The sequence below is a fragment of the Pteropus medius genome, unplaced genomic scaffold, assembly GCF_902729225.1.
Source record: "Pteropus medius unplaced genomic scaffold, Ma_sr-lr_union100, whole genome shotgun sequence".
In the NCBI taxonomy this organism is placed as follows: Eukaryota; Metazoa; Chordata; class Mammalia; order Chiroptera; family Pteropodidae; genus Pteropus; species Pteropus medius.
Window position 1 is genome coordinate 43,071,277 of NW_024354875.1, and position 118,644 is coordinate 43,189,920.

General features: G+C 34.3%; 2 protein-coding genes and 1 non-coding gene across 4 annotated transcripts; 1 reads left to right on the top strand and 2 right to left on the bottom strand.

Annotated features, from left to right (window-relative positions):
- Positions 1-223: 223 nt before the first annotated feature.
- On the top strand, positions 224-16,124 carry KCNMB3 (potassium calcium-activated channel subfamily M regulatory beta subunit 3). 2 transcript variants are annotated; one of them, XM_039855583.1, is made up of 4 exons: positions 224-1,090; positions 4,521-4,712; positions 8,239-8,437; positions 12,649-16,124. In XM_039855583.1, exons 1-4 carry the CDS (start codon positions 1,029-1,031, stop codon positions 12,715-12,717), a joined length of 522 nt encoding a protein of 173 aa, XP_039711517.1. In that variant the 5' UTR covers positions 224-1,028; the 3' UTR covers positions 12,718-16,124. The 2 variants fall into 2 exon arrangements, with proteins under 2 accessions (XP_039711517.1, XP_039711516.1); XM_039855582.1 differs by lacking the exon at positions 12,649-16,124 and adding an exon at positions 9,666-11,431 and having other exon boundaries at positions 225-1,090.
- PIK3CA (phosphatidylinositol-4,5-bisphosphate 3-kinase catalytic subunit alpha) lies at positions 15,239-87,905 on the bottom strand. The gene is given in 22 exon segments (XM_039855579.1): positions 15,239-18,722; positions 19,491-19,642; positions 19,751-19,868; positions 20,455-20,625; positions 23,758-23,836; positions 24,661-24,782; positions 25,308-25,414; positions 26,569-26,740; positions 27,735-27,838; positions 28,046-28,210; positions 28,551-28,632; positions 29,462-29,586; positions 33,287-33,421; positions 33,511-33,663; positions 34,176-34,234; positions 34,237-34,280; positions 38,098-38,183; positions 38,904-39,149; positions 40,646-40,896; positions 42,215-42,424; positions 42,958-43,385; positions 87,774-87,905. Coding segments are annotated over 21 exon segments (3,204 nt in total). The 5' UTR covers positions 43,310-43,385; positions 87,774-87,905; the 3' UTR covers positions 15,239-18,451.
- LOC120597512 (U6 spliceosomal RNA) lies at positions 61,027-61,128 on the bottom strand. The gene has a single exon (XR_005651396.1). It is a non-coding gene; the product is annotated as a U6 spliceosomal RNA (small nuclear RNA).
- Positions 87,906-118,644: the final 30,739 nt, after the last annotated feature.

Consider the following 118,644-nt stretch of genomic DNA (forward strand, 5'->3'; position numbering starts at 1 on the left):
TTCATTAAGAATAAATAGTTTTAAAGAAAAACCTAGTCCATAATCCTAACAGAAAAATAAAACAAATTAGAAGTATGTAAATTATATATTTTCATTAAACAATATTAAAATAGCTGCAAGTAGCAGTTAATATGGCTATATATACATGGATGTTTATAGATGAAATTTTGCTTATATTCTTGCACCAACATTTTAGAAAATATTAAGATAATATTACCTTTACTAAAAATATTACCTTTACTACAGCAAAAGTAGTCTAGCTAGCATTCTATCATCCATATTTCACTAAGCTACAATGTAATGGTTATTGGTGTTTATAATTTGGGGTGTATTAAAAGATCTCCAAATGCTTTGGGGTAATCAAAGAAAGGCAAAATACTTGATGGTTTTTAATCTTTAATGGTGAGTTATTTTATAATCCTTTGGGTCATGAAAATTTGGGAAATCACATATGGTATAGAAACATTCTCTTAATCAGAACATGTAATTAACCAGAAAAATACATTCTCTAAGCTTGCAGATAATTTATGAAAACGGAAACATGGCCAGCCAGGGCTAAACATTTCCTCTTTTTATAAACCTTGAACTGAGTATGTCCTTCACCAATTATATAGAGTCCCTAGGGCCTCAGAACTTTCCACAAGCGATTAGGTCTCTATGGCAATGCTCCTGGCTGCTGAAGTGGAACACGTGACAAAAGCGGCAGCAGGCACTGGGCGACCATGGGGAGAAGGTCTGGCTGCAGAAAACCACTCAGGGTCTTCTTGAGCATCTTGGACTGACTGACTGCTCTGCCTTATTTGGAATCTGCAGAGCCACCAGGTTGGCCTGCCTTGACTTCCCACTTGGAAAGCCAGCGCAGCACACCACCAGGTGGTAGCTCTGAGGCATGGGTGCTTCTGATGGCTGCTGTGCTGGTGGTTCCCTTAGGGACCTCACTTACGTTGAGGCTTAAGCGTCACCCTTGTCTCACCTCAGAGGCTATGACTTAGGTGAAAAGAGTCCATTATACTCAGTCCCCTGGTCTCATGCAGCCCTTCACCATCCCTGTTCAAATCACACTCCAGGGCGGCCGGCGGCGCCAGGGGAGGTAAGTCACCACCAGAATCTCTCAGCCTATAGTGGGCATCTCGCTGAACAAGTGGCTGCTCTCTATACCAAAGTATCTATATTGTTTAGCCATTGTTATTAACCACTTTAAGGGTTAATAACCTTAAGGAGGGAAGTGAGATTATTAAGTTATCTTGAGGACCTCTTTTCTCCCCAGGGGAAATGCAAAGCAGAGCCTTAAGTGAAGCTGCACTCCCTCTCCAGTCCCCAGGTTTGGGGCAGTGGAGTAGAAGAAGTGGGTGCTGAAGTTGAGAGAAGAGCAATGTCTGAAGGTGTCTGCAGAATGGCATATTAAAAGATTGCCAGCTTACTTCTGGGAGGGGTACGTTTCACAGCCAAGTTCACTCACTCTATCTGGAAGCCGAGGTGATTTTTTAGTGGTATAAGTGGAGTTGGGAGCTGGAAAAAGTGGAAACAGTAAGGATCACAATGGTTATCACATTACCCACCCCCAGGAGAGTGAGGTATAGGTATTTGGATGAATGTGAGAGTTCGAGGAGGAAGGAACAGACAGACTAAAGAGGAAATATCAAGAGAGGGGCAAAAACACTTCTCTCCTAGAAATGAACTAATGCTTTTGTGAAAAGACAAAGTGAATCACTGCAAGGCAGAAGATCAAATGACAAACTTGCAATTGAACAAGTTTTAATGTCCCCATCCTTAACATAATTAAGGTAGAGCAGTCATGTACTCCCCAAGCAATACAGTATTTTCATTTCTGAAATGCACAATTGGATTATTGATCTCTCCCTTTACCAACCTCAATGAGCCACTTTGACTTTATTTAACCTCATTTGCTGTTTCAAAAGAAATTGTTAAGTAATTTTGTAATTAAAAATAGAAGGGTAGGGAGTGGTTCCATAGTGTAGTGGTTAGCATGCCTGTTTTACATGCAGAAGGTCCTGGGTTCGCACCCCAGGTGGAGCCACAGACCGTACGCCGGGTGCTCCAAGCCCCCCGAGTGTGCCGGGAGTGCCAGGCCAGACCCTGCCATGAGTGTGTGTGGAAGGAGACGCCCCACCTTCAGAGATCCAGTTCTTAAGGGCAAACGGCAACATATATAGGTCAGGGGTGGAAGTGGGGTGGGGGGAATTAAAGATGGGGAAAAATAGAAGGGTAAAGTTAATTACCCAAATATACTCTGCCGCACAATTAAATTTAAGGGAAATATTAATTTAACATACCCAATGCTTAGAAGTTACATACGCGTGTGAAATGAGTGTCAAATGAATTAACAAGGTTTGATGAACCACAGAATCTTTCTAAGGAACACTTTTTGCACAAGTTATAGTGTTGGAGAGAGAAGCTGCTAGCTTCTGCCAGGATCACACCAGATGAGCGTGTTCAAGCTCTTTGAAACTGAGTTTGCCTCAGGCTAAGCCAGAAGGCACCTGTAGCAATGTGTAGTAGGCAGAGCTGGTGGAAAAGTCAGTTCTGTCTGCAGGGGAGACAACAGGAGAGAGTGGGTACTGCTTTGACTATGGTTAAACATCTCCAGGTAACACATTGTTGGAAATAAAGATGTATTGTTGGCAAAAAGGAAGAAAAATGCTGATTACTCATCTTTGGCTAGAGAGCAAAATTAGATCATTCCTAAGTGCTTTGAGGTTCTTGGATGAAAGGTGCTTGTAAATACCACGAAGTTAATTACAGGGCTGTTTATGGTCTCAGAAAAATGGAAACAACCTAATATTCAACAATAAGGAAATGGTTAAGGAAATTGTGCCATATCCAATTAATGAAGTATTATTACGTGGCCAATAGAAGGGTTACAAAGAATTGCTGCTGACATGGGAAAGTGGTTATTATGTTAAGTGAAAAAGGCAAGATTAAAAAAAAATATATCCAATGTGATTTCATTCATTTGAAGCAGTATAGAAGAGGGGAATAACTCAGTAAATGAACAGTCATTACGTATAAGTAGTAGAATTGTGGGTTATTTTTGTTCTTTTCTGTAGATTTTCCATATTTTTCAAGTTTCATAAAATGAATAGTTTATTACTATCACAAATTCTTTGACATTTGTTGAGGATTTCTTTATGGCTTAGTTTGTGGTTAGGTCTCATAAATATTCCATATATGTTTGAGAACATATATTCTGTAGGGATCAGTATTCTGTATCATCACTGAGATATACCATGTTAATTGCTTTGCTCAAATCTATTTCCTTATTGATTTGTCTAGTTGAGCTATCAATTACTGAGGGAGTATGTAAAAATATCTCAAAATCTGATAGTGGATTCTTGTCTAATTTTCCCTGTAGTTTTGTCAATGAGGCAATGCTACTAGGTACATATAAATTAATATTGTTAGATCTTCTGAGTCGATTTAAACCTTTAATCAATGTTATCACTTTCTTTACTTTTAATAAAGCTTTTTAACTTTAAGGTTCATATCAGCTTGCTTTTCATTAGACTTTGCCTGATAAATTTCAACCTTTCTATATCTGCGTGTTTTAGCTGTATCTTTTGTAAAAACATATATGTTTAAATCCAGTTTGGCAGTCTTTGTCTTTTAATGGGATCATTGAATTCATTTAGATTTATTGTAATTACCGATGTACTTGGATTTAGTTTATCATTTTTTATGTATGCTTTCAATTTGTCCTGTCTTTTTCATGAGTGTTTTTTTCTTTTCTTTCTCACTTTTTTTTTTGATTGATTTTCCCCCCTTCTATTCTTTCTTCCTCTACTAGTTTAGAAGTTACATCACCTACTTGTATTCTTTTAGTGGATACTCTAGAAATTTTAGCATGCAAACTTGAACTTGTTAAGGAGAAATCAATGTCTATCTTCCCTTTGAAAAATCTCAGACAATGAGATGAAGGGAGAGAAGACAGCAGTGAAGCCTTCCTTATTCTGAGTGGACTGGGCCATGGGTCAGAAAGCCTTACGGTAGATATGCTGCCCTTCCAACAGCTGGATATGAAAGAACAAATTAAAGCCTATTTCATGATGCTGTTAATTCCGAAAGTGAATTTTTTGAGTCATTCTTGCCATACGAAAATCATAAAAGAATGTAAAAAATATTTTCATGCAGAATGTGCAATATTTCTGAAAGATTAGCAAGTTCAAGGCACTTATTTACATCAAACAAATGAAAGCTACTTTCATAGATAATTCTTTTCTAGCCATTGATTAAACAGGTTTTTAAAAACTTACACCAGGCAACATTCCTTAGTCTTGTTTGCTACATTAAAAATATATATATATATATAACACATCATTTTAGCGTGTTTAGATGAACTTTTGACCAAGCTGCAGACATGGATCTCACTGTACTGCATTGAACTTCCTCACGACCCTTAAGTGGGCAGCAAATGGGATCATCCCTCCAACCCCCTTGAGTTGGTAAATGTTACCTCTTCTTTATGAGCTTATTGAAATATCTCTTTTCCACTTCCCCCAAAGGACAGCCTTCTCTACCTCAGGGAAGAAGAGAAATATATACCACAATGGTGGAGATCCACTAGATGTGTGCAAGAAGCTGCCATCCAGCGCTGGAGAGGACCGAGCCATACTGTTAGGGTTTGCAATGATGGGCTTCTCAGTTCTAATGTTCTTCTTGTTTGGAATAACCATCCTAAAGCCTTTCCTGCTCAGGTAAGAAACAGAGAAAGATAGACCCAGAATTTCCAATTCAGGTCAGATGCAGGCACAAGGGCTTTGGTTTCTGCTGCCCTACTGACTGCTGTCCAGGACACGGAAGATAGTATCGCCTATTCCTCTCTCAGGGCTGAAAGGCAGCCAGCTGCGGAGGAAGAGGTGGTAAGGATGTGGAAGATGTTTCCTTGCCTCTGCCCTCCTCCAATCTCAGAAATACTTTCAACAACTAATCCACAAATTATATATTCATGGAGATAGTAAATCTTTTTTTTAAACATGCAGGTACCTCAGGGAAGGGTTAGTTTAAGCCTTTGACATGAGCACAATAAAAGTTTCTGCATCTGAGATATTTGAGTTTGACAATGTTTACTGGAACATAGTAGTTTTAAAATAAATATTAATTTCCTTCCTTTTCTTTTAATTAGTTTCCTTATTAGATACTTGTAATCATAGTTACCATTTATTAAATGTATAATATATGACAAATATATATACTATGTTTTATCCTATTTAAACCTACAGCAAACCCATGATGGAAGCATTATTTAAATTTTTATTTTATAAATGAGAAAGCTGAGTCTAAGAAAGACCAAGCAACTTGCCCAAGGTCACCTAGCTAGTAAAGAATCTGCCTGTCATTCTGACCTAAGACAACTTGCCATCTAATACATAAATGAAGTTTACTGTGATGAGAGGGATAGGAGTATTGATTAGGGCAGAAGAGGAGCTGTTTAATTTTGGAGGATGGCTCACACCACATGAGGTACTTTGTGGAGAGAGCAGTACTGAGAAAGCAAAGGACACATTTCCCCCTTCTATTGCTCTAGCCAAAGAGCAATAGAAGACCCAACAATAAGGGAAGAGGGAGGCCTAGGAGTTCAGTGAGGAAAAGGGATCATAGAAAAAGGAGTGAGTTGCCTGTTTCTGTTATCAGATTCATCTCCCGCTATTCCTGTGTTAACATTATTAGGGCAATAATGTGGAGGTCACCAGCTACTACAGCACACAGTGCCACTCTTAGAAAGATCCCAGGGAATTTTCTCTCTGGTATTAGCACCAGGAAAATCTGTTTTGTCCCTGATCGATCAGCTTATTTTTATTCAATGGACACTAGGAAACTTATATCTGGTTGTGTTTCCTTTATTGTTTTGGCTGTCAGGAAGCTGAGAGCCAAATTTGTAGCCCAGTTCTTATAACTAAAAGGAATCTTAGGATCTGAGGGTTACATGTTTGTACCTCACTCTTGACTTTATTCTAGCTTTCTACTTTTTTTTTCCTGTTACTCCATTTTATAATCTATCTATCTATCCATCCATCCATCCATCCATCCATCCATCCATCCATCCATCCATCCATCCATTTATCATCTATCTATCTATCTATATCTATCTGTCTATCTATCTATCTATCTATCTATCTATCTATCTATCTATCTATCTATCTATCAATCATTGCTATCATCATCATAATCATCATCATCATCGCCTATCTCTGCATTACATGAATTTAATAACTCTATGTGCGTGCGTGTATGTTTGTGTGCAGGTCAGATTATTTTTAAAAAATTTGATATACTTGGGAGATGGTTTGAGGATATCTTCTGCAAATTGGCACCAAATTGTTGCTTATATTTAAATTTTACTTTTCTGGATTTCTGGAAATTGTTTGCTTAAAGTAATTAAGTGAATGCTTAAGAGTGATGAATTCTCATCTCTCTCACCTTGTGATCTTGTGCCACCAGAAAGCAGTTTGTCTCCATAAGATGATAGTTAGGAAGAGGCTTAGGAAGCTCATACCTATTCCCACTCCTTTAAACACTCATTTCTCAATCAAATGATTGATTTTGTCTATTTGTAGATAAATAGACACACAATACTGTTGAAAGAACATGTTCATTTTTTTTTCAGCCCTAAATTTATCCCTAGTCCCACCTGAAACGCTCTGGCCTGGCCCTTGTGCAGAGGAAAGAATGTCCCGCTCTCTCTATTGGAGCTTCTAGAAATCTTCAAGAAAGATTCAAATCATAGTGTGTTCAGCACTTGGTTAGGATTTAGAGAGCTTAAGTTCGAACACAGATAAGCAGACAACTCTAAGTATTATTTTAAGATGCCTAGACTAAATAAGTATAGAAATTAATTTTATGAAAAAGTAGGCCAGTACTAAACCTGTGAAAAAACTTTATTTTCCATTTTTATTCTTTCACTTGACCGACGTTTTATTCTTCTGAAGCCATGTCCAGCGATTTTTTATGTCCTGGGCCTTAAGATCATGTTAAGCTGCACTGTGTCTCAGGTTTGTTATATTAATAAAGCAAAATGATAATGCGTGATTAAAGATTGTAATGGGAGTGCGGTATGAACCTAGCTAAACAATGCTTTTCAAATGTTCTGACTTTAGGATTTACTACTCTAACTCTTTGTGATTAAGGCACCAGGAAATAAACACAGGGACCCACTTAGATGTGAGTGTGGGGATACATGAGGAGCTTGTGAGTGTGGGGGGACCGTGAGGAGCTGGTCCTGTACATTCAATCAAAGCATTTACGCTCACCCTCATTTTCTTTATCTTAGACTTGTTCTCTAATTATTTCATACACATATATCCTTTCTCTTCAACACCACCACAAAGTCTTCATGGGCAGGAATTTTGTCTGTCACTTCTCATTGCACTTATGACATCCTGTGTAGGTCGTATATATGCAAATTCTCAAGGAATACTTTCCAACAGAAATTCAGTTGAGCACAGCACTTACTGAGCCTTTACTATGTGAGAGGCATTGTGCTTTAAGCTTTGAGGACCATAAGGGTGAATAAGATATAGGTCCTGACCTCAAGGAATTACTGACAGCAAAAACATGGTAAGTTTTTAAATGAGAGATTGCTCATATGATTTGCATTTGCTTCTTTGGAAGTGGAGTGGGTAAATGGAGTTGGAACTTGTTACCAGAACTTTTGGAGGCTGCGCTGACTAAGAGCCCTGTGGTTGGTCTCCTTCCAAAAGGCACGTTTCCATCAGGACGAGCCAGTGGGTACATTTGAGATGATGAGGCCTGAGAGATGATAAGATTTCTGAGTGTGTGTGAATCTTATGGTTACAGTATTTAGGGTAATATTGCTCAGCATATGGTTCTCCAAAGACCTGCATCTTAAATATTGTTAAATAGATTCCTGGGCCTCAATTCAGATCATCTGAAATTGAATTTCTGGGAGTGAAGCATAGAATCCACATTTTAACAAACTTTTCATTCTAACAAACTCACTCGGTAATTCTGAAGTTTGAAAACCATTGATCTATGGGTTGGTGCAGTGAGAAATATGCCAGAAGGGTCATAATTGAGATGGAATTTGGCAATTTGCTCCTATTTCTTCCCTGTCTCAATGTCTTCCATTCTCCCTAATCATTGTGTGTCTTCCTTAATGGTCCTGCATTACCTCAAAATAGACAAATGCCTCAGGTTATCACATTAGAAATATGAAACTAAATTTTCTAGATGCTGAAGATCATTTATTTTTTGAAATTGAAGCACTCAGAGAGAAGAATCGAACTGCACTATCGTCCACACACATATCATGGATGACTGGATGGACTGTGCTTTCACCTGTGGCACGGACTGCCAAGGTCAGGGCAAGTACCCATGTCTTCAGGTGTTTGTGAACCTCACCCACTCAGGTCAGAAAGCTCTCCTGCATTATAATGAAGAGGCTGTCCAGATAGATTCCAAGGTAATGTGAAGTTCATGTAATTAAAAAGTTCTACTTACAGCACCCCTTCCATGCCAGACTGTCCCTAGCACGGTGCAGTATCCAGGGCCATCTCTAGGGATAAATCTGTTTCCTTCTAGTTAATGTTTTGATAGTGGTCAAATTAGAATAAATGGAGCTAAAAGCATTCCTGGAGAAAAATGGGGCAAATAGAAAGGGGAAAAATTTTTCCATTTTCACAAATTAGTACCTGGAATTTACAGGCTGAGCCAATGAATAGAGTCCTCTGTGGGGAGTCTTACTTTTGGAGGTCTGTCTCACTCCTCATCATATCAAAAATGTTAAAAGGTATTCACAGTCCACCTTAAATCAAATAAGTAATTTTTCTTATCAAAGGAATTTAAAGGATTATTATAATTTTGATTTTAATATGTTACTCAACTGGTTCATATGTCAAAGTGTATACTTTACTTTATACCTAACTATCAAAGTTGAATTGCAGTAGATTAGTTGACAAGTTACCCTTTGTTGTCTTTACTTAAGCACCAATTTTAATCTGATGATTTCTGTTTTCTCTTTTGGATGCAATAATTTTTAAGGTTGCAAACATTTTCGTAGGCCCTTGGTATGGTACCTTGATTGCCTAGAGGATATGGTAGTAAAGCTCAAGCTTTTTTGAATAAGCTTTTTTGAAAAAAAAACACCAGCTGACAGAGCTCCCTATTTATCCACTGGTTCTGCCTCCCAGGAAGCGGAGTCAGGTAGTGCCCTTCTTTATGGGCCCAGGGAGAAAGCCTCAATATGCTAATCCTTTAGGGAAAGATTTAACTACAGGAAATCAGGACGAAGACGATAGAGGGATTAATAGGTGTTGAAAGCACACAGAGAGCTCAATACATATTTGTTGACTGGACAAATGGATTAACTGAATTACTGTCCAGGAACAGACCCAGGACCTGCATGTGGGAAGGAGTGTGGTCCTTATGAAGTTGGTCACTGCCTCTTCTGCAATGTCTTTGCTCTAAGAATACTTTCCTACATTCCTGCTTAGTGCCTGGTCAGGGCCATTTCACTCTGGCCCTCCTGCCAACTCTTCCTCATGAACTATTAGTAGATTTCATCACCTTCTGAGACTGAAACTCCCCACTAATAGCTTCAGGTTGAAGCTATTTCAAAATTAAAACTGTTGGTTAAGTGCTTGGTGTTGGGGAAGAGTACCCTTATCTTTCTTTCTCTTCCATATTCCTAGTGCTTTTACACACCTAAGTGCCATGGAAATAGGAATAATTTGCTGGACAGTGCTCTGGACATAAAGGAATTCTTCGACCACAAAAATGGGACCCCCTTTTCATGCTTCTACAATCCAGATGGCCAATCTGAAGATGTCATTCTCATAAAAAAGTATGACCAAATGGTTATCTTCCACTGTTTATTTTGGCCTTCGCTGACGCTGCTAGGTGGTGCCCTGATTGTTGGCATGGTGAGATTAACACAGTACCTGTCCCTATTATGTGAAAAATATAGCACTGCACCCAGAGGTGGGATAGGTGGCAAAGTACCTTATATGAAACAGCATCAATTCAAAGTGTGGAGTGTGGGGAGGAGCAAAGGAAGGAGCAGAGAAACCTTAAGATGGTGGCCAAATTAATGCCCTAGCTTTTAGATACCTGCAATTTCTGCACTTGAGGACCTAATTACAACTGCTTGCAGGCTAACCAAAAGGCAAATTTAGGTATGATATGGGAAAGAAAAAAAATTAAAAAGTCTCATATACATATTCCACTAATTCTGTTAATACATACAGATTCACCATCTTTTCTACTCCAACTCTCTTTCCACATGAGCCAAGGAAGCACTTTTTGTTCCCACATGGCAAAATGAGCTCTAGGTAGTTATCTTTTACCTAATTTCAGCTCTAGATAAAATTTGTCAATGTGGAAATAATCGATAAGGGTATCGAACCTACTGAGCAGTGAACAATCAACCTAGTTCTATGCAATATAGTTCACATTAAAACATTTCTCAAAAAAATTCTTGAAGAACAGTTCATTCTCTAGAGGAAGACAGTAATTTCAGAAAATGTGGACCTACCATTTTACTTCACCATTCATGATAAAGGAAGAAAGCCGCTGCCTAGAAAATTCACTAAGTTTAGAGTTATCTATACTTAACTTTGCCATGTACCATGTAGTATTTCTTTCAGCAACATTTTTTCGCGTTAATTATGCTTTCCGTAAGCTCATTTTATTCTTTGTGCATGCACATGCTGATGAGAGTGGAAGAGATGGCTAGAAATGTGTTAAGTAAGGAGAAGCCATCCTGGATGCAACTTAAGATTCATCTCAGATAATCTGGATACTCAACACCTGTCCATATTTTAATTGATGAATCGACCAGGTTATTAAATAATGAATGTCACAAGACTCTCCAATAAGTGCTGTCCAGATTAAGCTGAATGAGTTGAAAAGTTTGTTTGAAAACTAATGTGATTCAAAGTATTTTTAAAATTTCACCCTCCCACCCAAAAATGTTACATCATGGACCATAGAATGAGACATTCTTTGAAGCAATTTTTATATGTAGATGTAATCAAACCAGAAACTTTGATTCTAAGCCAATTTAATGCTTTTTAGAAATTAATTTTAAGCCACAAATTAGTAAATAAATTGAATAATTAAATAGAGCAACATTGATTTGACCAGTAATGAACAATTTTGGAGTTTTCTTCTTGTCCTAGTGCGAAATAGTGAAGAGAATATGTGTCTCAGATGAGGATTCATTTGAGCTCGAAGGCCATAATTACAGCTTTTTAGATATGTATCCTTGGGCAATTCGACCGACTTGTTTGAGCCTCTCTCTTCATCTATAAAATGGTGATAATCTCTTCTTTCATGGGGTTATTTTAGGGAATAGAGTAGGTGAAACACCTAGCTTAATTTCTGGCACATAATAGATGTGTTTTAAAATGTTAGTAGAAAAAAAAAATCTTTTGCTGTTTTAATATCCGGTCAGCCTTATCCCTCTTCTGGGTATGTACACAAAGAAAATGAAATCAGTACCTCTAAGAGATAGCTGCACTCCCATGTTCACTACAGCAAGATTCACAGTAGCCAAGATCTGGAAAAAACTTGTGTCCATTGACAGATGAATAAAGAAATTATGATTATAGACATATAATGTGTGTATACATACATATACACATATATATAAAATGGAGTATTATTCAGCCTTTAAAAAGGAGATCCTACTATTTGAAACAATATAGATGAACCTATAGGGCAATATGCTACATAAAATAAGGCACAGAAAGGAAAAAAACCCCCACATTTCACATATATGTGGAATCAAAAAATTCGAATATATAGAAAGAGAGTAGAATGGTGGTCATCAGGGGTAGGGAAGTGGGGGAGATGAGAAGATGTTGATTAAAGGGTACAATAAATTTTAAATCCATCTAATAATATGCAGTTCTTGGGATTTTTCTCCTAACAAATTCAAAACCACTAATTTGAAACCCAGAATGTGTGAAAGCGTGAAAACTAAAGTTTCAGTTACTACAGTTTTCCATTCATAGAGTGGCTACTTGGTTCATCTCAGGAAAGACAGACTTTATGCTTAGAGAACAAAGTCAATTTAGAACAATGTTAATTCAAAGTCATTCAAAGCACCTGACAAATAAAGAAAATTTAAGCAATTATTTGCTCTTAATTGCTTAGCAGTTCTAAGTATCAATGCCCACATGCATTATGGGTCCAAGAAAAGCCCAAACTTACTTTTTGCAAGGCTTACAACAACTGAAAGCAAAAACAGTTTGCTTCTAACCTAACTCTTCTTTTAGGTCTGGTCTTCAGCTGACTTGGAAAAAAGTCTACTTGTATATACAAACGCATTCATACATGTATGTGTATACATATATTTCTGCTTGAAATACAAGCATATAATTATGCTTAAAGGGAGTTAATATTTAAAGAGGTATTTCTATAATATTCATCATTTTACTGGGGCAGAAAAATTAGCTTTAAGATATAATAGTTTCAGGTTTTCATTCAATTATTCTGTCATCATTGATAAGAACTCGAATTCAGCTAATTTGATTATTAGCAACACTGGTTTGCTTTTAAGTCCTCAAAAGAAATAGCAAAATATAATTATCACAGTTTTTAAAACATACAGTACACTAAGGATTGTTTGGACACAAGTCAAAGTAATTTTTTTTTTTTTTTAATAAACAGCATGATGTTACAGACTGCAAAGTTAAAGGAAAGCAAACATTGACAGTTTCTGATGAGCACAAACAGTAAGTGCAGTCACAGGCCAAACTTCTTGCTAGGAATAGCAAGACTGGGAAGAGGTCTTAAATTTAGTGACACTGTATTATTCTATATTTTCAGTACAATAACACATGCATCTTGCTGTGTCAGATACTTTTTGGGCCATCGTTAAAAGAACATTTAAAAACATTTTTTTCCCTAACTAATGCAGAATACCACAGGATTTCAATTCATTGAATAACAAAATATAGAGAGATAGATTTGCTATTTGGGGTGCTAAAAAGAGTGGTGGGAGCTCTTTTCGAAGCTTCCAAGGTCAACATTTGATGTGTTAGTAGTCTTTTGGTAGTGCCACATACCCCAAGATATTAAAGTATAATGTTCCCAAAGGGTATATTGTTTTAGATCTTATTCAACCCTATTAAGTCCGAAGACTGAATCACACTGAAACAACTGAAGCTTAGGTTCCAGAGCCAAAAACACTTCGAAATCAGATGAAGGCCCAGCTCTCCAACTACTCTTAGGAACATAAATTAAACCTGATAAGGGGATTTTTCTTATGAACTCAATAGATAATGACCATATTTGGAAATTCACATTAGAATTAAGGAGTTGTCTTATTAAAGATATTGTGAAAAAATACCAAAGTTGTTTTTCTGCCTTCTGGCTAACCTAGAAGAATTAACAAAAATAAGAATCATGTAAAAATGTACACGGCTTTTAGCATAACCACAAAATTATTGTAGTGACTGATTAAATAGTTTCAGATAGACTCAGGACTTAAATAGCTTACAAAAACGCATTAAAACAACCCCTTTCCATACTTACCAACATGAGAAATGGAGTCTACAGTTGGTAGTGAAATTCAGTTACCCAACTACGCTAAATGTACAATGGATTGATTTTACTTTTTTTTCCTCCCTGCTAAAACTCTTATATGTAGTTGTGTAAAAAGTCAGAAAATTTCCTATGGCTCATAACTGTCACTTTATACTAACTAACATGGCTGTAATATTAGCATATCTAAAATATTAACACATCTAAGCAAAAGGAATGGTGCTGCACTGATAAAAAGCAAGTGCAAAACTTAATCAAGTGGAATACTTGAATGAAATAAGCTTATTTAAAAACTAACATCCCAACTTGGGAAACTCCTAATAAATTCTAAACTTCTGAATTTTAGAACCTCGATGTTTACACCTTTTATAAAAGATGCCTCTTGACTAGAGCTAGCAAGCAGTGTGTATACAAATAGAAATGTGTGCATATACACACACACACACACACGCTAATTTCACTAATAATCGAGAAAAGAGAACACCACTAATTTCAAATGTTGAATTCAAGAACCTAGTACCATGAACCTCCTAGCACTATAGCCTTTTCCAAATGGCTGGAGCAATGACTAAATTTTTAATCAAATTTTTTTCTTCATGTCTCCAAAGCCATTAAAAACAAGGCATGCCAACTTTGACTTTATAAATCCAAAATACAGTGCTCTGCAAATTTCTGTAATACCAGAGCCTGAGTATTGAATTGTGACTCATCTATTTTTTTCTTTATTAACCTTCTGAGGTAGAGTTACCAATCCAATTTTATCTAGAGCATAGTTATCCCTATAATCTTTTCAGAAAGTGAACATAATTTTTAAGAGAAAAAAAAAAAGGCTTCCCAGGCTATGGCATATAAGATATATTTACAATTTTAATGTAACAATTAAAAAATAAAAATGGTTCATGTTTCTATTTTAAAAAACAGCCCAGCTGTATTATTCTGTCACCAAGAATTATTATGAGTATCCTGTCAATGCTGAATTTTATAGTTCAGCTTTCACAATCCCATCCTTGATGGAGAGTTAATTCCCTCATGGTATGCACAAAATACTCTCACAACTTTCAGACTTTTCTAGTGCCTCATCTGAGCAAGATGGATATGAAGAATGTAACTCATTCAAACAACTCCTCCCTGTTCTCCCCTTCTCTCCACATTCCCCCCTTCTCAAAAACATCTGAAGTATGAAAGTTGTTTTTAAATAGTAGAAGCACCACAATCCATTAATACCACATATGGTCTTTACACTGAAATATTTTAGTGATGTCTTGGACATCAAAATCAATTTTTAAGGTGGATTCTGAGTGTGTGGGTCCAGCCCAGGTCTGCTGTTTCTGCAGACGTACAAACAAAAGGAACTTACTCAGAAAAGTTAACCTGCTGGCTTTAAAATAATGCTGAAAATTAAATTTCTTCAAAGAGTTGGCAAGCATGGGCCATTGGTCAGAATATGGATTAAATGAATTTACAAAATCATTAAGAAATAAATTCAGGTTTATATGCTGTGAAATTTCCATGGTGCCCTTAAAATAGCTGGTGGCTTATAATTTCTTAATATGCCAAATCACACAATTTTTGATGGAAAAAAGAATACAGATGGACTGTGTTTTACCTATGAGAAAATTACCAATCCATTTAAAGTGAATCCAAGAGAGTATATACATTCTAATCAAGTCATTGATTATTTTCCTGATTAATAAGAACTACACTTTACACAAAATACTTTATCAGCAGCTGTTTTCATCAAAAAACCAATAGTCATAGTTTCACAGTTGAAAAAGTTACACATTAAAATATTTTACAATTCATTGTATTCACCAGATTCCCATTTCCTAAAGGGCTTGTAATATAAAGCAAAGTAGAAAGGAAAACCTCAAAGTTAATTACTTTGACACTAAGATTTACACAGGACACTAAGAACCACAAAAAGCTTAGGTTCATCATAAAATAGAGACCAAATTCCATTCTTATTTAAAAAATCCAATTAGAAACATCTTTTTTAAAAAACCAAATTTCACAATATGATTAACATATTTCAAATTAACAGCAGTCTAAAAATCTTCAAAATAAACAATTTTGTATAGCTGAGACTATGACAAAAAGTTAAAGCATGTTTTTCAAACAGTTGATCTTTTCTTGCTACAATGTGTTTGAAATTAGGTTTTACTTTCTTTAAACCTGCTTTTTTTCCTCCAAAGTAGTCACTGAAGGAAATATTGCTTAAGTAACCGGATGAAATTGTAGAGCTGATAGTTTATACCACATTCAATGACAAAGATGGTTGGCCATAGGAACTGACCAATAGAATTGATCTCTGATACTAAAGTACCTGGAAGCAACAATATTATCACTGATTTGAAACATATCCTAGTCGTCCATGTAGCATTTAATTTAATTTTTGGTTCTGTGCCTTCTGAGAACTACCTGCCCTTTTATTCTTATTTGTAATGCTTTTGCTTAAACTCAGCTTAGATTTTTCAAAAATTTAGTTTGCCTTTACCTAGACCACTTTATCTATATTCATTATAAAATGTGTCTACACTTCTTCAAACAGAATTAATTTGGTTGTAATAATTCTTGAAAATAAATGTCAATGATGAAATAAAGTATGTGGCTTGTGTTTTAATGGTGGAGAGGTCCCAGGAAAAAGGGACTATCTGGACTGATGTGGAAGATGCAAAAATTATATAAATTTTGTGCAAGGAAGCTCAAAATTTTTTTGGCACTTGGGTAAAACACGATTCTCTGTTAAAACTTCAGTTTCCACCATCAAAGTTTCAGATTTGTACCATTTCACTGAGTTTTCCTGTAATCAATCCCTGATATGGAAAAGACTGGGATGTTAGTATGTGTTATAACTGAATAGCTCTAAAAGAACAAAATGTTACATGAACTTTTAATAAGTTATGAAATCTATATCTGCAAAAGAAATCTATTAGTTTCCTGCTTAAAACAGTTTAAATTCTTCTTAACTATTCCAAGACAGTTTAGAGAAATAAGTTCCTTTAATCTTCAAATTTATTTTTCTTGTTGGTAATATTATATACATGCTTTAGTGAAGTACCTAAATCTCCAATAATTATGCCCTTTAAGGGTTCTAAAATAGCCAAATATTAAGAGTAATTGTATTAGAGTCCTTGTTCACTATTCAAGACTTTTACTATAGGTAATTGATTTTATAAGTGAATATTTTTTAAGTGATGCTGTTTCACTAGAGAATATACTGTGCACTCTTTATAAAGTTGTATTCCAATAATATGCCTAATCTAGAAAACTGTCAGCAAATTATTGCACTTTTTCTGGTGTGGCACCTGGACATTTGCTAAAGCTATTTCCTAGGGCATTAATCACTCATTTCAAATACTGAGTAAAATATCAGATTCTGGAGTGATGACTAGTATTAGCGCCTACATCTTGGGTTAATGTTTTTTAAGATGTTGAAGAATGTATCATGTGCTCAAATGCAATTTAATAAAGTTGGAGAACGAGCCCTGATCACTTGGAAATGGAACATGATCTTAAAATGGTTTAAGGTCTTACATTTATTATTGAGATATTGGCTAAATAGCTTAAAAAGGTAAAAAGTTCATGGTTTCTATTTCCTCATATTATTAAGTATTATTCATGAGCATACCTCAGTAGAGAGTTTAAGCAATCAAGAAGATACTCTAAATTGTATTAATTTTGGTAACTAATTTCATATGATTGAGGCATCCTGAACTATGAAAAAAGATGGAAGATGGGGATCCATGTAAAAACAAAGAAATAAAAGGAAAGAGGATGACTTTGATCTGTTTTCTTTAAGTAGTTATTCACTAGTATTGATATAAATGGGATAGTGCCTGAGCCTTACCCACAGACCCAGAGAAAAGCTGACCATGCTGATATGAACAATAAAAAATTTGGGGTGCAAAACAATGCATGACTATGGGACAGATCATGAAATAAAGAATATATATTAATGATAGTTTCTATAATATAAATAGCCTTTAATAAAAAAAATAATCTTTTTAATAACATTAATACTCACTTCTATTTTCTGGAAAACATGCATGAAAAATGTATTCAATTGCAAAAGGAGAAAAAAAAAATCAACCTATGGTGAATACTGTACAATTCTGGAGCAAGAACTGTTCCTGCTTATTCTTTCTCTATGATGATTATTTTACTTTACGGGTGCCCAGAATTTCCCTGGGAAATCAGAATCAGATTCTTGTAAATACTGTCCAGAAAAAAACCCAAAAACACCACCTTAGAACAGGTCTCATTTGTGACTGCTTCCAAAACTTTGCAGGTAAGACCCCAAATCGTCAAAAGGTTTGATTTATTAAAAAAGAAAAGTCTCTGTTGAAATCTCAAGAGCCCCTTCCACCCCAAGAATTTTTCTTCATTAAACAAGGAGTCAAAAAACCCACTTCAAACTGTAAGTTGAACAGCAATGAAAAAATAAGAGATTTTCATTATTTCCAATCTTAATGTAATTTAACATTAAACTCGTTTACTTGGACCTAATGCAATAATAGACTTTGTATGTCCACATTTCAAAACATAGAACATTTGCAAGACACAAGAAGAGCATCATTCTTTTCCTTCTCCATCATTTCCATATATTTTGGGGTTTTTTTGGTTTTGTTTTGTTTTTAAAAAAAAGATACAAACAATCTTCAAAGTTTACCTTTTTTGGACTTAAGGCATAACATGAAATTGCGCATTATTCTAAAGCTTAATTTTGAAATGAACTAGTTTAGTGCTATCAAACCCTGTTTGCATTTGCATTATTTAAATTATATAGTATTTTATTTCTGTTCTTGCCATAAATTCTAATGCTGTTCATGGATTGTGCAATTCCTATGCAATCAGTCTTTGCCTGTTGACAGTTATTAACAGTGCAGTACAGAATCCAATATTGAGCTTTCAGTTTTTAGTTATCATTTCAGTTCAAAGCATGCTGCTTAATTGTGTGGAAGATCCAATCCATTTTTGTTGTCCAGCCACCATGATGTGCATCATTCATTTGTTTCATGAAATATTCCAAAGCTTCTTGTTCAGTTTTATCTAAAGCTAGGGTCTTTCGAATGTATGCAATATCATCAAAAGATTGTAGTTCTGGCATTCCAGAGCCAAGCATCATTGAGAAAAGATTTATGAAGAGATTGGCATGCTGCCGAATAGCTAGATAAGCTTTGTAACACATTTCCTGAAACCTACAAGTAATAAGAACAGTTTGGTCAGTACAGAGCAAATGGTGTTAATACCTCCAGGTCTCTGCTCAAATGTCACATCATTAGAGAGGCCTTCTTGGACAAACGTATGAAAAATAGCATTCCTCTCCCCAATCCCTTTGCCCCACACTAGAATGTAAACTCTGAGTCCATAAGGACTTTTACTACTTTATCACCAGCACCTGGAATAATGCCCGGCACATTAGAAGTTTGATAAGGATTTGTCAAATATATGAACTGATCTGTATATTGAAGCCTTTAGGATTTAAGCTAGGGCCAGGAGTGAATTTTAGATAAAATAAAATTTTATGAAAGGTTTTAAAAGTACTTTAAGGTTTAAGATAGAATAATGATACACCGTAAGGTGGTAAGAAAAATTGCGAATAAACGTGGTAATTATAGTTGGCTGAATTCCTCAAATTGTATGACTGAAAAATGTTTCAAGCCCTATACATTATTTGTCAATATGGAGAAGGAGGAATCCAATTATTTAAACAGCAGTAAAAGCTTTTACTGTATAATGAAGTTTAAAGATCACTTTCTTTTTTGACCTTAGTTAACTAAACAAATTGGTTTTTCTTTCCATTTTCTTCACAGCATTACATAATAAATAAAAAAACCCAAATACACTGAAATAGTTTATGCTATGATGTTAATATAACATCTATTATTTGAAATTGAAAAATATCGATTGTTTTTAATAGAGCAGCAAGAATTCTTTATTTTGTGCTTTTGATTTTCTGAGCTTACCTTTCAAATTCTCTTGTCTTTGTGCATTCTTGGGCTCCTTTACTAATCACTATCAAGAAATCTTGAGTCAAAACAAATGGCACGCGCTCTCGTTTATAGCCAAATTTTTTCTTCTTGTGATCCAAAAAGTGTCCAAAATCTATATGAAACAGCTTTCAAAAATAAGAAATTATGTTATAGTTTGACAAATGCAGAAATACAATATCCTGAATCAATAAATCTAAGAACGCCAAAACAATTTAAAAAGAGAAAGCTATTACTTGTCCATCATCTTTAACCATGATGTTACTATTGTGACGATCTCCAATTCCCAAAATGAAGGTAGCAACACAATATCCAGCACATGAACGTGTAAACAGATCAATGGCTGCATCGTATCTACAAAGAAGAAATAAATGCCTCATGAGCAGTGTGGCAATATAGAGTGATCCAGTCCAAAGAGAGAAAAGATGGTCAAAGTCTGTATCGAGACAATGAAAACAATCACTAACATCAAGGGGAGGAGTAATTATGCCCAAAGATCTGAGAAGTTTTCAAGAAGTTCTAAGGAAATTTCTAGATATTCTCTGACCAAAGCATAATTCTTGTTATAGTGAAAAAAACCCCAAAAACTTATTATGTCATAAAAATGAATTAAAATGAATTTTTTCTAATTATTTTAACAATAAATTAGAAGTAAAATTTTGAATGTGAAATGTTAATTTTTCTAAAACAGAACAGGCAATAAGAAAAACATCTTTTAGATATCTAAGTTGAATGTACAGGATTTTATTAAATTATAAGTAATTTTGATTATTTAAAAACAATAATCTCAAATATGTCAAAGGTTTCACATATTTTTTTCCAAGTAAATACAGCTGTTTTCTCTGGTCTAACTCTAAAATGTACACAACCATTAGAAGATTTGTCTAACGAAAACTTAGATTAAATAGGAAACTTAGATTAATAGGAATAGTAAACTCACATTTCTCCTTTGTTCTTGTCTTTGAGCCACTGATGTAGTGTGTGGCTGTTGAACTGCAGTGCACCTTTCAGGCCGCCTTTGCACTGAATTTGCATAATAGTGTGAGAATTTCTCACCACCTCAATAAGTCCCACACAGTCACCAATTGACAGACATCCATATGGTAACATTCTGAAAAAGGGTCAAGACATTTGCAATTAGATGATGGAATTTTAAAATAATAAATATTTTAATAGGCTAATACAGCAATATCCTAGCATTTGCAAATTTGTCACACATCACCTTTACTCCCTTAACCTAATTTTAATTTTCTTTTATTATAGTATGACGAACAATCCTAGAAAAATCCTCAAAATTATCTGCTATCATTTATTATAACTTTCAATTGAAAAGGATTTAATTATATATCAGAGAAGCACTAAGAAAATTATCGTGGCAATTAAAACTTCATAAACATAACTTAAAAGTATGGGTGAATTTCAAGATGTTTGAAACATAAATAATACTTTAAGGCAGTTCTCAAAATTTTAGTCTCAGGACTCCTTTATACTCTTAGCAATAAACTATTATACAGTAACAAATAACATCTATTATAAAACAAAAAACCTATATTAAAAAAACTTAGAGTGACACTGATTCCCAGTATTTCACATTTCTTTAATGTCTGGCTTAACAGTACTGAGCTGGATTCTGATATATGCTTCTGCATTCAATCTAGTGCAATGTTCTAATAGAAGCAAATGAAGAAAATCTGGCCTTATGCAGGTAGGTAGTTTGAAAAAGGAGTATTGTAATAGTCTTTTTAGATAACTGTAGATATTTTTCTTTGATACTATTCCAAAATTTGACGAGATAGGTTCTCAAGTTGCAATGTGAAATCTAAAACCATATTAATAAACGTTTTACACTCTGTTATATTAAATCCATTTGTCTACCTAGCCTGTGTACAGAACTTTTACTCCTATATGACTTTACAATATTCCGCATTGGTCACTTGGCAGATATTAGTTCACTGAGTTATAGAGGTCTTTCAAATGCTGATACTTTTCATTATACCAACTAAAAAAAAAATCACAATTGTTAATATTATAATTAATAGTTAATCTTATAATAATCTTATAATAATTATTGATCTTATTAAAAAAGTTTTTAATTTGGGGGAAAATGTTTTCAAAATTCTGACTTTTGCTAGAAAGTTCAAATTTGACAATTAATAACAAATTCTGTCAGTTGTTCTCCTTGAAGAGAGGCTCATATTGTTAATTTTCAAAAAAAAATGTCTGCCAAATACCCATGTCTGAATAACCATAGCTTATCTATTAGTTATTCTTTAAGTAAAAATGTGTTCCATAAAAGTCAGCTAGTTCAGCTCATAACTCAAATAACCCACAAATGTTTACCTTGATACAACCATACTTTGGTATGCAGCATAAGGGCTTTATGGGTACTTTCCATTCATTACACAGAAAATTAAAAAGGACATATAGTCAAGAGTGGAGATGTGAAGATTTAAAGAGACAATGAAAAAAAAGCACCTAATACCCCAAATGGTATGTAAGTACTAAAGTATAGTTTTTCTTTCTCTGTTCTCATAAATTACTATATAGTCTTTCTACCTTTACTTCTTAAATTACTAAAAGAGTAATAGTCCACATTCATTTTCATTTTCTCACTTAATTCCTCTCAGCCTAACTTCTACACCTACCACTCTACTGAGTCAGCTCTTCTTAAAGCTAACCATGAATCATATGAATCATCAAATCCAAAGACCTTTTCGTAGTCTTTATGCTCTTAAACTCCCAGAAGCATTTGACATTATAAATTGGAAATCTCTCCCCTCCTTCGGGTTCTGTGAATCACTTACTCTGGTCCTCTTGCCCTTTTGAACATTTCTCTTATAGAATCTTTTCTTCTACCTGTCCTGGTAAATACAGAAATATCCTAAGGTTGTACTACTGCTCAATCGCTCTTATTTTACATTTTATTACTGTTGAACATAGTTTAAAGAGTCACATAGTCCTGTACGTCATGTTAGAAAAAAAAGCAAACAAGCAGAGTTACCATAAACCTGAATGTACGTTTGGCCCAGTATAAATAAAAATGCTATGATTGTACTTAAATTTACTTATTTAAAATTAAACGTTAAACAAAAAATTTTTACTTAAATTTACTTAAGTTAAAAAAATATTTTAAAAACATTATAAGACTTAAAAGCTTTCCAAAGATCCAATTTACTTTCTAATGACCTAGCTTTAGATTTTTTTCAGTTATTAATTTACGATTAAATATTGTAATTACCAGAGTTATAGAGTTAAATCCTTCTTTCTATTCTATTTCTGCATTCTCGTTTGTACTCTACTCCCCCAGGGGGGTGGGGTTGGGGTGGGGCGTGGTCATGATAGCATGTGGAGCTCTTAGGACACAGGAAATTATACTAAAAAAGGAAACTTGATTCTTATAGCAGTTATTGTTTTTAGAAAACAGCAGAGATTGAGCCAAAAATCAGGAATTAATTAAAATTGATGACTGAATTTTGTGATTTGGGAGGTTACTTGAGATGTCCATTTTTTCTTTGCATTAAAAGGGTTCTACTATTTGTCACCGTTATTTTTATATACTAGCTACTCAACCTATAAGAAGCACACAAATAAACCCCAATCTATGCTGCTGCTGCAGCTAGAATTGACCCCTATGCCCACTTATAGACAAAAATACTTTTGGAGTGGGTAGCCTTAGCCTGAATGACTCTAGATTTGCAAAGAGACGAGAAGAGAAGCAAAAATTACTAGGAAAGATGATGCATCACAGAAAAATTGGAGATAATACTGACAATTGTGGAAGGGTGGGCAGAAGTCAACAGAATGGCAAAAACTTTAAGATTAGTTGCTTTCATAAATTTTGCTGCAAAACTGACTCAAGATAAGAGGATTTAGAAAGTTTTAAAATTAGAAAATTTATATTATGAAAGAAACTTTCTCCTAAATTCTTAACTTCTGAAAGAAAATAGGGGCTTTTTGTGTCTCCTATGTCCTGTTCCTAAATAGTGACACTCCAGAGGCAGTTGCAGTCTTTACCAGCTTATAAAAGATAGTTCTTTTTATCTAGCTGAATCTCATTAGCTATTCTAAACCAAGGAAGAGGAGGACAAATGAAAACACCATAGTGTAATTAACTAGCGTTAATTACTATTCCATATATTTCTTTATAGATATATGCCTCTATGTGCTTTATAATTAAAATTTAGTAATAGTTTACTTTTTCAGGATAACTTTCAAAATACATGGTGCTTTACTGGTTACCTACCGAAGATCAAGACCTTGGTTTTGCCAGATATTTTCCATAATGCGGATAATCTGAAGTGTTAGCATATCTTGCCGTAAATCTGAAATTCAAATAATATGTACCACCACTTAATGCCATAAATGCAAATTTGGGTATCATGTCATTATACCGTTTTCAAATGGAAAATAAAGCAAGCTACATTTACTCTTCGATATAATCTATAAGGAAGCAATATTCTGATTCTTTAACCCATTTCTAAAGTATTGCATAAACCCATCTATGTAACAATGTAGGGTAAGCTAAGCTGTTTCACAAAAAATTTACTTTAAAATACTTAAAGTACTTATTTTTCTGAATTCTTAAATTTGAATATTTATATTAAAATATTGAGTTAACAGAATTCAGTGCTGAAATGTCATTTCCCAATGGAAACTCATCAGTGATTCCCTGACTACTCCCCCACAACCTGTTCTCCATGTAAATCAGGGCCTTCTCTTACCTGATTCCTTAGCAGATTACACTTTTCCTTTGTACCATGGTTATAATTTTATTTTTGTAATTATTTGTTAACATCTCTCTTTTTTCTGTTAGACTGTAAGTTTTAAGAGGGCAGGGATTGTGTTTTATTTATTCTTATAACCCCATGGTCTAGCACATCAAATATTTATGGAATAAATGGATGCACAAACAGCTAAGCAAATGATAGTCAGAAACTGATTTCAGGCTTTCTGATCCTAAACCTAGTACTTCTTTTCAATAATTATACATACATATTCTAAAGGTTAAGACATCTGCTTAATATTATATTTTACCACGTGCATATTCTTTAAATGGCTTTCAATAGTCTTCATGATTCATAAATATCCTGTATATAAAAAGACATCTAAATTCATGCATCATAAGTTCATTAATACTCTTTCTTACCATCCCCATTTTTGAAGATGATCTCATTGTTCTGAAAGAGTAACTCTGACATGATGTCTGGGTTCTCCCAATTCAACCACAGTGGCCTTTTTGCAGAGGACATAATTCGACACTCTTCAAGCCTTTAAAATAGTGAAAAAACTTTACTAGGCACCTTACCTTTCTTATTCTTTTATTCTCAAAATTATTTTAAGATATGTACACAATATAGTTTTCTGAAGTGTTATAAAAATTTTAAACTTTCTACTCAATTTCATTTATGAATTCATTTCTCAGGGACTATAAAGAAAAAATAAATACTAAGCATAAAAATTTCTTATATAATAGCATGTGAATTTTCAACAAATATAGGGATATATCATTAGTTTTACAGGTGTTACATTCCATTTCTTAGCCTATGATACCAAAATTCTGGCCATAGAGTGTTTTTAACTCTATTATTAAAGTAGTAAACTCATTCTGAATAAATGCAGTCCTGAACTTAAGAAAATTTTACGACTCTTATTTTACAGGGTAGGACAATGGGAGAGGGAGGCATACATAATCGAACATTGTAATTATAATGGACATTTTGACTTTTCTCAAGATTTTCTCCAGAAAGGTACCTATTTAAGTATATCAATAAAATTTCCAATAAAGTACCTTACCTGAGATTTCCTAGTTGATGAGCAGGGTTTAGAGGAGATAGAAAGCCCTGCAGAGCATCCATGAAATCTGGTCGCCGCATTTGCTCAACTAAAAACTTCATCTGTACCTGATAAATAAACATAATCATGGTTAGAAACTGATTTTGTAAAAAGTAAAATTAAGTGTTAATCTTTTTTATACACTGGAACCTCAGTATTATGTAGGCTTTGAATCCATATCCTGGATTGGCTGCATTCTAATTGGAAGAGTTTGTATAACACAGCAAGCACCCAACTCAGGCAGTTTCTTTTTTTCTTTAGTTACAAGTAAATATAATAAATTTTATTCTTTAAAGGCAGCTGAGTCCACTCCTGCTCACAATTCTGGCATCAGAAACAGTATAGTTATTCTCTGTTAACCTGTATTTTGTTATACACCAGAACTTCAATAAAATCAACTCAGTCACATTGAATAACATTTAGATTAAAACAATAACTTTCTTTTAAAGATTTTTTTTTTCCTCAAGCAATATTAATGAAAATGCTGGAAAAATTCATTCAGTACTCTTAATTTACATTCTCTGTAAATTTACATTCCTTTGGGGACTCACTAATAAACTGGGATTTTTTTTTTTATTGTTGTTGCTGTTTTCATTTCACTAGAGCTGAGAAATGATCTCACTTTTTAGTATAAATATAGTGAAATAAATAAAGGATAAAGAGTAGTAAAAGGCCATGAAAAATCTTCACATTTTATATTCCTCAGAAACATTAAGTTAGACTGCAGATGACTATAGTATGTGATGTATTCACTGAGTGACTGAGTCCATTTTATACTTAGAAATGTAAAAACTATTTCTTTACACTCATTTTCAAGGTCACTTTACTAAAAGATAAAAAATGACACAAAATAAAGAAAAATTATTTTTAAAAGTTAGGGCTATATAAAAGAGAAAGGAAGAGAAAGAAGAGAGAACTAACATTTACCGGGCACCTCCCATGTTCTAGGGACTGTGACAGGTGCTTTGCATATCTCACATAATTTAATTCTCACAACAACCCTATGAAGGAAGTATTACTCATATTTTCCAAACGAGGAAAATGAATCTCAAAGACTAAATAATGTGTCTAACATTACACAGCTGAGAGGCAGTGGGACTGGGATCCAAATCCTAATATGCTTGATTCTAAGACACATGATCTGCATATATATCAGGTTCTCAAATAACCCTACCCCATTTCAATGAAGAGAGTCTCAAAAACAAACTAAAGAGTCACATACCTTTTGTGTTTCATCCTTCTTCTCTTGTTTGAGAATGTCAGTTAAGTTAATGAGCTTTTCCATAGCCTCGACTTGCCTATTCAGGTGCTTCAAATACATTCCACATGCACGACAATAGGACTCCAAAAGTAGGCCAAATCTCTGACTAACTGTTTTATTGTGCATCTCAGATCTAAAAGGACAATGAAAAATTAAAAGAAAAAAAGACCATGTATATATATATATGTACATGTACATATACATACATACATATATAGTCAAGTGAGTATATAATCTTTTTTAAGAAAAGAAAAAAACGATTTTCTAAATCCATTAAATGTTATAATCATACTAACAACAAAATGATTCAAAATCTATCATTTAGAAGTAAAACAATCAAGGGTTTCAAGTAGTTCCTGAAAAATGTAAATTTAATAAACTGGCTTTTAGGTTTATTTCAACTACTTTTCACTTACTTATCTCAGCACAAGATATATAAACATGAAAAAAAGGAAAGTAGGCACAAAAATAATAAAATGAATAGAGAAGGAGTTAATAACTCAGTGAATACTATTTGACTCTGCTAGCATATATGTCCCTTTCTATACTATGTCTGAATTTATTTTAAACCCAGCTTCGAGAGTCCACGTTTAATTTATTTTAACATTTAAAAAATCATGTTAATTACAAATCTGTTTCTAAATTTAGAAAAAAAGGATATGACCCCCAACTCTGAGTAGCAGATATATCATAATCTACAAAATACTTTTTATACTTAATTAGCTTGTTTTCTAGTAAGAAACTTGAGAGTTTGTTATTATTCTTCTAAATTCCAAGGTAAGAGTTTTTTTCTTTTTTGGGGGGGCTATTTTAATCCACATATACAGTGAAACCAATTGCAACATAAATCAACATTAATCTAGCAAATCTAACTTTGCTTAAAGTAGAATCAAAATCTTTAAAAATATTTCAGCCCTCGTTCCTGTATAAAATTCAGTTTTGAATTTTACTGCTTAGTTAATGTTAAGATAAAAAGTTGAGGGGAAGCTCATCATTGGTTCAATATACGTTCAATATAAAAAACTCTTCCAAACAAAAAGTTTGGTATATAAATAATATATACTTATACATATGTTAAGAAAGTAGTATGTATCTAAAGAATTTAATGAGAAAATAGTTGAACTTACTTTAAATGCCAAAAGAAAAAGTGCCCAATCCTTTGATTAGTCAATGCTTTCTTGAGTAAAAATCTCACAAGCAAGTTATCCAAATACTGTTCATATTTTAGGACCTATGTGTTTGAACACAAACAGACAAAAAACAATCAAACAGGGTCAGTTTTTGCATGGTTGGATTTAAATAAAATTTTTTGGAAAGAGAATAGACACTACTGGTAACAAAATTCATTTTCAAAAAAGCATAAAACCAGTTAATGCAGTAGCTTTTGGAAGTTGAATGGATTTAGAATAAAACATTTTTCTATTTTACATTATTTTACCTGTACTAGCTGAATTAGGTACTGAGAAAGTTTGTCATCTGTTAAATATTTTTCCAAGCATCGAACAGCAAAGCCTCGAACCATAGGATCTGGGTAGTTGCAGTCTAGAAGCTCCATAGCCTGTTCAGGTTTGATTGGAGGCCAATCTTTTACCAAGCAGTACATCTGTGCATGAGAAATACCATAAATCATATTTATAAAGCAAAGACAATTATGAATGAACTTTCTAAGACAGTGCCTTAATTTCTTAATTTAAAATTAGTTTAGATAAAAGCCCCTCTTATGAATTAAGTGCTTACAATGTTCAGTTCTAATTAATTTTATCAGTGGAAGTGGTGTGAATAGTATTTTTCTACACATTACTATTATTAATTAATTTAAAACAGTATATTTCACCTCATACTTATTCAGACTTCCTGAGAGAAAACAATTTGAGCAACATACCAATTGTGCAACGTACCAATTTTGTGCAACAGTTATTCAGTAATCTCAAACACACATTTACCTGAGCTACTTCATCTCTAGAATTCCATTTAACGGAGAGAAGCAATTTAGGTAGAATTTCAGGGATAGTTACACAATAGTGTCTGTGTGGAAAAGACAAAACAAAACAAAAAATTCTTTTATGTTATTCAAAAGGCCTAGATGTCTAAATTTTCAACTATGCAATCTTTAAGAAGTTCCAAACACTTTAAAACTCTCTTGCCATTACTAGCCTTCCTTAAAATAAAAAGAAATCAGTATTTAACACTTTAGTTGCATATATAGGTACATATATACTTAGATGCAGTTATAATGGCAATGGGGACAAAAGGAAAATCCAAATGGAAGACAGATACTTACTTAGGAAAAATTATGAGTTTATTGAATAACACTTTTTATAAAGCTCTTTTTATTCACCTGCTTATGCAACATGAATCATAAGAAGAGTCACCACTTCTACTGTGGTCAGTAGACAGAATTTATGTTTTAATGGACTTCATGCAGAAATGCACTACAACTGCTTTATTTAAATAAACCAGTGTGCACTTACCGAGTAGTAGGATAATTTCTTTGTAAATAAAAATAAGGCATTACACTATTACTTGAGGAAATATGAGAAAAAAAAAATAGAGAAAACTCCTAAGAACTGAAATATCTGGAACAACTAAGTCACAACTAAATTGATCTAAAACTATGGAATATTTTTGTGGATTGTGAATTTTATTAAAAAACAAAAATAAAAACCAATCCTAAAAAAAGTCATATTAGGAATTCAGAATTTGAAAAAGCCTTCAATGTGCAAAGTTAGTCCCAATGCAGCACGGTTTTCTAGAAATACTGGTCTATATCCACAGCTTTAAAAAGATCAGCCAAAGTCAGTTCTTTCTTCTGTAACATAAGACAGAAACAGAGACCCTCCATGTTAACACTTACCTGTGGCTCCACAGAAAATCTTTCTCTTGCTCAGTGATTTCAGATAGAGGATCTCGGGTACAAATTGCTCGGAGCTGTTCTTTATCATTTTCCCTTAACTCGTTGTCTCTGGCTAGTCTGTTACTCTGTAAAATAAAGAAATATCTTATGTAATTTTCTTTGCCACATTTGCCACCCAGAATTCATGACTGACCTACAAAAAAAGAAAACTGTCAATAAACTTTATATTGCTTATTAACTGTTGTGAAATAGTTTACTATTCTCATTGAAATACTTTATTTTCAGGGAAAGGGAAGAATCAACTTAAGATAGTATTTATGGAACAAATCCAATAACTTACTTGGTTAACATTACCATCGATCACAGAACAGAAAATGTCAAAGTTGGTCAGGGAAAAGATCTGACTGGGATACTAGGGGATAGTAGTGAATAATTTACTTCTCATTCTGATGAGGCCCTTTTCTAGTAGTCTATTAACTAATCTGTTAAGATTTCTAGAATAAGAGAATAAGAAATAGTAAAATAATAAAATAAAAACATAAATTCTTTCATAATCTTTGCTTGAATATATCCTTATAATCACTCAAAGGCTTTCAAATTTAAAAGTAAAAATAAATAAGGGAAAAAAGGAAAAGATACGCCCCCATTAATATACCATATATTGAGTGTACAGAGACTAAAAAGAAAATACCATAACTTTCAGTATAATTCTAAAATTCCAAGTAATGTACTTATTTCCTTTAAATATAGATAAAGTAACTACATAATGAATAATTATGAGTGTATTACACTACATTATGCAAAACAAATATACATCGCTTAGAATGGGTTACACATATTCCTAATGGCTAAAAATGAAAGCAAATATTCATGCTACTTGGTTTTTATACATTTAAAAATTGTTAATTTATCTAACAGCATAAAGAAATTACTGGCACATATTCATTCAACAAATATTTATTAAAACATGTATTGTGTGTCTTCTCTTGTTCTTACTGTTGGGGTCATAAAATAGTATAAGAACCTGTACTAACAGGGCCTCCATTATAGTGGGAAATTAAATGAACATATAAGAAAAACACTGGAGAGTTGATATACTCTGGGTGATGTCACTGAGAATGAGTGGCTACTTTAGAACGGGCATTTGAAAATGGCCTCCAGGAAGCTAGTATTTAATTCGTAATCTAAATGAAAAGAAAGGACGAGCCACACCAAGATCAGGAAAAGACTACTGCAGATGGAGGGAACAATGAACATGCCCCAAAGAGAGAATGAGTTGGGTGAAGGAGAAACAGTAAGAAGGCCAGTGAGCCTGAAGCCCAGTCGATGAGGGAGAAGAGTGACAGGAAGTCAAGTTTAGAGCATTAAAATTTGTGGTCAGGGTAAAAGGTATGGATTTTTAGTGAAAGCTATTTAAAGGATGAATACTGTGATTTGATTTATGTTTAATAAAGATTATTCTGGCTGCTCTGTGGAAGGAGGGAAACCAGTTAGGAATCTATTGCAATCGTCCAGGTAAGAGAAAATAAATACTTAATCTTCAATTCACCAAGAAAAGTAGTCGTTACTATTTACCATCTGGGTCTAATAGACTCTTAATTCTTCTATGTTACTTACTTATTTTTATTTTTTATATTTTTAACATAAAATAATTTAAAGAATAAAGTGATGTGGAAAAACAATTATGCTAGACATCTTAATAAGAATTTAAGCATAGTAAAACCAAACTTATAATCCAAAGAGGGCAACACCTTTTGAATGCAACTACTTGCTTGCTCGTTAACTACCGTGCATGATCCTGGAACATATCCATTTTGTAAATACTGGTTCCAGATTTTAAATACATATCTACTAAGTTCTAGCTTATCATTACTTCTGGTTTTTCTTCTCATATTTGCATGTCAAAATGCAATACTTTTGCAAACTTTGGTAGTTCATAATTTCATTAGAATGGCCATTTTCTTTGCTTCATAATTGTAAAACATTTCTATTTTCTATTTACATATATCAGAATAATCAATTCAAGGAATTTAAAAATTTCTACATCACCTTTTTCCTTCCAGTCATCTTTATATATACACTTGCCTGAAGCATTTATCCACTTAGAAAGTGTATCATAAAAGATGGAAAGAATACTGTAAAACATAAAGTGTAGTCCGGGCTCTTATAAAAAAGATATCATGTGATGGAGTCATTCCCGTTGAATGACTAATTGAAGGTGAATACCATATTTCCTTTTTGTCCTTGGAAATATATTGTTTACTCATCATTTCTTGAGCTTGAGAAAATTCATCTAGGTTATTGTCATCTGAATTTTTACTTATATGATCAATTCACCATTATCATTAGAGTCTAAAGTTGTGGTTCTTAACTGAGGTGATTTTGTCTGTCCCCTCCACTTCCCAGGGCCTTGAGATTGTTTGGAGACATTTTTGATTGTTACAACTTGGTCTACTGGCATCTAGTAGGTACAAGCCAAAGATGCTGCTAAACTTCCTATAATGCACAGAACAGCCCCTACAACAAAGAACTATTTGACCCAAGATGTCAACAGTTTCGAGATTGAGAAATTCTGCTTTAGAGTGCTATTATCTGTCTCTTTGCATTCTGATTTGTCTAAAAATTGTGAAATATTTTCTCCTGTCAATTTTCTTCTCTTTGTCATTATGAGTGGAAAGGGAAAATTTCTGAATTCTAAACAGTGTTCAATGAGAACCTAAAAAACAACAAAAAACTGCAAAGGTGGTGTTTGCAGACTTCTTTATACCTCTAGAAAGATGATGGAAGACACTGGGCAATGCAATTAGAAGAATGAAGGATGATATAATATTGATGATTTATTTCACTATTTTATCATATTTCTAGGCTATTCTATCCTATGTTTTTATATTACTTTAGTTTTTTTTAAGTATAGTTGGAAGTATTTGATGAATATTAATTAAATAGGAAAACTAAGGTCCCATAACATACCTTAGATTTATAAAAGTTTCAACAGACTCAATATTAGTTGAAAGATAAAATCTTTAGTTTATTATAAAAATATTTTTTTTAAAAAAGTTCTAGCAAAAAAAATCATAAAATATCAATCCTTACAAAGTGTTAGATCTGCTCAAAAAAGAAACTCAAAAGTTAAAATTGGCTCCAATAGACCCTGATAGTAAATTGAATTCAATGGCTGAATGAATAAAATAGGAGAGAATGAGTTTTCAAGTGACTTTACTCTTGTAACTCAGTTTATAGGTATAACTAATTGGACAAGACTATGGACATGTCATGGGAATGCTTACCCCGATAAAAAATTAAGGAATTCCTGTTCAGTTATAACAGAATGGTTAAGAGTAAGAGGTTCAATACTTATTAAAGAGTGATATCAAATAAGTTATTTAGATTCCTTAAGCCTACTTCCTTACTGGTGAAATAAGGATTATATTAATACCTACCTTTATAGAAATTGTTTTTAAAATAAATAACACGTGAAAAGTGATTGGTGTGGCATTTGGTACACAGTAAGCACTTGATAAATATTAACAATTCTCGCCAAAGAAATAAACTTATAGAATAGTGGCTACATTTTTCAAGAAAGAGAATCTCTTTTTAATGTCAAAAAGTTTATACTTTTAGTATCTGATAGAATTCAGTAATGATTTTAAATTAATTTGTACTTAGTATATAAAGAATTTATTATACTGCAATATTGTCCTAGAGCCTATAGTAGCTATGCCAGTGTAATTAAAACACATAAAACCCTTTCATACATACAAAGAGGATGTATCCAAATCCGCTGATTATAATTGATACTTAAGAAAACTCAGTGATTTGCCTTACCAGTCCTGCGTGGGCATAACTAAATCCTGCTTCTCGGGACACAGACCAATTGGCATGCTCTTCAATCACTGACATATCTGGAAACTTTACCACACTGCTGAACCAGTCAAACTCCAACTCTAAGCATGGAGTTTCCTAGGAGATGCGATAAAAGTTATTATATATATTGTGTTTGACTGTCATAAAAAGAAAAAAATTATAATTTATGAAAATAAAAAGCTTACTTTATTTGGATTTGATCCAGTAACACCAATAGGGTTCAGTAAATCTTCTAATCCATGAGGTACTGGCCAAAGATTCAGAGCCATTTTTCCAGATACTAGAGTATCTGTGTAATCAAACAAATTTATATTTCCCCAGGCCAATGGGCAATGTTCCTTAAAAAAAATAAATAAAACACAGAAAAATATTCAATACTGTGTGGATTAGAGAATGTGTTTTAAAACCCTTTTCTTCCTCAGCAAGGAGAATTCAACAACTGCCTCTATAATAATGTCTATAACAAACCACATTAATTTTTTCAAAATATAAGAACTTGCTTTCCTTTTTCTCATTTGAAATGGTATTTTCTTTAATTATTGATACAAAATATTAACCAAAGCATGCAAGATATATATTTGAATGTGGTCATTTAACAGATATTTGTGTGTAGTCGACTTTGCATGTCTAAAAAAATTGTATCAGTATGATCTCAGGACATACTCACTCATCATAAATAAATTCTAGAAGGTAGCCCAAAGTATTCTTCTATGATATATTTATTTATTAAAATGTTTTGTTTATTTTGGATAAAGCAAAAACAATATTCATTTTTTGACAAAAATCCAATCAGCAGTATAATTAGGAGTTTCTAGAGGTGAATATAATTGTTCCTTCTAAAATACTTTACCTCTTTAGCACCCTTTCGGCCTTTAACAGAACAAATGGAAAGGCAAAGTCGAGCAGCACGGGAAGATCAGGAATGTATATATCATAATTCAGCCACTCATTCCACCTATGTAAAATTTTAAAGGAAAAAAGAATTTACCCAAAAAAAAAAAAAGGCTTTGTCCAGAGTATATAAATGACTCCAACAAAACATCAAGAAAAAAATAAAACAATAGGCATTGAATGGAATGGACATTTCATAAGATCATATCCAAATGGCCAATAGACATGAAAAGTAGTCAATATCAGTTGTCTTTCAGAAAATGCAAAATAAAATATCATGGAGATATCACTGTACAGAGAGATTGGTTAAAACTATAAAGATTAATGATACTAAGGGATGTTAAGGATGTGTACGAGTAAATCTCATATACTGCTAGTGGAGGTGTAATTTATAAACCAATTTTGAAAGCATAATCTACTAAAACCAACCTATGATTCACTCTACCTCTAGTATAAAACCAGATAAATTTGTGCATTTGTGAACAGAATGTTAGTAGAATTATTTGCAATATCCCCAAACTGCAAACAATCTAAATATCCAATAATAGAATAAATTGCAGTGCATTCATATAATGGAATACAGCAATGGAAATGAATACCAGATGAAATCTTGCAAATATTGAGTAAAAGAAGACAGACCAAAAGAATATCTACTCCTTGAGTCTATTTACATAAAACTGAAAAATGGTCAAAACAATCAATAGTGTTACAAGTCAGGATAGTTTAACTGTGGGGTAAAGAGAAGGTTAATGGATTGGGAGAAGATATGAGGAGGGGCTTCTGGAATGCTGTTAAAAGTTCTATTTCTTGATCAGTGTAGTGGTTATATGGGAATTCACTTTGTAATAACTCACTAAACTCTGTAATAATGATTTGTATACTTTTATGTATTTGTGCTATACTTCAGTTAAAAAAAATCAAATTAGCTTATTAAAAAAAGCAAATAGAAAAGAGAAACTAAACAAGATAAAATGATTTTCCTATTATATTACAATATTTAACTACTTTTATATATGATGTAATTTTATTCAGAAGAACCCATTAATTTACATAAGTCAGTATATGAATAAAATAAAAGATATGTTAGCAGAAAGTATTTGAATTTTAGAACTACTTTCCTAATAAGGAAAGAATGAAGTTACTATAAAAAGTGACAATAAAATTCTGTTCAAATTTTAATGATAAATTCTTTTCAATTTACTGAATGTTACATGTGAAATTGTGTCTACATTTGGTGGACATATTTGTAAAGAGCCAAGTAAAATAGTTGTTATATATTTTTCAAAAACATTATAAGCACTGGTTAAGAGTATGGACTCAGAACTCACACTACTTGGAGTAGAATCTTGTTTCTACTCTTTTACTCCGTGTGTGACCCTCGCTTTGTCTGTTTTCTTCTTTGAAATGGGACTAATAATAGTACCTACTCTCATACAGTAGTTGTAAAGATTAAATGAGATAACATAAGTAAATCGATTAAAAGAGTAACTGGTCCATGGTAAAAGCTGAAGTGCTAGATATTAATTTTGAAAACTCTTCAAATGGCTTCTTCAAAATTCTATTCTATTTTTTGATTATAAATGAAACAAGAATTAACAACAAAATGATATAAAAATTCTATTTTTAATTAGCCACATTAAAATATAAAATTATCAGTAAATAAGTTCTATTTATTCTAGTATCTTTGCTTGCGTATGGATGAGGATAAAAAAATATATATGATCCACTGATACAGAGAAGACTTACATTTAAAATGAGGGAACTTAGCAAGAAGGAATTCTAAAGGAAAAAAGAAACAATACATGCAGGGAGAAGAAATACTGTGGGATTTGATAAGTCCACACACAGTAAATGCACCTAGGCTTTTTATTACTTTTAAATCTTTAGAATTTCTCATAGTTAATGGGAAATATTCTACACACTTTCTATGAGAGCTATAGCCTATGAATGTAATTGTTTACAGTAGTATGCTAACCAAATAAAAGCATGTTTGTTCTCCTTAAACACACACAGACACACAGACACACAGACACACAGACACACACACACACACACAAAATAAGTTCTTTATATTTAGGCAATGGTTTTATAGATATAGTCCAGATTGATTTTGATTTTGACAGATAACTGGTAACATTTATGAAGAAATCATAAGGTAATTTATCTAGCACATGGGAAGCAAAGATTTGGAACAATTAATCTCAGTAAGAATTTTAAAAATCTACTTTTCTATCTTTTTAATAACTTCATTTTTTTTATTTCTATTTTTTTGGTAAATACAAAAAAGTTTAATATTTATTTAAATATTCATACTTCTACCATAGGGATTTTACCTTTTAGACTAGAGAATTCTTGAAGAAAAGATAACAGAATATGTCTTTATGTCTTTTCTAAATGGCTTTTTTAATTTACTAAAATTTGAACATCTTAATCTTATATCATTAAATAAATTTATCTTTTACTTTTATAAAGCTAGTTTACTTTTTGGTACTTGAAACAACTAGGATAAGTCTACGCAATGTTATTTTGGGTTTTGGCTTGGGGCTTGCTGAACTTCTTAGATTGCTAGTTTTATAGTTTTTACCAAATTTGGAAAAAACATTTTTTTTTTTTTTTACTCAAATATTGTTTTACCGTTCCTGGCACAACCACCCCACTCAACCTAGACAGTCATGCAGTATGAGTGGTAAATAAACTTTTGTTCTTCTAACAGAAATTTTAAAAGATCTGGGGATTGTTTGTTGCCACAGCATAAGTTCTAACCCAGCGGTCCCCAACCTTTTTGGCACCAGGGACTGGTGCTCCTATGAGAATCTAATGCCCGATGATCTGAGGTGGAGCTGAGGTGGTGATGCTAGCGCTAGGGAGCGGCTGCAAATACAGATGAAGCTTCGCTCACTAGCCTGCTGCTCACCTCTTGCTGTGTGGCCTGGTTCCTAACAGGCCATGCATGGACTGGTAACAGTCCTGGGAGCTGGAGATACCTGTTCTAACCTACAATGGGTCAGGTAGGGTGAGGAACTATTTCCCTTCCTCCAGGTAGAGAAGGCTACCATGTCTTTGAACTTCACCTAGGCTCTAGAATGGTGGTGACCTCTAGCCACCATTCTATCAAAACTTTTTCCTAACTTTTAGGAAAAAGTCCAAATTCATTATGACATTTACTTCTGAAGGATTCACTAGTTAGCTCTATTGCTAGTCTATAAAATATATCTTTAAATTTTAATATCAATTTTAGTTCTCTTAAAATATTGCTGTTATATATTCAGAGGCAGACTTTTATTTCCAAATGATTCTATAGAGAGAGGCAGAGAAATGGCAGGATGGCAAGCTTTTGGATTACACTATCTTTTATTGCATCATTACATCTAGGCAGTAATAATTTAAAATGTTCCCAGTAACTCTGCCTCCTCCTAAGAAATTGATTTATTCCTAAAGACTCTTTATTTGAAAGTCATATTTATCTATTCCTGGAGCGATGTGAAGAAAACTGCCTCAGAGTCCAGCTCGAAGTTGTTTGCCAACTCTCACTTCTCCTTAATGTAAATGGAGATTAAGAAAGAAGTAAAATGCTAAAATAAGCTTATGAATCTAATGTGGAAGAATTATCAATACAAAATTGTAACCGTATTCTGTTCTCTCCTTGATCCAATGAGAAGAGAGAATCAGAAAAACCCTACAGATCAAATTTTACAGAGAATCAATAAAGTGATTCTGTGATTGACAGTCATTTGATAGGAAATCCTTATGTTCTATATGTAAATGTCTGGTAATTTATATGACTTGTATAAAACTAATGATGTGAACTATACTACTTTTCTTGATTACTTTGCTAAACACTAATATGACTTTTGGAGACACAAATCCATATACTTCCTTACCTGGGATTGGAACAAGGTACTCTTTGAGTGTTCACATTATCACATAAGGGTTCTCCTCCATGGTAGATACCTGTTCTAACGTAGATCTGAAAAAAGAAAAAAAAAAGTATGTGCATACAAATATATACACACATTCATACACGATACACACACAGCACACATACATACTAGACAGAACCAACATTAAACAATATCAAAATAGTGTAACTGATGTGAATGAGAGAATCCATTAGAAGTTTCTGTTTAGGTATAGCTTTTAGGTTCTTTTCTTCACAGATATAGTAAGTTAATACTGATGCAGATTCTTCACCAAAATTTGCTGCTGCTTTCTAGGGGGACATCAGACTAATAAAAATCGGTACAGGCCCACAATTCCTTTAGGCCAGGTACGGAATTCAGTTTTTCATATTTTAAAAAGATAAACTGGTACATATACTAAATATTACTTAACACTTTCGGCAGTTAGAACAACACTCCATGAAGATACTAATATTTCTTCAACAAATACATGAATATTTATAGTAAGTAGGATAAACAAAGACTATAAAAAACCTCGCTTCAGGTCGGGCCAGGTTTTGCTGCCAAATATATTCTGTAAAACTTCTGGTTTTAAGAATTCAGAATTATGGATATTAGAATATTAGAATTAAGGATATTAGAATTACAGACAAAGAACAATAAACTGTGTGATAGCTGAGGTAGGTGGGTGATTTTCTAGCCATCTGAAGACATACTGCAGGTCAAGATTATTATGTTGTTCAATAAAAAAGGTTTATATAAGATAATAAGTGTCAACACGACTTTACCTTGTCAATGTCTCGAATATTTACATTCACATAGGTTGCACAAAGAATTTTTATTCTGAGTGCGCTATTTATAACCCAAAGGGATTTTGTAGATGTTTCTCCATTCATATACGGTGTAGCTGTGGAGATACGTCTGGAATAAGACGGCATTGTAAAACAGTCCATTGGCAGTTGAGAGTAAAGGCTTTCTTTAGCCATCAGCATCAAATTGGGCATCCTCCCAAGCATTATACAGCTTCTTATGTACTGTAAGAGATTAAGAGGGATGGGGAGAAGCCATTTTTTATAAGGTTTTTCATTTTAAAAGCAACATATAAGAGTATTATGAGAGAATTTACATACTAATTAGCAAAAATGATAAGAAAAATCAAACATTATAGACCACGTTACTTAGAAGCTGTGATATTTAATATTTAAAATACTGACATTTGGGAGTTAGGTTACAACAAAGGATCAACCAAGCACCTCTTGGAACAGAAATTGTGTGTGTGTATATATATATATATACACATTTCTGCTTTTGATACTATAGTTCTACTCTTAACTGGAAGCAAAAAGAAAAAAATGAAAAAAGAAATTAAAAACAAGGATCTGAGGATACTCATTACGAAAACACTGCACTTGTTAAAGGAAAAGCAGTATCATTTAGTAAGCTTCTATCATTCAATCTATTAAGCCACATTGATGTCCAGTCAAAGGATTGTTGACTTCTTGCTCTTGTCCCAAAATCTGAGAAACATTTGTTAAAAAATAAAACTAAACAAAAAAATCAGAAAGAGAGAAGATTGATAAAATTATGGGCTATATTAAAAACAAACCACATTGGTCTGAACCTTGAAATGGTAGTTAGGATAAAAATTTTCAATATAAATGCTACTGCATATATATTATAATAGCCTATTTTCTTACCCATAAGCCCCACTAGACTGTAAGTAACCTGAAGGCCAAAGCCATGTCTTGCTTGGTATCATAAATCAGTACTCAGCATATATTTGGTGCAAATATAGTTTCTTCTTATAGTTATTTATTTAATGAATAGAAAAAGAGTAGGGTAGTATTAGTAGTATATCTTAAGTAACAATAAATCATGGATTTTTGAAATATTTAATAGTGCTAGTGCCATTGCTTGAGAGGTTGGTGTAACTGCCAATATGTTTTTATGTTTGTTTGTTTGTTTTTTTTGACAAAGGGCATGTTTACTTTATTGCTTACATTGCATATTCAAATAAATCCAAAAAAACCCTTTTTAAAAGAAAGGCACATGAAAAGCCTTTTGTGCAAGTTCCATATTATTTAAAATTCCTACTGGCTAATAAAAGTATTTCCACTATGGAACTAGGGCTATCTAGAAAGCACATGACACATTTTTTTGTGTGCAGAATACCTAAAACATTATTACTCCTTACCTCATGGCACACTTAAACTGTCACCAAATCAAATGTTTGTATCTGAATAATATTATAACTACCGTTACAACTGCAAAAATGTTAATCAGCTTATCCACATATGTACAGTTGGATCCCCAAATATTAATTATATACAATTAAAGGAAGAACGGCATCTGTTCTTTCAAATTTTTTGATTTCTCAAATTAAATAATTATAGTATAAAAATAAACTTATGAATACTATTTACTAATATTATTTATTTTTCAAAAAGTATGTCCTGAAAATACAGATATTAGTTCCCAACATGATTACTTTTTATATTTGAAATTAATGTTTTTCAAACTTGTTACTCACCTTATACTGACTCAGAGGATATTTTTCTAGGAAGTATTCATCACATCCACATACTTTTAAAATATATTTGCCCTGATATTCTAAAACACAAAGTTTTAGTTGTTCAGATGATAACAACATACTTCGAGTTTTTTTCCTGATTGCTTCAGCAATTACTTGTTCTGGCACACAGTCATGATTGATTTTCAGAGTATACTTCTGCTTGTCATTATTTGGAGAAACTATTACCCAAATCACCACTATTATTTGCCCTATAACAGGAAAACATTATTAGATGCAATCGCCATATATTTCATTTTTCAAGAGACAAATTTCAAAAAGTATGCATTACCATTACTCTAACCATAATCAGAAATGACTTAATCAAACCAATTAAATACAGATAAATCTTCAAATCTGATAGGGCCTGCCAGACCATACCCAAATCTCATGTTTTACATCAAGCACAAAAAATTGACTAGTGGGTCGCAAGGACCCGAGACCAAGCTAATTTCCATTCTATACCATGGAATATTTCATGGATACTATTCCTATGAAGAGTGACTCATGACGGTACCAAAGGTTCAACAGTATCGAAAGTGGAAGGGTTTTTGGTAACTATGGGAAAGAATCATGGAGACTTACAGAAAGATGCTGAATCAGAATGAGAGAAGAGATGGGAGAGGAAGGAAAAGATGAGAGTTTCTAGTTTTTTCTTTTTAAGACAAAGTAAGCCAGGACACACACACACACAAAAAGAGGATACAAATGGAAAGATTAAAACTATGTTAGAGTGGTCTCAGTGTTCACAGTACAATAACTTAATATTGGAAATTTTTAATAAACAACTTTAGGGAAAATGAAAAGACCATTCTATTTTAAAAAGTATGCTAGAGCTGAAAAGAATTTCAAATAGAGATGTTACATTGCATTAAACTACTTTAAATAATATGAGTGAAATAGCAAAAAGACTATTTTATGCTATCAACAGAATTTTATATTTAACAGTGTATGAGAGTTAACCTTTTCTATAACTTCAAATTAAAACTGTTCCTTTGTTACCTTGAAAAACATATTTTTCTGATATATTTCATTTCCAAAACAATATAGTTGATATATTTTCATGTTCACTTAATTCTAGAAATTCATATATCAAGTGTCAAAAGTCTACTTATATATCATCACCCATTATGATCAGATTTAATTACTACATTTAATATTAAGAAATTTATTTTTCTTTGTATTTATGATAAATAATATGATGTAAAGTGTTTCCAAAATTGCATAAAATGTTTCCATTTATTCTTGTTTTTATCTATAAAAAAATAATGAGCTGTAATTCTGTAATAGTGAATTTCAAACTCAAAAGTTCTTTAGTTTTACTCTGAGATAAACAATTCACCAAGGGATCAGCACCGTATGCACACAATTCAATTAATAAATATTTATTGTACACAAGCTGTATACCTGGCACTGAACTATATCTTGTCAATATAAGCAATCCCTGACTTTAAGTAGCTTATCATCTAACTGGGGTAGAAAATATAGACACAGATAGAAGTTTTCACTGTAGACTGACAATTTTCTTACCTTTATCTAATTTATTATATATGTGCTTTGGCAGTTCAGGTGAAGATTCTACATTTGGAGGATAGACATACATTGCTCTACTATGAGGTGAGTTAAGATCCCTAAGATCCACAGCTTCTTTACAAACATTCAGAATATTCCTTCGGAAGTCCTGAACTTCTGGATCTTTAACCATATCGAATTCACACACTGGCATGCCAATAGCAAAGCCTTAAAAAAATTACACAAAGAATATTACATTCCATTAAATTCACAGTATGAACATGTTTCTTATAAATAGAAAACTTGGTAGATTTGGAAGATCACAATAAAGAAGTTTCTCTAGGTTTAAAAAAATTTTGATGAATATAGTAAGAGTTAAGGACTCAAATATTTTTAATTGTTAAATAAAATATATTTAACAATTTGGAGCAAAGGCAGCAAACATTATCCATATCAATGACTTTTTAAAGAATAAAAAAACAAAACAGATATAAAAAATCTAGGTCAACCCTACATATGATACTTCTTAGAGAAAACTTTACAGAGTAATATCGAGGTGTTAAAAATAATTCCTTAGCCCAACAGTCAAAAAATACTTTAGATTTATAATGATTTTTATTTCAAAATCTATTTATTTAAGTTTACAAAGGTAATTAACTGGTTCAGACAGAAATATTTTGGTAATGAGAAAACAGCTGTTTCACAGTTATTTGCATTTAGAATAGGATAACAATGCCCTTTAGTCAAAAATTATATCATACCAATTTCTCGATTGAGGATCTTTTCTTCACGGTTGCCTACTGGCTCAATTACTTTTAAAAAGGGTTGAAAGAGCCGAAGGTCACAAAGTCGTCTTGTTTCATCAAAAAATTCTTCCCTTTCTGCCTCTTGGGTAACACTTACGAAAATGTAAGAAGATTCATCTTGAAGAAGTTGATGGAGAGGGTATTTTCTTGCTTCTTTAAAAAGTTCATGCTTTATAGTTATTAATGTAGCCTCACGGAGGCATTCTAAAGTCACTATCATTCCATTTGGTAGTAAACATTCTACTAGGATTCTTGGGGGCATCAAGTGGATGCCCCACAGTTCACCTGATGATGGTCTTGGAGGCATTGTTCTGATCCTTTAAAAGTTTTACATATAAAACTACTTTCAGGAATTAGATGTGTGGCTGTTCCAAAGCAGAAATCTAAACCAAAGAAGAAAAATGTTATGTTAAAAGGGAAACAACTATAGAAGAATAGATTTATGGCATTATTAAATGGAAAAATTCATTTTCTGTAGTTTGAATTAATTATGGTAAGTAATAATAATTCATCTTAAATATTTAGGTGGAGACTTGCTCCAAATTAGGCTGAATGAACTGACTGCAAAGCAGAAAATAGAAAAATCACTTGTATTTATTATTTAACAAAGTCATTTAATTTAAAAAATATTTTATTTGAATGGATATTTTTAAAGTTAGGTCTTACCAAGACAGAGCTGAGGCTACGGGAAGAATGAACATTAAATTGTAATTGAAACCAAAATTCCAATCACATATGATCTCTATCATTCTCTTCTACTTTATCGAGTAGAATTTTGGCTGAAAAGGATCTTTTAGATCATGGGTCAACTGCTCTAATTTTAAAGATGAGTAAAGGCTAGAGGAGTCAAGTCTTTTCCTTTTTCAACCTTACTTCCACCCTGTGATAATGACAAATTATATAGTTTTTTTTTTCCTTTCTTAAATCAATCTTTGCAATTTCCTCTTTTTTTTAATACTGATTATTATATAAGTGATATCTTGGACCACTCTGCTTTTAAATTATAATTTAGGTATATATTTCCTGCAATATAAAGTGTCATCAATACATTTTCCTTGAGATATGATAATAAATTTGCAATGATCTATCCACTTTATCAAATAACCCAGTCCTAATACTTCTGATTGAAATGAATTGATCTAAACATAAATGAGACTCATTGACTGTAAGTGTAATGTTCCAACCAACTGCGTACAGCACTTGTAATATTTTAAAAAATATTTATTATAATTTGAAGTCCTCATTTTTAGATGTCAACAATCTTGGTTTTCTTTTGGAAGACACTGTCAAAACCCACAAAGCACAAGTTTATTTACTGATGTTTATATTTACTTTTTTTCTTTTATTCAGTAAGCTAAACTGTAAAGGTATTAAAAAAGGTAAAGTGAGAGATAAAACAAAATGAAAAGCTAGAAAAAATAATCAAAAGGCCCAGATAACTTACTTTATTTGATTACTCTATCAGGCACCACGGACAACAGCTATAAATGACACTTGTTTATGCACTAAAAATGTACTGGTGCTGTCTGCAGGACCAAGTTAGGTGCTGGGAATATGATGATAAATGAGACACATGGCCCTTGCCCTCAAAAGACAAAGTCAAGAATGTGAAGATTATGTGTATGTTGGCTGTGGGGTAATTACATTCACAAGTACGAAACAGAAAAAAATGCTCTCAGACAGAAGTGCCAGGTGCTATAAGTCCATAGCTGTTACCTCACTCAATGGAAGTTGGAGTGGGAAGGTTTCCACAGGAGGAAACATATAAACTGATTTTTTTTTTTAAGGATAAACAGGAATTGAGCAAACACAATAAGAGGTGAGGAGCACGATGCATCTAATCCACTGGCCATCTCTAACTCTATTTCATACCCATCAACAAATTCTGTTAAGTCTATCTCCTGAATCTATCTATGCTCCTTCACTATCACTCTTAGTGCCTTGGGTCAGGCCAATACTATTTTTTTGTCTGGACCACTGCAAAGACCTAAATGGTCTCACTGCATCTACGTTTGCCCCCTACAATCAAACCCCTCTTTCACCTCACAGCTAGTGTGACCTAGAGAGGGCAGCATGGCCTACTTTGAGCAGATATTTGTGCTGTACCAATTCTCAATGGAAAACAAGTGTTTATGATATGCTTCAGAGTTTTAGCATATGAAAGAGGTGAGAGGTAGAAATAGCAGAAATTTCCGGCCCCCTTCCCCAACCTCTGGAAATACAGAAATCAATTGGAAGACAATAAAGAATATAAAATTATTTTTTAATAGATGAAGGTTTTTTTTTTCAAATTTATAAAAGATACCACTGAAGTTATAGGATTTAAAATATAATTATCCTATTTCCTGTATTTTTAGAAGAAAATTCATTGGCTAGTAAAAAGACCAGATGGATCAATCTGTGTGTATAATTATAGAAGTGATTTAAGCTAAGCTTTTTAAAACATACAAAAAAATTTGAAGAATGCAAGAGAAAATGCCAAATGACTACTTTTAAATGATGATCTGTCTGCATAAAAAGTTCAAATAAAAACAAAACCAAACCACAAGCCACACCAAAACAGCAGCTGTGTTTATAGTTTTCTTTGTTGAAAGGCACTAGCAAGTCTATGTTATGGAATCATGGGGGAAACTATTTTATATAATAAATAACCCCCAGAGTCTCATACATTCCCTAAGAACTAGTAAAAGAGATGTCTAACACAGTAGACAGATCACTGATTCTAATCTTTATTCTACTATAGTATATTTATGGGCAATTAACAACTATGAAATACTCAAGATGTACTCTTCTCATAAGAGAATACTTCAATCATAGCCATAAAACACTTGGAAAACCTGGAAGGCAGGCACTGTTGACAGTATGGTAGTGCTACACCAAAGAGAGAGGATAACTTTCTTACCTATCCTCTTATGCCAAGACTTATTCTGTGCAAACCATTACCTCAGAGCTTATGTGAACAGAAGTGTAGAAAAGGCAAATGTAGCTAGTATTTACTATTTAGTATATATGATGTACTCAGAAAGACAATAATCCTTTTGGGGTAGGTATTACCACTTTACCTTAGGAAACCTAAGATCAGAGAAGTAAAGTTATTCACCACCAGTAAATGTTAGATATGAATTCTGAACCTAGGTCTAGGTCTTTCAAAGTGCATGCTGCTAACTGGGCTTTAGTTATGACCAGGTAATATTCATTAATAGTGAATAAGAGAATGGGCTCTAAAGTTACACTGGATTCAAATTCTGGCTGCCTTAATTAATAGTTGTGTGGCCTTGAGAAGTTTAATTCATCTCAATGAACATTTTTTTTCCTCATTTGATAATTGGGATAATGGTATATACTTCATCGGATTGTTGTATTAGATGAGGTAATACAAGAAAAACACGTAAGCAAAGAGATTTGCACACAGTAAGCTCTCATTAAATGTTAAATATTACTATTAGTAAACCTGTAAAGTACACCCACATTATGTTTTCAAGCTATTATGAATTATCCAGGAATGACACCATACAGGGATGGGAAAAAGGAGTTTGGGTTGTTTTACTGAAGGAGGCAAATAAAAAAGGAGCTTCATAAGCAGTGCCAACTTCAAGAGCTGAAAGTTGAAAGTAGTATTGGTAATGCAAGGCTCACGGACAAGTTTGGAACAGTAGTGAGTGGCTCAGATGCTGAGACTTTTGCAGCTGCTTCTAGTTCCCCAGACTCCTAATATTCCTATTTAAATGGTACAGCTATCCTACAGCTTAGGAGTGGAGAATCCCTTACTTCCTCTCAAACTCCCTTTTTTGGAGAAATATCTGCTTGTGCTAGGCTCTAGGCTAAATATGCTATGAAAAAAAGGTAAATAAGATGTTTTCCCTTCTGCTGTTGAGGGACTCTCAGTTTATTTGGGGAAAGACAAGACACAGAAACAACTTCAACAATGGAAAATTGCTGTAAGACAAAATATGAACTTTGGAAAAGTTATAAGAAATCTTGAACTGCCTGAGGTTAGGGAAGGCATCAGAAGGGTAAATTTAACTAGAATATTATAGGTTAGTAGAAGTAAGGGGTGGCTTGAATATGGGAGAGCTAGATGAGGAGGGCATTTTAGATTGCCACACGAGTATGTGTGCAAAGTCACAAACCATGAAAGAACTCTGCCTGTTACCAGCAATACAAGTTGTTTTTATTACTTGAGTCTGAAGTGCATGGGAATAGGTAGGGTGTGTGACAAGGAAGGAGAGGTGAGCGGTAGGCAGGGGCCACGATAAGAAGTTTGAATTTTATGTAGTACACATACATAAGTAAAAGGGAGTCTCTTAAGTATTTTCAGCAAAAGAATGATATGACATACTTTCATGACTTTTTTTTAACTCGGATTTAAAACTTTGCTTTTCAAATACAGGATATAATCAAATAAACATTAAACCAAGGTGTAAAAATCATATCTTCTCAATTATCTGAATTTGGAGAAAAATCTCTGAAGTTAACATACCAGGACATATAACATTTTATGTAAAGGGGCCTTTACATTACAGAAAATTAAATGTTGATAAAGAAGGTAGAATTATCCAAACTTAAGCGCAGAATATATTTACTAAAAAACAAAACAAAACAAAAAACGAACTTATTTGAAAAATAAAAATCACTATAAAATATTTAAAATACAAATTTGCAATTTGGAGGTTTGAGGTCACAAAAATGTATCTGCTAAAAATAAAATACTTTGAGTCAAAGAGCTACTCTAGTGAGCTTTTGAGTTCAGAATGTCAGGACTAAATATTTATATGCTGACAAATCACAACGATTCAGAACTCTTAGAAAATATATTGGTTTTGTTTATCCTAAATTTTATATATCTACTGATAAGCTATTTCAATGTCGGTATTCCTGTTTTCTTAAAAGGGTATATATAATTCACAATTTAACCTTTTCTTGAGGAGTTAGTCCTTATTATAAAACCAATTACTGTACTATACTAAAATATAAGATAGCAAAGCCATACAGTATTATTGAAGAGTCTGAGAGATTTTTGGCCCTAAAATGAACAACCCCAGGTTGGAGATGGTGCTTTTTAAAAATGCTCTCACCTGTTTGTTTTCTAGCAGCCAATGGTCATTTTCAGCTGTGGCTAGCCTGCCTGATGATAGTAGCCTCCACTTCTATTATTCATTTCTAGTCAGTATCAACACTTGATCACAATTTTCTAACAGTCTATAAATGAAAGGACAATAGACTAATTGGTGATATCAGAACCTCTCCTGTATGAGCTTGGAAGCACAGCATATGTAACAAATACCTTGCTGATCAGAGATTTTTGTTTACTTCCTTGTTCTGGTATTAAAATTACTGTTAAAAATTACTGTTTGGGCAGGAGGCACTGAAAGTCTTTGGTTCTTAGAAGGCTTGAACTTCCATTTATTTTAGGTAAGGGTTGGGTCTTCATTAGCAGTCCAAGGGAAGTAGATGGTATTGCTTAGATACCTTTAAGGACAAAATAAGAGCAGAAATGAACAGCAGAAAATAGTCTCAGACTCTCCACTGTCACTGACTTTTATAGTGAAGGTTTAAATTCACTGGGCAATTCGATATGTTGAACATGTGATGTGCGCTCTTTCAGTTCAAGAAGACAATGACGTTTTGACAACTTGTTTTTCGCTACTAAATTAAAAGCCTTTCTTGGAATGGTTTTTCCAGATTTCATCATTTAAGGCAAAGGTTGTCAAACCGTGGCACACAAGGCAAATCCAGCTTACCACCTGCTTTTGAAAATAAAGTTTAATTGGAACACAGCCAATAAACTGTTTATGTATTGTCAATGATGGTTTTTGCATTATAACAACAGATTTGAGCAGGAGATATAGAGACCATCTGGCCTGCAAAGCCTAAAATATTTACTATCTGGCCTGTTACAGAAAAAGTTTGCTGACTCTGTCAAGTTTCAGAATTACCTGATAAAAAATGGAGAGTTTCCTAAATGCAAACTGGTTAATAAGACATTCCTAGCCCTGCCTTTGTAACTATAGTCCTACACTTGCAATCTAAACCTTTTTTGGAGAAAAAAACATTAATTTTAAGCCAGTGAAGTTAAAATCTTGAAATAGGTAAGTTTCTCAGAAGTCACTTCATTAGATATTTTCATTGTTGGGAGCTCACCACCTGATATAAACATTTTTGTAGAGTACTTGTAAAGTTACCCCTGAAGTTGTTATTCTTAAACTTCTTCATTCCATCAGTTCTGTCTGCCTTCTCTATCTTTTCACATACTTGACAGCTATTAGAATTTTTCCCTAGGTCTTTTTACCCCCAATTCCTTTCACCATAATTAAAGTGAGATAGTTTAACATAATCATCTTTGCCATCATTGAATGTGTTCTTTTGCTAATATTTATCTCAAAATGTGGCAACCAAAATCTAGTACAATTCTCCAGAATCAGTATCATCAAAGCAGAGTACAGAAAACTATTACTTTATTGTTGATTCATGTCTCTATAAACACAGCCTAAGATTGCAGAGACTTTTGCTGGCTTGATTACTTTAAAATTTACACAAAGTCTATATTAGATATTTTAAATTCAGGTTTCAATTTCAGAAGTATGTTGTTTAAAACAGCTATTTGTTTTTAAAATGTCAATATTATATCTGCATCAAAAAATCACTAAAAATAAGATAGCTATATTGAAGTGTACATTTGCAAATTTAGGTGTATCTATACTGACCCTATTGGCAGCTTAATCATCTCAAATAGCCACAATTTGCTAAAATAAGTAGTTTGTATTTTCTAGATATTTATGCTCCATAAATATAAATGCTGCATAAATGTTTGTTGAAGGATCAAGGTTTTACAAATATTTACATCTTGTTTAACTGATACATTTAACAGATGTTATGTGATTTAACTGATTCATTTATAAAAATATATATTTAGATACATGTTGACAAGATACTTTCCCCCCTCATTTTGAGACAGTTCAACAAGAAAACATTAACAAGTTGTTTTGTGGCTAATTTAGTTGCACCTCTTTATTTGCTTATTAACTAGAAAATAAGCTTTCCTGTTTGTTTTTTTTTAAATACCAAATAAATGTTTAGCTTAGTTTGATTTAGAATATGAAAACAAAAACTTGCCTTTATACTTGCTACAGAAATAACATGATTAAAATATGGATTAATAATTCTGTGATCTAATTACACTCCTTAAAAGTTACTTTAAGTATTTCCAGAGTTAATTATTCCCCTTTTTACTGTTACTCAGTCTCTTACATGTATTCCTATGATTATACCTTAGTACATTCTTGTTAAATGTATTACCTACATCCATGTTTGACTTCCTGCTAGGCTGTGAACTTTTCCAAGATAGGATCTTGTTTTGGATTACTGTATAGTCCTAGAGCATAGAGGAATAAGTAGAAAAAGTAAATTGTTGAAATTATCTCAGGGAAAATATAACAAAGGCCTGAACAAGAAGAAGTAGCAATAGTAATAGCAAGAAAGGTGGATGAAGATATCTTGTAAAGGACAATCAAAAGCATTGAAAGAATAATTGGATTTGAGGGATAAGCAGCATGCTTTTAAACAAATTTCACTGCAGTAGATATGCATGGGAAACAAGTGTCTTTCAATATAATCCTTCTCAGCCCCAGTTAGGGCCTCTAAAATTCTCTTCTTCTAAGAGTCACAGAGCTGTTGGAGTGAATCCAAAGGGACAGCTGTAATATACACTAGCTCTGGAAGGATGCATGTTATCCATTTCTTTCAAAGTACTGTCCTTCACTGACCTTTACAAGCTGACCATGAGAAAACCGTTTTAACTCACCCTTTCAGGGATTCAGAGAGACCTTAAGAACTCAACTTCAGGGTGGAAAATCAAGTTCTCATGACCAGTACATAGAAAATTCAAATTCCTTTGGTAGGGAATGCAATTCACTTTCACTGTTAAATCTGTAGTGCTATGAAAGGTGTTATGAAAACACATTTCAGAGATTTAGTGTATTATTTAAGACAAGGGTTCCCTCATATCAGGTCCACAGATGGGCTTAGGAAGGGTCTGTGCTAATGGATTTTCAAAACTAACAAACAATTAAGGTCTAGGTCAGTAATATCTCTCCGTACCAATGTAGATTTGTGACTATCAATAGCCGTGAACAAGGTCTTTGTTAAGGTGGGTTAAATGAAGCCAGTGTGAGTAGCAAAATCAAATGTGGTAAACAAACATAAGAGCCAGTAATGAAGTGTAGATTAATAAATATTTAATCTTCGAGTATTAGATTAATTATAAATTTAAATTCTGTATTTATATAGATGCATAAAGAAATCATACTAAATTTCAAAATACTGTCACCAAATTTCCAATTTGCACTTTAAAAATTCAAATTTTAATGTGATAGAATAAATGAAAATTTCTTAAAATTTAAGCTCAAAAGGAGACTAAATATTAATAGATAGAGGTGACAGTTAGAGGGATAGGAAAAGTTCATGTAGTTAAACAATGTGGAAAACACAAGATATTTCATAATATCATACAATTTAATAGGACAAATGATGCTACAGTGACGTAGTTTTCCAGGAAATATGTCTTTTGTCATCTTTGTTTGGGAGTGAGGCAGATTATCACAGTTTCAAATAAAACAAGCAGCAGACCATCAGAAGTAAATTGTAAATCAGACAACTCTAGAAACCCTATTTACTTTTTCAGATCAACATAGCCGTATTTGGTGAATTATGATTTCAAAAAACAAAACTAAAAGAAAAACTAATACTTTAAATTAAAAAATATATTAATATTTTGCCTTGTTTTTCTAGGAATTGAATACTTTTGCTCTAATTTTTTGATTCCTTTTTATTAGATCACCTTCTGACTAATAGCATGCATTGGTAAGATTGGTGGACATGATGAAGGGTGCCTCTTTCTGCCCAAAAAAGGACAAAACTAACCATTTCAGAAACAGAATCTAACCAGTGACTTGAGCTTTAACATCTTAACACCTATAACAAATGAATAACCAAGGGACTTGGAAACATTTTGGAAACGGCTACATTTTTTCAACTATGGTATTATTCAGAATTTAGTAGCAAAGAAAACAACATATATGAACTCAGTTTAGTTCTAAGGGTAAAGAAGAAATGGTCTGACAATGTTTTTCTTTTGGTTCAGATCACTGCCCCATCCTCAGATCTACTGACACTCTTGGAGAACCCTGAGATTCTTAAGATTTCCTCAGAAGAGGAAGTTTCTGGGAGTTTCCTTATTTACACAAGGTGAATAAAAATAGTTACTACCTCATAGTGATATTATAAGAATTAAATAAGATAATACATGTAAAATCCTTAGCACAGGGCTTGGAGCACGGAAATTCTATAAAGGTTCCCTTTCTCTTATGTCTTCTGGATTCATGTGGATCCATGTGTCCAAGAAGGGGCCAGAACTTTGTTTTGTGCTTACTGTAAAGAGACGGTAGATAAAATTTTTAAATTAATTTTTAAATGTTTAGTGTTTTGATGCGAATATTTTATTTATGTATTTGGTATCTGTACATATGTCTCTGTCCTCATTTTTATATTTGTCTCTGTATTCTTATTTAATCACAAAATTCCTAAAGGATGAGGCCTGTATCTGTTTAACTCAGTTTGTACAGTCTCAGCAGAGCATAAATAACAAAATAACATCTTACATGTTTAACAATAAAACATAAGAGAAAATAAAAAATATAAGTCACAAGATATAATGAAAAAGCAAATGGAAATATTTACAAAAACATCTTATTTTAGAATTATGTTATATGTAATCTGTAAAATCCACTTCCTTACATTTATATATGGAATTATATTAGTTTTCATATTTAAATAAAAAGGGAGAAATTGCAATGAGTATAGAAATAAAAATGCAAAGTTGTGGTAACAAATATTTTTGACTCTTGGACTGAAAAAAATTACCAGTAAGGAAAAGTGAGAAATAAAGGGGAATGAAATAGACCATATTACTGATTTTCTATTCGTGTTAAAAAAATGCCTTTTATTCATATTTGGTTTGGAAATAAGCATCGATGATGTTTTTGGCTAAAAATCAATGTCACAGCTCATTTCCTACATTTAGTAAGATACTATTTAGAGTTCATTGAAGCAATACCTAAAGGAAATTTAGTATAATGTCTAGGATAATTTTTGTAATAAGAAAAAAGATATTTTCCTTGTAAAATGGTTACAAAATAATGTCTTTTATATAAATAGAGAAACAACCCTAAGGTATTTAAGTTTGGCAGTTGTATCTACATCTAAGCATCAATAGCATACTTCGATAAGACAGTGAAAATAGAAGCTTAATTATGTACCTGATTGCCTCCCTGAAAATTTAACCAATGAGATTAATGAAAAGACCAGCTCAAGCAAGAAAGAAGATCCAATATAAATGAAATGCAAACTATGAGGGGTTCTTAAAATGTTACTCCAATTTCTCGCTAAGCAAAAATTTTAGTTCTTATGGAACATACAAAGAAAAGGACCTGAAAGCTTAACCTTTCACAAGTAAAAGTTTATAACCAAACTTATTACTGATGATAAACAAAAATGGGGCACCCAGTCCTTTGTAATTCCTCTTTACAAAAGAGACTATCCTATACACTTCAGGAATAAAATCCATTAACTTAGAGTTAGACAAATTATGCTAACGTACATTGTTCTTTTCTTGATCTATGGATTCACTTAAGAAAAAAGCATAAAAGGGCTCTACTTTTCAGCCTAAAGTCATTATTAAAACTGATTCTCCTCTCTTTTCCCTTCCGAAGCCTGAAGGGCTTTGCCAAAAATAACTTGGCTCTTTCTTGCCCTAATGAAGCTAACACCATCCTGGATTTGGCTGATTTGTAAAATAGTTATTTCCTGCAAGCTGGTGATCTAAAGAGAAAGAAGAAACAAAAGGGTACATCATCCAGGGCCCAGTTAGATAAATTAATGTAAGTTTAAGAATATCTAGATTAAATATTTAATTAAATATTAATCAGATATTAGATATTAGATAAAGGTAACACTAGCAACATGTTTTCTAGCTGAAGGCAAGATGTTTCTATGAGCCACAGAAATGAGAACTCTCCCTGAAGTTATCTATTGGCTTTTCCTCTTTGTTTTTTTCTGATATAGCTTAATGCCTTCATAAGCCTTTCCAAGGTTTGAATACCTCAGTAGTCTTGTTTCAAGTTTTCCTGCTACTATGGATGAAGGTGGATGAACTTTTGGAAAATATTTGCTTCACACTGTTCCTTTTTGTCTTTTTCTCTCTTCATCAAAGACGAACAGCTACCTTATTTCCGTCATGGGATGAAGACAATTTAGTCATTATTGGAACTTCTAGTTATGTACTATTTCTTCTGGTGCTACCCCTTTAGTATATAGATGCATTAAAACTTGTCTGCACACCACTGATTAATCTTTTTTAAAATTAAGTTTACTGGGGTAAGATTATTAGGACAATTATATATAATTTTCAGGTGCACATTATAATTTCACATCTGTATATTGTGTTTACCACCCAAAGTCCAGTTTCCTTCAGCTGCCATATATTTGACCCCCTTTACCCCGTCTACCTCCATCCTCCTCCCCCATCCCCTACCCTCTGGTAACCTCTAGTCTATAGTCCATGTCCCTGAGTCTCTGTTTGTCCTGTTCATTTGGTGCTTTTAGGTTTATATCTCACATATAAGTGATATCATGTGATTTTCAACTTTTTCTGTCAGGCTTATATTTCACTTAGCATGATTATTTCAAGGTCCATCCAGGTTGTTGCAAATGGCAGTATTTCATTTCTTCTTATGGCTGAGTAATATTCCATTGTATATACCACAGTTTCTTTAGCCAATCATCTATTGTAGGACACTTTGGTTCCATGTCTTGGCCACCGTGAATAATGCCGCTATTAACATCGGTGTGCAAATATCTTTATGGATATGAGTTTTCAGGTCTTTGGTGTAAAATACCCAGCAGAGGGATTGCTGGATCATATAGTAGATCAATTCTTGGTTTTCTGAGGAACTTCCATACTGTTTTCCATAGTGGTTGTACCAATTTGCAGTCTCACCAGCAGTGTGTGAGGGTTCCTTTTTCTCCCTATCCTCTCCAACATTTGTTATTACTTGTCCTATTGAGTACAGCTATTCTAACAGGTGTGAGATGATAGCTCATTGTAGTTTTGATTTGCATTTCCCTAAAAGCTAGCGATGTTGAGCATCTTATCATGTTATTTGTTGGCCATTTGTATGTCCTCTAGGGAGAAGTGTCTTTTCAGGTGCCCATTTTTCGATTGGATCGATTGTTTTTTTGTTGTTATTGAGTCATATGAGTTCTTTGTATATTTTGAATATCAGGCCCTTATCAGAGGCGTTGCTTGCAAATATATTTTCCCATTCAGATTGCTGTCTCTTTTTTATCGAAAATTATTTGCCCATATAAATATGGGTTTACTTCTGGACTCTTGATTCTGTTCCACTGGTTCATATGTCTGTTTTGCTGCCAAATATCATGCCGTTTGATTATTGTTGCTTTGTAGTATAATTTGAAGTCGGGCAGAGTAATGCCTCCAGCCCCGTTCTTCTTTCTCAGAATGCCTTTGGCAATTCAAAGTCTTTTGTGCTTCCATACAAAATTGATGATTTTTTGTTCTATTTCTTTAAAAAATGCCGATGCAATTTTGATGGGGATTGCATTAAATCTGTGTAATGCTTTAGGCAATATGGTCATTTTAACTATGTTTCCTATTTGGATGCCTTTTATATTTTTCTTGTCTAATCCAAGAACATGGAATATCTTTCCATTTCTTCATATTTTCTTTGATTTCTTTTAATAGGGTATTATAGTTTTCATTATATAGGTCCTTTACATGTTTCATTAAATTTATTCCTAGGTATTTTATTCTTTTTGTTGCAATTGCAAAAGGAATTATTTTTTCCACTTTTTTTTTTGACACTTCATTATTAGAGTATAGGAATGCTATGGATTTTTGAACATTGATTTTGTATCCAGAAACTTTCCTGTAGTTGCTTATTGTTTCTAGTAGTGTTCTTGTGGAGTCTTTAGGTTTGCTATATAGAGAATCGTGTCATCTGCAAACAGTTTGACTTCTTTGTTTTCTATTTGGATGCCTTTTATATTTTTCTTGTCTGATTGCTCTCGCTAGGACAATGTTACACTGAATAACAGTGGCGACAGTGGACAGCCTTGTCTTGTTCCTGATCTTAGAGGAAAGGTTTTTAGTTTTTCTAATGTTGGCTGAGGGCTTGTCATAGATGGCCTTTATTATGTTAAGGTACTTTCCTTCTATACCGATTTTGATAAGTGTTTTGATCATAAATGGATGCTGTAATCTTGTCAAAAACTTTTTCTGCATCCATTGATATGATCATATGATTCTTATTTTTTAATTTGTTAATGTGGTGCATCACATTAATCAATTTGCGTATGTTGAAGTATCCCTGTGCCCCTGGGATGAAGCCCATTTGATTGTGATGTATAATCTTTTTAATATATTGCTGTATTCGGTTCGCTGGTATCTTATTTAGAATTTTTACATCTGTGTTCAAGAGAGATATTGGTCTGTAGTTTTATTTTTTTGTGTTATCTTTACCAGGTTTTGGTATCAGAGTAATACTGGCCACATAAAATAAGTTGGGAAGTATTGCCTCCTCTTCGAATTTTGCCAGAGTTTGAGAATAGGTATTAAATCTTCTTTGAATGTTTGGTATAATTCACTGGTGAAGCCATCTGGTCCTGGACTTTTACTTTTTGGTAGGTTTTTGATGATTGTTTCAATTTCTTACTGCTGATTGCCCTATTTAGATTTTCCAGATCTTCTTGATTCAGTCTAGGAAGGTTGTATTTTTCTAAGTACTAGTCCATTTCTTCTAGGTTTTTAAATTTGGTGTTATATACTTTTTCATAGTATTCTTGCATGATCCTTTGTATTTCAGTCGTAATTTCCCCTCTTTCATCCCTGATTTTGTTTGTGTCCTTTCTCTTTTTTCTTTAGTGAGTCTAGACAGGGGTTTGTCAATTTTATTAACCTTCTCAAAGAAAAAGCTCTTTGTTGCATTTATTTTTTTCTATTGCTTTTTTATTTTCAATTTCATTTATTTCTGCTCTAATTTTGATCATTTCTTTCCCACTGCTGACTTTAGGCTTCATTTGTTTTTCCTTTTCTAGTTTTTTAAGATGAAGCGTTAGGTTGTTTATTTGGACTCATTCTTGTTTTTGGAGATAGGCCTGTAATGATATGAACTTTCCTCTTATGACTGCTTTTGCCGTGTCCCAAAAGTTTTGTATGTTGCACTATCATTATCATTTGTTTCTATGTATCTCTTGATCTCTCTTTTTATTTCTTCTCTGACCCAGTTATTCTTCAGTAGCATGTTGTTTAATCTCCATGTATTTGTGGTTCTTCCTGATTTCTTTTTGCAGTTGATCTCTAGTTTCAAAGCAATATGATTAGAGAATATTTGTTGAGGTTTTCTCTGTGTCCCAGTATGTGGTCGATTCTTGAGAATGTTCCATGTGCACTAGAGAAGAATGTATAAGCAGCTGTTTTGGGATGAAAGTCTCTGTATATGTCATTTATGTCCAGTTGGTCTAATGTGTCCTTTAAGGATGTTATTTCCTTATTGATTTTCTGTTTAGATGATCTGTCCATATCCGACAGTGGGGTATTTAGGTCCCCTACTATAACAGTGTTTTGGTTTATTTCTTCCTTTAGTTGTTAGTAATTAATTGCTTTACATATTTCAGGGCTCCCTGATTGGGAGCATTGATATTAATAAGCATTATGCCTTCTTGGTCCATGATTCCCTTTATCATTATGAAGTGTCTCTCAGTATTTTTCTTTACCTTTTTTATTTTGAAGTCTATTTCATCTGATATTACTACCGCTACTCCCACTTTTCTCTGAATGCCATTTTCTTGAAATATCAGTTTCGACCCTTTCACTTTGAGTCTATATTTGTCTTTGGAGCTGAGATGTGTCTCCTGGAGGCAGCATATGGTTGGATTTTGTTTTTTGATCCATTCTGCAACTCTGTGCCTTTTTATTGGTGAGTTCAGTCCATGTACATTTAAGGTGATTATTGAAATATGAGGTCTTCTTATAGCCATTTTATCTTTTGCTTTCTGGTAGCTCGGTGTGTCCATTGCTTCCTTGTCCTTGTATTTCTGTTTTCTTTATTTTGGCTGGCTTTTGTGGGTTTTCCCTCTGTTCTTTCTTGTTTTATGTTATATACTTTAGTTCTGAATCTTTGTTGTGTGGTTTCATTACGAATATGTAAAGGATAGTTATGTATATATATACAGTTGTCCATTTTCTTCTGCACGTGCCTTATCTCCATTCCCCTTTGCGGATTTGGATCTTTGAATTCTCCTCTATTCAGTCACTGTTATCTCAGTTTGTCCCTATGTATGCTGAACGTTCATTACTATCTTGCTATAGCAATTCTCTTGTTATTATTTAAGCTTGTAATGCCTTGTTCTTCGTAAGGGTTGCACTCTTCTGCTTCTATTTGCCTGATAGTCACTTTACTCCTAATTATGTATTTTGTTGTTGTTGTCGTTGTCATTTTGTTTTAGGTGAACTGACCCCTCAGTACTTCCTGCAGTGCAGGCCTCATAGTGGAGAATTGCTTCAATTTTTGTATGTCTGAAAAGGTCTTAATTTTTCCTTCATACCTAAAGGAGAGCTTAGTTGGATACATTATTCTAGGCTGGTAGTTCCTTTCACTTAACAGTTTAAATATTTGACTCCATTCCTTTCTGGCTTGTAAGGTTTGTGCTGAGAAGTCCGAGGATAATCTAATGGGTTTTCCTTTAGAAGTTACTGTCTTCTTTTCCCTGGCTGCCCTGAGAATTCTTTCCTTGTCATTGATTTTTGATAATTTTAATACAATGTGTCTTGGTGAAGGCCTTTTTCGGGTTGAGATAACTGGGTGTTCTGTTGACTTCTGGAATTCCAAACTCCAGCTCATTCCTTAGATTTGGGAAATTCTTGTCCCTTATTTGTCTGAAAATGCTTTCTAGTCCCTGTTTCTTTTCCTTGTCTTCAATAATGCCCATTATTCTTCTGTTTCCTCTCCTGATATCTGCTAGTTCTTGTATTTCTCTTTCATTATTTTTCATTCTTCGGTTTCTCTCTTCTTCCTTCTGATTTCTAGATTTCTGTCTTTGATATCATTGATCCTTTCCTCCATTTGGTCGACTCTATTTCCCAAGCTTGCTATTTCATTTTTCAACTCTTGCAGTGTGTTCTTTATCTCCAGAAGGTCTATCTGGTTCTTTTTAAGGGTTTTAATCTCCTTGCTCTGCTCATGTAGTTGTTTTTTCAATTCCTGAAATTATTGATATGACTTGTTTTGGAACTCACTGAGTTTTTTCAGAAGTACCATCCTGAATTCTTTGTCATTTAGTTTGTATATTACTATTTCTGTAAGCTTATTTTCCAGAGATTTTTTTTTTTTCTTTCTGAGATGCCTTGTCACCTTGGTTGTTCATGGTGTTTAATGAACTATTTCTCTGCCTGGGCATTAATGGCAGTGTATTATGCTGTTTTTCCAGACAGATTTTTATATAAAGGTCACTATTTAGCCTGTTGCAAAGAAGGCGCTTTTCTTTTGTTTTTCAGTAGGTGGTATCTAAGCTACTTGGATTCCTGCTTTATATAAAGCCTTAAAAATGCTTTTTATTTTCTTATAGATTTCAATCATGCTTGCTACCCTCAGTTTCAGTTCCTGTCAGTATCAGTGACGGTCTCAGCAGCATTTGCTCAGATTCTCCTGGGGCTCCATGCAGATCGGTCTTGGAGGTTATAGGGGGAGGGGCCCTCTAGGTTGACGGTTGGGGGATATGGCTCAGCCTCGGTTTTGCAACCGCAGCTGGTAAAAATCAACTGTTTCTCTGCTATCCCGTATCGCTTCTCTGCGTTCTGCCCTGATGACTAGGCACTGCTGCCAGCCGGCCACAGGGAACTCACAGCTTTCCCAGGCAGGGCTGTTCAGGGAAGTCGCTGCTCCTTCTCTCCACCCCCTCCTCCTGCAAGGAGCTCCAGTGGCTGCGAGAGGCAGCTTCTTTATTTCTTCCAGTCCACCACCCGGCACCCAGTATTCTGACCCGTGGTAGCTCTTATGCGCAGATCCCATACTCAGACGTGCTAGTGTGCAGTCTGGGTGTTTTTTGTTGAGTTTTAGATGTTCAGCTTATTGTTGTTTCAAGGGGAGAGATCTGAGGACGTCTCTCATTCCACCATGTTTTTTCGACTCCCCTCCACTGATTAATCTTATGCTTTTTCTTGACAATGGTGAAAGGATGAGTCTTGCATGCCACTCTATACTTCCCTTATAAACAAAGCAAAACTTGGGTTGGCTACAGGTTTCTCAGTAGAAACTGTTGCTCTATTTCTTTGCACAGAAGAGGTAGTTTGTGTTCATAGAGAAGGAAAAAAAAAACCCCAAAATACCACAATACGAAATACTCAGTCTAGTCCGGTCCACTAAAGATGGAGCTAGCAACTTTGACTAGAGTACTAGCAGTCACAATATATTAACCTAACACACCCAGATATATTTCATAGAAGGTCTCTTTGCTTTGGGGGATTATTTTCATTTTTGACCAACTTAACATTCCAAATTCAACAGATTTGTACTATTAGCCAGAGGCCAAATTGATTTGGGAGAATCAGAGACCAATCATAAAGTTCTATCACTGTCTCTTGTCTTCAACAGATTTCTTTATTTCTTGAGGTGAAGTGTCATAAAACTGCAGCTATAGTGTCTGTTCCTATGATTACATACTACTATACACAGTGAACAAAGCAGATATTCACATATCATTGCTTTAATTGGCTGTTGCAAGGAAGATACCTTCTAATTCGAATGGCAAGGTCTGGACTCTGCTACAGTGATCACGGTGATTATTCTGCCAGGACTGACAGGGAAAGGAGAAAGTGTAAATAGGACTCCACCAATTTGTTTTGAGGCAGGTAAATGGCTGGCTAATAAGTGAATCAAATAAAAACATTGGCTTAAAAATATGGAGTACTTCTTGAATGTGTCTATCAACCTTACACAGAGGTCATGTTAGTCTTCTGTTGTCATTCTAATTTTAGTAGTATGTTCCATGGAAACAGGTACCATCCAATGAAGTTTTACCGAAAATACTAGGAGGACCTTGCTTTTAATTTCAATCACCTCATGATGTAGTACCTAACGGCTGAATTACATAATTAAGCATCAACAGAATAGTGTCAAAAGTTTACAAAGCAATATACAACCAGGATTAGATTAGATTGGAAAAATCTGGCATATAGTTAAACAATAAATTACCTTATAATAATGCATTAAGTTAAAGTGCTTGCTTAAAAATATATCAACTGGTAAAAACTTTTAAATTGGTTATTTAACATAAGTCATTAATTATTATCCCAACAACTGCTTTACATATTATGATTCATTAACTAACTTTGATGTAATTAAAATAAAGGCACAGAGGGAGACATAAGAAAGTTTGAAAAAGGGAACTTAAAAAGCTAAAATTCGAAACCTTCCCTGAGGAGTAGTACCTCAAGAAAAGGAATGATTGCAAAGATTAAAAAGATAAGGTTAGAGAGAGCTATTGTAGAGCTATTGTAGAGGTCATAAACAGAGACTTTTGTGTGTGTGCTCAATAATGGTTATTACAGTGATGAATACATGATGGAGAATACTGATGTAAAAATTCAGAGTGAGAATATCTACTATGGCACATAAAGAGCCACTCAAAGCTCTAGTTCTTAAATTACAAAATTAAGGTTAAACTAAAACTAGAACATAAGCTTTTAACTTTATTTAGTCAATACCAATAATCTCTATTATTTGACGGTTGCTTTATGGTCTACGTGATTATAATTTGATAGTCTCATACCAATTTTGAGGGGCCTAAGAAAAAAAGACAGAAAAAATATTTAAAGTGTCTCCACTATCAAAATTGGATGTCAGAAATTTACCTTCTATCACAAAACTCTCAAAATGAAGTACCTTTTTAAAAAGGATAAAAGTATGGGTTCTATTTTTATAGCATAATTAACAAAATCACAGTAATTAGCTTATTAGTTTAAAAATCTAGGAATCAGCTAATTAAAACCTGAGCTGGATTCCTTTGTTGCAATTGGCTTTACAACAGTAGTGTTCTTACCCATCAGTAGTCTACTCACAGTAGTATCACTAACACTAAGATACAAATAACAGTGCTGTATTATGACTGCACTTTAGTTTCCACAAAAGCAAAATTCTGAGAAAAGGATGAGTCATTATCTCTGGGGGTGGGGGTGGGGGGGGAATGTTTCTTTGGTCAGAATGTGAAACTTATTACTGAAACCAGTAATTTAGAATTCCTTTTCTGAATAAAAGGAACAGAATGTTTCTTTTCTACACTTGAACACTCCAAAACTAGCAGAACTGTCCATCTGTCTGCTTTTACTACTCTCCAGATCTGGCGCATAGTGACAGAAAAAACAACCTCTAGTCTAGCCATTTTCAGTCTGCTCCTTTGTTTTTCTATCCTGTCAGGATGTCATTTTCCCAGGACAAAATACACACATGCACCCCTACCTTTTCCTCACTATTTGAGCATCCATTACAAAGTCACTGCAATAGACACAGAGAATATTCTAAAAGTAGATATTTATTTCTTTAATGTTAAATGTTAAAAAGTTCTCAGGTTCATATTTTATATCTCATCTTAAAATATCTTCATTATTAAAAGGTAAAAGTTATAAAGGTAAGAAACTTCTGATGCTAGAAATGATTCAATTAAAACTCCCCCACCCTGATTTTCTAATAAAATGTCAAAATAATCTTTCTATGATATTTTTCTGGCCTCCTTTAGTTTATTATGTTAGCATCTCCTTCTCAAAAGTGGGCATTTTTCATGACATCACCACTCTGTCTCCAAGGTTAGAACTTTTGGAGTTCTCAACTCCTCTTTCATGATCCCACTTCCACACATTAAACAGCCCTCAAATTCAACACATTTTTTTTTCTTGGCCATCTTCTGTATCACTCGTAGACCCTAAAGAGTTCTCATATGGAACACTGACATGTCTTTAATTCTGCAAGCATTCGTTAAGCAATTGGTGTCTATAGGAACTGGCAATTGAAAGTGAAAGGATGGGTGATAGAAAGGAGAGGGAGAAAAAAAAGCATTCATATATGTTTATAAACGAAGGTGAAAAGAACAGAATTCCAACCTTTATTATCTTACAATTTACAAGGCAGAATGCAATAAATATGAGAAAAGTGTGTGTGTAAGGGAGGGGCACCTAACGAATGAAAAAGGATTTCTGACAGGTCCAGAATGAGAAGGGCATGGCAGGTTAAGTGGGCAGTATGAACTAAGGCAAAAAACCTTTAAATCACATATTATTCAGTATCTCCCCTCCTCAATTCATTATCCACAGTATCACTAGAACTGGCTACCTAAAATACATACCTAATCACACTGCTACTCAATAAAAATAATACGCTGATTCTCTATTACCTACAGATTTTATGTATAGCTCAAACTCAAAGCCTCATCAACAACTATGCTCCACTCTTACTTTTTTCCCTCCATACTCCAAGCTCTATATTGGGTCAATCTTCTTCGCCCTTATAAACAGGGTCTATGATGTTTCTTCTACTTCTTTTCCCATTTGTTGCCATTTCAATCATACTTATTCTTAAAATTCAGCCCAACTGCCTTCCTACAGTCTCTCCAGTCTCATTAAAACTTTCTTCTTTCTTCCTCTTTCTCATTCCTTCTTTTTCTCTCCCCCTTTCTCATCAGCTCCCTCCCTCTTTCTCTCTGGTATTTCTGCAGAACACTTTTTATGTTCTTTCTACTTAACATATGGATGAATTAAAATTGTACCATTTGCAAACAAAAAAACAAATAAAAACCTTGGCTTATAAGTACAGATGAAATTTAGAATAATTTGGTTAAGTTAAAAACAAAGATCGAAGCAAAATATGTTGGTATTTTGAGACCACTTTCACTTATACTAATTTAGAAAGAATTGATATCTTTACAAGATATTCTTCCCAACCAAGTTATGTATTGCCACTTATCTATTTTTCAATGTTCCTCAGTAGTTATTTTTTCATTGAACTATAATTAACATACAACAAACTGCACATATCTTAAGTGTTGTCCGATGACTTTTGATAACTTTTTACATTCATGTAACCATCACACAAAAGATAAAGAAAATTTCTTTATTCCTAAACACTGCCTCATGTTCTTTTCCAATTAATTTCCCTCTCTGCCTCCAGATAATCACATTTTGATTTCTGTAATTACTGATGACCTTTGGTGGTTCTTGAATTTACATAAATCAAATCACACAGTATATACTCTTTTGTGTTTGGCTTCTTTTGCTTAACATTATTTTTGAGATTTACCCACATTGTTAATGTATCGGTAATTGGTTCTTTTTAATCACCAAATAGTAGTAATTCCAAATATACTTACAACTTGTTTATTTTCTAGTTGTTGAATATATGAGCTGTTTCCACTTTTGGGTATGAACATTCTTACTTCAATTTATTTGTTTGTTAAAATAGTCACACAATTTTATTTCTTTCATTGAATAGTCAGGAGTGAAATGCTGGGTTGTACGGTGTACAGACTAACTGCTTACCCTAAAAAAAAAGCCTGCTTGTAAAGTTGTCCCTTGGTTGTGTCTGGGAACTTGGATCTTGGATTTTGAAAGGATTCCCACCCCATAACTGATAAGAATGGCTTGCTGTGCCTAAACTGTTTATGAAAACAATATGGTTTATGTTGAATACTTGCTTTTCTTCTGGAATTTGGGTATGTGCTGGGCAGAGGGATCAGCCTCTAGTAAAATACTTGTGCACTGAATCTAACAAACTTTCCTGGTTGGGTACATTTCACATGTCTCAATTCCTTGCTGGGGGAATTAAGAGTATCTTGTGTGAGAAGAAGTTTGCACCTAGTCTTCCTTCTATTTCTTCTCATGCACTTTTTCCCTTTGCTGACTGTGCTTTGTTTCATTTTGTTATAATAAATCATAGCCTTGAGTATGGTTACATACTGAGTCCTGTGAGTCCTCCTAGCAAACCACTGAACCTGGGGGTGGTCTTGGTGACCTTCAGACACATAAGGAAAATGTTATGTTTAACTTTAAAAGAAACTGCCTACCAGTTCTCCAAAGTAGTTGATCATTTTGCATTCCCACCAGCAATAAATGAGAGCTCTATTTGCTTTACATCCTAACTAATAACAATTTAGTGGTATCGGGTTTTTGTTTTTGTTTTTGTTTTTTTTTTAAATTTTAGCTATCCTAGTGGGAATGTAGTGGTATCACTATGGTTTTAATTTGCATTTATTGAAGACTAATGATGTTGAAAACCTTTTCATGTGCTTATTGGTCACTGGTATATTTCCTGTGAAAATGTCTACGTCTTTTACCCATATTTATATTAGGTAGCTAGTTATTTTTAAATGTTCATTTCAGAGGTTCTCTATATTTTTTGGATTTTTTTGGTCCTATTTAATCAATATCTTTTATGATCAGTACTTTTTGTGTCCTGGCCAAGAAATCTTTGCTCCTCAGTAGAGTTTTAAAAGATTTCTTCATGTAAGTTTATTTCTTACTGTGGCTTATTAAGTTTATTTCTTACTGTGGCTTATTAAGTTTATTTGTAGATAATGATCTTTTTGTTAATTTTGTGAATGGGTCTTTCTCTTCCATTATATAATTGGTTATTGTTCATATAAAGGAACACTATGCTTTATTTATATATTAATGCTATAATACTGAGAAGCCATATAGGAAAAGATGAATAAATATGACTAAATATAAGGCAAAGATTTTGGTTTGCAAAAGTACTATAAACCAAATTGAAAGACCACTAGCCAACTAAGAAGATATATTTTCATATGACAAAGGACTAAGATTTTTTTTTTTTTAGTAATTGACAAATAGCTCAGGTAAGTTAATATGAAAAAGATAAATGAGAAAAACATCACAAATACAGTTTGCAGAAGAAATTAAATGGATAACCTTAAGAAAATGACAACTTAAAATGCAAATGCAAACAATGATACATTCCAATGTTTTTACTTATCAGGTTGAAAAACATTTAAGCTTGATGAAACATATTATTACAAAAATAGCACTCTCTGTTGGTGGGAATGTAAACTTTCTAGAAGATAATCTGACAATATAATTCAAAATTTAAAATGCACATATTCTTTGACTAGACATTCTACCAATAGGAATTTGTTATATGGATACTTTTGTAAAAATTCACCAAAAAGTAGGTTAAAGATTATTCATTGTAGCGACGTTCATGAAAGCAAATACTAGAACAATAAAAGCATAGGGGAATTATTACATAAATTATAGTAAAGCATCTTATGAGATACTACACAATTATTAAAGTGAATGATATAGATCTGCATGTTACTATATGAAAAGATCACCAAGATAGAGTAAGAAGGTGGGACGAGAGCTGCAGAACAATATGTTAATATAAAATTTGAAATCTTCTGATTTCGAAATATCAGAGTAAAGACCGATGTGTCCTCAATCACTTCTAAATAAGAGGAGTAAGAAAAGCAAAATCCTTTTGTGATGAAGCTAGAAACCTGCAACCCTAAACCATAATATATAAAGATAGTTAAAGAAAGAATGATAAATGAGGTGAGGAATATTAAATTTAAGTGCTTATAGATAAGAAGAAAGGCAATTCTCATGGAATTTCAGAAAGGTTCAGGACTAGGAGATACCTGGAACTATTAGAATTCCAGGTCTCTAACTCCGCTTAGCATAGTCAATGACTTCCTAATCCTTCAGAAACCAGAAGGCATAGTTTCTGGAAAAACTAAACCCAAGAGACTTTGGACTTAAATAAACACAAGTTGTGACTAAGACCAGAGGATTATATGAAAGTCTAATGAGATCCAAAGCCCCTTTCTTCAGCATAGCTTTAGAATATAAGCAGCCTCACACAAGAGATGGTACATTTTCTCCAGAAAATGATCCCAAACTGACTAACCTAGAGAAAGATTGTGACATTTAGGAATTCCCTACAACATAGTTTAACAACATACAAGAGCATTGCCTTCAAACTCAGAGCTTTTACTATCTTTTAAATATGAATGACAGACAAGGATATTTATGCGTTTGAGGAAAATGTCCAATATTAAAGACAGACCAAAACAAGAGTGCTGATAAGTAGAGAGAATGATGGCACAGAAGAAAATATCACAGAAACTAAAATTCCAAGATAAGAGAAAATATTGCATCATTAACCAGAAGAGGAACCAATAAGAAAAGAACAATCTGAGAATAAAAGCTGGGGAAAAAAGTCAATAATAGTTTGAAGTTAAAGTTGAGGCAATTTTCCAGAAGGCAGAGTAAAAAGAAAGAGATGAGTAATACGAGAGAAAAGTGAAAAGTAGCTCACTTATAGGAATTCCAGAAAAAACAATGAAAAGAGAGAAAATATTAAAAAGTTAGGCAAGAAAATTTCCAAAAATTAAAGGACATAAGTCTGCAGAAAACAAGGACCCTACTGAGTGAACAGAATAGTAAATTTAAAAGACCCATGCAAAGGTACAGTGCCATAAATTTCAGGACACCAGGCATGAAGAGAAGATAATAATCACTTCCAAAGAGAAAAAGAGAAATACCAAAACAAAAGATCAGGAACTAGAATGGCATTGGACCACTAAATAGCAAAGCTGGAAACTAGAAAGTATTAGGGCAATACTTTAAAAATTCTGAGTAGAAAAGATTTTCTATCTAGAATTCTACACTCATCTAAAATATCACATAATTGTAGAGTAGAATATGATAAAATCAGGTATGCAAAATCTCAGAAAATTTTACCTTTTAGTTATCCCTTTTCAGGAAAGTTATGCTCCTAAAAATGAGGGAGTAAACTGTGAAGGAAGGTATGGGACACAGGGAATCAAGGCTTCAACACAGGAAGCAGGTGGAGGGAATTTCCAGGATGAGAGCATAGAGAAAAAAGTCTTATGGCAACAGCTGTAAAAAAAAAACCTAGAGAACAGTCAAGATTAAGTTAGAAAAACTTAAGGCTTAAAGTAACAATAAAAAAAGCTTTACCAGAAAAGAAATAACTGCATGCACTATTTGCTTCATTAATATTCATATGGTCACAATAATGAAAATGCAAAGTGTGGATTTAAATATATCAGGATAATGAGATAAGGCGAAGGAAGGCATTAGATATAAAAGGAAAATGGATGTCAAACATTGGTGGACTAAGAGATAGCAGTATAACCCATTATTATAAGGTGGTAAATATGAAGAATAGCTAAAAAAGTTGAAAGCAGTTTTCCTGAAGAATGACATGGGGCAAGACAAATTAGGGGGAGAGAAATGGGAGAAAAGAGAGAAGTAAACTGCTGTTTTTATTAATCTTTCAGTGGTAATTTAAAGCCACATGATTGTATTATTATTTCAGCTTTATTTAAGGTATTATTTAAAATCAGTTCAAGGAGTCTTGGTAAATGTAAACAATGGTGAAAATTACCACCACAATCAAATTTAAAACACTTCAATTACCTACTCCTAAGTTTTCTCCCTTTGCGATCAATCCCCACTCTTACCTTAGGTTCTAGGTAGCTACTCACTTACTTTCTGATGTATATTTTTGCTTAGAGTTCCACATAAATGAAATCATACAGTACGTAATCTTTTGTGTCTGATTTCTTTCATGATGTTTTCAGCATTTATGTTTAGGTCTAGGATCTATTTTGAATGAATTTTGGGGTTTTGTGTAAAGACAGTTAAGGATTTTTTTTTTTTAGTTCCTTCAAATGGATACCTAGTTATTCTAGCAGAGTTTTTTTGAAAGATTATGCTTTCCCCCTTGAATTACCTTGACATCTTTGTAAAAAATTAATTGTATTAAGTATGATTCTATTTTTGGACTCTTAAATTTCTTCCATTCATCTATATGTCTATCCTTATGCTACTACTGTACTATTTTGACTACTGAAGCTTTATAGCAAGTCAAAAAATCATTCCTTTGATTTCGTTCTTAAAATTTTTTTTGTTACTTTATGTCTTTGCATTTCCATATAATATTTGGAAACAGCTTTCCAATTGCTATGAAAGAGACTGACAAATTTTTGACTGGGATTGCATTGATTCTACAGATCAATTTCATGAGAGATGCCATCCTAACAATATTCAGTCTTCCAATTTAAGAACATGGTGTATCTCTCAACTAATTTAGGTATTCTTTAATTTCTGTCAGCAATATAGTTTTCAGTGTACAGGTTTTACATAACTTTTGTTAAATTTATTTCTCAGTAACTATACAATGCTATTGTGGTTTTGTTTTTTAATTTCAGTTTGGGATTGTTCATTGACAGTACATAGAAATACAATTCTTGTTTATTATCTTGTATCCTATAGCTTTGATAAATTCAGGTTTGTTTGTTTGTTTTTTCTTTTGCAGATTCTTTAGAACTTTCTACATACATACCACCTGTGAATAAAAAAAGGCTTTATTTTCCTTTCTATTCAGTACATCTTTTTACTTCTTCTTGTCTTATTGAACTGGCCAGGACTTTCAGTATAATGCTGAATAAAAGTGAATAAAAGAAACATCCCTGCCTTGTTCTTGATCTTAAGTGGAAAAGCATAAAATTATTCACCATGAAGTATGATGTTAGCTGTTTTTTCATAGATATCCTTTATCAGGATGAAGAAGTTGCTTTCAATTCCTAGTTTGCTGAGAATTTTTATTACAAGTTTGTACTGAATTTTTTCATATACATTTTCTGCATCTATTGAGATGATCCTACAGGTTTTCAACTTTATCTTTTTAGTATGGTATATTATACTGAACTGATTTTTGCAAGTTAAACCAGTCTTGCATTGCTGAGATAAATCCCACATGGTCATGTTGTATTACCCTTTTCATATATTGCTAGATTTGACATGCTAATATTTTGTCAAGGATTTTTGTATCTATGTTCATGAGGAATACTGACTGCTAGTTTTCTTGTGATATCTTTGTTTGGCTTTAGTATCCAAGTAATAACAGACTCATAAAATGAGTTGTTACATTCTCTTAACTCCTTTACTTTCTGAAAATTTGGGTAAGACTGGTATTTTTAGTTTCTTTAGCGTTCACTAGAATTATCAGCTGACACTGGGGCCTGGATTTTTTGTTGTGTTTGGAAAATTTTTTACTGAATTAAAAGTTTTATTTTTCAATTACAGTTGACATTCAGTATCTGAATTTCTTTAAATAGGTCTATTTAGATTTTCTATTTCTGCTTGAGTCATTTGTCATTTTAGTAATTTTTACTTAAGGAATTTGTCCATTTGATCTAAGTTGCCAAATTGGTTGGTATAAAGTTATTCATAATATTCTTTATTACATTTTTTTATCTATAGTATCTGTGTAATATCCATTATTTCATTCCTAATATTGTTAATTTACATATTTTTTTCTTGATGATTCTAGTTAACAGTTTTTCAATTTTATTGAACTTTTGAAAGAACCAGCTTTTCATTTCATTTATTTTCTCTATTTTCTTGATTTTTGCTCTTTGGGTTTAATTTCCTCTTTCTTTTCTAGCTTCTTAAGGCAGTAACTTAGATAACTAATTTTAGACATTTCTTCTGTTCTTGTATAAGCATTTAAAACTATAAATTTCCTTCTCAGCACTGCTTTAGCTACACGCTGAATATTTTAATATGTTGTATTTTATTTTCATTAGTTGAAAATGTTTTCTAATTTCTCCTACGAATTCTTCTTTTACCCATGGGTTATTCATTTATTCCCACATATTTAGGGATTTTTTTTATTTCTTTCAGTATTGATTTTTCTTGTATTGATTTTTAATTCCTTTGTGGTTGCAGAACGCACTGAATAACTTTAATCCTTTCATATTTATTAATACATTTTATGTTTGTGGGCCAGTATATGGCTTATCTTGACGAATGTTTCAAATGCACTTTCAATGTGTTTTGAGGTATAGTATTCTGTAGCTGTCAATTAGGTCAAGTTGGTTGATTGCCTTATTCAAGTCTTCTATATCCTGTTTCCTCTCTACTTATTCTATCAATTGGTATACTCCAACTCTAATTGTTAAAATGCCTATTTTTCCTTTTAATTCTGTCAGTTTTTGCTTCATGTATTTTGTGCCTTTGTTGTTAAGTGGATTACATATTTAGAATTTTTATATTTTCCTGCTGTATTCATACCTTTATAGTTTTGAAATGTCTCTTTTTGTCTCCAGTATTACTCTGTGCTTTAAAATATATTTTGGCTGATATAATATAGTTACTCCAGCATTCTTATGCTTGTTTTCTATTGAGAGGAATCACTCAACCTCCTCACACTGTCATTACTAGAAGATGCATTTATTTTGATGATAAAAATTAAATAAAAATTTAAAAGAAAATATAATGATAGAAGATATTTAAACAAGAAAGGATTGATTATAATTCTATAGCAATAAAATTCTAAATCTGAATTAAAAATATATATATATATAAATATATTCCTATATCCTGTCCCATTTTTCTTCTTAGAATTAATCACATTATTAACAATGGCTACACTTTGGGGAACAGGATATGAGTTGGGAAAGGTAGAAAAAGATATAGAAATTAAGTTTCCAAAGAATAGTTTCTTAGTATAGTGGTTTTTCCCCCTTGTCTCTAACTGTACTCGTATTATATACCAACACAGAAAAGGTGAGAAAATAGCTATTGATTGTTCCTTGTGTCATTCATAACATGAATAGAATGTGAATCTTTCATTATTAGGCCTGACTGAAGCTTCTGGTTTGGTATATCTTTTATTTAATATGTCAAGGAATAGCTTTCTATTCCTATTTTACTAGTGTTGCGTGGTGGAAGGGGGCAGAAAATGAATGTGTATGTGTCACAGATTTCCTAATATTAAAATGACCCTTGTATTTCTAGAATAAGTGCCATCTGACTGTGCAATGTGTGCATATATGTGTGCTTTAACAAACTATTGCATGTGTTAGCTAATACTTTATTTAAAATAACTAATACCTGACGTAAGACTGGCCTATAATTTTCTTTGTGTATGTGTGTGTGTCAGCCTCTAAAACAGTGTAAGAAGTTTTATAATAGCTTTTAACATACTGAACATTTGAAAGAAGAGTAATGAGAGGAGACTGGCCTTAATAAACATTAAAGCCTCAGTGATAAAAATAGTATGTGTAGTACTGGCTCATGAAGACTCATGGAATAGAACTGAATTCAGAAATTAACCTAAGTAGTTGAGGTATGTTTATATAGAAAAAATCCCAGAATCTCTAAATGGGGGTAACAGCATGGATTATTTAATAGATGGTCCTGGTAGAAGAGACTAGCTACTTGGAAGGGAAAAAAGTTGAATTTTTACTGCTTTACTTTAAGATATACAAAGAAGACTTTATAATGTTCTTGAGTAACACAAAAGATTTAAAGAAATGAAAAAACATACCACATTCTTAGATAGGAACTCAAATTCATAAAGATGTCAATTCTCCCTTAAATAATCTATACATTTAATATAACCCAATAAAATAACAATATGATTGTATGTGCAGAATTTACCACACTGACTCTAAAGTTAAAAAAAAAAAAGTAGGAAAGCCAGGAAAAATTAGGAGAGGGGGAAAAAGCAGGGGAAGAGAAAGGTCTAGCCCTACCAGATATTAAAATGTATTATAAAACTACAATAATTATGATGGTAAGATATAGCTCATAAAGTCAGGTCAACAGAATAGAATACAACATTCAAAAATAGAAACAATGTATTATATAATAATGGTGTAAATTCAAATCAATTGGGAAAAGACCATTTGGAATAACTGGCTGGACACTTGGAAAAAAAAAAAAGAGTGGGTTCCCAATTTATACCTGACATTAAAATAAATTCTACTGAGAATAATAAACCCAATATGAAAATAAAACCATAAAAGTGCTATAAGAACATGCGATATGGTCCTTATTATATGTGTGAGGAAGTCTTTTCTAAGTGAAAATTGAGATGCCATAAAAGACTGATAAATGCAACTTCATAAGAAAAAAAAAAATTCTGTATGGAGGGGAAAAATACCATAGGCAAACACAAAAGATTAGTAAACTATTAAAAACTATTTGCTACTCATATAACTGACAAAGGAAGAAATCCTTACTGTATAAATAGGAACAACCCAATAAACAAAATGGACAAAAGGTTATGAACTGAGAGTTCATAGAAAAAGAAATGCAAATGGCCGATAAACATAATCACTCACCTTTATTCAGAATAATAATACAAATTAAATAATATGACATTTCACTTATTAAATTTTCAAAATTAAGCTGCTAGAACACAGAGCAAAAAGAAATACTGAAAATGGAGTAGAAAGGTATAAGGTGAATCAAGGAGGTCCAAAAACCATATACTTGTTATTCCAGAAGAAATAAGAGAAAAATGGAAGAAAGGAAATTAAAGAAATAAAAGAAAAATATTTCTGAGCTAGAGAGACTTACATGTTTAGATGAAAAGGGACCACTGAATAGAATAAATGCTTAAAAAAATCTATAGTAGACAATAAAAGATAAAGAGCCTAAAAGCTTTTCATCATAATATGTAAAGGAACAATTATCTGACAACACTCTTATCAATAGCAACAAGACTGAAAAACTATGTAGTAATTAAAATGTGTTGGAAAATAATTTGGTCAGGAATTCTATACCCATTAAATTATCATGTGTAAAGAAAAAATAAAGGTATTTCCATGAGTTTTACTTTCCATGAGCCAATTCTAAGGCACCTGAGTTATTACTCCACCCAACCAAAGACAGAGGTCAAGAAAGAAGAAGTCATCATATGTTATAAATGGTGGAACTGACCCACTGACCAAAAAACATAAGTAAATTTTAAAAAGCAATCCTAGGAAAAGGTTTTATTTCAATTGTAATAAGCCCAAAGTAATCTGCCCAAAATAGAAGGTGAATTCTGTGTGGCCCAAGTAAAAAGTATACAAGAAAAAGAACACAACAGGTTCTAAGCCAGCAGGTAAAGGAATTGAGGAGTCATGCAATATTAAAGACATATGTTTACTTTCATAATGGGGGAAAAAAGGCAACTGGAAACTTTAGGAAAACACCCACAAAAAATGTATAATAAAATCATGCTAAAAATATGAAGTGAAATAGCACAATTTTGAGCAATGTGTAGAGTGTATGAAAAGAGGAACCATGTGACCTAAATGCTGAATATTCTTTGTGTAGTTCATGGTGTTGAACATATAGAAAAAGAAATCTAATTCTAGCATTCTACTTGGTTGTGGAGTGAAACATTTTATAATCATATTAATGTAAATATTTTAGTTTCAACTACTAGAATCTATCTATAGTCAAAACAAGAGGATTTAAGTATAGTTATAGAACAGAATGTAAATGGTACTATTACCTGATAATTTAAACAGTAATTGTATGTACATATGACATGAAAGGAAAACTAGGGTACTATTACTATTTAACATAATGAAGAATCAGGAATATTATCGAAGTAGATATGATAGAAAAGTAAGATGTGAGTACATTAAAAGTAGAATGATAACAACAAAAGCTAAAGAAAGGGAGAATGGAAGGACAGTGAGATACTGATGAAATATAGTAACAAAATTAAGAAACTAGCAGATTATTTCAAAAGTGAAATTACAATGCTCAAGTTTACTTTAATAATCTTTAAGGCCAGGGGCTATCATTGAGGCAATTCTCTAACTTCTCAAATGCTCCCATTATTTACTAATGTATATATTTCAGTTTAATATTCAGGAGCATTATTATAGCTATTTGTTTTTATAAAAAATCTTTTGAAACACTAAGGAACTTCATTTGGAACTCTTTATAAAATACAGCATGTTTTGAGTGTTTAGTGTATTTCAAAGTGTGGTACCCTAATTTTCATTTTCTTGACTTCGGTTCCAGAAATATTGGCAGAAAGAGTAAAAAGCTGACAGCTGGGTATAAGGATATTACACGATGACTCTAATTATCTAAAATGTTTCTTATAAAAGAACAGTTGCTACTAAATATTTCATTGCTAACATTTGGTTTAAGCCATAGCTACATGTATTCTATGGCATACTGGATAAACTTTGCAGCTGGTGGTTGATTTCCATCAACACCTAAAGACTGAAGTCTATAGCAAGGCTAGAACACATCTAAACTTTAGAAATGAAGCTTTAAAAAATATGATGGAAACCCACTTGAATACTTATACATAAATGGCTTTTTGTCTTACTTGTTGCAGAATAAGATATTACCTACATTAATATCAGTTGAATTTAAATTTTAAAAAGTATTTGTGGACACCCCATTAGGTACTATAATACGGTTTCTGCAAGAGATACAAATAAGTATCACAAAGCAGAGTATAGGAGGTTGATTGTAAAATTGAGACAAACAACTTAATATCTAGTAATTGGTTCTTGCCTTGGAGAAATAGATATTATTTTATAAAGGAAATATAATGAAGTTTATTAAAACACCTTCTCTCAAAATGATAAAAGATCAACTGATCCGTGAGCATGGGGGAAAATGCTTAAAAAGGCATGTGTGTATTCCTGTAAAGGCTAAAACCAGAAAGGAAGCCAAATATCTTTGGTGTGAATCTCAAGTCTATACTTACAAGCTGGGTAATTATAAGCAAATACTTAAGAGACCTCATTTTCCTCACTGAAAAATGGGACTAATCGCTCCTTCCTTGCCTTCTTTATTGGACTGTTAACCACATGACAAACATTTACTAAGCAATTATTATGTGCAAAGATTATGCTAGAGGTTCAAGATAAATAAAATAGCAACCCTGCCTTCAAGAAGCTCATAGTCTATTGAGGAAGACATATGTAAATAAGCAAACAAAACTTTGTGTGTGTGTTGTAACAAACAGAAGCTAGGGAAATACATGGGAGGAAGAGAGGGACTCTGCCTAGGAGAGTCCAGGAATACTTTATACAGATTACAGAGAAGCTGAAGATAGTGGGCCAGGTCAACAAGTTATTGGGAAGCAGCAGCCACAGCAAAAACAGCCCTGAGAGACAGGAACAGCATGAGTACAAACATAAGAGTGCAGAAAGGCCCAGGTGAGTTTGAGGCAGTTCAGAATGGCTGGACTGTAAGATGTTCAGTGACGGGAAAGAATAGTAAACATGTACAGGAAAGTGGGTTGGTACCAAATTGTGAGGAGAATTATAGTAAATTAATGAGACTGCACTTTATTCTGAGGTCAATGTTCCCCAAAATCTTGACCTGGGATCATATGTATGAGAATCAAAAGTGAGAAGGCTTGTTAAAATGCATGTTCCTAGGCTCATAGGTCCACTGAATCAGATTTTTTAGGGTCTGTGTAACTCACATTTTGACAAGTTTCCCAAAGCTTGAGAAGCAGCAATATAGGCCATAAGAAATTATTAAGCTGTAAGCAGATAAATTTTGTATTTTGGGGTGATATTTTGGCAGCAATGCCAATCTCTCCCCTACTCTCCTTCATAGAACCTATTTATTATATATAGCATATGCACGAAATTCTGCTAGTTACTTATATGTCTGATAATTTTGGCAGCAGTGCAGAAAGTAAGAGAGAAAAGTGGATTGACTGGATGGGATACTTCAGTGGTACAGGAAAGGACTAAACTAAGGACTGGGAGAAAAGATGGAGACGGAATCGAGATATTTTAGAAGAATACCCCAGATTTGGTAATCAGCTGAATTTGGTAGGTCAGAGAGGACAGAATCAAGGTTAACAGAAATTTCTAACTTAGGCAGGTAATGATGTTACGTAAAATAGAATTGGATCACATAAAATAGAATTGTGAAAACATTCTGAATTCTGGAAATCTAAGTGTAAAATATTATTAATCAGATTCCTTTCTAGAGTGCTTCCCACACTTTTCTTAACTTAGATGTGGATTGTATTCACATTTCTTTCAATGTAAAAGTAACTCATGCTTATTATAGAAATTCATTCACTTAAGTACTGACTGAAGTGTCTAAGTACTGACTGAAGTGTGCTCTGTACCTATTCAAAATACAGTGGTGCATTGACAGATGAGGAAAACAAAACAGTGAAAAACATGTCTGAGACAACCATTATTACCATTTTTGATGTATTCTTTTATAGCTTTTTTTCAATTAGAGTTGACATTCAATATTATTGTATATTAGTTTCAGGTGTACAGCATATAGTTTTTTTTACGAATATTTTTTAGTTAATTTCTTTGGTGTATACAGTTGTTTATAGTGTATAATAATTTTGTGTTTTGGTCTTTTCACTTCAAAAACATTTACTCAAATTTTTGTAAACTCTTCATAAACAATAGTCTTCTATGACTACCAACTGTTATAGGAGATACAGCACAGTTTACCTGTTGAATACTTAAGCTGTTTTAAATTTTCAACTTGTATTTATAATGCTGCAAATATGGGAATTTAAAGGTATGTTAATTCTGAAGGCACAGAAATTGCTGAGTTGCTTTTCAAAAGGGTTGAATCGATTTAGACTGTCAATAGAAATATAGGAGCAAGCACATTTCATGGCACCTTCACAGCAACACCATTTGAAAAAACTAACTCAGAAAAGAAAAACCTTATCACTGCATTGGGTTTCAATTCTTTGATTATCTGTCATGGAAAAACATTTTCCCATATGCTTTTATTTCTTCTTTAGTAAATGAACCTGTTATTTCAAGTTCTTTGCTCATTCGTCTACATGGATATTTTGAAATACTTTTGAAAGTATCTGCAGGAACACCTTAAATTTTAAAGATAAACATCTGGCTTTCTGTGACTGTGAAGTTGGGGAGATCCCGCTGGGCTGAGGACATTAGATTTCACTGGTCTTCCAGTTCTTCCACACTCCTCTGCGGTCCCTCAATAACCACCCCCACCCAAATAACATAGATATAAACATCTGTTATACTGTTTTACAAATTTCTAATCCCAATTTGCACATCTTTTAATTTGTTCATTTGTATTGGGGAGAGGGGAGGTGGGAGAAAAAGACAATAAATGTCAACATTATATTTGAGGCAAATGTAATGTACTTCCCCTCATGGTCCTTCCAATTTTTTAAATTTTGAAAGGTATTTCTCCTTCCAGATAAATATCTTTCTTAAATGAGATTAGCATAAGGGTATTTATTCCAACTCTCCAGTTTACCTGAAATTTATTTTGGTATATGAGATAAAGATTCAAATTGACTGTTTTTCTAACTAAAACTCTCAAAACCACCTTATTATACTATTTATAATGTCTGTCTCCGGGATCTTGATTTCCTTTTACTAACTTTACTATTAATGCTTATGCCAGTACTCAACTCTTTCACTATAATTTTAAAGTATGTTTTGATATCTAATAGTGTTATAAGGTTAACGATTTGTCACTGTTCTTGGTTTTTCACTTAAAAGTCATCTCACTTTTACCTGTTTAGTCTCTTAAAAAAAATGAAGAATTATCTCACTGATTTCTCGAATACATTTAAAAAAAATCAGTATTATGCTAAACCTGTAGGTTAACTTAAGAAAAATTGTTATTTGTAATAGCTGGATTTCCCGTTCAGGAACATGATATCCTTCTCCCTATCCCTCCCTGTAATCCTCCGTTCCTCCCATATCCCAATAGCTTTTAGATTTCTTTACATAGGCTCACATGTTTCTTATTATAATTTTATATTTTCCATTATTGTGAAAATGGTTTCTTTTTCTATTATATTTTCTAAATAATTATTGCTATTATAAAGCACTTAATTTTAAAGTATTTGTTTTAAATCTACTCTCTTTTCTAATTCTAATAATTTTTCAGTTGACTCTTGGTTTTCCTAGGAATACAATCACATCACACCCAAAATGGGATTGTACAGCTTCTTTCTCAGCATTTACTCCTCTTCTTTCTAATTCATGTCTTATTGTATTGGGCAGAACTTCCAGAACAATGTTATATAATACTACTACTGCATTATTATAAAATATTGTTCTGGAAGTACTGACTTATCCATGTTTTTAATAATGATTACTTCTCTAGTGTTTCACCATTTATTATTTTAGCTTTTACGTTGATATATTTTGTTAAGAAAATGTCTTTTCATTCTTTGTTTTTAAAGAGATGCAAGAAAATTATTAGTTTCTTCCCTACATTTACTGATATGATCTTTACTCATCAGATTTATTGACCTATGCATTATAAAATTTCATATTAAGTCATTTGTGTATTCTTAAAATAATTCCTACTTGGTAATCATAAAACAGACTTAATATACTGTTTAATTGTTGTTATTCCTATTTTATTTAGAGCTGCTACTTTATTTGGGTTCTATATTCTTATAGTTTGTTTGCAAATGCTTATTTCTGGAACATAGCACTCTGGAAACACCTCTTTTAGTCACTAGCCATCCAGTAACAACTTTTCAGGCTTGTAAAACATAAATGTTTATTCATTGTCTTGTAGTTAGCAGGCAGATTAGATATTCTGGTTCTGATATAGAATTATAAGCAAATATCCCATTTCACTGCATCAAATATTTTCTTCTCCCCCAATAAAAGAGTGATCATGTTTTCTAGGCTTGGTAGTCATGTCTTCTGGCCAGCTAGAAAGAATGGCACATGGCAGCTCGGGGTACACTTTTCTCTTTCCAGGGCCCTAGGTGAAGTTCTACTTCCCACACATATCAGATAGGACATTCCCACTGTATAAAGGGAATGAATATTACATAAGAAGGTGAGAATAATATAGATTTGTCACCTTAGTTACATTTTCTGTCTTCTAGTCTTTCTGCCTCTCTAGGAGAGTTAGTAGAAACTCACTCAGAGTTTTCATAAAATAAATTCTGCCTAATATGGTTGATTTTCCTTTAGCAAATCCATATACACATCAAAGAACAGATGGAAAAAAAGGAAAGAAACATAAATAATGGTAAGTCACATCAGGACCACATATTGTGAGATAGTTGTAATTTCTGATATTCAATTTCCATGTTTTTCTAACATGACTTAAAAAGTAATCCATCTGGGGGATTAACAGATTTTTCAAAAGAGCCTTCAAAATTTGAGCTGAAAAAATATGATCACTGTATGTATATCTATATTTTAAAACTTAAGTGAGTGATTAAACATTTTCTCCCCATTTGTTCAATAATCCTTGTGCTTGGCTGTATCCTAGACCGAAAATATATAGTGGCAAACACCACAAACATAGTCTGTGGATGTACAAATCAATATTTTTCCTAGAAAATCTCTTAAACCACTCATAAGTTTCAATGTACATATTTTTGGTATACCACCTGTACAGAAATATGTTTTGTATAAAGACATTACATATATAGCAATCTAAAACACAATATTATACATGCAATATAAAAATATAAGCAGTATTTAATGATATGGGTTTTTGCATGTGCATGCAGTATCAGAGAGAATGCATATACACATAGATGATAGTCTGTTGTGGCCATGTCTACAGGCCAATTTGAAAATCAACGTAACTGCTTAGCATATCTAAAACAGCAGTTTCTACTCCAGCACTGGAACAAAATGCTGTTTTCTTTGGTTGAGCACTAGAGGCTTGGTATTAGAAGCTATGATGTATAAACATTAAATGTGTCTGAATAACAGAATCATACTCAACACAGTAGGATGTTCATATCTCCACACTGAAACCACTTGAGGAGACAACAAATTCACATCTTTAATCTCGTGTCTACTCTGAAGCAAAACTCAGTAGTGGGGTCTTACTACATATTTAAATAATCATTTTGGTCATAGTTTTACTTTTGGCTAGCACACACAGTTGAATTCTTGTAAATTAAATGTGATGAGACTCCACTGTACTGATTAGACGTGGAATTTCAGTTTCCTAATCTGTGAAACGGAGAGACTACATGTGTATAGAAGTGTTATTGTGAGGATTTAGAGAGATAACATGTGCAAAGTCCGTAACATTCCCCTTTCTCAGATTCACGGTATTAAAGTTTGGGTTTGAGGTAACTCAACACACACATACTAATGTGTACATTTAGAGAATAAAGGAAACTTTTCCCCATAGGTTGTCAACTATTTTGTGGATTTTCTGAGACTGTCCTATCTTCAAATATTCTGTCTTATTGTCAAACTACTTGCCCCATTTTGGTTGGAAAAAATTATCTGCAGGAGGAATGTACTAATTTATACGTCTGATATTCATACTCAACAAAAAACCATAGCATGATATATTTAGCTGTGCTTTAGTAGTTGGTATATCAGTAGATGCATTTAGTTATATATTAGTAGTGTCTGTGAACATCACATGGCTGTAAAAAGCTGCTTTTATTGTATATAGTCAAAATTATTCAAAGGGTTTTTAAATCTGGAGTCTCGTAATATCACTAAGAAAGTTGAAAGTTGATCATTTATAGTGAAGAGAAAATAAATGGTCTCCATACTATAAAATTACTAATATTCTAACTTGCTTTTAGTTTTACTATCACTGTAATTATCAAGACAAAAAAAGCCATGTTCAACTTTAACAACTGGTATGTGCATAGAGAAAAAGAATACAAGTATCTCTTTCATAGCTACTTTACGATGCCGCCTATTAGGGTCTCGAATGCAAGCAATAGCCATTAGATTTAAAGGAAATCTTTATATGGAAACAAACTTTAAAATAATGTTAGTACTAATATTTATAAGTATAAAAATGACAGTTTGAAACATAATTTTTCCTTTCTCTGCTGTCGTGTACAGTTTGATTTCAGACTGGACTTTATAGTAGTTCCTAATTTCAATCTTCCCCACAATTCTCCTGTTAACGCTCCTTTACATTTGATGATGTGCTCCATAAATCTCTATTCACAGAATAGTAACTTATTTAGCAAAAATCTCTAAGGTTTTTGCATTTGCCAAAACGTTAACCTCTTAAGGAAAACAAACACAATTTACTTGCTTTTAGGCTAAAGGCAGTAAATTGTTTACTTTCAGGCCTAGACCTGCAATAAGTCCATCAGAAAAGTACTTAGAAAAGTACAATCTTTCAAAGAAAAATAAGCCACAGAAATCTATTTAGTTTGTTGAAAAATGAGTACAAACACAAAATAACTCTAAATAATATCTCATTACCCTAACAGTCTGCTGGTTAAAAAATATTCAAAAGTTGAAGGTGAGTAATTTGAACATTTATAGAAACAACAAATCAATATCATAAAACCATTGCTTTCTGATTAAGGGCACTTAAAAAAAAATCACCTTTCCCTATCTGTGTCGGCACGGCAGAGGATATATCTAGAAAAAAGAGGCTTACTATGCTTCTGGAATTATGCTTCTAAGATTACAACACATTTTTCTGAAAACCTCTAGTGGGACAGATTACCAAGGGAAATTATGGGACATACTTTCCTAGAAGTCTTGAACAAGTAAGGATGGTGGCCAGTGGCTATTAAGAGTGCTGTAAAAGGCTTGCTGGCCTTAATAACCCTGACGACTGGAGTGCAATAGATGATCTACTCTCAAAGCCTATCAGTCATTTAATTGCTCTCAGAGCTAGTAAGCAAAATGGTCGCACCTACAGTAAGTTTGAATCTCAAAAGTCATTGATTGTTTAGTAAAGAAAGGAAAAATCTTTCCAGTCCATTCTTTTCTGATGGCAGTTTGTTTCTATCACAGAATTTCACACAAGAGCTTTCAAATATGTGCAAACTTATAAAGAGGCAGACAAAATGATTTCAGCTTCTGAAAGTACAACAAATTGAGATAGACTGATCTTCCTCTAAGGAGTAAGCTTACTTATTCTTCCCTGAAATCAGAAATAGGCTTTGCAATACTAGGAATCTCATAGAGTTTTGGAGTTTAAAAGAAACTTAGAAATTTTACATGTGAAGAAACAAGTGCCAAAAGGTTAAGATCTAAGACCAAACAGCTAGTTTAGAGTTCAATTCTGAATCCAGATTTTCGGATTCCTGATCCCGTGTTCTTTTCGCCATAGCACATAGCCTCTCCTTAACCTATCAATCTTCATTAAAAATGTTTCCAAATAACAATAGAAATATGCAACTATTTAACAACTCATAGAAAAGTGTTTCTTATATATTTCAAATCTATACATAATAAATAATGAACTAAGACTGGCACATAGCAATTTACCTACTTTTCAGATAGGTGAAAGTATATAGCTACTAAATGACAGAAAGATGAGTATTTTAATTCTCAATTATGATTCTACTACAAAAATATCAATGCTTACTGGTCACCTGTATTTGGGCACTATGCTAGATGCTGAGGATATAAGAATGAACAAAAACGCGGTCTCCTCCTGTTAAAATTTTACGTTTAAAATTATCATAATATTCCTTAAATTTCTACAGTACTTTATAAGATTCATCTCTTCACTGAGTCTCACTAACTCTTGGTGAGCTATGATCAGAGCAGAATGATATCCCAATGCAGTGTTTTCCATATCATGACACTGACTTCTTTGGCTTCCACTACACGAATATTTAAACTCATAAGTGTACCAGATAAGCATGGTCTATAAATTCTTACTATTTTTTTTTTTAAATCCCATGTTTATTTCAAATGGCAATGCTAGCCCTGATACAAAGACTTCTTTGTAATGATTGCAATTACATACTAAAAGTTACTAAAACTTAACCTCTTACAAATGAGTGCAATTTAGATAAATTATCAAGCTACTAAAATGACACAGAAAAAAATGAATATTTAGTTGTCAGGTCAAATATGAAATACGTTAGTCTTATATTACATATAAATTTAAAATAATGATTAGTATGTATACATTTTTCCTTGAATAATTTTATGTAATTTGGGATCATTTAAATGCTCATTAATAAATTATTTGAGTTACTTAACAAGCAACATATTACAATTCCTATTGTATCAATGCAGAAAAAGAGGCAAAGATATGACATAATCTGCTTCCTCTCCCTCATACACAAATACAAAGTAGCAGTTTGGGACTGGAATGCAGTATATTAGCCATCCTGAGCAGAGCTCTACAAGCAGTACTGAAAACAGCTTCACTTAAGAAATATTAAACTTGAAGAAAAAGCTCTATGCTATTTTATTACAACTTACAAACTCTTTGTTGGAGCATTTTAATTTTAAACTCTCCAAACTGTATAGTTAAGGAGAGAAAGAAAAAAAACCTAAAAATTCCTTAATCAGGATCAACTGATTCATATAATAAAGGATTAAGTGTAAGATATATAGCTATAAAACATTATTAGCATATCTTAGGTGGAATAACCTTTCAAATGATGGAAATCTCAAGTTTTCAAGTTGAATCCACAGACTTGACTGTGTTGTCTCAAAATTACTTTTATACGCCCTAATACTTCGGTTTCTCCCTACCCACTATCAGACAGAAGAAATCCTTATCCTCATGGAATTTACATTCTGGTGGAGGATACAGACAAATAAATAGGCAATTATAATGCAGTGAGTTAATGCTGTGACAGTGGGAGTACAAGATGCTATGGGAACTGGAAACAGGGACACATAACCTAGACGAGACTTTTCAAAGTAGGTGATATGAAAGATGAGTAGGAGTCAGCTAGTTAAGGAAGGGGTATGGAGTGTGCAATTGTTTCAGGAAGAGAAAACAGCATTTACATATGAGAGCAGTGAAAGGCCAAGGTAGCTGTAAGAGGAGGGAGAAAAAATGAACCTAGAGAGAGAAGAACCAAATCATACAGGTCCTTGGAAGCAATCTTGTCTATTAGAATTACCTGGAGAACTTTAAAAAAAACAAATAAAACATACCTATGCTCCATCTTAGACCAATGAAATCAGAATCTCTGGGAATTAGACCCTGGCACTGGTATTTTTTAAAAGCTAACTAGATGATTCTAATATGCAGCCAGGATTGAAAACCACTGTGTAAGCTATATATGGAATTAAAAATATATTGCAAATAAAAGGTTATCTTAAATAACTAAACTTCTCTGGGCCCTAGTTTATTTATCTATTAAAAAGCATGCTGGAGCAGGTAAGAAATAGCATGATACGCTGAAAGAAATAAAAAAACTTTAGTTTTTGTCAATGAGTCTGTCACCTGACACCTGTCTGACCTTAGATTAAAATGTTGTTTCTCAGCAATAAGTAATACTGCCTTGTCTATGGGATTGTTGTAATGCTCAGGATGTGTAAGAAAACAGCTTGATAACTGTGCTAATAAAATATAAACCACAATATTCCAAAACGTAGGCTGCTAAAGTTACACAATTTTTAAGATCATAAATTTTTTCACCAGACATGAAATCTTTTCATGATGCTCCATTTAAAGAAGCACCCCTACCTTGGAATTCAAGATATTAAAATAATAAAATGGAGAACTGATCCTTTAATGCTACTCTAGTTGCTAAAGAGATCAAATGGGATTAAGTTAGCTCTTTTTAAATAAACAGATCAACAGAGCCAATGCCCTTTAAATGGTAATAGCAAATGTTTAAAAATCTTTACTCAGTAAAGGGTACTAATAAGGAAAGCTACACACGAGTAAATGTGATCTACCTTATTAACAAGTATTTTATTTATAAATTTAGGGTTTTTTAAGGGAATATTTATTTGGGATAGAGAGGATCTTATCCTGACAGGAAGGAAGCTCTGCCTCCAGAAGGACTGTTCCATACACAGCCAGGCAAAGCCACTGCTCTTTTATAGTCTCCATTTTATATATATCTAGTCCCATGAGCATATACACTTTTGCGCAGTAATTTTTCAGTGTAAGTACAGTATTTGTATTTAGTGACATTTCTTTAATGCTTTATCAAATTTACTTATTATTAAAAAAATTTTAGATATATAAAAACACTGTTCTGCATTATATGTTTCATTTTTGAATTCAACTAAAATTGAGAGGAATGCCTTTCAAACTTTATACTGATTCAATGATAAAATATTATTAAGTTAATATTCATTTACATTCTTGCTATTTTCCCCAATGATGCTATTACTAGTACAATGTGCTATCATTTCTTTCAATCACCTATTTTAATAGGTGACTTTAATAGGAAAGCACTCTATTTTACAATGAGGAAAAACACATAAGATACTTCGGAAAAATAGTTATTGATGAGATTTTATTTAATTTTATCACGCGGATGAGCGCGCGTGCGCGCGCGCGCGCGCACACACACACACACACACACACACACACACACCACTGGGCCCTCTTCAGATACTTTTGGCTGATGACACTGCAGAACAGTTAATCTGATATTTAAAAATTTCCAGAACATGTGATGTTTAGATAGAGATCTATGCTGTTAACCAGAGTTCAATGCTTAAGTTAAAAAAAAAAAAATCCTAAACTTCAATACACGGACATACTACCAGATTCTTATGCTGCATTTACTTCGAGAGTTCATTAATAAAGACAAAGTGTTCTAATTTATCTAAATCAAATTAGCAACATGGTATCGTAAGTATTTTCCAGGTCTTTTCTTAACATGCAATCCAGCACATAAATTTTGTACAGTGCAATGTAAGCAAATAACCAGAGAATCTAGTTTCTAAGCAGGGAAACATGCGACCAGTATTGCCCACTGTGGTTCAAATGTGGCTGTAGAAATCATCCGACTTGAGTCACCAAGAGTTTACCTACCCAACTTATCTAGGGATTCTCCCAGGCTTTACAAACTACGATTCAAAACATCATCTCGCAAACGCATGTCCTGCATGTGTACAAAGGCACAGCGCTAAAATGAGGAAGCTTCACCAGAAACGAAATTACAACTCTAATTCACTTAAGAATACGCACGCCGTTTTCTAAAAGCCCCCTCTTGCTGCGTTCCCCTTACCCTTCGTGTAACTATGTAAACAGCTCTCCAATTACTGACATCTAAAAAAGTAGCTTTCGATTCCTAAGTGTGGTGACTATTCACCATCACCACTATTCCTTTAACATCCTAAAATAAACCCCTCAAGCCGCGGTCAAAACATACTGGCTGAACGTCTGGTGTTTACATGGCCCAATCCTGGGCGCTACCCTGTCTTTCCGAACCACTTAGGAGCTATGAAACAGACATCACAGAATAGACTTAGTCAAGACACAAATCACGAGACAACGTCTCAGGTCTATGAATGAAAAATCCGAAACGTTTGATTGTCTCGGTTAAAAGAGAAAACAACAACAACAACCACCTCGATAGGAAGGGTGGGAGGGGGGAACTGAGGGGTGGGGGTGGGGGGTGCGGTTTTCCTTCCAAGCCCCAGCCGGGCGATTTAAACCTAATATGAGGCAAACTCAGGGTCGTCCGGCTGGTGGGGCCGGAGTCCTCGGGCGTGACAGCCCCTCAAGACCAGCTTGCAGCTCCGCGCCTGGATCCCTCACGCCGCGGTGCTAGTGGCAGCCCCGCCACCCGCGGGCCGGGTGGGCGTGCAAGGGTGCTGGGGACCGAGCTACCGGGGCCGGGGCGGCGGCCCTGGGCGCACTTCCTCAGTCCCCAGCCACCCCATCCCCAAAAATGGGAGAGGAAGGAAACGAGGAACGAGGCAGCAGCCAGAGGGAGAAAAGAGAGGGAGCGGCGAGATCTCGTCTCCGCATCTGGGTGAGGCCAGTGGCAGGCCGGGGACAGGGAGCGGCGATCGCAGTCGAACTCCGCTGCGGGCCGACGTTGGGAGAGACGATCCGCGGTAGCCCCCACCCGATACGACGGGCGCGCCCGAGAGTCCCCGTCACCCACCGGTTCCCATCCCGACCGCGCCCGCTCCCGGCTAGTCCGCGCTCTACTCACGCTCGGAGCTCCTCCAGGCTTCGCGGCTCTAGCCGCATCGGGTCCCAGCCCCGCAGGCGGCGGCGGCGGCGGCGGCGGCGCCGAGGGAGAGGAGAGCGGGCGGCACGGCCCCCGCCTCCCGGCCCCTCTCCCCCGCCGCTCCGGAGCTGCCCGGCCGGGCCCGAGCCTTGCTTCGCCGGTGGCCCCAGCCCCAGCGGCCGCCGCAGCAGCAGCCCGAGACCTCAGCGGCCGCAGCGGCGGCACCGGAACTGCCGTTTTCTCCTTCTCGTTCCCTCTCCTCAGCCCCCGCGCACACCCCGCCCCCGTCTCCTTTCTCTGTCACCCCTGGTTTTTTTTTTCCTTTTGTTTCCAGAATAACACTTTATTGGTCTCCTTTTCCGCTCACATCGTGTAAACAAACAAACAACTCTTCCCCACCCTCCTCCCCCCCTCCCCGCTCGGGCAGAGGAGGGCAAAAGCTGTGAGGGGCCGGGCCAACAATGCCCCGGAAGCTGATGTGCAAAGAGGGAAGTGAAATTGCGGAGACCAAGAGGGAAAGTGGGCAAAGCGGGTAACAGCGTGCCAGTGCGGCTGCGCTTTGCTTTTCCGCCCGAAGTTCGGGTGGTGTTGGGGCTGTTTATTTGGCGTGCGTGTGTCTAAATGCTCCGTCTTTTGCAGTGGTGAGGATGTGTCATCCTAGGACGGCATGTGTGTCATATATCTGTTTCCTCTAGCATCAGGCGGGCTAGGGTAGACCATCGATAGGCGGAAGTATTGGGAGCAAGTGAATTCTTTCACTTTAAGCCCATAGAGGAAATGAGATTTCCTCTCGTTTAGGGGTGAGAGAAGGGGGCGCGGTGGCTAACCGCCGCTGTCAGTGGCTAACCAGAAGTGGTTATGGGTACTAGAAAAAAGGCCTTTTACAAAGCGTTGCCGCTCGTCCTTCTGCCAACATAAAATTAAATTGTAGCCCATCCCGAAAAAAGAATGCACTGCCACAGCCCTCTGCAGTCCTTTGACTTACTCCGGGGAGACCTTTTGCCGTGCCCCCCAACCCCACCCCCTAGATTTGAGTCAGTTTGTAAGGTTAAGTTCTATCCAGAAGACGTGCTTTTTGTGCCTAGTGCCCACAGAGACTTCAGAATAGCCATCTTGGTTTTCGATTAGATTCAAGGTTGTGCATTGGTGCTGTGTATCATAGGAGCCTCTTTTTGCTTGAGAGTACTGTAATGGGATCTGTTGTCTTCTGAGATCACAACTGATTAGGGTCCGGTTTTCTGCGTGTTTCTCCCCCTAGTGGTCTTTCAGTGTATTGAAAAGTGTATAGGAGGAGCAGTGATGAGATGTCTGCAGTATGTCTCCTCAAACGTTGGCGCTCCCTTGAATTTTTAAGGAGCAGAGGACTTGGAAGTGATCCACCCTAGAAATGTTACAGTCCACCTTGTCAACCAGAGCAAAAACCTGACACCACATGTCTATACTCAATCGTAAAGGAGATTCATTTCTCTATGTGGTCATAGTTTCGTTGGACTATTTCTGTATTTCCTGTGTTTTCTTTCTTAAGTCTTGCTATTCCTCTCACATTCCAGGGGGTCTATGTTTTTAAATATTTTTCTCGAACCATTGTTTTTCAGCAGTTTCAGAACATCGTGTTACTCCAGCGCAGGGAATTAAAAAAACAAAAATCAGTAACATTGACTTACTAGTCAAAGTAAACCTTAAGGCGTTTTTTCCCAAATTGTGTTTCCAGGCTGTTCCGTGAGAGATTACTAAGTAGTCCTTGGTGGGGAAAGATTATGCTAGGTATATTTTTCTTAATAAAATTTATATTTTAATAAGAAAATGCTTATTACAGTATGTGATTTTTCTTATGTGATAATCTGCCTTTAAGAAATCATGTGTCATAGCAAAAAATGCCAGCCTGGTGCTTGAATGTATGATTCTTCACTGGTGCAGAAGTAGCATTTACTGCCCAATTCACATTTGATGCATTTGTTTTATTTGATGACCACTGATCTATCATTTGTATTATCTTGCTTTCAAAAGTGTTTGCACTATTAGTCAGTGTTTTAGAGTATGTTAGACATCTGTTGGACAAACGCATTGCTCAGGGTCCTGTGACTGAAAGAATGTTTTAAAGGAAAAGTTGAAATAGTTATTCTTGACTGAAAATCAAATGAAAACATAGAATACTTCAGAATTAAAGAATTGCATCCTGTTTTCTAAAGTCAGGAAGTGAAATGTCCAAGATGAAACTATTGTTCCATTCTAACACATTGTAAATATAACAATTACTTGCCTTTTGGATTTCTTTCAGTTGAAAATAGAGATAAACTACTATTCAAATGTGCATTATGAACCAAGACATCCTCTAGTAGCAGTTAAGTCACTACTAAACTTCAAAGTCATTTGGAAACAAGAGTCAACTTGATTTCGTAGCAGTATATTCTGGATATGTAAAATTGTCAAGTCAAACAGTGAAAACACGAGATAAGTAAGCTAATATATAACACTTTTTAATTCATTTCTAGTCAGAAAACATACTTTTAAGATTTTTTAATTTGTTAAGGTTTGTTTTGCCCCAGAATACCTTGATGAATGTCCTATGTGCATTTAAAAAAGAACATTTAATGTGTGTTGCTGCTTTTAAGATGCTCTTTGTCTTTAACCTTTGACATTTTAATTATGATGTGTCTTAGTGTGGGCCTCTTTGGGTTCATCTTGTTTGGGACTCTGTGCTTCCTGGACTTGTGAGTCTGTTTACTTTTCCAGGCTAGGGAAATTTTCAGTCATTATTTCTTTAAGTAGGTTTTTAATCTCTTGCTTTCTTTTCTTCTGGTACCTCTATGATGTGAATGTTGTTATGCTTGATATTGTCCTAGAGGACCCTTAAACTATACTTATTTTTAAAAAATTCTGTTTTCTTTTTGCTGTTCTGATTGGGTGTTTTCTGCTACCTTGTCTTCCAAATCACTGATTCGATCTTCTTCTTCATCTAATATGTTGTTGATTCCCTCTAATGTACTCTTCATTTAAGTTATTGTATTTTTTATTTCTTACTAATCCTTTTTTATGTTTCTGTCTCTGTTTTTATGTTTCCTATCTCTTTGTTGAAGTTCTCACTGAGATCATCTACTCTTCCCCTATGTTCATTGAGCATCCTCTAACTAACATTTTGAACTCTGCATCTGGTAGGCTGTTGGTCTCCCTTTTGCTTATCTCTTTTTCTGGAGTTTTGTCCTATTCTTTCATTTGGGACATGTTTCTTTGTATCCTCATTTCTCCCCGTGTTTGTTTCTATGTATTAGGCAGATCTACTACATCTCCCAGTCTTGGTAGAGTGGCCTTATATAGTAGATGTCTTGTGGGGCCAAATGGTGCCGTCTCCCTGTTCACCTGAGCCAGATGCTCCAGGGGTGTCTCTTGTGTGGGTTGCATACACTCTCCTGTTGTTGTTGAGCCTTGATTGCTATTGATGCATCAGTTGGTGGGATTGACACTAAAGTTGACCTGCTGTGAGGATTGGCATGACTACAGAAGATAAGCTGTCGCATGTGGGCTGGCCCCATGGAACGGGATTCGCTATAACGGGGCTCTTGTGCCTGCTCAATCCACCCTTTGAGTGTGTCATTTGTGGCATTAGTTGGGTGGTGCTCTGGTGTGATTTGAAGCTGGCCACTAGGTGTGTTTCTTCTTGGTCCTCTTAAGAGGGACTTTGGTGCTGGCCAAGGTCAACGCTGCATTTGTCTGTCCGGCCCTGGGCCATTTAGCAGGAGCTACAAAGTGATCTGCGCTTGGTAGCTGCCTGCACTGGGCTTGAAGGTGCCTAGGAGTGGTTATGCTATGAACCGAGGCCAGCTGCTGCTAGTGCCAAGCTTGGGGTCGCTAAGCAAGAAGTACAAGGCACACTGAGGCCAGCTGCTGCTTGTTGAGGGCTGTGAACCTTTGAGAGATTTTAGGAAAGTTCACATCACAGGTCCATACCAACTGCTTATGTGGATTAGCCTCATAAAGAGGTTCTGGCTATCATGTGAATTGTGTGGGGAGGGGACTTGGAATCACCAGGGAAAGGTGAGAGTGATGTTAGCCAGATTAATGGAAACACATATTTGGTGCTCATCTGCACCTGCCAGCTGCCAGCTGTGTAGGGGGAGGGCTTAACAAAGGAATAATGGTGCCTGTCAGCACTTTAGTCCCACAGAGAGCTGCCCCTCTAGCCCTCACCCTGAGCCAGATAATTTAGTTCCTCTTTGTATGTCCTTGGTGCTTTTTGAGCTGCTGTCCCTTCTCTGGAGCTTAGAGTGAGTGAGTGCAAGCAAGTGAGTCTATTCCTCCATGTGCATAATACCAGTTATCTTCTCCCAGTATATCTGATCAGATATATTAGCTAATCTATTAAAAATAGTTATTATTTTCTCAGAGACCATGGCTCAGAGCCCTTCATCCTCCTGCTCCAATCTGGGCTAGTTACTTTTTAGGCTCCTGCTGCCTGTCATCTGAGACTTCCCTTTACTATTTCCTATTTTAGAGCCCTTATTTCCTAACTCCTTTGCTTTCCTCTTTCTTGATTACTTCCTCATTTCAAAGAAATACTCCTCTAGTAGCTTCCCGAGAAAGGATGAAGGGGAAGTAAATTCTCTGAGATCTTAAATATCTGAAAAGTTTTTTGTTCTATTCCAGTGGTTTTCAACCCAGGGTACATTTTGGAATTACATAGGAGTACTGTAAAAGCAAAAACAAAATCAAAGCCCCTTCTTAGGCCCTATCTCAGAGAAACTAACACATGAGAATTCTGATGCTAGGATTTAATAGTTCCCCAGGAGATTCTGTTATAATACCAAGGTTGAGAACCAGATTGTCTCAAACTTGAAATAAAGGTTTGGCTGGATGTGGTAGACAGAATTCTAAAATGGCCCTCAAGATTTCCTCTCCCTGAGATATACAACTTGCATAATACCCTCCTACTAAGTGTGGGTGTTAATAGTACCCATGATGGGATGTTATTCCCATTAATAAATTACTAATCAGTTGACTTTGAGTTAGAAAGAGAAATTATCCTGGATGAGTCTTGCTTAATTAGGTGAGTCCTTCAAGAGAAGGTAAAGCATCTGAGAAATGTTTCTCTGCTGGTGGTGAAGTTAAGCACACTGCTTTGTTGTGAGAGGAGGGGGCCATGTAGCAGGGGCCTGAGGGGAAAGCCATTAGGGAATGAGAGCAATTCGAGGCTGACAGGTAGCAAGAAAACAAGGATTTCTGTCCTACAACCACAAGGAACTGATTTCTGCCAATAATTCAAATGAGATTGGAAGAGGACTTTGAGTTCTGAATGAGAGCACAGCTTCAGCTGACACCTTGATTGCAGTCTTGTAAGACCCTGAGCAAGGAATCCAGTTGCTCTGTGCCCAGACTTCTAACCCATAGAAACTGTGAGATAAGTGGGTGCCTGGGATTATGGTAATTTACTGTGCAGCAATAGAAAACTAATAATACAGCTGGATATAGAATTTTGGGGGGAAGTTAAATAATTTTCCCTCTGTATTTTAAAGGCATTATGCCACTGAATTCTAGCATCCTATATCGCTATCATAGAATTAGATGCCATTATCTCCATTTTTTTGAGCCATTTGTGAGTAAATTTCACAGAATATATATCTTTACCTTTAAATAGTAAAGTACATATTTCATAAGAATAAAGATTTATTCAAATAACTGGTACAATTATGAAAATCTGGAGATTTAATATTGTTACAGTATTTTTATCTATTAACTTTATTAAAATTTTATCTATTAACTTTATTAAAATTTTACCAATTACCCTAATAATGTCCTTTGTAACATTTAAAAAATTGTCCAGGATGCATTCCAGGATCATGTGTTACATTTAGTATCGTGTTACATTTAGTATCGAAGTTTTTATGTCTCTAGAATATTGAACAGTTCCTCAGATTTTCTTAAGTTTTGTGACACTGACATTTCTGAAAACAGCAAGCTAGTATTTTGTAGACAGTCCCTCAATTTTGGGTTATCTGATCTCATGCTTAGGTTCAGGTTATGTATATTTTGGCAGGAAAGCTATAGAAACGTTAATGTGTTCTTTTCCGTACATCCCATTGGGAGGTACATGATGTCAGTTTACCTCATTATTTATGATTATCAACTCTGATTACTTAGTAAAATGGTATCTGCCAAATTTCTTCACTGTAAGTTACTATTTTTCCTTTTATAATTAATAATATGTGGTGAAATTCTTGACTATGTAATTGTTCTTAAATTATTTTCACCTACTAATTTTAGGATTCTTGGATGATTCTTGCCTGACTCAATTGTCACTTTTAAATGATCTGAACTGTTTCATTTTGTTTTAAGTGATCTATTTTTCTCTCTGGAAGCTTCTAGACTCAATTCTAAGGGTACCACAATTTCATGGTTTTGATACTAGAATTTAATGGTACTGGTATAGTTTTTATTTATACTCCTGGGTACTCAGTAGATTCTCTTCATCTAGAAAATTTCCTCTGGAAAAATTTATTTTGATTATTCTATTCTTTTTTATTTTCTCTTTTTTACAATTCTTATTAGTCAGATATTATACCTCCTGTATTCTTTTTAATATTATCTGCACTATTGTCTCTCTCTCTCTAATCTATTTGCTATACCATCTGGAATTTATCAATCCAGTTGTATTGAAATTTTAATTTGTATCATTATGTTTTAACTTTTCTAGAGCCATTTCCTGTTCTCTGATTGTTACTTCTAAAAAATAACGTTCTGTTCTTATATCGTGGATCATATATATGATGTCTTCCCTTTTCTCACCATGGGGCATAGCAAAATATCTGGATGCTTTCTTTTGTTCATTTACTTGCATCTAGGTTGGTGGTCCTTACACATTCAACCACCCGCACCTCTCTTTTGTTTGTTTGTTTGTTTGTTTCAGTATTGTATGTTAAAGATTCTCAAGTGTTTGGTGACTCAGACTATCTATATTTTAGAATGAGGTGCTTAAAGAGCTGAGTGGTTGGCTTCATTGTAGGGTGATTCAGCTATTAGGCTCCTTAGCCATTAGTATTATACATTAGTAAGTAATTATTCTTGAGCCATTCAGTTTTTTTAAAGGATCCTCTAGTCTTCTGCTGGTGAGACATGCGTCTGATACCCGAAATTCCTAGAATGAAGATCCTGGCTTCTCACTACTCACGAGACAGGTTTTTCCAATGCACTTATCTCCTACCCTCTGTGGTGCCTATTGTGTCTAAGCATAGAGCCTTTCTGATTTCAGTTTCTTCAGAGAGGATAGTGGTTTGATTCTGCCGAATTTAAGAGAGGACCTTTTGTTTCGGTCATTTTGTGTACAAACTTTTGACAAATTTCTCTGTTTTTATCCCTGCCTTTTATCCCCACAACTAGTGCACCTGATTCATTTGTATTTTGAGCCTCTCTGGGGTTCACTGAGGTGGATCAACATGGTATTCTTTGATGGACATCTTAACTTACAGCATCCTCTTCTTTTCTGTTATCATCTCTCTGTTTTCCATCTTCCAGAATTTTGTTGATATCATTTTCCAGCTGGTATTCTCTGTTGTCCTCTTTGTCCTTGTGAGTTTACCTTTTTCAAGAATCCATTTAATGTTATTTTTGGGTGGGAATTTGGAAGGAGAGGAATTAAATTTCTATGGTCAATTTGATATCTGTTTCAGTTTATTTTGATGTATTTATTTTTCTTGATTAACTTATAATCAGTTTTTCATGTTACACTAACTCACCTATCCACCCACACATGGAAATTTATTTAGGATTACATTAAATCTGTAGGTTGATTTGAGAGGAACGGATATCTTTATAATACTGAGTCTTTCATTCCTGAAATTCTCCATTTATTCAGGTGCTCTTTGATATATTTCAGTAAATTACTACCAGGTTCTTTTTATAGAGATTGTATGTTTTCAGTAATCTTATTGAAAGGTATTTCATCTTTTGATTGGTCTAGGGTATAATACCCTATTTCTACTCCCCCATTACATTTCTAATTGATTATAGAAAATATTTGTATATTTATCTTGTATCAGATCACTTCAATGAACAGCATGTTATGAAAAAGTAGTTAATTCTTCTATATAAATGTGTATAAACAATTTAAAAATATATTTTATAACACAATATGAGATGAAGCTGTTTTACTAGCTTGATAAATTTTGTTAATAAACATTATTTTTGATTCTCTTGCAGCAATTTGAGACTTTTTTTCCCTATTTTTAATGCAAATAAGCATTATATGTTACAAGTTCCTCTTGATGGAGATCTATTCACACACTTTCATTTGAGAAGTATTCTATGATCAAATAAATTTGAAAATGCTATCTTAAAATACCCAACACCTAGCACAGTGCCAGGCATTTAGCATTAAGTAGCTCAACAAGAATTTATTGAGCAAATGAATGAATGTATTCAGTTTTCCCAGCTGTCTTCTTCCCGTCGGTCTTGTCCTCTAAACTCAGACAGATGTGAAATGGTTTCTAAAAACTCTCCAAGGTGAATATTTCATAACGTCCCTAGAAACCCATGTTAGTTTAGCAAATCTCAATGTCAGGAAACTTCCGTACCCTAAGGCTATTTTGCTGTAGATTAAGTCATTTCCTCTTATTCTTTCTTTAAAGGAGTGCTCTTAGAGAGCAGGTTACCATTCCTCCTGTATAAATCTGAGAATGTTTCATTAATTTGTAACTGAAATTTAGTTAAAGATATGCTTTGGAAATTCTTTTCTCCTCCCTTCACCATGATTCTATAAAATTAGGATAATTCTGCCAATGACGGAAAAAAAGTGGATTTATTTTTAACAGAATATTCGAAAAAATATGTCCAGTGATTTTAGAGAAAGGTGATACTTAAATATAAAGATGTTTATCTCGTTTTTCTCAAAACTCTTTATACCAAAGATTTCCAAACTTGACTAATCTTTAAAAAGACCTTGGGAAACGTAAGAGATAAAAAAAAAAAAAAATTAGTCCGTCCCCCCATAAATATATTGAATTTGAATACCAGATGGCTGGTTCTTGGAAACTTATCATTAAAAAAATAACTTTCTACCTAGAAGCTTCTAAGATCTCCCTTTTATTTCTAGTGTTATGTCTTGGTTTGTGTCATTCTTCATACATTGTGGTAGGCAGTAGGAAAGCTCTTTTGCAAAGTTAGAGATTTATGTTTTTTGATTCTGCAAAGATTTTTCCTTTATTTCCCTATTTTCTTTTCCTGAAATTCTAATTAGACGGGAATTTGAGCTTCTAGATTAAAGACTGATTTTTCTTACCACTCTTACAGTAACCATCTGTGACTTCTTATCAACTTTTTTCAGCTTTACCTTTTAATGCTTCTATTGAATTTTTATTTTGATGGTCATGCTTCAATCATATTTATAATTTCCTAGAGCTATTTTTCTTTTTGTGTAGTGGTTTAAAGTATATCTACTTTATATATCTAAAGTATATCTAAAGGATTCTTTGATGCTTTTATCAAAAAGTATAGTCAAAATAGCCCTCTCTTTAGGTATGGGCTTTATTTAGTGACTTGCTTCTAATGAATAAAAAATAGTGCATGTGGTAGTGTGTAACTTTTGGATACCAGGTCATAAAGAACACTGTGGGTTTCTTATTGCTCTTTCTCTGGATTTCTTGCTCTGGGGGAAGCCAGTTGCTATGGTATAAGAACACACAAAGGTGTTATGAAGAGTTCCATGTAGTGAGAAACTGAGGCCTCCTGTCAACAGCCATGTAATGAGCCGTCTTAAAGAGGATCCTCCAATCCTTGTCCAGTCTTTAGAAAACTGCAGCCCCAGCTGACTGCTTAACAATCTCATAAGAGACCTTGAGTCAGAACCGTCCAGCTACACCAGTCCCATATTCTTTTTTTTTTTTTTATGGTGACATTGGTTATCAAAATCCAGTAACTTTCAGAACCTGTGCTTGATGAGCATATGTATATATATACCTCATATATGCCTATATATATATATATATATATATAATGTATATATATATATATACTATATATATATATATATATAACTTTATGTGTTGTGTGTGTGTGTATATATATATATATATGTGTGTATTGTGTGTGTGTGTGTGTGTGTATATATATATATATACATATATATATATATATATTTTGTATTATGCACTCCCAGATTCTTGATTCACAGAAACTGTGTGAGATATTAAATATTTGTTTCAAGATGCTAAGTTTTGAGGTAATTTGTCATGAAGCAGTGATAACTAACATATCACGCTTCTGAATATTTCTTTTTATAGCATTGTGTTCTTGTTTTATAGATGCCTTATCTTCTGTAATTTCATAGGACATTAATAATCTTTATTTGTTTGTTTTCCTCACTGCATTGTCTCTAATTCCTTTGAGTTTCATTTTTGGGGTTCAGGATTGTTGACAAAAAGTCAGAGATATGGAAGGGAATACAGGTTCTGGGAGGTTGGGGGAGAGGAGGCAAACAAATGGCAAATGTCTGCTACAGGAGTTAAGGAAAGTACAATGGGAGAAAAAGATTAAATAGAAGAGAAAGAGATCTATAAATATAATCTAGAGGTATTTTGTTTTGCTCATGATTTCATCAACTATCATCAGCACTCAAATTCCTTAATCCATACCATCTTTGGCAAAGGTTTGTAATATAGTGTAAGTTAGAAGTACTCAGTGGTGATTCTATAATGTTTTACTTGAATTCTGTTCCTAAAGCTGTATGATAAATATACCAAGAAGTTATAAGGCTGCAGTAAGAAAACCTATATATTGTTTGTATAACAAGTAGATTGAGTATTAATTAGTCTGACAGTTTTCTGACTAAATGTCAATGGAATTATTGTAGACCTTATCACCTACCATCTGTGACTTTGAGTAAGTTTCTCAAATTTTAAGAGCATATTTTGTAAAATGGGAATATTAATAATATCTACCATAAGGTTGTTATAAAGATTTAATGAGATAAGGTGCTTAGAATAGTGCCTGACACAGTTTCCCATCTTTTTTCCTCTTCTCCTTTTGCTTGCCTTTCTTCTTTCTTTTCTTCTCCTTATTGCCTTTATCTTTTTCTGTTTCTGCTTCTTCACCTCATATTTTTCCTTACGACTAGTATTATATAACAGTGTATTACCATGAACTTCAAATCTATCTTGTGGCCAATAAGGCTTCTGACTTATTGGTCACTTTCACAAGTCTTATCCATATGTTACCATACCAAATTATATGATATGGGCACCTACATTTGTAATTCATGATTAGACCTCTAACATAGAAGCTTGATTTCCGGTAACACACCTAAATCACGCAACAAAATTTCACAGAAGGCCTACTTTATGAGAGAAGTGTGCTGAGTAGTGGCTATATAAAAATATGACACACTGCACATAGTCTGTGGAGGAGACAGTCAAATATACCACAGAACTCCCCACTATTATCGGCATTCTCAGAATGCCAGGAACATAGAAGAGAGAGCTTTGATATGCTTATGATGATCACTGACAACTTGGCAAAGAGAAAGAACTTGAAATGGATAGTGAATATCCATTCACTGTGGGATGTGGGATGGGGAGTTGGGCATAATTCCAGATATAGAGAATAACATAAGTAAAACTGGAGAGGGATGAGAATATGATTGCAAAATAGCAAGTTAACTGAATATAAAATCTGAGGATCTACTATGTATCAAAGTTATATAGTAAACATAGTCTTCAAAGACCAAAACATAGTTCTTGCCTATACAAGAGCAATAAATTAAGTGCACATATCTGAGAATTATAAAATCAGCACAGAGGAATTACTCACATAGCACTTTGTAATTGTCTAAATATTTGTTTAATAATTTGTTAATGTTTGTTGAATGAAAGAAGAAATAAATAAGTCTTAAAGAAGGTACAAGAGTTAGCCAAGTAGAAGTTTTATTTCTCTCATATGCTACCATTCTATCTCTACTCAACCTAGTGCTTCAATATTTATGTGATACTCAAATATTTTCTTTTATTGGCCCTTCTAATTATTTGCTGCCATCTAGTGTAATAAAGTTGATGTTGTAATGTTGTTTTTTTTCCAATTTTACTGAAAAATAGTTGACATACATCATAGTATAAAGTGTACAGCATGATGGTTTGATTTACATATATTGTGACATGATTGCCACAGTACGTTCAGCTAACATCCAACTTCTCATATAGATACAATAAAAAGAAAAGAGGGAAAAAAAAGGGAAAAAAATTTTCTCCTGTGATGAAAACTTAGGATTCACTCTCTTAAGAACTTTCCTACGTGTTGTACACCAGCGTTAGCTATGGCCATGTTGTACATTACATCCCTGGTACATATTTTTCTTATAACTGGAAGTTTGTATCTTTTGACCATTTCTTTTATTTCCACCTCTAAATACCCTCCACCTCTGGTAAACACAAGTCTGATCTCTTTTTCTAAGAGTTTGTTTTGTTTTTAGATTACACATATAAGTGAGATCATATAGTATTTGTCTTTAACTTATGCCACTTAGCATAATGCCTTCAAGGTCCATCCATGTAGCAAATGATAGGATTTTCTCATTGTTTATGGTTGAATTAGAAGTAAATTAGAAATTTATACAATCACAGCTTCTTTATTCATTTATCCATCAATAGACACTTAAGTTGCTTCCATTTCTTGGCTTTTATAAATAATATGCTACTATGAACTTGGAGGTGCAAATATCTTCTCAGAAGTGGAGGATCATATTGCTGGATCATATGTTTCTATTTTTAATTTTTTGAGAATCCTCCATACTGTTTTCCATAGTAGCTGCACAAATTTACAACCCTACCAGCAGTGCACAAAGATTCACTTTTCTTCACATTCACACCAGCATTTGTTATCTCTTTTAATTTAATGATAGCCATTCTAACAGGTGCGAAGTGATATCTCATTGTGGTTTTGACTTGCATTTCTCTAATGTCTAGTGATGTTGAGCATCTTTTCATATACCTGTTGACCTTTAATATAGCTTTTTTGTTTTGTTTTTTTGTTTTTAAATAACATGATACTCTTGGGTTTTTGAGTACTGCCCTTCATAATTCATTTAAAAATTTAAGCCTTAATTAAAATTTGAATAAAGAGTGCAAAAGGATTATAAGTGGTATTATTGAATAGAGTGTAATGATAACTTTCCAGATTACCTTCTGTGTAAACCTAAGTCAGTGAAAGAAGCTGATATAAAATTCAAGGAGTAGTGGGTACAGAAAAGGTAACTAATAAAATTAAAAAAAATTAAGAACACTCTAAAGAAGTGCAATGAAATGTGGTGCAATTTGGAACACCCTCGGTCCTGTGTTGCTGGCTCCTAGATTTCTGTACTCCGTCTGCTCAGAGTTAATTAATGTGTTCCTGATTATGATTTTTAATGTTTAAAAATGAGTTAGATAATATCATTTCTTGATAATTAAAAAATCCCTAAGTGAATTATAGTCAGAAAATACTATTTAATTTATTCGTTGGCTGTAGTGGTCATACACGTATCATGATGTCATTCTCTCTTTCCCTACCACTCCTATTTCTTTTTTTCCTTCTGTGCAAAGGAAAGTACTGTTTTGGTTTTTATTTCACTTTTAGAAAACTTGTGGTCTGAAAAAAATGTTGGCTGGGTAAATCTGCCATGACATCACTATTAGACTCTGAAGGCAAATGTAAAATTAAGTTGTTTTTTAAGCCAGCACTTACTGTGATTGAAGAGATTCCGGAAGGAGGACTTCCTGCCCTTCCAGGCTGAGGGCCCCTCAGAGTTTCCTCTGAAACGTACCAAATTAGAATTGAATGGTTTATTAGAATATTTCATCTTTTTTCTTTTCTCATTTCTCCATCTAGATGTGCCATTAACACCATGAATTTCTACACAAAAGAAACTCTAAGCTCATGCCAGAAGACTTGAATTCGAATTCTGGCTCCTGTTGTAAGTGGTGGTCTGACATTAGTCAAGACACATAGGTCACTCTGGGCCTTACTTTCCTTGTAAATTCAAGGATTGAGTTTAGATTTTTTTTTTTATTATTCTTTCCATCTGTAAGATGCATTGATTTTTCTTGCTATTTACTTTGCTGAGCTTTATTTATTCCCCAGATTTGAGGGAAATGCAAACCTTGATTAGAAAATAATTCCTGAAGAGGAAGAGAAATAAATAGTAGTGGAAGAGTTGCTGGAGAAATGAGAAAGGTTAACTGGTTGCCATTCTTCTTTTAGAACCATCTATTAAAATATTAAAAGGTAGCAGAATAGTTTCAGACATATCCCTTATCCTCCCGCAATTTAAAAGCTTGGTTCTATTAAGTCTGAACATATGTTTTTGTTACCAAAAAGATACAATATCCAGTTTTGGGAAAGGTAAGTTCATAATATGCAGTTTATCACAAGGGAAATTAAAGCTCAGGTGAGAGAAAATGGAATGGATGGTACAGTAAAGTACTGGAGGAATATTTAAATATTCAGAACACCAAAGGGAATGCAGAATATCCTGACTCCTCACTGATAATTTGCAGGCTGTAACTATCTGCTTACATGACTTGTGGAAACTGGACCTCTTTTTATGAAGTAATAACTGGTTTTCTAGAGTGATTTATGGAAATTGGTCTTATTGTCTCATAAATAGAATTTTACACTTAATGAACACATTCTTCTGATAGTTTGAAAAGAAAGAAGACTTTCATTTTTAAAAATGAGGCAATTTTACTTTATTTGGAGGAGCAGCAAGGAACCACTTAACCTTATAAAGAAAATAAGAGATTTATGTCAGATTGAGAGCCTATCACTGTTAAGAACATTTTCAGGAGCTTGTATTATAGGAAAGAAGATTCAGGCAGTTGATTTTTTCTTTTCTATTTTATTCTTTCAGGACCCTATAATCTATCCAAAAACTTTTATATAGCACCAGTGGTCCCCCACTATTTCAAGGGCCCCTTTCTAAAAGACAAAAGTTTATGATTCCCATCTCATAGTAATTGTGTTTTTATATCTAGTAATTGGAAGATGACACAATATGTAAAAACCAGATGTGAATTTAGAACACCATTAATGGACTTTAGTTAATTATGCCTAGAAGTTCTATGACTTTAAAACATAATGCATATATAATTTGGTGATACTCTTCAGACTATAGATATTATTATTATTATTATTATTTTTTAAAAATTAATTTGTTTTATGGTGACATTGCTTAACAAAATCCAATAGGTTTCAGCTGTACACTTTAACAGTAAGGCATATATATATTTACACTGTGTGTTCACTGCCCGTAGTTAGATTTCTTTCTGTCACCACATATTTGATCCCTTTTACCCCATCCTGCCTTCCTCCTTCCTACTCCCTACCGTCTGGTAACCGCTAGTTCATTATCTATATCCATGAGTCTCTGTTTGTTTGTCCCGTTCATTTGTTGCTTTTAGGTTTATATCCCACATATATGATATCATATGATTTTCAACTTTTTCTTTCTGGCTTATTTCACTTAGCATGATTGTCTCGAGGTCCCTCCATGTTGTCGCACGTGGTAGTATTTCATTCCTTCTTATGACTGAGTATATGTACCACAGCTACTTTATCCAATCACCTATCATAGAACACTTCGGCGGCTTCCATGTCCTGGCCACCGTGAATAGTGCTGCTATGAACATCAGTGTGCAAATATCTTTTCAGATATAAGTTTTCAAGTCTTTGGGGTAAATACCTAGTAGAAGGATTGCTGGATCATATGGTAGATCAATTCTTAGTTTTTTGAGGAACCTCCATACTATTTCCATAGTGGCTGTACCAATTTGCAGTTCCACCAGCAGTGTATGAGGGTTCCTTTTTCTCCGTATCCTCTCCAACATTTGTCTATTCAGTTCTTTTTGAGGGTTTTAATCTCCTTGCTCTGCTCATCTAGTTGTTTTTTCAATTCTTGAAATTGTTGATATGATTTGTTTTCGATCTCACTGAATTTTTTCAGAAGTACCATCCCTAATTCTCTGTCATTTAAGTCGCATATTACTATCTGTAAGCTTATTTTCTGGATATTTTTCTCTTTCTGCAATGCCTTGTCACCTTGGTTATTCATGGTGTTTAATGGACTATTTCTTTGCCTGGGCATTCATGGTGTTTAATGGACTATTTCTTTGCCTGGAAGTGTATTATGCCATTTTCCAGAAAGAAGGTTTATTATATAAAGGTCTGTCTGTAGTCTGTTGCAAAGAAGGCGATTTTGTTTTGGTTTCCAGTAGGTGGCGTGTAAGCCTCTTGGATCCCTGCTTTATTTAATGCCTTAAAGTACCTGTGGTAGCTCTTATGTACAGATCCCATGCTCAGATGTGCTGGTGTGCAGTTTGGGTGTTTATGTTCAGCTTATTGTTGTTTCAAGGGGGAGAGATCTGGGGACATCTTTCACTCCACTATATTTTATGTTGAAATGGGGCTCATAGCACTGGTTGCCTGCTGGGAATTGAAATGTAGCTTACAGGGCTGGCCGCTTTTGCTGTGATTGGAAAGGCCACTCAACGATGGCCACCCAGCTGTGAATACTTGGTTCTGATTCACTCAGAGCTGAGCTTGGCAGCAAGCCAATAATATTTGCCCTGGGCAGTCTGCAGATTGGGTGGGGCAGGGTCTCAGAGAGGCAATGGCTGTCAGATCAAAACAGCCTCAGTCTTGATGGAAATTTGGTAACTTGTAAGTTCCCACAAATGACCCAGATCACAACAAGACCAACTGCTGTCTAGGACTGGCACGCAAGTCCCTGATATCTGCCCAAGTTTGTGTTGGCAGCAGCGATCTGCCTGAACTTATCTCTGAAATGAGACTCACAGAGCTGGTCACTATTGCTGGGATTAGAAATGCTGCTCACAACAATGGCCGCTGCACTGTGAATACTTCACTCTGAATCACTCAGCTCAGGGCTTGGCAGCCAACCACAAACAACTGCTCCCAGCAGTCTGCAGGTTAGGCGGGGCAGGCTGATCCCCTAAGACCAGGGGCTCCTAATGGTTCTGTGGGAGGGGTCTGCACAATCAAGCTGGCATGGTCTGTAGGGAGGCCAGACTAAGGCACAATGGTGGCTGCCTTTTCAGCCCTCTTTCTGACTCCAGGTGATGGAGACTTTTTCAGAATGAATCCTGCGCGAGCCTCAGACCCACCCGCGATTTCCCGGGTAAGTGTCTGCAGGTCAGAAAACCTTTGCACGGGTCCTTCAAAGGGATGTCTAGGGGCTCAGTCACCTTCCGTCTCACCCAGATGGCTAGAATCCCCTCTAGTTTCTATAGTCAGAGTTATTGGAATCTCCTCTTCCCTGGGCTGGGACTCTGGGCTGTGTAGCCCCCAGACAAGACCCAGACCCCCCTCTCCTTCAGGAGAGCCTCTGCAGCCTCGCTTTCCCTCCTGGTGATCCTCCACCACTCATGGGTGCAGGTCCAGTCTGATTCGGGACTTTGCCCCTCCTACCAGCTTTGATGTGGCTCCTTTGTATTATCAGATGTAGGTGTTATGATCAGCTGGACTTCAGGTGATTCTCCATGTTGATTATTTTATAATTTGGTTGTAATATCAATGCTGTCCTGAGAGGAGACACACTCTGCTTTTACCTAGTCCGCCATCTGCTCGGATCTCTGTATAATCTTTTTAATATGTTGCTGTATTTGGTTCGTTAGTGTCTTATTTAAGAGTTTTGCATCTGTGTTCATGAGAGATATCGGTCTGTAGTTTCTTTTTTTGTGTTATCTTTACCAAGTTTCGGTATCAGGGTAATATTGGCCTCATAAAATGAATTGGGAAGTATTGCCTCTTCTTTGATTTTTCAAAAGAGTTTGAGGAGAATAGGTATTAAATCTTCTTTGAGTGTTTGGTAGAATTCACTGGTGAAGCCATCTGGTCCTGGACTTTTACTTTTTGGTAGGTTTTTGATGATTATTTCAATTCCATACCGCTGATCAGTCTATTCAGATTTTCTAGTTCTTCTTGATTCAGACTAGGAAGGTTGTAGTTTTCTAAGTACTGGTCCATTTCTTTTAGGTTATTATATTTGGTGTTATGTACTTTTTCATAGTATTCTTGTATGATCCTTTGTATTTCTGTGACGTCTGTCATAATTTCCCCTCTTTCATCCCTGATTTTGTTTGTGTCCTTTCTCTTTTTTCTTTAGTGAGTACAGCCAAGGGTTTGTCAATTTTATTAACCTTCTCTAAGAACAAGCTCTTTGTTGCACTTATTTTTTCTATTGTTTTTTTGTTTTGTTTTGTTTTTGATTTCATTTATTTCTGCTTTAATTTTGATTATTTCTTTCCCACTGCTGACTTTAGGCTTCATTTGTTCTTCCTTTTCTAGTATTTTAAGATGAAGTGTTAGGTTGTTTATTTGGACTCATTCTTGTTTTTGGAGATAGGCCTGTAAAGATATGAACTTTCCACTTATGACAGCTTTTGCCGTATCCCAAAAGTTTTGATATGTTGTACTATCATTATCATTCGTTTCTATGTATCTCTTGATTTCTTTTTATTTCTTCTCTGACCCAGTTATTCTTCAGTAGCATGTTGTTTAATCTCCATGTATTTGTGGTTCTTCCTGATTTCTTTTTGCAGTTGATATCTGGTTTCAAAGCATTATAATTAGAGAATATTTGTTGAGGTTATCTCTGTGTCCCAGTATGTGGTCGATTCTTGAGAATGTTCCATGTGCACTAGAGAAGAATGTATAAGCAGCTGTTTTGGGATGAAAGTCTCTGTATATGTCAATTATATCCAGTTGGTCTAATGTGTCCTTTAAGGATGTCATTTCCTTATTGATTTTCCGTTTGAATGATCTGTCCATATCCGACAGTGGGGTATTTAGGTCCCCTACTACGACAGTGTTTTGGTCTGTTTCTCCCTTTAGTTGTTAGTAATTGCTTTACATATTTCGGGGTTCCCTGATTGGGAGCATCGATATTAATAAGCATTATGTCTTCTTGGTCCATGATTCCCTTTATCATTATGAAGTGTCTCACAGTATTTTTCTTTACCTTTTTTATTTTGAAGTCTAGTTCATCCAATATGAGTACCACTACTCCCGCTTTTCTCTGAATTCCATTTTCTTGAAATATCAGTTTCGACTCTTTCACTTTGAGTCTATATTTGTCTTTGGAGCTGAGATGTGTCTCCTGGAGGCAGCATATGGTTGGGTTTTGTTTTTTGATCCATTCTGCAACCCTATGCCTTTTTATGGGTGAGTTCAGTCTATGAACATTTAAGGTGATTATTGAAATATGAGGTCTTCTTATAGCCATTTTATCTTTTGCTTTCTGGTAGCTTGGTGTTTCCATTGCTTCTTTGTTCTTGTATTTCTGTTTTTTGTTTTTGTTTTTTTTTTTAAGTTTAGCTGACTTTTGTGAGTTTTCCCTCTGGTCCTTCTTGTTTTATATTATATACTTCAGTTCTGAATCTTTGGCATTTGGTTACCATTATGAATACATAAAGGATAGTTATATATATACAGTCATCCATTTTCTTCTGCACATGCCTTATCTCCATTTCCCTTTGCGGATTTGGATCTTTGAATCCTCCCCTTTTCAGTCATTTTTGTCTCAATTTGTCCCTATGTATGCTGAATGTTCATTACTATCTTGCTATTGTAAATCTCTTCTTATTGTTTAAGCTTATAATGCCCTGTTCTTAGTAAGGATTGTACTCCTCTGCTTTTATCTGCCTGCTAGTCATTATGTATTTTATGTTTTTTTTTTTTTTGGTCATTTTGTTTTAGATGAGCTGACCCCTTTCAGTATTTCCTGTAATGTGGGCCTCATAGTAGAGAATTCCCTCAATTTTTGTATGTCTGGAAAAGTCTTAATTTCTCCTTCATATCTAATGTATAGATTAGCTGGATACATTATTCTTGGCTGGTAGTTCTTTTTATTTAATAGTTTGAATATTTGATTCCACTCCTCTCTGGCTTATAAGGTTTGTGCTGAGAAGTAATCCAATGGGTTTCCGACAATAATCCAATGGGTTTTCCTTTATTGGTTACTGTCTTCTTTTCCCTGTCTGCCCTGAGAATTCTTTCTTTGTTATTGATTTTTGATAACTTTAATACAGTGTGTCTTGGTGAAGGCCTCTTCGGGTTGAGATAATTGAGTGTTCTGTTGACTTCTTGAATTCCAAGCTCCAGCTCATTCCTTAGATTTGGGAAATTCTTTTCCACTATGCATCTGAAAGTTCTTTTTAATCTCTGCTCCTTTTCCTCGCCTTCAATAATGCCCATTATTCTTATGTTTCCTCTCCTGATGGTATCAGTTAGTTCTCTTTCATTATTTTTCATTTTCCAGTTTCTCTCTTTTTTCTTCTGATTTATTTCTAGATTTCTCTCTTTGATATCACTGATCCTTTCCTCCATTTGGTTGACCCTATTTCCCAAGCTTGCTATTTCATTTTTTAACTCTTTATCTCCAGAAGGTCTATTCGGTTCTTTTTGAGGGTTTCAACCTCCTTGCTAAAGAACTCATTCTGCTCATCTAGTTGTTTTTTCTATTCCTGAAATTGTTGATATGATTTGTTTCGAATCACGCTGAGTTTTTTCAGAAGTACCATCCTGAATTCTCTGTCATTTAGGTCGCATATTTCTATTTCTGTCAGCTTATTTTCTGGAGATCTTTCTCTTTCTTTCTGAGATGCCTTGTCACTTTGGTTGTTCATAGTGTTTAATGGACCATTTCTCTGCCTAGGTATTAATGTAAATGTATTCTGCTTTTTTTCAGAAAGGAAATTTATTACATAAAGGTCTCTCTTTAGCCTTTTGCAAAGAAAGAGCTTTTCTTTTGGTTTCCAGTAGGTGGCATCTAAGCTTCTCGGATCCTTGCTTTATATAAAGCCTTATTAATGCTTTTTTCTTCTTATAGTTGTTTAATCACACTTGCTACCCCCATTCTCAGTCCCTGTCAGTGTTAATAACAGTTTCAGTAGCATTTACTCAGATTCTCCTGGGGCTCTATGGTGTTCAGTCTTGGAGGATATGGGGGTAGGGACCCTCTGGGTTGGGGAATGGGGCCTACAGCTTAGTCTTGGTTTTGCAACCGCAGTTGGTAAAAATCGACTGTTGTTTCTCTTCCATCCCCGCTTCTCTGCCATCCCTACTTCTCTGCTTTCTGCCTTGATGACTGGACACTGTCACCAGCCATGTAGAGCTCACAGCTATCCCAGGCGGGGCTGTTCAGGGAACTCGCTGCACCTCCTCCTTCTACAGGGAGCGCCGGCTGCGATAGGCAGCTTCTTTGTTTCTCCCAGTCCACCGCCTGACTCTTAGAGTTCTGACCTGTGGTAGCTTTTGTATGCAGATTCCATACTCAGATATGCTGGTGTGCAGTTTTGGTGTTTTTTGTTGAGTTTTAGATGTTTAGCTTATTGTTGTTTAAAGGAGAGAGACCTAGGGATACTCTCACTCTGCCATGTTTTGGACGTCTATAGGTAATATTAAATGAGCAAAAAGATTGGATAATCTCATGTATCATCTCCACAAGGCCCAAGGTCCGAAGAGAGGAACCTGTCTACTGCTCTAGAACAATGAAACTCAATCAGGTTGAGGAGGGAAGGACCCGAGGTGAAAGTTGATTGAACTATCTCTTCTACAGTTAGTGTTATGAAAATAAAAGATATATCAAAAATATGTATGTTTTTCCCCACTTCAATATTTCCCTGCCTTGTGATTTGTGTATTGCCCTGCTACTTCCCCTACCATCCCTTAATAGTTCTCTAGGAACTGTGATTCCTGCTCTTAGTGGTTTCATGAATAAGGAACATTTAATAAAGAGAAAACCAAACAAAAATACATAAATGCTGGCAGAAATGGGGAAATTATGTAATTAGGAATATTAAAAAATAACATACTACAATATCATTTTCATATTCTAAGAGAAGATACATCAAGATTAGACTGGTATAAATATCTTTATGGACTGGTGATTTCTAATTACTACTCAGGATCAAATTATAATATTTGTTTCAAATAACTTACAATTTTGTTGCATATTTTTATTTTCCTACCTAGAATTTATGTTCCATTATGAAAGCCTCGCAATAACCTTTTTTCTTCTATGTTGAAGAAAGCTTATAACTTAGGTCTAACATGCAATGTTTATTGCTTTGCTTATACCCTGTTAATTTCCTCTGGCTGTATTTCTTCATTTTGTCATAAAAAATACTTTGCCTCATTTGTAAAAAACTATTTGATGTGGCTTATAATAATAATAAATAAATAGAAGAAGAACTTGGAATAAGAGAAAAATAAGAACAAGGAAATAATGTTAGAACACAAAATTACATCCTGAGAGTGTCATATAAATTTTAGAGGTGAACTTTATATTTGAATCTAGGATTTCTAACAACCAAAAAAAGAGGGAAGCACATTGATAAATCGTCTCTTACAGGATAACAAATTCACTCAAAACTTAGCTGCTTACATAACAAAGTTTATTATCTCTGCAGGTTAGGGATCCAGGAATGGTGTAGCTGGATGATTCTGGCTCAGGTCTTTAATATGGCTGAAGTTAAAATGTTAGGTGGGGCTGCAGTTGTCTGAAGGTTTGACTGGAGCTGCAAGATTTGCTTCCAAGATGGTTCATCACAAAGCTGTTGACTGAGGCTCATGGCCTTGGTTTCTCACTGGCTATTGTCAGAAGCCATTACCTCCTCACCATGCCTCTCCAAGGGCTGCCTGTTATAAGGATGTTCTTATAACATGGCAGCTAGATTTCCCAGAGTGAGTAGTTTAAGAGAAAAGACAAAAGAGGAAGCCATATTGCCTTTTGTGACCCAGTTTTAGAAAGGACATACCATCACTTCTATAGTATTTTGTTGGTCACACAGACCAACCCTATTACATTGTGGGATGTAACTTCACAAGAATGTGAATATCAGGATATGGAGCTCATTGGGGGCCATCTTTTTGGATAGCTCTACAATGATCAAACTAAATGATTCAGTGTTATTAATTGAAAAAACAAATTAGTTTCATGGAAAAAAAGATTTTTTCCCCTGGACTGAGATACAAAAGAAATTTATTTCATGGAACTGCAGAAAGGTAACATGAAATTATAGAAGATGCTCTCAATAATATACCTAAAAGAGCTCTAATATCAGTTATATATGAATGTTATTTGTTACCTTTGTTATGAATTGAATGGTCGTATCCTCCCCAAATTCATTATTTTTAATTACAACCATGCAAAGTGATGACGTTAGGAGGTGGAGTTTTTATAAATAAAGACCAGAGAGCTTCATCTCTCTGTCTCTGTCTCTCTCTGTCCCTCTCTGTGTCTGTCTTTCTCTGTCTCTCTGTCTCTGTCTCTCTCTCTGCCATGTGACAATACAGAAAGATGATGGATATCTGCCAACCTGGAAGAGGGCCCTTGTCAGACACTGAATCTGCTGGTACCTGGATCTTGATTTCCCAGCCTCCAGAACTGTGAGAAATAAATTTCTGTTGTTTAAGCCACCTGGTCTGTAGAATTCTGTTATAGGAACCCAAAGTGACTAAGATACCCCTTAATCTAATCTGATGGCATAAAAACAAAATATTACTAAGGGAAAGCACTTATATGAGAAATCTACACAGTCAGAATTTAGAGTGTTCAGATATACTAGCATAATAGAGGATAATCTTTAGGGAAACTGGAAAGATGCTTCTCAAATTGGGGTAATGTTACCCCCACGATATACATATCATTGTGCTGGGGATACTTAAACCAAAGAATTAACATATCCTATCTTACTGAAGCATTAAATTGCCCTTAAGATTTTGGAGGAAAGTTGTGAATATTTTTTATTAAAACGTTTTGTCACACAAATCCACAAGAAAAATCAGCAGTTATCTTGTTTCATGGTTTTTTAAAACCAATTTTATGTTTTATATTTTTCAAATTATGAATATTTTAATATTCTTATATACCAGGAATTAGTGGGGAATTTGGACTTTTGTATCATTGAAGAAACCTGGTTCATTTGCCCCTTTCCCCTCTCAATTGGTTGCATCGTTGCTGTGAGACAACTTCTTCCCTGTTATCCACCCCTTGTCCTCTGCCTCCAAAGTAGTGCTTAGAACTGGACCATATGATTTCTCAGCCTGCGGAGGCTCACACACTTTTAATATTTTGAAGAATGTGGTAGCTTTTTTCCAACCCCCTGAAATATTTGTTTATGTGTTTGTTTATTATTTTGATTATAAAAATAATTTTCTCACAAATCAGCTCAGCTTCCTAAAATAATTTCCCATAATCAAATCTTTTGTTTACAAATGTGAAACTTCATTTAGTTTTACTTTCCATGGCAGTGGGTTCCATTCTAATACAAATATATTTGAAATTCTGCTTTAAAAATTACTGCACTATCTCTCTTTATCTTCCTAAAAATGTAATATTATACACTTAAAATTATATTTTTAATTAAGGCCACCCATTGGTGGTAGCAATGAGAATTTTGATGGATAAGCTTAAAACGAATGAATCTGTATATTATTCATACTTAAATAAAGAACATAACTGAAATGGGCAAAGGTTGTGAGCAAATGGCATTGTCTCTGAAGACTCCCTCATTGGCAGAGAAAAAAAGAGCATTACCTCAATTATAGTAGTGAGAATCAGCAGTAAGAAACAGCAGTTAATCAAAAAATAGAATGTCTTCTGATGCTAGGCTATGTGCGATCGCACATTTACCTCAAAATTTTAATGTCTTAACAGTACAATGGCTACTGTTAACATACAAACAATATAACTCGTCTCACTCGACCAGTCAATGTGGGTCCAGTGACTCTCTGTGGCAGCTCTGTTCCAAACAAGGACTCAGGGATATAGTCTGCTTTCAGATTGTGACTGTCTTCTGAAAACATGGCTTTCAGATTGGAAGATCATGTACTGCCTCTTAAATGCTTTTAGTTAGAAATGATATATATTATTTTCTTTTCCAGCCAAAGCTGGTCAGTCACATGGGCTAACCCTTAACTGCAAGTGTACTAGGAAATGTAGAGGAGCACATGTATATTTGGTGAGCAGTATATTATCTCTGCCATGGATGCTTCTCCAGACATGAGTCATTGTTATGGGGTGCAAAAGAGCTTGAACTTTAGTATGACTTATGAGGATAAACTTGGAGTAACTATATAAAACCACCCGTCTTTCAGTGGCTTTTTAATATCAACCACAGAAATTATGAAGAAAAATAACTAAAAATTTTAAACAAAGATGAAATAATTAAGGCTGCTTTTAAAATCAGTTTTAGAATTCTGTGGACAATGAAGCTATTAAATAGGAGAAAATCTAGTGAAGATTTGGTACTGTAGATTTGTCTGTTGCTTCAAAAATTGGTATCTAAGCTGAAACATTCTCAACATATGTACCCAAACAAATATATTATGTTGAAGACAAATATTGATCTAGCTTTTCATTGATTTTTATTTACTATTGTTTACATTGAGAATAATCGCAAAGTCACATTTATTTGCAAAGTGCAAACAAAAATATTTTCAACAAGATGTGTGAATTTTTAAAGAACAGAATAGCAACTGAAATGGAGTGAAATCTATCACATATAAAGCTATGGAGGTGCTTATCTCCTGAATTTGATAGCTAATAGTGCATTCTTTACTGAGAAAATTTTATGTGAAAAATTTTGCCTCTTTAGTTTAATAGAAAGGTAAAAATGATAAATTGTGAATGTTTTTACTGTAAACAATAGCATTGTTTCAATGAAAAATGAATTTTGAGGGTAAATGAAGAAAAATCTTGAAGATCATGAATTATTTGACTTTTAAATTCACATGTGATAAAAATTAAAGCTTTATTGGTAAAATCTCACTTTCGTCACTGAAAATGTCTTTTGGCAAGTAATCCCAAAATTGTAAAATATACTGACCCTGGATTAAGGAACATATCAGTCTTTCTTATTTCACTAGTGACTTGTTCTCACAAAATGTCTGACATTAGCCTCAAAGTTATTCTGGTTGCATTCTAATTTTGCAGCTGCATTCTGTCTCCTCTTGATTTTTCTTCATAGCTTGCTAGTAGTAAAAACAAACAAACCTCTTGTCATCTATATCTATATATTTATGTGATTCTGGGGTCTCCAAAATATTGTTACCTCAATAGAGAAGAGAAAATTAACAAGAAATTGAAAACATGTTTGATAGGGGCTTGTCTCAAATTTTGCAAATTTGATGCATTCACTCCTATAGCATTTTGTCCATTTACCACAAGACATGCTTTTACTCATTTTTCCCTGGCAGTAACTAATTTAAAACATTTTTTTCTATAGTCAAACGCAAAATAGGATGCAAGAGTTCTAATAGGTAAATGTTTATTTTGGAGCTCCCCATTGGCTTGGCCAAGATTGTCAGATCTGCATTGTTGTTCGAAGGCTTTTCTTGCCCAATCCTGATTTACTTCAACCTTCCAGTGAACTTCTTGCACTCCTAATATCACCTCAGTGTCTGCTTTTTCAAGGACCTGAAGTGATGCAGTAAGGCACCAGTACGAAGACTGGGGATTGGACCATTCACCGTTTGGCTGGCAATGACAGCCCATCCCAGGTGGTATATGAGGCAAAAGTAGTTTCTAGCACAAATTGGCAGCTAAATTGCTAACACTTTCCCTAGTAAAAATGTTCTTGTAGAGAACACCTTGGCTGGTACAATAATTCAGGCTTTTGAAAAGTTCCAAGGTGGTGGTGGGTGGACAGTGCACACAAAGATGTGAAATTGGATGGCTGGTGTTGCTTTGCATTGCTGCCCTACAGAAGGGATAATGTAATGTTGAGGGTATTTAATAAATATTTGAAAAACAACTGTGAAGTTCATAGAGTTTCTTTGGTAACTACAAAAGGTCTTTATTTCATGTATTGGGAAAGCAGAAATTGCTAATGTTAAACTGACTAATGTTAAAGAACACTAACCCTGGAATGGCCTATTTCTTCAATAGCTTGGAAAATACCAATAGTAGATGGTGCCATTTGATAAGATTTTTAAAAAGCTAACATTTACTTGAAAATATTCTACAATTTTATCATATATTTATAGGCTCATAAAATTTCATATTTGGATATGACCTCAGATATGTAACCCAAAGTCCTTATTATGAAAATATGATGATGCTCAAAGCTATTAAGCGACTTATCCACAATCACTTAGGAAAAGAGAGTCACAATTATGACAACTATCTAGGTTTCCTAACTCCTAGTCCAGTTCTTCCCTTTGGCTTGTAGTAGTTACCAATTGACCCATTGAAGTAGCTAGTACTTCATAGCAATACCTCTTTCTCTGAGCCCCTGCCTCTCTGACAAGAGGTAATAGATCCAAAGATGAACATCTGATACACTCTTGTCCAAATAAATTCTGTTAAAATTTGGAACAGAAAGAGCTTGAGACCTAGTCTTCTCTGATGGTGGAACTTTTAAGCTGTGAGACTTGGGAACTATTGGCACCTAAATCTCCTTACTGATGAGAACAAGACTGCAGTGAAAGAGAGTGAAGTCTATTTACCCTAGGAGAGAAAGAGATCTGCGTGCGTGTGTGCGAGCGAGGGAGAGAGAGAGAAATTCCGGGTAGCATCTGAGTCTTTGGATCCAGGAGTCCAGCTGCCTTTCTTCCTTCCATGCTTTCTGCCCAAATTAGTTTTGTTCTTCTGTTATTGCCACCAAGAAATACACATACTGAACAACTATAAGGTTTATAGCAATATTCTAAGTTCCCAAGGAGAGGCAAATCAATGCTGAGCCTCTACCATGTTGGGTACTGTACATATATTATATTTTTTTTTATCCCAGCAATCCTATAAAGCTGGTCTTATTTTCTCCATATTTCAGACTAGGGACTTGAGACTCAGAAAGAACCCATGCTAGGTTAGAAGCATCTACATAGAATTTGAATTCAGATCACCAAATTCCAAAGTCTGTACTTCTTTCAACAAGTCATATTGTCTTAAATTCTGTGTGATTTGTTTTGCTACTCAAAGTGCGGTATAGAGCCTGGCAGTGCTGGCATCACCTGAGAGCTTGTTAGAAGCACAGAATTACAGTCCTGACGTCATACCTGTTGAGACATTATCTGCATTTTAACAAGATCCCTAGGTGATTTGTACATATATTAGAGTTTGAGAAGCTCTGATTGAGTGAAAAGCTCTGGAATCATTTTTCTCATCTGTAAAATGAGTAAATCAATATCTACCTCACTGGAGTTGTTGTGAGGATTATGTGAGTGAGATAGGTGTGAAAACCACTACTACAGTGCCTAACACAATAGGCTCTTATTATAAGTTAGTGTACATCCTTTCCGACATTAAAGAAATGTGTCATTCTTCCCATTATTGGATAGCAATGATACACACAAAAATTGTTGATAAGAATATATGAAAAAAAAAAAAGAATATATAGATACATAATGAATAGGTATTTCTCCCAAACAGAATAGTGACTATGAGGGTGAAGGGTCAGGAAGAAGTGTGGTTTGGCTTTCTTTGTCATAATAGGTGTGCAAAATTGAGTTCACATTAGTGTTGACAATGGCAAAGAAACTGTCAGAAGCTAACTGGTCTGAATAAGGGAGATGTATTATTAGAACAAAAAATAACTCCAGTATTTTTTAGAATTGGCAGAGAAGTTGTGCAGCTTGTGAGAAGGAAAAGGATATTAGGTCAGGAAAGGAATATGGAGTTTTTAGGAAAGTAGCTAATTATTTCCACTGCTTGGAGATCTTAAGACCTAAATTGAATAATCTGACAATCACAGGTTACAGAAAAGGAATACGATTGCTATCATCTTAAAAGTATTTATTTTCTCTCTTATATAGTGGTAAATCTGCCCGCAAGAAAGAGTGTAATTTTAGTAATAGTACAAGCAGATAATAAAGTTACTTTAAATGTTTGAGTATAATGAGACTATATTTATATGCCAGCAATAATTACTTAAAATAAAATAGTTTTCATTTGCTAAACAAAAAAGCATATTTTCCCTATTTCAATAATAGTGATAATATATCAAATATTGTACCTATGATGAAGAAAATCACAAAATCTTATTGGAGGACAAGGGAGTCTTGAATCATTGTAGAGTGGTTGGAAAGAGAATATTGTAAAATTTTAGCTTCTCTCCGGATTAACTTATAGGTTTGTTACAATTCAGATGAAAATCTCAAGGGAGTTTATCTTGAGGAATTTGACAGTGTGATTCTAAAGTTAATCAGAAAGTATTAACAACAAAGAGCAGGCAAGAACTTAAAAAAAAAAGTAAGATATATATTTTTATTTTTATCAAATAATCTGTGTAGTTTAAAGAATTTTGAAAAGGGAGAGGCTTCTATTAGGGATCTTTGCATAACAAATTAGCCCAAATTTAACATCTTAAAACAGCATTAATTATCTCACATCATGTGATTGTTAATTTTATGTGTCAACTTGACTGGATCACAAGATGCTCACATATCTGGTGTCTTTGAGGGTATTTCTGGAAGAGAATAGCATTTGAGTATTGGTAGAGTAAAGCAGATTGCCCTCTCAGTGTTGGTGGGCCTCATCTAAGCTGTCGAGGACTGAAGAGCTATCTCCATAGCTTCTTTCAAGCTAATCTTTGGGACTGGGGATGGGGGGAGGTATAAACTTCTTGGGGATATACACCAATACCTCTTGGGTGAGAAAATTTGTTCCCCTGTGTTTGTGGCAGATTACATTACTGTTTACAATTAGCCACCACACCACCCTCTTGTAAGAAGATTATAATCCATGCCCACTGCCATGTAATTTGCCTATGGAAGCAGTTGACTTCTCCACTGACTTGGGGTTTGACCGTATGAAAGGCTTTGGCCAATGGAATTTGAGTGGATGTGTTGTGACACATTAGGGAAGCCGCTTTAAGAGGTCTCACATGTTTCTCCCAGCTCTCTGGCTTTTCTCATTTGCCACGAGAATTGCTAAGTCCCACATAGGGGTTGATTCTTCAGCTCGGGACCTGGAACAAGACCCAGGGAGCTGCCCTGCAGCATGTAATATAAACAAGAAATAAACCTGTGTGGCCATAAGCCATTGAGACTTTGTGGTTGTTTGCTTTTACAGCAAAATGACCAATTCATTGTGGTCTAATTTATTTTTTCTTGCTGAAACTCATGAAGTACAGCTATTTCAACACAAAACCTCTGACTATTGTTACTGCCATGAGGTTCGAATGTCTATTAAGCAAACCTCTGAGAATTGCCTTCTTATTACTCCCTGAGTCAGGGAAGGAAATGCACTCATTGTCTGAGAAAAGTATATGACTAGGTATAGAGGACATGGAAATGTATCTATGTGCAGAGCTATAGGGTGGGGTACCTCAGTTAATATTTCAGATTTTTACCCTGACATAAAAAATGGCATAAAACAGTAAAATAAAAATGTGAAAACTCTAATACATGTATCCTTCCTGCACTCGAAGAGTTTATAGGGCAGATGAGTAATCTCTTTAAGTAAGTATAGTATGAGGCAATAAATAATAGGCATGTTAGCAAGGTGTGCAAAGAAAGTGCTATGGAAGCTCATCAGAAAAGAGGCCTAGAAGGATAGGTAGAATTTGGAAATGCAGGGTTGGGGGCCAGAGCATTTTGCACTCAACCTGTAGATCTAAATCACAGAGGCAGGAAAGTGAGTAGCATGGATAAGGAGGGCCCAGTAAGTAAATGTGAGCGATTCTGTTTTGTTCAGTGTTTAGGAAACTGATGCGAGGTTAGGTTGGAAAGGTAAGCCGGGGCCCTGTTGTGGTCCTAGCTAAACAGTGTTGATTGTCAAGTGGCTAAAGAACATGCAGTAAAAGGGCTGAAGAGTGGATTTCAGCAGCATTTATTTTAAAAACAATGTAGCCATTTAGAATTTTAACACTTAAAGTATGCA

Excerpts from the sequence above, each read along its gene's own strand:
- KCNMB3 (XM_039855582.1), top strand. The coding sequence starts at position 1,029 with ATGCAGCCCTTCACCATCCCTGTTCAAATCACACTCCAGGGCGGCCGG. Across the intron at positions 4,713-8,238 it reads CTAAAGCCTTTCCTGCTCAG|CACTCAGAGAGAAGAATCGA; the intron begins GTAAGAAACAGA and ends TTGAAATTGAAG. Across the intron at positions 8,438-9,665 it reads CTGTCCAGATAGATTCCAAG|TGCTTTTACACACCTAAGTG; the intron begins GTAATGTGAAGT and ends CCATATTCCTAG.